At 43.9% G+C, this 144,179-nt stretch overlaps 3 protein-coding genes, 1 non-coding gene and 1 pseudogene across 6 annotated transcripts; 4 read left to right on the forward strand and 1 right to left on the reverse strand.

Moving 5' to 3' along the window:
* The first annotated feature begins 5,228 nt into the window (after positions 1 to 5,228).
* Positions 5,229 to 16,148, forward strand: ASL (argininosuccinate lyase). Of its 3 annotated transcripts, XM_036115278.2 has the most exons (17): positions 5,229 to 5,347; positions 5,572 to 5,626; positions 9,062 to 9,256; positions 9,497 to 9,580; positions 9,843 to 9,899; positions 10,062 to 10,159; positions 11,673 to 11,750; positions 11,851 to 11,928; positions 12,322 to 12,374; positions 12,707 to 12,769; positions 12,966 to 13,080; positions 13,262 to 13,346; positions 13,459 to 13,518; positions 13,781 to 13,864; positions 14,494 to 14,574; positions 14,715 to 14,821; positions 14,929 to 16,148. In XM_036115278.2, exons 2-17 carry the CDS (start codon positions 5,615 to 5,617, stop codon positions 15,071 to 15,073), a joined length of 1,395 nt encoding a protein of 464 aa, XP_035971171.1. In that variant the 5' UTR covers positions 5,229 to 5,347; positions 5,572 to 5,614; the 3' UTR covers positions 15,074 to 16,148. The 3 variants fall into 3 exon arrangements, with proteins under 3 accessions (XP_035971171.1, XP_077930655.1, XP_035971172.1); XM_036115279.2 differs by lacking the exon at positions 5,229 to 5,347 and having other exon boundaries at positions 5,395 to 5,626; XM_078074529.1 differs by lacking the exons at positions 5,229 to 5,347; positions 11,673 to 11,750 and having other exon boundaries at positions 5,394 to 5,626.
* Positions 16,149 to 22,086: 5,938 nt separating this feature from the next.
* On the forward strand, positions 22,087 to 28,766 carry LOC118550356 (large ribosomal subunit protein uL6-like; annotated as a pseudogene).
* On the forward strand, positions 25,457 to 25,563 carry LOC118550358 (U6 spliceosomal RNA). Its single transcript, XR_004924506.1, has one exon. It is a non-coding gene; the product is annotated as a U6 spliceosomal RNA (small nuclear RNA).
* Positions 28,767 to 40,564: 11,798 nt separating the features above from the next.
* On the forward strand, positions 40,565 to 53,729 carry GUSB (glucuronidase beta). Its single transcript, XM_036115284.2, has 12 exons — positions 40,565 to 40,830; positions 42,326 to 42,511; positions 42,828 to 43,009; positions 43,190 to 43,332; positions 43,757 to 43,944; positions 44,324 to 44,476; positions 44,613 to 44,791; positions 45,200 to 45,346; positions 47,344 to 47,428; positions 48,992 to 49,168; positions 51,525 to 51,660; positions 53,295 to 53,729. Exons 1-12 carry the CDS (start codon positions 40,630 to 40,632, stop codon positions 53,462 to 53,464), a joined length of 1,947 nt encoding a protein of 648 aa, XP_035971177.1. The 5' UTR covers positions 40,565 to 40,629; the 3' UTR covers positions 53,465 to 53,729.
* A 1,578-nt stretch (positions 53,730 to 55,307) lies between these two features.
* Positions 55,308 to 117,209, reverse strand: VKORC1L1 (vitamin K epoxide reductase complex subunit 1L1). The gene is made up of 3 exons (XM_036115289.2): positions 116,925 to 117,209; positions 62,857 to 62,966; positions 55,308 to 59,154 (listed from the first exon to the last, which is right to left on the reverse strand). The coding sequence occupies exons 1-3, from the start codon at positions 117,116 to 117,118 to the stop codon at positions 58,928 to 58,930; spliced, it is 531 nt and encodes a 176-aa protein (XP_035971182.1). The 5' UTR covers positions 117,119 to 117,209; the 3' UTR covers positions 55,308 to 58,927.
* Between the last annotated feature and the right edge of the window lie 26,970 nt (positions 117,210 to 144,179).

Genomic DNA, 144,179 nt, shown 5'->3' on the forward strand with positions numbered 1-144,179 from the left:
GTATATGTCAAAACATATCAAATTGTACACTTTAAATATTTGTATATTATTGTGTATCAATATATCTCAATAAAGCTAATATATAAATCATATATATAATGTGTATGTATACACATATGTATGTGTATATCCAGATTCATTAGGGTTTTAATAGTGGGATTGTGAGCATTTTTTAACACTTGGAAATTTTCAAAAATGCCAACTTGAACAACTATTGACGTTTTGCAAATCTTCCATTACCGACCTCACTCCTTTTTGTTGCTGTTGGAGCATTTTAAAATAAGTATCATATCATTTCACCTGAAAATTCTTCAGTATGTATCTCTAAAAGATAAGAACTTCTAAAAAACAAAACCTTATGCCATTATCTATTGTAGGTGTTTTCTAAAGTGAACGTGAGTGGTTTTTGTAATATATTTTTAGTGAAATTTTTCTTGAGATAATTTTATTTTTATTTATTTTTTAAAAGATTTTATTTATTTATTTGAGAGAGAGCAGGAGTGAGGGGAGGGAGAGGCAGAGGGGGAAGCAGACTCCCAGCTGAGCAGGGAGCCCAAGGAGGGGGGTGTGGTCATCGATCCACGGACTCCAGGATCATAACCTGAGCTGAAGGCAGATGCTTAACTGACTGAACCACCAAAGCGACCCTCTTGAGATAATTTTAGATTCACATGCAGTTGTAAGAAATGATTAGAGGGGCGCCTGGGTGGCTCAATTGATTGGGTACCTGGCTCTTGGTTTCAGCTTAGGTCATGATCTCAGGGTCCTGCCATCAAGCCTTGTGTCAGGCTCCCCACTCAGCAGGGATTCTGCTTCAGGGTTCTCTTTCTCCCTCTGCCCCTAATAAATCTTAAAAAAAAAAAAAAAAGAAATGATCAGAGACATCCCTTTACACTCTCCTCGGTTTCCTCCAGTGGTAACATTTTGCAAAATTACAGTATGTCACAACCAGGATTTTGACATTGATACAATCTAATGATCTTATTCAGATTTCCCTATTTTACTTGTATTCTTTTTATGTGTGTGTCTATATTTGTATTAAGTTCTACACAATGTAATCACCTGTGTAGTTTCATGTACCCAGCACAAAGTCAAGATACTGAACAGTTCCAACAACATAGTGATTCCTCATGTTGCCCTTATATAACCATTTCTCCCCACCATCCCTAACCCCTGGCAACCACTACTCTGTCCTCCATTTCTAAATTTTTTTCATTTCAAAAATGTTGTATCAGTAGAATGATACAATGTATAACCTTTTGAGATTGGCTTTCTTTTCCCACTGAGCATAATTTCCTGGAGATTCAGCAAAGTCATGGCATATATCAATAGTTCATTTATTTTTATATGTTGAGTTATATCCCATGGTATATATTTATACTGAAATATGTATTAATATATTATATATTAAGATTTTATTTATTTATTTGACAGAGAGAGAGCCTGAGCCGGGGTGGGGGGGCAGAGGGGTGGAGGGAGAGGAAGAAGCAGACTTCCCCAGACAACACAGGGCTTAAACCCAGGACCCTGGGATCATGACCTGAGCTGAAGGCAGGTGCTTAACCAACTGAGCCACCCAGGTGCCCCTATATTGAAATATATTTTTAAAGGTCATTTTTACATACAAAAATTATTATCATCATTCTGCTGCTTGCAAAGGGCACCAATCATTTGTTTTGCCATTTTTGGGTGGCATGTTCTATAAAGATCAATTAGGTCATGTTGGTTGATAATTTTGTTTAGATCATCCAAATCTTTCCTGATTTTGGGTATACTGGTTCTGTCAATTACAGAGATAGGGATGTTAAAAATCTCCTATTATAATTTTGGAGCTATTTATTTATCCCTTTAGTTCTGTTAATCTTTGCTTCATATAATTTGAAGCTGTGTTATTAGGAGCATACTCATTTGGGATTGTTAGCACTTAATGATTGATTGACCCTTTTATCATTATATAATGCTCCTCTTTATCTCTGGTAATATTTCTTGTCTTAAAGTTTACTTTGTCTGATATGAAAACAGCCATTCCAGATTTCTTATGATTATGCTTACATGGTATATCTTTTCCATCCCTTTACTTTTAACTTGTCTGTGTCTTTATGTTTTAAGTGAATTTTTTGCAGGCAGCATGTAGTTGGATCTTACTTTTTAAATGCCTTCGGACAATCTCTGCCTTTAATTGAAGTGTTTAACCCATTTACGCTTAATGTAATTATTGATACAGTTGTTTAAATCTATTATTTTTTTTCTATCTGTACTTGTGTCCTTTATTCTTGACTTCCTTGGATCAAGAATATTTTAATATTCCATTTTATCTCATCTATTGGGTTTTTAGATGTACCTTTTTTTGGTGGTTGCTCTAAGGATTACAATATGAATCCTTAACTTATCCCAGTTTGCTCTGAATTAATATTAGTATACCTCTTCATGTATAACATAACCACCTTACAACAGTATAATTCCATTCATATCCTCTTCTACTTTGCTATAAAACTAACAACACATTGTTATTATTTTTAGTTTAGTCATTTGTCTTTATTTTTTAAGATTTTATTTTTAAGCAATCTCTACACCCTATGTAGAGCTCAAACCAACAACCTTGAGATCGAGAGTCACATGCTCTACTGACTGAGCCAGCTAGGTGCCCCTAGTCATTTGTCTTTAAGGAAATTAAGAAGAGAGAATAGTCTTCAATGTATAGTTGCCTTTTCCAGGGCTTCTTATTCCTTCTTGTAGACCCAGGCTCTTATCTTATTTCATTTCCCCTCAGAATGAAGAACTTCTTTAGCTTTTCTTATAGTCTGGGTCTCCTGGCTGTGAATTTGTGCACCTGTCATTTAATAAGCCTTGAGAATTTGATCCAATCTCAGCCACCATTTCTTTTGCATTATAGGATTCAGACAACACTAGCAATTCCCTGGGAATGGATTCACCCAGTCCCCAAACCCCAGCAGCCACATCTTGTCATTCTGAAGGGGAACTGGGTCTGACAGTCATCAAAGAGGTCCCTAAGAATGAGGCACTTGTAACTGCTTTCCACAATGGCCCAAGAGCCAGTTTTCCTTCCAGTCATGCTCCCATGCCAAACTAAGGGTCCACCTAAACCTCCTACTTGGGGCAAGAGTGGCTAGGCTATTGAATGGACTGAGTGTTGCCTCTTGAAGGCCTGAGATAGTCACCCTTCAGGCCTCTGGTGGTTTGAGAGGACCTGTCCTTCCTATCCATCTTCCCTGTGCTGGTAACAGACTGGCCACTGGTAGGAACCCTTCTCCAAACCTCTCTCAGCCTCCCTGATGTTTTGCTCAGGGACATCATCAGCTTTTTCAGAGAGAACTTGGTTACTGTGCTTCCATGAGCCTTTAATGCCAAGGACATTTCCTTAAGATCAAGGGCCATGCCCACTTTAGTGTCTACTGCCAGGGCCTTAACTGCAGATTCTTTTGATTTGTCTGTGTTTGTTTTTTTTTTCTTCATAAACCTTCATGCTGCCTCTTCGTCTTCTTCCTTCTCCTGAGTTCCCTTCCCCAACCCTGCAGGAGCCTCCACACAGAACAAGTTTGCTATTTGCTGCAAGCAAATCTGAGGTGACAGTCTCTCTTCTGTCATGTGGTACAGTGTGGTCAGCCAACTGTCTCCTTCTAACTGGTTGCCCATGGGCACGTCCACTAACCTCTAACCCTTTGCAGACTCAATCTCTCCATCTGTAAGCAGGACTGTTGTGAAGATGAAATAAGATCAATCATGTAAAGGCTTTAACACTGTCTAGCACCTGGTGAACCACTGTGTTAGGTGTTGTATTTACAGTCCTACCTGTGTTATGCATCCTGGTTATAGCCCTGCTCTCAAACATCTTCCCTGACTCTCTTTCCAGCCTCAACTCATTCGCCAGAGGGTTGCTGGATATTCAGGGATGTGAACTCATGTTTGCAGAGTACCGCTGGTTCTCACCCTTGGCGACGCGGGAAGGGATGTCAGGCTTCAGACCCTAGCAAGTAGATCCCAGGGACTTGCCACAGCTCTCAGTTTAGAGGACCACATGGCTCACAGCTGGTTTCATGGGCTTCCCCATCTCTGTCTACCTGTGGCCTGATGTAGCCCAGTTCTGGGGCTTCTGGGGGAGAAGACAAGAAAGGGCTGGGAGTCATGGAGATAATGTAGATGAGGCCTGGGTAGGGGAGAGGACCTGAAGCTACAACTACAGTGCTCTCAATTCAGGGAAAGACTACTAGGTGCTCCTATAGGATCCAACGGGAGCCCAGAGCTGGACACCTGGTCAGCTGGGAGTCTCCCCAACATTGATGATGCTTGGCTAGAATACTGATGGACAAATGGGAACAGTGAGACAGACAGTGAAGGAAGGGCATTCCAAGCACAGGAAAGAGCATTTAAGGAGACTTGAAATAGCCCGATACATTCTAGGAACTGCAAGTAATTCCAGTCTGTTGGTCACTATGATCTACAGGACCAAGACCAAACTCTCTCCCTTGACATTCAAAGCCCTTTGTAGTCTTGCCTGAAACTACTTCCCACCACTCCTGCCCACCCCACTCCTGTCCTTTTGTTACAGCCACTCTAACAGGTTCCTGTTCTCCCAGCAGGCCATTAACATTCTGGCCTCCAGGCCTTTGCCCAGGCTACTCCCTTTGCAGGGAAAATTCTAACCCTCTTCTTTGCAGAGCTAACTCCCTCTCATCTTCGGGGACATCTCTTCAGAAGCCCCTTCAGGGCGCAAGTTTGCTGTACCACCGCTGTCTAGAACCCAGCTTCTCATTTTTGTTGAATAGTTAATCACGTCAAGGAAATCTTCCCTGAGTACCCCAAATACGCGCCGGCCTCCATGCTGCCATCAGGGCTCCCCGAAACCTGTCCACGCCTTGCCAGGGCTTCTTGAGGCAGGTTATCATTTCTTATGCTCATTTCTTTTTCTTCAGTGTCCAACTCTACCTGGCACAAAGGAGGTGCCGCCTACCTTTTGTTGAATGAATGAATGAATGAATGAATGATCGGGCATGCCTTTTCACCTTTTGTATCTTGTGAGCCCGCCCGGCCTGGCCGGGTGTTTCCAGTGCCCCGCACAGTTCGTTGCCTTCCGCGCTGTCGCTCAGGCACCACCCTCGCAGCCCCTACCCCCTCCCTGGGGCCGCTCGACCCGAAGCCACTCCCGAAACGGCTCCGCCCACAGCCGGGGTTGGAGGGCGCAAGCAACGCCCACCCCTCCAGGCCGCCTGCGATTGGTGCGGCCGCCGCCAGGAGGCGGGCACAGGGCCGGGCCGCTGCGGACGCTCGCGCGGCCAGAAAAGCCCCGCCAGGTGGCTGGCCAGGGGACTGACGGCGCGGCCAGGAGGTGGTGAGTGCCCGACAGGCGGGACGGGCGGGACGGGCGGGACGCGCGCGGCGGGCGGAGCGGAGGACGCCGACGACCGTGGCGCGCGCTGGGCGCTGCCCACGTCCGCCTCCCTACAGGCTGCGCTGGGCCAAGCGCAGTGCCGAAGCCCGGAGCCCCGAGCCCGCCCCGCCCGAGGGACCCCGTCCGGGGGCCGAGGAGGTTGTCAATCCCGGCTTGTCTTCCAGACCCGGACCACCGAGGCTCCTGGACGACGACGAACCGCCCAACATGGCATCGGAGGTGAGTGGGACCTCGGGGACGCAGGTCCTCCGAGTGTCCAAACGAGGGGGAGGGGCACTCTGGGAGCCAGCCAGGGCCGTGACCTGCACACGGCATCTCCCCGTGCCAGACCTGCCCCCGGCCACCCTCCTGGTAATCGTCTTGGCTGGCTCCAGGCGATGGGTACCTCCTGGTGCACCTGCCAGGGCCTGGGAGAGACCTGTGCCTGTTCCCGGTGGCCGCATCACCCTCTGCTCTCTCCCCCTTCCTGCTCCCTGAGAGCCTGTGTGGCACTTACCAGCCCACAAGGCTAGGGAAGGTGGCCCTGACCTGACCTGATAGTGCTCCCAGCAAGGGGGCAGGAAAGGAGCTGCCCACTCATTCAGCTCCCTCGCCTCTTCATTCCTTCTTCCCCGATGCCCTTCCTGTTAGTCCCCACCCTGCGCCCCTTCTCCTGCTGTAGCCCTTGTCCCTGTGTAGAAGAGGCCACATGACTCTGGCTTGTGGAAAGAACCAGGACGTAGGGGACCATGCCCTGGGGCCCTAGTGGCCCCAGTGTCTGGTGGCTTCCTGTCTCACTGGCCTCTCTTCCTTAGAGCCAGAGGGCTCCTGGGTTCTCTTCCTGACCACTGAGTAGGCACAAGTGTCTTTTCTGGGGCCTCAGTTGAATTATCTGGCAAATGGGGATAATAATAGATCTCTGCCTCCTTCTGTAAGGTACTGGATCATGAGGTCATTGCTTTGAAGCTTTCAGGTAAAAGGGGCTGTTTGCTTGATGCCAGTGAAGGGAACCTGTGGCCTGGGAAGCAGGAGGTTTGGGTTCCAGTCCTTTTCGGTCTTCATTAGCTAGCAAGGCACTTCCTCTCTCTGGACCTGTTTGTTCATCTGAATAAACTGGGTAAGAATGCCTGCCCTGCTAGTTTCTGGATCATGGTGTAGTAGGGGAGGACAGGGCTTGGACTTTGGAGGCAAACAGAGTTGGTTTCTGAAGCGGTCTCTCGACCTCCCAGGGTAACAGTGCCCAACTCACAGGAGGGTGTAACAGCATATGTAGAATGCCTAGCACAGGGCCCAGCTGTCCTACTATGTAGTAAGTGCTCAATAAATGGTGGCTAGGCCTGGGTGGCGCAGTCGTTAGGTGTCTACCTTCCGCTCAGGTCATGATCCCAGGGTCCTGGGATCGAGCCCCACATCGGGCTCCGTGCTCCATCAATCTTTTAAAAAATAAAAATGGTGGCTAACGATACCAATGGTAACAACACGTTATTTCCCTTGTACTTTCTAAATTGGCTGTTGCTCATTCATCCCAGCCCAAACCAGTGCTCCTTGCCCCAAAGGTATCATTCTGGCCCAGATGTGCGCTAGGTTAGAGGGGCGCCCTTTCCGCCACATTGGGCTTCCCCCTCTCTTCAGAGCCCAAATGGTAGCGCCTTATTCTGACATCCTTCTGGGATCTTTTTTAAAAAAAGATTTTATTTATTTATTTATTTGAGAGAGAGATTGAGAGCTTGTGGGGCGGGGGGGGCGGCGGGACAAGGGGCAGGGAGAGGGAGAGAGAATCTCAAGCAGACTCCCCACGGAGCGGGGAGCCCAGCAGAGCAGCTCTATCTCAGGACTTTGAACTGAGTGGAAACCAAGAGCCGGACACTCAATGGACTGAGCCACCCAGGCCCCCTCTTTCTCGGGTCTTTTTTAAGCCTTCCAGTGGGGTGGGAGCTTGGCCCCAATGCAGAGTGGGCTGCCTTCAGGAGACCAGAGCATCAGGTGACTTCTGCTTGCCCCAGGCCGTCCTGTGGGTTGGTGCTAATTGGTTTGGCTGAAGCTCCTGTTAAGTAGTTGTTATTACTAACAACCTGGGCAGGGAGTCCAGGGCCCGCGGAGGAGGCAGTGCCAGGTTCCTGGCTGAGGGGCCGGCTGGCTCCCAATCCTGACTGGCACTGGCCGGCCCTGGGCCTGTGGCCCCAGCAGTCAGGAAAGGGAGCCATGGGGTGCTTTGCGGGAGAGCTAGGCTTGGCGGGTAAGGGGCGGATCTAGCTCAAAAGGTTGAAGGGGTGGAGGCTGCTTCTGCAGGGCAGAGTCCTCAGACAGCCAAGGCTGCTGGGCGATGAGGGGTCAGTTCACAGCCTGGGGCCTGAGCGCAGGGGAGGCCCCCACGGGGCGCACAGGAACCAGGACCGGCGCTAAGGCACCCCCTGCCTCGGGCAGCCCTCGGCCCCTCCCTTACTAAGAGAATTTACTGAGTGCCAGGCACCGTGCTATGTATGCACTTAGAAATTTTACCTAATTGAATGCTCCTAACAACTCTAGCAGATAGGTACTACTATTGTCCTTAAAGAGGGGTAACCCTGCAGTTTAGAGAAGTTATGTACTATGCTCACAATCAGGTGGCTAGGAGAGGTCTGGGACATTGCAGGGTGACAGAGGAGGACATATGTCCCCAGCAGCCATTATAAACTCTCCTCCACAGGAAAGTTGGCAGTGAAGTAAAGTGCCTACCTTCACCCAGGGAACACTGTTCTAATCCTTGGCATTCTGGGAGCTAGGACTGAGCCCCATGTGTTCTGTACCCCTCCCCCATCTGTCACATGCTCTGGCCTCTGTACTCTTTCAAAACAGAGGTATCTCTGTCCCACCCCTCTCTGCCCTTGGCTCCTGGGAGGCAGAGGGTCAGCTAGTGACCTTCTAGAAGGCCAATGATAACAGATGCGCCAGAGGCATTCTCCAAAGGAGTGGTAGAGGTTGGGATCTTAGGCCCTGCCCCAAGCTATGGGAGAGAAATGCAGGCCCCTGGAGCCTGATGGGGCCCCTCAGGTGCTTCCTTGCCTGTCCCTGCTGCAAAAGTTCAGGATACCAGAGCCAGCAGAGAGGCCCTGGCGGAACATGGGGTTTAGAGTGCAGACCCTGCTTCAGATAGCTGGGCTGCAGCCCTGGCTCTACCTCCCAGCAAGGGCTCTGTGCCTTGGTTTTCCCCTCTGGGTAGCGGGATAGAATTGGTACCTGCTTCAGAGAGGGTCCGTTGGTGCGTGCCAAGCAATTACAATTGTGCCTGGCACACAAGAATGCGACATGTGTGAGCCGGGATTATTATCATTATCGTTGGAATATCAGAGCTGGATTGAAACTCTGGATTCCAGAGTGACTTCTCCCGTTGGTCAGTAGCAGGAAAGGTCCCAGAGGGTCTGCTGTAGTCTCAGGGGTGCCATCATTTCCTTAGAGAAGTGTCACAGCGTGGGAAAGAACCCTAACTTCAGCCACATTCCCACACTGACTCCCTGAGTGACTTCAGGCAAGTTCCCGATCCTCTCTGAGCCTCAGTTTCCTTATCTGTCCAGTGAAATAATCCTGCCTGCTGGTTCCCACTGCCATCAGACTGGATAACTCTCCTGTGGGCCCTTTGTGAGAGGCACTGTTCTCAAGGGTGGGGAGGAGATTAATTGCTCCTGCTCTCCTGGCCAGAGTGGGAAGCTGTGGGGTGGCCGGTTTGTGGGCACAGTGGACCCCATCATGGAGAAGTTCAACTCATCCATTGCCTACGACCGGCACCTGTGGGAGGTGGATGTGCAGGGCAGCAAGGCCTACAGCCGGGGCCTGGAGAAGGCGGGGCTCCTCACCAAGGCTGAGATGGACCAGATACTCCATGGACTGGACAAGGTATTCTCTACATCCTAAGGCCCACCTTAGAGCCCCTCCCTGTGGTCCCAGGCTCCTACCAAGTCCCTTGGGGGTGGGGACCGCACCCCCCTGTGGAGCACTCACCCTTCTTGTGGCACACCCGTAGGACTCAGCTCTTACACAGAGACAGTCCGTGTTCAGGGTCGGGGTGGGACCGGGGACCGATTTGGCTGCGGGCGGCTGACCCCTGACCCCCGGGGTTGTCGCCATCTGCTACAGGTGGCTGAGGAGTGGGCTCAGGGCACCTTCAAACTAAACCCCAATGATGAAGATATTCACACAGCCAACGAGCGGCGTCTGAAGGTATGACCCCCCCACCTGTCCACCTGGCCTCCCGTCTCCACCTCACCCTTGGCCACTTGGAGCATAAATGCCATCATTCTGTTCCCTTCCTCGCTGGCAGAGTGCAGGCCGGACCTCAGAGCAGGTGGCCTCCACAGAGAAGGCAGGGACCAGGAGTAGGGAGGGAAGGTGACAGGGCTGGTAGGAACCAGGCCCTGCCTGAGCTGACCCCAATGGGCTACAAGCAGGCAGACCCTGACCCCATGCCTCCCTCCACCCCCAGGAGCTCATCGGTGAGACTGCTGGGAAGCTGCACACGGGCCGAAGTCGGAACGACCAGGTGCCGCCAGCTCCTACGGCCCCCGCCCCACTGCACCCCCGGGCCCTGGGCATTCCCGATCTTGGGGAGCCCAGGTGGCAGATTTAGGGTTCGGCGGTGGTCCTGGCTCCCCAGCAAAGCAACACATCTCTCTCCCTGAGTGCCACTTTCTCCTCCCCACAGGTGGTCACAGACCTCAGGCTGTGGATGCGACAGAACTGCTCTAAACTTTCCGCCCTCCTCCGGGAGCTCATCAGAACTATGGTGGACCGGGCAGAGGCGTGAGTCTCCCATGGACCCCCAGGTGGCAGAGCGGGGCATGAGGGCAGCCAGGATCTGCTGTCCCCTAAGACAGGCAGCGTGAGTGCCAGATCTAGGTGGCAAGGGTGAAGGAGGTCGGGGAGCCAGGCCCTGGGGTTCAGGGGCGTCCTGGAACTCCTGGACCAAGTGAGGCAAAGCAGCCAGGCATGGGGGCACTTCCTGCCGTGTTTCCTACTGCCAGGCCCGCCGAGCTCAGCAGGCAGGGCGAGCTCACCCTCTGAGGCTTCATAAGTACGAGGCTGAGGCACTAGGCAGATGCCCCGAAGCCTGAGGAAAGGGGCCGCCTGTGCTGGGGGCAGCCCGGGTCACCCTTCAGCCTGCCTGTGCCCCCTGCCTGCCATCCCACCCCCCGGTCCCCACCCAGCACGGACACAGGACAGCCAAAGCTGCCTCCCACTGGCCTTATCCCAAGTTTTGGCTCCTGTGACCTCACATCTTTGGGGTTGGCTTTGCTCTTTGCAGACCTGGCCGATTTGCTGCCGAGAAGTCCCGATCTGGTGTCACAGACAGGGTTGACCCTTCCTCTTCCCCAGCTCCCTGTGACCTCTTTTTCACCGACCTTACCACCTGGGGGAAAACGAGGTCATAAGAACTGTCAGTCACCCTGGGGGTGCTGGGGAGAAACAGGGAGTGCTCCTAATGAGTAAAAGGTGTCTTCTCTGGGGGGATGAAAATGTTCTAAAACTGATGAATATACACTAAAGTGTACGGTCTAGGGCGCCTGGGTGGCTCAGTTGGTTAAGTGACTGCCTTCGGCTCAGGTCATGATCCTGGAGTCCCGGGATCGAGTCCCACATTGGGCTCCCTGCTCGGCAGGGAGTCTGCTTCTCCCTCTGACCCTCCCGACCCTCCTCCCTCTCATGCTCTCTGTCTCTCATTCTCTCTCTCGCAAATAAATAAAATCTTAAAAAAAAAAAAATTTTTTTTTTAAAGTGTACAGTCTAAATGGGTGAACGGTAGGTGAATTGTATCTCAGTAAAGCTGTTTATTTAAAAAAAAAAAAAAAACCAAACCCAAACCATCACCTACAGCACCTCTGCCTCTGCCTTGCCTACTTTAAAGAGCCCCCTGCTCTTCCGAAGTCCTTGGGAGCTTCTCAAGTGCTCACAAATGCGACTCCCCCTGCCAGGTAGTAGCCACTCTGTGTGCCCTCCTTTGCTCTCACCTCTGCTCAGAGCTGAGGACTTAATCCCGTTTGGTCCCAGCCCCAGTCCTACTCCGAGAGGCTCCACGGCACTGGCCCAGTCCTTGGGTCACACTGCCCCACTTCTGGTCTCCTCCTTTATGATGTGTTTGTCCCCAGGAGATCACTTGGTTTCTTGTGCAGGCAGATCCTTGGAAGGCTGGCCCTGCTTTTCCCTGTTGGGGCTCAGGCCTGCAGGATACGGGGTGACACAGGCAGCCCTTGCCTGAATCTGCTGAGCCCCTCAGGCCCCTGCCCCTATTCTCCCCCCCCCGCCCCCCACCCCGCAGGGAACGTGACGTCCTCTTCCCAGGGTATACGCACCTGCAGAGGGCTCAGCCCATCCGCTGGAGCCACTGGATCCTGAGGTGAGTGGGGTGGGACATAGGGCAGGGATACTGTGGAGGGGCTGTGACGGAAGGGAGGGCCCCAGGATGCCCTGACCTCCTGCCCCCCGGCTTCCTGCAGCCATGCCGTGGCGCTGACCAGAGACTCTGAGAGGCTGTTGGAGGTCCAGAAGCGGGTCAACGTCCTGCCCCTGGGGAGGTGAGTAAGGCCCCAGTGTTCTGAGGGCCTAGTTGGGGGTGGGGGCTGTGCCACATTGCTGGCATGGTCCTTGGGGATCAGCAGAAGAGGAGGCGCTAGCAAGGACAGAGGAGGACAGCCAGCCAGGTAACTGGCCTCTCCGAAAGGGAGGGAACCCTGCTTGGACCCGTGGCTCTCTCTAAGATGGGGGTAACCAGAGCAGGGCCGGAGCTCTCCAGGGAGGTCCCAGCCCGCCAGCCAGTTGCCCTCAGCCTGCCGTTGCCACTCCATGGGGACAAGTGTTTCGTCAGCCACGCTGCCTGGGCGGCCGCCCTGACAGTCAGCACTTGGCGCTGGTGTGCACGTGTGTCTGTGCCAGGAGCCCCGCTCACCTGGGCCCCCCTCTTCCTGCAGTGGGGCCATCGCAGGCAACCCTCTGGGTGTGGACCGGGAGCTGCTCCGAGCAGGTGAGGTGCCCTGCCCCTCCCCCGTGGAGGTCCCCCTCAGCGCCTGCCAGGCCCCACAGACACACACTCGGAGGGGGCAGGGGTCTGGCTGAAGCCCTCATTTATTACCTATGGACACTGAGGCTAGAGGGGCAAGAGAAGGCTGGTGGCAGGGGTACATGGCTCTGGGGACACTCAGAGCTCCTGCTTCCTTCCTGGGACCTGTACAAGAGACCCGTCCCCACTCCTGCCCCTCCCTACTTTCCTCCCTGGCAACCTGATTTGGGGTAGAGGAAGGCCCTCCTGGCCCTCCGGCCGAGCCCTATTGCCTTCCCTGTCTCCCCCTCCTCCAGAACTGAACTTTGGGGCCATCACCCTCAACAGCATGGATGCCACCAGTGAGCGAGACTTTGTGGGTGAGTCCGAGGAGCCAGCACGCTTGTCCTCTATAGGGCTATTACCCTGCACCCTGCTCTAATTTGCCCTCTAGCCCTGGCTCCTCTCCAGCCCCCTCCCACCCCAAGTCTGGTCCACCTGAGGCTTCTCCAGACTGAGTGGGGAGCAAGAGAGGCCTGGTGACCAGAAGGCCTGCTCTCCCTTTCCTCCCACAAGCTGAGTTCCTATTTTGGGCTTCGCTGTGCATGACCCACCTCAGCAGGATGGCTGAGGATCTCATCCTCTATGGCACCAAGGAATTCAGCTTTGTGCAGCTCTCAGATGCCTACAGGTAAGGCTGGGCCCTGCCCTACCCCAGCTCTGCACCCACCAGCATGGCTTCCTTCCTCCCCATTCCCCCGCCCCGTCCCCGGGCACACCTGGACTGCATGCTGCTAGACCTCACCTGATCCAGCCAGCAGACCAGCCAAGGGGCAGGGGAGCCCTTTCAGCCCCAGCATCTCTGTCCCCAGCACCGGAAGCAGCCTGATGCCCCAGAAGAAAAACCCAGACAGCCTGGAGCTAATCCGGAGCAAGGCGGGCCGAGTGTTTGGGCGGGTGAGCAGGGCAGGGAGTGGGGGCAAGGCTTTTGGGCTGACCTGGAGGGTCCTGAGGGAACTTCCAGGATGGGCTCTGAGGTCCAGCCTCCTCAGTCTCACTCTTTTCTCAGTGTGCTGGGCTCCTGATGACACTCAAGGGACTTCCAAGCACCTACAACAAGGACTTACAGGTGCGAGGCTGGGGCTGTGGGTGAGGGATCCCCTGCACATACACCGCATCCGATGTCTCAGGGCCCTGGCACATCCATGCAGGGGCCCCGCAGAACTGCCACCTCCCATCCTATGCACCCAGCCCTTGACTGCCCTTGAGAACTCTCCTCTCTGTTGGTGTGGCTCGTACGAGGTGCTGAGTGTTCCCAGTGGAGGGCAGTGGGGATGCCTCAGTGGGGGACAAGGCTGCTGGGCTCTCACTTCCTGCCGCGTGCCTCGCAGGAGGACAAGGAAGCCGTATTTGAAGTGTCAGACACCATGAGTGCCGTCCTCCAAGTGGCCACCGGTGTCATCTCTACACTACAGGCAAGCCCCCCGTCTTGTCCCCCAGGCCCCTCTACTCTGGGATGGGCATGCCAGGAGGTGATCTTGAGAGGAGGCAAGGGTGGGTGCATCCAGAAGATCCGGGGCAGGGGGAGGTGGGGAGGTGTTTGCTCCTGCCCCTGGGACCAGCGAAGAGACAAAAGGTGCTAGCTACAGTAGAATGGAAGTGGGTTAGAATCTAGGGGTCCCATCAACTGTCCTGACCAGATTTCTTTTTTGGCCATCTATGATGGGAAATGTCGGTATGCGCAGTTGAGAGAATGCACAATGAACCCCTGTGGACTAACAGCCAGCTTCAACAATAATCATCTCCTGGAGTTTCTTGCTTTGGCTATCTTTACTCACTACCCGCCACCACCCGGTGGTTCTGATGCACACTAAGGCTGGGGACCCTGAGAAAAAGTGCTGGCAACCCCAGGAGCTCCCCTAAATGTCATCAGTGATGATGGCAAATGGCTCAAGCAGAGAGAGCAGAACAGGCTGGGTCAGAGTGGATCTGCCCAAGGCCAGGGACATCCTGGCTAACGGGGGGTACGCCTTGGGCCTGAGGCTGGCAGCTTCACCACCCAGGGTGCCCAGGACTCACCACTCCCCCCACCGGTGTCCCCCAGATTCACCGTGACAACATGGCACGGGCTCTTAGTCCTGACATGCTGGCCACTGACCTCGCCTACTACCTGGTCCGCAAAGGGGTGAGTGTGGGGTGGCTGGGGGGGAGAGGGGAGGAGATGGGGATGTCCCCCAGGCCGAGGGTTGGGGGGGCGTGAGGGCATGGGCCGCACAGGGGTCAGAGGAAGACTGAGTCGGTGCCGCCCGTGCCTGGCTGCCCCAGATGCCGTTCCGCCAGGCCCATGAGGCCTCCGGGAAAGCTGTGTTCATGGCCGAGACCAAGGGGGTCCCCCTCAACCAGCTGTCACTGAAGGAGCTACAGACCATCAGGTGCGGCCCCCTCCCCTCCCTCCGCTGCCTCCCAGGAGGTGAGCCTGGGACCCTGAGGCCCCTGGGGACCCGCTGGGCCCTGGCCCACCTCCTCCTCTCTCCCCCAGCCCCCTGTTCTCGGGTGACGTGAGCCACGTGTGGGACTACGGCCACAGCGTGGAGCAGTACGCCGCCCTGGGTGGCACGGCGAGCTCCAGTGTCGACTGGCAGATCGGCCAGGTGCGGGCCCTGCTGCGGGCCCAGCAGGCCTAGAGCCCTCCCCACCCCGCGCCCAAATAAAGCAGGCCCAAGAGGAGGCCGCTGCTTGTTTCCTGCCCAGCCTGACTCCCTCAGCAGTGGGCTTTCAGGGGCCTGTTGAGCGAGCAGTGGGGGCCATCAAGGAAGCGGAGAAAATGGACAAGGGTGGCAGGAGTCATGGATGGGGAAGGAGAGGGGCTTGCCTTCATTAGAGCCTCCGCCCTGCTCAGGCCCCACACCCTTCACTGTAGGAGGCACAGTAACCGGCCCAGAGCATCCTGGGAGGACTGGCCTCCTTGGAGCCTTGATGGCCCCTGATGGGCTTGGTTAACTCAGTCAGTCCCTGTTCATTATCCTTCCTTCCAGCGTCCTCTAGGCTCACCTGCTCACATTCTCCCCTTGCTTAACCCACCCTTCCCTGAACAATCAGGCACTGTGACAGGGTGTCCTGGGCCCTCGCGCGGGGAATGGCATATTTGGTGGTAAAGTCAGTCATCCAGCTAGCATGGGATGCCAGGCATCTAGGTGAACTTCATACACATGCAAAGATGTCTCCTTCACCCTAGAGAGTAATATACTGCCATGTGGTCCCAGCACGGACCATGAGGTGAGGGCCACAGATAGGAGTGCCTGGGGGGGCCTGCCCACTGTTGCAGTCAAGGACTTACATTTAGTCTGCAAAGGGCCTGGGGCCAGGCCTGGCACACAGTAAATGTTCAATAGCAGTGAGTCTCCAGAACCAGCGGAGGCCTCTTCTACACAGAAGTCACCAAAATCCTGATAAGAAATGTCTGAATTTTATGTTTTATTAACAACAAAGTTAAACTCAAGGAAGAATGAATAACCCCTCCCAAGTGTTTCTTGGGAGCAATGGAAACACTTTATAGGGGCGCCTGGGTGGCTCAGTTGGTTAAGCGACTGCCTTCGGCTCAGGTCATGATCCTGGAGTCCCTGGATCGAGTCCCGCATCGGGCTCCCTGCTCTGCGGGGAGTCTGCTTCTCCCTCTGACCCTCCCTCCTCTCATGTGCTCTCTCTCATTCTCTCTCTCTCAAATAAATAAATAAAATCTTTAAAAAAAAAAAAAAGAAACACTTTATAAACTAAACAGCCCAAACTCCAGCAGTGGGCACACCGCACCACATTCCAAAAAGGGCCAAAGCCATGGCTCACAGAATGTTCTAGAGTATTGGCTCTCAAAGTGTGGTTCCTCCTTCCCCTCATCCTCCTCATCTGGGAATTTGTTTAAAAATGCAAACTTTCAGGCCTGAGACCTACTAAATCAGATTCCAGGTGGGGTCCCAGCTACCTGTTTTTGCAAGGCCTTCAGGTGATTCTGATGCACGTTCAAGTTTGAGGATCACTGGTCTCTAGAATCTTGTTACCTGAAGTTGCTGCAGACCACCGCCTCTCCTGGGCCCCAGCGTGACCTGATCCAGAATCTGCATTTTAACAAACTCCCCAGATGTTGGTTGTACACATTAGAGTCAAAGTGCTGATTGAGAGAAGGTATGGAGTCTGGTCTCAGAAATGAAGGAGGGATTTATGTCCGTCAAACAGCAGACAGGATTAAAATAATGATTGCAATACATACTGTAATACATTCGACACAGGGAGCAGGTCCTGCCCTACACCTCCCTCAGTAGGGTGCACCACAGTCTAAGTGGGAACTCTGTTTTCAGACAATCCTATTAAAAGTTTCTCCTTAATTGGAATCAGCCCCCAGTTCTTCCCACCTGTGAGCCTGGCCATATGCCCTCCAACCTGACCAGAGGAATGAGCCTCTCCCGGCTCAAAGAGAGCAAGAGTTTGTGTAGCTTTTCTCCAGACTGTCCATTCATGATTGTGTTACTCCCCTTGCCTTCCTCTTTCTATTCTGCCACCAACTGACTACTTACACCAAAGTTCAGTATGACCTTGTATTGGTTTTCCATAAAACAACATAAAGATCATCTTAAAATTCTTGAGGTCAGAGTCTGAAATGGGTTTTACTGAGACAAAATCAAGTGTCAACAAGCATCTGGGAGAATCTGTTTCTTTGCCTTGTCCGGTTTCTAGAAGCCATCTGTATTCCTTGGCTTGTGGCCCTTTCCTTCATCTTTGAGGTCAGCAGTACAACGTCTTCAAATCTGTCTCTAACGCTGACCCTCTGCTTCCTTTGTCACATCCTCTGACTGACCTTTCTGCCTCCCTCTTATAAAGACCCGTGTGATTACACTGGATCCACCTGGATAAATCAAGATAATCGCTTCATCTCAAGATCCTTAACTATCACACCTGCAAAGTTCCTTTTACCATGTAAGGTAACATATTCACAAGTTTGGGGGATTATGATATTGGGGAATCATTGTTCAGTCTACTATGTTCTGTTGTCTGGCTCTCAAAGACTAATGTCCATCCCACGTGCCAAACCTTCACTCCATCCCATTTCCCCCCAAAGTTTTAACCCCTTAAACATCAACACAAGTTCTAAATCTCATCAACTCAGAAGTCCCATATCTCATTATCTAAATCATCTAAATTAGGTATGAGTGAGACTCTGGGTATGATCCATCCTGGGGCAAAATTCCTCTCTATCCATGAATCTGAGAATCTCATGTGATTGTGGTGTGGATTAGGGTTCATGCATACAAACTCAAGAAACAAATGATCTAATCCCAGAATACAGGGCTTGTTTAGGCACTGGATAACACTTAGAGGCACTTCAATTAATTTTTAAAAAGATTTTATTTTAGACAGAGCACAAGTGGGGTGGAGGGGGGATGAGGAGCAGAGGGAGAGGGACAGGCAGACTGCACTGAGCACAGAGTCCTATGCAAGGCTCGATCCCAGGATCCCGAGATCATGACCTGAGCCGAAATCAAGAGTTGGACACTTAACCAACTGAGCCACCCAGGTGCCCCAAGGCATTTGTTTTAAAAGGAAGAAAATGGAAGGCAAAAAGGAATCACTGGTTCCAAGCAATTCTGAAATCCAACCCAGAAAATTCCACTAGGTTTCAAGGCCTGGGAACACAGGTTTTCCCTGGTCTCTGAAAATACAGTGTTCCTGTGAAACTCTTCATAAGCCAAAATGGTATAAAGTAAATGAGCAATTACCATTAATTTAATATGGAAAAGTTTTTGAGCATTCCCAGAACCCCTCCTAGGCTTTTCTGATACCTTAGGACATATATTGCTAACAGATGCCCAAAATAAATCAAGATAAAGCACAGATGTTCACAGACACAGTTCCAAGCTATGGTGGCTTGATGCCGAGGCTGAGCGCAGTTCCTCGGGAAGGCGCTAGGTGGCGACGCTCTTGCCGCTTGGGGCGCACCCTGCCTCTAAAAAGGCTCACGGCAAAACACACAGTATGCCAATTTTGCTTTTTTGCCTTTTTAAAAGCAAAAATCTTTGGGTTTCTTTTGGTTAGTGAAAACATACTAATGTAGATCTTTCATAAAAGGGAAGTGGCGTAAGGCAAACTTTTGAAAATTAGGGGATACCCACAATCCTTCCTGCCCTTGAGCTCTGCCCTCTGGACGTGCTCCACGCCCCACGCCCCACACCCCGCGGAGCCATCATTCCTTTTTCCTGAAGGGTAGCACATCTTTACAGTTGAGTAACATGTAAGTGGCCTGTTTCCTGCTTGTAGGATTTTGAGGAAACTCGGGAAGCCTTCTTTAATTTCCTCTTCTCCTTTTCATCCTTGCTGGGGGTGTTTTTGCTGATATAATATCCTTAAGAACTTTGCGGGTCTCCTGTGAATGTCACAGGGGTTCACTTCATGAGACAAGAGATTCCTCTACAGATCTTTCCGAAATAATGCCATTTTTATTCCTGGCTTCTGCTGAGAAAGCTGAGGGAATCCGAGAGTCCTGTGCCAGATCTCTTCAAAGAGCACTCTTAACAACAAAGTACTCTGATCTTTTGATCTCTTCCAGGCACTAGCAAAAGGTTGTCCAACCACAACCTAGGCTCTCTCTCTATAGTTGTTTTTTGTTTTTTTTTAAGATTTTATTTATTTATTTGACGGAGAGACAGAGACAGCAAGAGAGGGAACACAAGCAGGGGGAGTGGGAGAGAGAGAAGCAGGCTTCCAGCTGAGTAGGAAGCCGGATTTGGGGCTCGGTCCCAGAACCCTGGGATCATGACCTGAGCCGAAGGCAGACGCTCAACGACTGAGCCACCCAGGCGCCCTTAGGCTAGCATGCTTTCCTGATAGTGAAATCCCTAATCTTAGCCTCTTTTGAAATCTAGATTTTCCCAAATTACCAAGTCCTGGTTTCTTTTTGCTTAATAGTCTTACCTCAATTTGTCTCTCTTGTTCTATACTCTTAGCTTCAAGGGATGATGAGAAAGCAAGTTTCTGGGAAAAGGAATGAGGTTGTCTTATTGGCTTTTGTACTAAACTTTAATCATCCCTTGGGGTTTGGGGCAGGCCCCACTTCACCGAGCCTGTTGTCTTCTGAAAGAAATCAAGGTCTATAGGAGGAAGCCGGGGGGGGGGGGTTGCGGGGAAGGCTGTGAGTTTAGCAGCAGGTTATGTCCAGAATATATGATTACTGTCCTATTGAATAACCAAAATTGCATTCACATCTACCACAAAGCTAGTAGACTCAACGTCAACAAAACTTCAGAGGTATATTCTTTTTTTTTATTTTTAAGATTTTATTTATTTATTTGAAAGAGAGATAGCGAGAGAGAGGAAGAGAGAGCATGAGCGGGGTGGAGGGGTACAGGGAGAGAGAGAGGCAGGCTCCCTGCTCGATGTGGAGCTCGATCCCAAGACCCTGGGATCATGACCTGAGCCAAAGGCAGACGTTTAACGACTGAGCCACCCAGGCGCCCCCAAGACACACCCTTTTTAAAAGAATATTTATTTATTTTAGAGAGAAAGAAAGAGCACACATGTGCATGCTGGTGGGGAGGGGCAGAGGGAGAGTATTTTCAAGCGGACTCCACACTGAGCATGGAGCCCCATGTGGGGCTCCATCTCATGACCCATGCGATCATGACCTGAGCTGAAACCAAGAATTAGACCTTTAACTGACTGAGCCACCCAGGCGCCCTAAGGGTTCAGTTTAGTGGCTTTTAGTGTGTTCATAGAATTGTGTGACCATCACCACCACCAATTTTAGAACATTTCATCACCCCAAAAAGAAGCCCACAAGAAAATTTTGTGCCTCAAAGAAAGTAAAAGGCACTCATAGGATGGGAGAAAATATTTGTAAATCATATACCTGATATGGGTCTAGTATCCAGAATATAAAATGAACTTTTACAATTCAACAATGAATTGTTTATTGTTTTAAATTTTATTTAATTGAATTGAAAATGGACAAAATAGGGGTGCCTGGGTGGCTCAGTCATTGGGCGTCTGCCTTCGGCTCAAGTCATGATCCCAGGGTCCTGGGATCGAGTCCCACATTGGGCTCCCTGCTTGGCGGGAAGCCTGCTTCTCCCTCTCCCACTCTCCCTGCTTGTGTTCCTGCTCTCACCATCTCTCTCTCTGTGTCAAATGAATAAATCAAATCTTAAAAAAAAAAAAGAAAATGGACAAAGTATCTGGATAGATATCTCTCCAAAGAACATGTAAAAATGGCCAATAGGCACACTAAACGATGTTCAACATTATAAATCATTAGGGAAATGCAAATCAAAATCAAAATGAAATATCACTTCATACCCACTAGGATGTGACTTAATTTTTGTATATAGTGTAAGGAAAAGGTCCAACTTCATTCTTTCCCATATGGAAATCCATTTGTCTCAGTATCATTTGTTGAAAAGACTCTTCATACCCAATTAAATTGTCTTGGCACCCTAGTCAAAAAACAGTTGACCAATAGAGAGGGATGAATTGTCTGATATGTGAATTATACCTCAAAAAAACTGATATGCCTCTAAAATAATCAACTATTATTATATTTCATTTTTAAGTTTTTATTCAGTTTCTAGTTAGTTAACACACAGTGCAATCTTGGTTTCAAGAGTGGAATTCAGTGATTCATCACTTACAACATTGACTACTATTTTAAACAAAAAAGAATTTTCTGCATGGGCCAGATGTCATGCTGAATGCTTTAAGTTTACTTAGATTTTGTGGGATTCATCTTCTTCCCTTTCTTGAGAACTTTCTCGTTCTTTCAGCCTCACCAGTAGGCTAGCTAGCCTGTTCATCACTAGCATCCTGTTCATCATCAGCCGCCACATTACATACAGAAATTCTACAAACTTATCACCTTGTTCTCAGTAACCCCAATCTCTTACCAACTCCTGTGGTCATCTGAATGTGCAAGACTGGGCCTATAACCTTAGCCAAACATTCAGTTTTTTGCTTATTCTTGCTCAGCTTTCCCTTATCTCCCCCATGGCAGCTAAACTGAAGCTTTCATGTCTTCTTCAACCTCTCAACCTGATCTGAACATCTCCCCCAAGACCCTGGAAAACACTAATCTACTTTCTGTCTCTATAGGCTTGTTTACTTGATATTTCATATACATGGAATCATGTAATATGTGGCCTTTTGTGCCTGGCTTCTTTCACTCAGCATAATGTTTTCAAGGTTCATCCACATTGTAGCATGTATCAGAATTTCTTTCCTTTTTATGGCTGAATAATACTCAATTATATGCACATACCATATTTTGTTTAACTATTAATGATAGACATTTGGATTGTTTCCACTTTTTTTTTTTTTTTTTAAGATTTTGTTTATTTTGGGGCGCCTGGGTGGCTCAGTCGTTAAGCGTTTGCCTTCGGCTCAGGTCATGATCCCAGGGTCCTGGGATCGAGCCCCGCATTGGGCTCCCTGCTCAGCGGGAAGCCTGCTTCTCCCTCTCCCACTCCCCTGATTGTGTTCCCTCTCTCGCTGTGTCTCTATCAAATAAATAAATAAAATCTTTAAAAAAAAAAAATTATATAAAAAAAAAGATTTTGTTTATTTATTTGAGAGAGAGAATGAGATAGAGAGAGAGAGCATGAGAAGGGGGAGGGTCAGAGGGAGAAGCAGACTCCCTGCCGAGCAGGGAGCCCGATGCGGGACTCGATCCCAGGACTCCAGGATCATGACCTGAGCCGAAGGCAGTGGCTTAACCAACTGAGCCACCCAGGCGCCCCTGTTTCCACTTTTTGGATTATGAATGGTGTAACTAAGAATGTATGAGTTTAACAAAAACCTCTTAATAACTAAATTCCCTTCAGTCCTACTTGACCTCTCTGACCTTCTAGATAGTGCTGACCATTCCTTCAAGAAATCCTTTTTTAAAAACTAAATACAATATGCCACAGTTTTAAAAGTAATAGTAACATATTTTAAAAAGATTTTATTTATATGAGAGAGAGAACATGAGAGCACAAGCAAAGGAAAGGGCAGAGGGAGAGGGAGAAGCAGACTTTCCACTGAGCATGAAGCCCAACACAGGGCTTGAGTCCTGGACCCTGAGATCATGACCTGAGCCAAAGGCAGACACTTAACTGACTGAGCCACTCAGGTGCCCCAGTAATAGTAACATATTAAAAGGATTATACACCACGACCAAGTGAGATTTCCCCCTAGAGTGCAAGGATTGTTCAACATATAAAAATCAATCAATGTAATATAACACATTAACTGAATGAAGGAAAGAAACCCCATATGATCATTTCAATAGATGCAGAAAAAGCACTTGACAAAATTCAACACCCATTCATGATTAAAACACTCAATAAACTAGAAATAGAAGGAAACTAACTCAACATAATACCTATATAAACATCATACTCAAGGGTGAAAGATGGAAAGCTTTTCCTCTAAGATCAGGAACAAGATAAGGATGCCCTTCAACATAGTCCTGGGAGTCCTAACCAGAGCCATCAGGCAAGAAAAAGAAATAAAGAGCATCCAATTTGAAAAAATTATTTCTGTTCACAGACAATATGACCTTATATGCAGAAAATCCTAAAGATTTCACCAAAAAACTGTTAGAAGTAATAAATGTAGCAAAATAGCAAGATACAAGGCATCACACAAATATCAGTTGCATTTCTACACACTAACACTGAACAATCCAAAAAAGGAGGAACATTTATTTACAATAGCATCAAAAAGAATAAAATACATAGGGTTACTTAACCAAAGAGGTGAAAGATTTGTACAATTAAAAACTAGAAAACACTGCTGAAAAGAAATTGAAGAAAACATTAAAAAAAAAAAAGTAAGACATCCCATGTTCATGGATGCTGAGTAATCTATAGGTTTAATGCAGTTTTTAAAATCAAAATCCAAATGATGTTTTTAGAAAAATAGAAAACCCCATACTAAAATTCACATGGAGTCCCAAGGGACCAAGACAATAGTGGGGGAAAAAAAGAAAGAAAAAAGTTGGGGATCTCAAACTTCCTGATTTCAAAACCTACCACAAAGTTATAGTAATCAAAACAGTGTGGTACTGGCATAAAGACAGACATATGGACTAATAGAATAGAGTTTAGAAACAAATCCTCACATACATGGTCCAACAATTTTCAACAAGGTGCTAAAACCATTCAGTGGGGAAAGGTAGTCTTCAATAAATGGTGTTGAGAAAACTGAATATACATGTACAAAAGAATGAAGTTGGACCCTTACTGAACACCATGTTAAAATGGATCTATGACCTAAATATAAGACCTAGAACTATAAAACCCTTGGAGGAAACCACAGCAAAAAAGCTACAGGACATTGAATTTGGCAATGATTTCTTGGATATGACCCAAAGGCATAGGCAACAAAGGAAAAAAATAGATTGACCTGATGAAAATTTAAGAATTTTGTGTATCAAAAGACACTAGTGATAGAGTAAAAAGGCAACCCACAGAATGGGAGAAAATAGTTGTAAATCATATATCTGTTAAGGAAATAATATCCAGAACCTATAGCTAACTCTAACTCAACCACAAAAAAACAAACAACCTGATTCAAAAATGGGCAAAGGCCTTGAACAGACATTTCTCCAAAGAAGATATGCAAAAGGCCAATAAGCACATAAAAAGATACTTAATATCACTAATCAATAGGGAAATGCAGATCAAAACTACACCCAGTAGGATGGCTACTATCAAAAACCAGAAAATGGCAATTACTGACAATGATGTGGAGAAGTTAGAGCAGTTGTGCACTGTTGGAGGGAATGTAGAAGGACATCAGTCACTGGATTTAGGGCTCATCCTAATCTAATATGACCTCATCTTAACTAATTATATCTGCAAAGGCTCTATGTTCAAATAAACCCACTGTTATGGGTTAAATTGTGTCACCTCCCAAAAAAATTTTTGAAAGGAAAAATCATAGAAACAAAAAGTTTGTTCTTTGTGAAGATTGACAATATTGATAAACTTTTAGCAAGACTATCCTAGTCTGTTTAGGTTGCTATACCAAAATACCACAGACTGGATAGCTTATATACAACAGAAACTGTTTCTTATAGCCCTAGAGATTGGAAGTTCAAGATCAGGGTGCCAGCATGGTTGGATGAGGGCCTTCTTCCGGTTCACAGACTTTTCGTTGTATCCTCGCATGGTGTTAGGGGTGAGGTTGCTCTCTGAAGCCTCTTCTTTTATAAGGGCTCTACTCCCATGAATGAGGACTCTGCCCTCATGACCTAATCACCCCCCAATGCCCCACCTCTTAATACCATCACATTGGGCATTAGAATTTGCCATATGAATTTTGAGGGAACACAAATCTTTAGACCACAGCATAGACTTACACAGAAAAAGAAGATACAAATAATGAAAATCAGAAGTGAAAATGGGAACATTATTACTGAGCTTATAGAGATAAAAGGGATTATAAGAGAATACTATAAGTAGTTGTGCACCAACAAATTAAATAACCTAGAAGACATGGACAAATTCCTTGAAACACACAAATTACATAACTGACTCAAGAAGAAAATCTGAACACACCTCTAACAAGAGATTGAATCAGTCATCAAAAATCTCCCAACAAGTCCTAGACCAGATGGCTTCACAGGTGAATTCTACCAAACATTTAAAGAATTAACATCAATCCTTCTCAAACTCTTCTGGAAACTTGAAGAGGAAGGGGCACTTCCTAACTCATCCTAGGAGGCCAGCATTACCCTGATACCAAAGCCAGATAAAGACATCACAAGAAAAGAAGATTATAGATTAGTATCCCTTTTGAATATAGATGCAAAAATCCTTGACGAGATGTTAGCAAATTGAATCCAACAACATATTAAAAGAATTATTCACCATGACCAAATGGAATTTATCCCAGGAATGCAAGGGTGTGATTCATCATAAGAAAATCAATCAATGTAATACTTTAATAGAATGAAGAAAACAAAAGCATATCTTCATCTTCATTGGAGCAGAAAAGGCATTTGATAAATCCAACACCGTTTTATGATAAAAACTCTCAGAAACATTATATTCACTTTAACAGCACATATACTAAAATTGGAATGATATAGGGAAAATGAGCATGACCCCTGTGCAAGGAGGACATGCACATTTGTGAAGGATTCCATATTTTTGCCAACTATACTTCAATTTTTAAAAAACTCTCGGGGCGCCTGGGTGGATCAGTTGTTAAGCGTCTGCCTTCTACTCAGGTCATGATCCCAGGGTCCTGGGATCGAGTCCCGCATCGGGCTCCCTGCTCCGCGGGAAGCCTGCTTCTCCCTCTCCCATTCCCCCTGCTTGTGTTCCCTCTCTCTCTGTCTCTCTCTGTCAAATAAATAAATAAAATCTTTAAAAAAATAAAAAACTCTCAGAAAGGTAGGAATAAAGGGAAATTTCCTCAACATGATAAAGGGCATTTATTTAATTACACAATTACAATAATCTTTTTTATTCATATTGTAACACATTGCCTTATTAATAATTAAGGCATTCTGAATACACCGTATCTCAATGTGGACAAAAAAATTTAAATATTGATTATTTGCTAGATAAAGGGCATTGATGAGAAATCCACAGTTAACATCATATTCATAGACTGAAAGCCATCCCCCTAAGATAAGGAACAAGACAAGGATGACTGCTTTTACTGCTGTTATTCAATATTGTACAGAAAGTTCTAGCCAGAGCAATTAGACAAGAGAAAGAAATAAAAGACACCCAAATTGGAAAGAGGTAGAACTATGTCTATTCATGGATGGTGGGATTCTATATTTAGAAAATCCCAAAGAATCCACCAGAAAGCTGCTAGAGTGATACTTTGTTACAGCAATCCTAGAAAACTAATACAGTCACATTCTGAAGTCGTGGGTAGACATGAATTGGGGTTCGGAGGAGACACTATTCAACCCACTACCCTGGGCTTTCAGATTCCTTTACCGACATTCATTCTTCCATTTCTGATCTGAAGATCATCCTCCCAGACAGATGAGATGGAAATAGGAAGCTGCAGGCAGCCGGTCACTGTGTTCTTGTTCCAAACACAACTTCAAAGCCTCTTGTTACCACTTCAGCCTGTTTTTGTGTTTTCCCCCCCTCTTGCTCTTTTATTGTAAATCGGGTCTCTCTTTGGCACTGGACCTTTTTTTCTGCTTCCCGTCTACTCCAGCTCAGCCAAAACGACCCCCCTCCCACTCATTTGAGATTCCCCCAGTAGAATTCATACTGAGGTCTCCAGAGCCACCTTCCTCCTTAGACCGTCTAAACTCCCTGAGTTTACATTGCAACAGCAGCTCACTTCTGGGTCATGTCCTAGAATTGTATGATTCCTGCCCAATATTTGAGACACAAGATTGTCATTTTTGCTAAGGAAAGGGTGTATTGTGGGAGCAGGGACCTAGTTGAGCCCGCACCGGGCTTCCTGCTCCGCGGGAAGCCTGCTTCTCCCTCTCCCACTCCCCCTGCTTGTGTTCCCTTTCTCGCTGTCTCTCTCTGTCAAATAAATAAATAAAATCTTAAAAAAAAAAAAGTTCAAGACATCCTAACTCCCTGGGTTGTTATTTTTTCCTTCTTTTTTTAAAGAATGATTTATTTATTTGAGAGAGAGGGAGAGTGAGCGAGCACCGAGCAGCAGGGAGGAGCAGAGGGAGAGGGAGAAGCAGACGCCCTGCTGACACAGGGAGCCGGATGTGGGGCTTGATCCCAAGACCTCGAGATCATGACCTGAACCAAAGGCTAAGGCTTAACCAACTGAGCCACCCAGGCGCCACCTCCCCGCCTCCCCCACCCACGGAATGAACTCTTAAAGAAAAAAAAAAGCTTCTGGGCATTTTTTTCAGGGATGGGAGGAGAAAATTTAATTCTGTATTTGCTGTAATGTTCTGCTAATCTTGAAAAAAATGTATGAAGTCACAGAGCTAAAAACACTGATTTTAAATTTTGAATTTCACAGAGCAGAATTACAGTATAAACACATTTATTTTAAAACATTAAGAGGCAAAAGACCACATATATAATTCCATTTACATAAAACACCTGGAATAGCCAAATTTATGGAGACAAAAAATAGATTAGTGGCTGCTTAGGACTAGATGGGCGGGACAGAAGGATAGAAAGCAAAGAGCACAGAGTTTCCTTTTGAGGTAATGAAAATATTCCAAACTTAATTGCAATGATGGTCATGCACATCTGGTAATATACTAAAAACTATTGTGTTGTACACTGTAAGTAGATGAATTATGTGGTATTTGAATTATATCTCAACAAAACTGTTTAAAAAAATAAACATTCAGGTGCTCTCTTTGCTGAATGCACTGTGAGAATGAAGACCATTTTCAGTAACCAGACTATCTACATTCCAGAAAATGTCATCACCCTGAAGGGACAGTTATTGTAAAAAGCCCAGCGGAATCCTGTGGAGGGATGTCATCAGTGTAGAAATCAGCCTCCTTGGAAAGAAAAGTGAGAGGCTCTGGTCTGACAAAGAGGAACTGGCGGGGGTTCAAACAGTCTGTAGTCAAATATAGCACATGAGCAAGGGTGTTCCACTGGGTTTCCATTAAGATGAGGTCTGTGTGTGCTCACTTCCCCATTTATGTCTTTATTCAGGAGAGCAGGTCTCTTGTTAAAATCTGAAAATTTGGGACGCCTGGGTGGCTCAGTCGGGTGAGCGTCTGCCTTCAGCTTGGGTAGTGGTCCCGGGGTCCTGGGATCGAGTCCCACATCGGGCTCCCTGCTTGGCGAGGAGTCTGCTTCTCCCTCTGCCCCTTACCCTGCTTGTGTTCTCTCTCTCTCTCTCTCTGATAAATAAATAAATAAAATCTTTTTAAAAATCTGAAAATTCTTGGATGAAAAAAATCTATCTGCTGGTTCAAATGAGGCCAGGTATTGCTTGGTCAGTATCTCAAGCCCAGAAAGTTACTGGCATTGAACTTGTACAAATTCACCTTCTTTGATTCAGCAAGCTACAACAGTTAATCACCAGGACATCAGAAAATTTTTAGATGCTATCTGTCTCTCAGAAAGGAACCGATCAGTGGGCTAGTGAAAAAGGTCTGAGGTTGTCCATCTAGAGAAACAAGAAGATGCCAAATGAGTCCCAAGACCTATTTGAGATATTGTTTAAATGCAATAAAATTTATCTATTGGAAAAAAAACAAAAACAAAACAGGAAGTCTCGGGCACCTGGGTGGCTCAGTCAGTTGAGTGTTTGCCTTTGGCTTGGGTCATGATCCCTGAGTCCCGGGATCGGGCCCCGTGTCCCTGCTCAATGGAGAGTCTGCTTCTCCCTCTCCCTCTGCTCCTTCCCCTGCTCATGCTCTCTCACTTGCTCACTCTCTCAAATAAATAAATAAAATCTTTTAAAAAAAAATAGGAAGTCTCAAACTTGTGTTCTGATCAGCTGAGTATCCTGTGACTTGCTAGTTAAGCTCAAGGCTGTGACCATACAATCTTTGCAGGGACATTTGGTGTTGCTGCACCCCACCACAGGGGGAAGCATACTCTATTAGTACTTTCTGTCCTAGACATCAGAAAGTCCTTTGGATGTAGGGTCATTTGGGAAAAGAAGTGAATGTGCCATCAACAATGGTAAATGCAGTCTTGGGTGTATTACCTTGAGTAAGTCATTTTACCTCTCTGAACCTTAATTTCCACATCTGTAACAGAGACAGAGCCATTTTACAGTCTTTCAGAGCTGTAAGTCTCCCTTCACAGAGTGCCTACTCACAGGGATTGCTATATCACTATTGTCATCGAGCAATAGGAATGCAGCGGGCACCCCCACACACCCCAGGTGCCCCAGTGATGCTCTGTATGTTCTCATCTGAGGGGGAGGGCCCATGGGATGGAGCTCATGGAACAAGGAGGGGGATCAGTTGCCAGAAAGCCATAGTCCAGCTAAACCAAGACAGCCAGGACTCCAGTGCAGGCCCCCGAGTACAAACGTAGTCACAGTAGCTGTCCCAGAAGAAGGACAAGGGAGAGGTTCCTTCTGACTGGGAGGAAACAAAAGAGCTGGCATCCGAACCAAGCTTAGAAAGATGACCCGGAGAACAGGACAAAGAACGCTAAGCCTCCAAGACAAGCCTGGGAAAGTACTTCTGGGCCCAAGAGGCAGGTGTACAAGTTGGAGTGCACGGAGGGATGGGAGAGACACCCAGAAAAGTAGCTTAAGACAGACAGACTGACAGTCACATAGCAAAGTGATTCTGTGCTTCAGATGTACAATAACGGTGAATAAAACACAAAAAGAGAAAGACCCCGAAAGATCTCGTCAAGATTAAAGTAAGTGAGACCTGTTTGTGGACCAGACACAAGCGGAAGGGGTGGATGGGGAGCCCCAGGGCCTGCCCCTGGCTCAAGGGCAGAGCTCGCGGCTGAGGGCTTCCATTTTCCCTTCCCTGGGGTAGCAGGAAGTACAAGCGCCCATGGGTACAACCCCCCTGGAGAGCCCTCAGGATGCCCAGTGAAGGGGGAGATGAACAGACCCTCCACCCCGCAGCTCCAGGCCTAGAACACGCCCAGGCACAGTCTCACACGTGAGCACAACGTCAGGAGTCATCTGAGGAACGTATGTTGCGGTGTTGACGGTGAACGTGAAGAATGGAAACAGCCTAAGTGCTGAATAGGGTAAGGGCAAAATCAGCGGTGGTGTATTCGCACGGTAGAATCCTCTCCAGCAATTAAATGTGTGAGCTGGAGCTACATGTACCAGCGTGGACAGATCTGGCCAAAGCGCCTCACGTGGCTACGTGTGGTTTCCTGGGGCTGCCAGAGTAGACTCCTCTCCCAGGGACGGATGTTGCTGTCAGTGAATGGTTATCTGGTCCACCACAGGTATTCAGAGAAAGAAATGAGCGGGGTCACTTCAGACTGCGGCCAGTGTCAGGGATAAATCAGGGAGACGTGGAGAGGGTGCTAATTTATATCAGGTGTATTAGAGAAGAACATTCCATGCCCCTTATTCCTCTCGTTTAAAATCATCTTCTGCTTTTCTCCTTCCCGTATGGTCGGTTTTGAGCTCTTTTCTTTAGGTGGTGGTGGAAAGCTGATATTGGGTCTTGAGAATGCTGCAGGAGAAAAGGGGTTTCAGGAAGAGTATGTCTCCTCTTTCCAGCAACTGCAGATGCGGAGACGCCACTCCATGTCATAAAATTGGTTCAAAGAATCTTACCTAAATGAAGTGTGGGAATTGAGAATATGTATGAAAGTTCCATCCAGAACTGAAACTTGTTCTGTTTTCTGTTACTAAAAGCTGTGCTTGGAAAGGAGACACTGATTTATAAAGTAACATGGGGAATCTCAAAAACATTATGCTGAGTGAAAGAAGCTAGACACAAGAATCATCCTGTATAATTCTATTTGTGTGAAACTCTAGAGAAGCCAAATCTAACCTATAGGGACACAAAGTAGATCAGTGGTTGCTTGGGGCCAGGGGTGAGGGTAGGATTGACTAGGAAGGGTCAGAGGGACCTGCCTGGAGTAGTGGGAAAGTTTTATATTTTGATAGTGGTGGTGGGTACTCAGGTTTGTACATTTGCCAAGTCTTATGAACTGTACACTTAGAATGGGTGTGCATTTTATTACAGTAAACTATACCTCCAGAATTTGTTTTAAATAATTTTTTTAAAGATTTTATTTATTTATTTGACAAAGAGAGACACAGCAAGAGAGGGAACACAAGCAGGGGGAGTGGGAGAGGGAGAAGCAGGCTTCCCACTGAGCAAGGAGCCCGATGCGGGGCTCGATCCCAGGATCCCGAGATCATGACCTGAGCCGAAGGCAGACGCTTAACGACTGAGCCACCCAGGCGCCCCTGTCTTAAATAATAAAACAAAACAAAACAAAACAAAAAACTGTCCTTGGAAGTATTTCTGAAAGGTGGGGGAAGAACTTTTTAAGACAGTCGAACTTTAGAGACTATTTTTAGATCTTGTAGAAATAATCTCTAATCTCTAAAATACCTGTTACTTTAATTGGTTGTCGTATTTCATAACTGCTGCCCTGATGTTGATATTAAAAATAGCAGGGGCTCCTGGCTGGCTCAGTCAGTAGAGCATGAAACTCTTGATCTTGGGGTTGTAAGTTCGAGCCCCACCTTGGGTGTAGAGATTACTTAAAAATAAAATCTTTTGGGAAGCCTAGGTGGCTCAGTCAGCTAAGGAGCAACTCTTGGTTTTGGCTCAGGTCATGATCTCAGGGTCACGAGATTGAGCCCCACGTGGGGCTCTGTGCTCAGTGGGGAATCTGCTTGAGATTCTCTCCCTCTCCCTTCCCCTTTGTCCCCCCCAAATAAATAAATAAATAAAATCTTTCAAAAAATAAAAAATAAAATCTTTTAAAAAATTAAAATAAAACAATTGAAATATCAAGTAACATCTCTGTATTCCTAAAAGATGTAAATACTTGTATTCATATATATATTTGTCAACCCTGAGGATAAAAACTGACAGTTCCCTTTTTCTCTATATATGTATGAATGTATAATAAAACCCATAACTCTGTCAATTCGTGTTCAAACATGAGTTTGAAAGTCTTTGAGAAGTGGTACGACAGAGTGACTACAAGTATAAATCTGGAACCAGATTGGTTAAGTTTAAATTCCACCTCTGCCTGTTATTAGCTCTGTGGTATTAGAAAAGTTTCTTAACTTGGCTGTGCCTCAGTCACTGCGTTAATAACATGGGAATAATAATAGCATCTACTTCATAGGGTCGTTGTGAAAAGTAAATAAGTTAATACATGTAAAGCACCCAGCATGTGGCACATAGTGTATCAGTCAGGTTAGGTTAGTTATGCTGTGGTAACAAACAGCTCCAAAAGCTCAGTTGTTTGAAACAATAAAGGTTTATTTCTCACTCCTGCCACACATCCATCACAGGTTGGAAGGGGAACACTGATCACCCTAAGTTACTCAGCAACGCAGGCTGATGGAAACTTAATTTTGACTCATGTTTCCATGATCTGACCAAGTCAGGAAAAAGGGATGTGGCAAATTAGACACTGGCTCTTAAAATTTCTGCTATTTACATTCCATTTAGTAAAAATAGTTACATTGTCACACCTAACTTCGGAAGGGCAAGACCATGTGTCTAGAAATCGGGAGACCCAAGGGTGCCTGGGTGGCTCAGTTGGTTAAGCGACTGCCTTCGGCTCCGGTCATGATCCTGGAGTCCCAGAATCAAGTCCCGCATCGGGCTCCCTGCTCAGCGGGGAGTCTGCTTCTCCCTCTGACCCTCCCCCCTCTCATGCTCTCTCTCTATCTCATTCTCTCTCAAATAAATAAAATAAAATCTTAAAAAAAAAAAAGAAAGGGGGAGAACCGGAAATATTTGGTGACCAGCACTAATGACTACCATGGTTAGTTATTATCATTGCATTTTGAAGTAGGTAGAGGAGGACTTAATGAGGAGGTGACATTTTTGCTGAGGTCAGAATGAGAAAGGAGAAACTATGGAAGAAATATGTGTAAAGTCTGTAAGGCAGGAATGGGCTTGAAGTATTTGAGAAACAGAAAAATGGTTCAATGTTTGGAGAATGAATGAATGAGAGCTAGCCGGGCTGGGTCACACAAGGCCTTGTAGGTCGTGGTAAGGAGTTTGAGTTTTATTCCAAAGTGTAATGGGAAACCACTGGAAGGTTTTAGCCAGGTGACATGGTATAATCTTAATAAAGACCATTCACTGTGGTTGCTCTTGTGGGATGGGTACGTATGGAAAAAGGGAGATCAGTCCAGGTGAAGATGCTGGTTGTCTGGACAAGGCTGTAGCAATATAGTTGGAGACAAGTAAGCATAGGCAAGATTAATTTTGGAAGTAGAGCTGATAGATTGGATGTGGAAGGTGAGGGAAAAGAAGGAATCAGTAATAACTCCTAGGTTTCTGGCCTCAGAAACTGAGTGGTTGTGTTACCCGAAACTGGGTTCATCTCTTGGTGGGTGTTGAGTCAAAAGACACAACCAAGCCAAAGAATAGGAAAAGGTTGAGTCAAAAGACACAACCAAGCCAAAGAATAGGAACAAGCAGAGTTTTTACCTGCAACAAGTAAAGGAGAACATCAGGGATATTTCCCAAAGCAGTGACTCCTTGAACAAAACTGGGGCATTTTTAGGTCAAGGGCACATACATATTTATGAAGAGGCTTGTGCCATGGGGGATTCAGCATGGAGTTGGGGCAAAAGTCATGTTTAGGTGACAGAGTCCAGGTTGAAGTCACAGGGCCAGCAAGGGTCACCATCATCAATTCTCTGGCTCTAGTTGGTCGGGTATCTGAGTGCTGAAAAGGGTTCAGATCCTGCAAAGATAACTCAAGAATGTTTATCGGGTCAGTCTTCACACCTTTGAATCAGAGCTGGGAGTTTTATCATGGATTTATTGTGCCTGATATGATCACGCTGTCCCCAACAGTGGCTATTCGTTTTTACATTTTTTGTTCCCTTAAAATCTTCTCCTGGGGTCTATTCTTCTGCAATTTCAACATATGCCAGGGAGTTCTGCAAGAAATGTGCTGTGGGCAAGTAGTGCTTGTGAAGCATAGATCTCAAGATGGCTGGGGGCCTAAAAAGACTTTTCTTATGTCAAGAAAACTATGTCTTGTCTTTATTTTTCCAGAGACCTCTAACTCCTTCTGCTCACAGTTACTGAGATGGAGAATTTTCCTGAAGTAGAAACTGAGTGGTAGTGGAGTTCTCCAAATCAAGACTTTTGGTTTTCCCCTGTTAATTTTGAGATGCTTTTGGATATTTAAGGGTTGATATCAGGCAGTACTTTGATATATGAATTTGGAGCAATGTGGAGCGGACAAGGCTGGAGATGTAAGCTTAGAGGCTGTATTAGTTGTCTATTGATGCGTAACAAATTACCCCAAACCTAGTAGCCTAAAGCAACAAACTTTTTATATCTCACAGTTTCTGTTGGTCAGGAATTTGGGAGTGGCTTAGTCGGGTAATTCTGGTTTTGGGGCTCTCATAAAGTTGCAGTCAAGGTGTTAGTTGGCGCCGCAGTCACTCGAAAGCTTGATGGGGCTGGAGGATCCATTTCCAAGATGGCGAACACAGAAGGCTATTGGCAGGAGGCCTGAGTTCCTTGCTGGCTATTGGCAAGAGGCACATGCAACACCATAGGGTACTTCAATGTCCTTCAGGACTTGGCAGCTAGCTTCTCCAGCAAGAGATCCAAGAGGGAGCAAGAGGCCGAAACCACACTATGACCTAGTCTTAGTAGCAACATATCATCATTTCTGTCATCTTTTCTTGATCTCACAGATTAACCCTGATGTGATATGGGAGGAAATTACACAAGGACGTGAATCTCAGGAAATTTTATCATTATATAAATAGTATATAAAGCCATGAGAATAGATGGGATAATTTGGTGGGGGGAGAATATAGATAAAGAACCCTAGGACACTCCAACGTTTAAAGATCAGTCAGAAGAGAAGGAGCCAGTAGAGGAGGCTAAGAAGAACTGGTTAGTGAGGCAGGAGGCAAAGCAAGAACATGGAGCTTCACAGAAACCTAGGGGAGTGTTGACTTGAATAACCAAGTCAAAGGTTACGGAGAGCAAGAAGACTGCAAAGTAGTATGGATCTAACAACACAAAAATAATTGGTGATCATGCCAAGAGCAGTTTCCGTGGAGTGTTAACCCTGACTGGAGTAGGTTGAGAGTAAAGAGAATGGAAAAATCTGGCAACATTGAGCACAGAAAATCCTTCTGATAAGTTTTCCTGTGGAGAGGAACTCGGGATCAAGGGAGAACACTTTTCATGATAAGAGATCTAGAACATGTTTGAGTGCTACACAGAAATGATCCAAAAGCAGGACAAACACTGTCAATGCCTGAGAAGGAGGGGTCACTGAGAGGAAGTCCTTGAGAAGGCATGAAGAGATGGGATTCTGAGCCTACACGGAGGGGCTGGACTGTGATGGGAACAGGTGCAATTCATCCAGGGTAATAGGAATGCAGGCAGAGAATGTGGCGGCAGCTGCAAGGGGGTGGGTAGATTTGGTGGTGGAAGGAAGGTGAGGGCTTCCCATCTTAGAAAGGTTTTATTTTATTTTATTTTATTTTATTTTATTTTATTTTATTTTATTATTTCTTCCTTTTCCTTCCCTTCCTTCTCTCCCTTCCTTCCTTCCTTGACTTAAAACAACAAAAATTTATTACCTCACAGATCGGGAGGCCAGAAGTCTGAAATCAAGGTGTTGGCAGAGTTGGTTCTTTCTGGAGGCTCTGAGGAAACATCCATTCCGTACTTCTCGCTTAGCTTCTGGCAGCCGCCAGCAATCCTTGGCATTCCTTGGCTTCTAGATTCATTACTCCAATCTCTGCTTCTCCCGTTTTCTTAATGAAATATAAGATGAAGGTTTACAATAAACATATGGATCATTAGAGTTTTAATTTACATTGTGATATAATGAGAGTTTTGACATTTTGAAGCTTCTGCCAATCTTTTCCTATTTCTTTTCTTTTTCTTTTTTTTCCCCAGCTTTATTCCCTTCTGTTATGGACTGAATGTCTGTGTCTCCCCAAAGCTCATATGTTGGGGCTGTAATCCCCATTGTGTCTAATCTGGAGTCAGGAAGTAATAAAAGTTAAATGAGGCCATAAGGGTGGGGTCCTGATCTGATAGGATGATGTTCTTAAAGAGGAGACACCAGAAAGCTCTCTGTCTCTCTGTGTGTGCAGACACCGAGGAAAGGCCATGCGAGAACACAGCAGAAAGCTGGCAGTCTGCAATCCAGGAAGAGGGCTCTCACCAGAAACCAAATCAGCCAAAGCCTTGATCTTGGACTTCTCGCTTCCAGAACTGTGAGAAAATAAACTTCCGTGGTTTAAGGCACCAGTCTGGGGGTATTTTATTATGGCGGCCTGAGCAGACTAAGATACCATCATATTTGAAAAGTGATATGGTTAATACCGAGAAAGAATACAAAATCAATCTGAAATTAAGGCATGCGCACAAGAGCAATTCAAATGCATTTAATAATAGTTGCTACATTGGTACTGAGCCACATAATTATGCAATCAAATTACTCTTTTTCCAACACTCGTTGATTTATCGGTATATATGTGTGGGAGTTCCATCACTAGAACATTTGTTTCTTCAGGCCACTTTGTTGCCCTGATGGCAGTTTTGCCCACTGTTTTGTTTGGAGCCACCAAACTTTCCAGTTTGTTCCCTGTGTTTGGGAACAGCAAAGAGGGAGCTGGTCTCATTCCCAGGTCAGGTTTGGGGGCTTCAGAGGGGGAGATTTCCCGAGGGAGAGGAGGTGTGGCAGCAAGTGCTTCTTCTCATCCTTTGGATGATAGTGTCTCCAGGTTATTAATACCCGTTTCACCCTCACTTCTCAAATCTCTTGAAAAAGCAGAATTTAGCAATTTAGAGCTCCAGGTGAGATGCCATCAGCAGGGGGTGAGCCTGAGCTTTCAGGAAATTGGTCATTGGTAACTGAGCTTTCAGGGACTTCAACTGTGGCTGAAATCAGAGGTGGTGGAGGGAATGGGACACCATGTAAAACTCTTAGGGACTTAGAAGGGGCTTTGGCAGGTGAGGGCCCCTGCAACTTAAACTTTTAGCTTCAGGGTTCATCTGCCTCTGCAAGGAACTCATATTTGTCCTGGAGGGAGCCTTTGCGGAGGAAAATTTTACTCAAGGCAGCCTTCCACACATGGTTTGCCCTCCTTCCCGAGTCTCCTGCTGCTTCGGAGTCTCACTCACAGGCACATACTGCCTGCTCCTTTTTCCAGCTCTCCAGAATCCCAGAGGAATTTCCAGAGGGCAATTGGGAAGCGCCAGTCTTGTCATGGGCTTTACTGGGACATTGCTAAGTTTTAAGAAGGACACGTTTAGCCTCCCTGAAATATCCTAGAATGAAGATAAAAAAAGGCTGGATTTAGCATTTGCAGACAGGAAGAAATGCCCTAGGGGGCTTATTCCAGGACAGGGAGGAATGAGCCCCTTCAAAGCCACTTGGGATTTTCAAGCTGTTCACTGGAGATTGAGGGGCTACATCATCTGGTGGCCAATTCAGGCAAGTCCTCTGAAAGACGTTTGGAGGAAAGGCTCAGAAATAAGAGCAGGAGCTAGAAACCAGTGCCCATGAGAGCTGGAACTCAGTAATGTGCCCACCTTTGTTAACTCAGTTTCCCTTCTCCTTCTGTAGAGCTACTGGCAGATGAGTCCTTAGAATAGAAAGAGTTTGTGCACCTGTGTTTGGGAACAGCAAAGAGGGAGCTGGTCTCATTCCCAGGTCAGGTTTGGGGGCTTCAGAGGGGGAGATTTCCCGAGGGAGAGGTGGTGTGGCAGCAAGTGAGGAAGACAAAAGGGGAGGCAGGAGTGGAGATGCCCCAGAAGAAAAGCTATGGGGTGGTGGGTGACCCCAGGGAGAGGCAGGGCACTGGTGGAAGAATGGTTTCCTGAAAAATGAGATGAGGACTGCTAGATTCAGAAAAATGGGGAGAGAAGAGGAAATGGAGCTTCAGGGTAGTAAGGGATCAAGTTTATAATAAATAGGGACGGGGAAAGTAGGAGGAGATTGTCGTCTGGGAGGAATCTCAGAGGTAGCGTGGTTTCAGAAAATAAAGAATCTAGAGTGTGATCCAGTAAATAAGCAACCATGGGAAGAAAAAGGACTAGAGGTCACAGAACTGAGGCCCAGGATGGGGATGCTATTCACAGGGACAAGAAGTGGGATGGAGAAGGGGCCTGAGCCAAGGGCCAAATTCCTCAGTGAATTTGTGTGTGGGAGGAGAGACTTGGAGGCCAAAGGGATGTGAGGATAAAGCTGTTTGTTTTTAAATTTTTTTAATTATTAACGTATATTATTTTTCCAGGGGTATAGGTCTGTGATTCATCAGTCTTACACAACACACAGCACTCACCACAACACATACCTTCCCCAATGTCCATCACCCAGCCACCCCATCTCCTCCCCTCCAACAACCCTCAGTTTGTATCCTAAGATTAAGAGTCCCTTATGGTTTGTCTCCCTCTCTGATTTTGTCTTGTTTCATTTTTTCCTCTCTTCCCCTATAATCCTCTGCCTTATTTCTTAAATTCTGCGTATCAGTGAGATCATATGATAATTGTATTTCTCTGACTGACTTATTTCGCTTGGCATAATACCCCTCTAGTTCCATCCACATCATTGTAAATGGCAAGATTTCATTTTTTGATGGCTGTGTAATATTCCATTGTGCATATATACCACATCTTCATTATCCACTCATCTGTCAGTGGACGTCTGGGCTCTTTCCATAGTTTGGTTATTGTGGACATTGCTTCTATAAACATTGGGGTCCAGGTGCCCCTTCGGATCACTACGTTTGTATCTTTGGGGTAAATACCCAGTAGTGCAATTGCTGGGTCATAGGGTAGCTCTATTTTCAACTTTTTGAGGAACCTCCATACTGTTTTCCAGAGTGGCTGCACCAGCTTGCATTCCCAAGGATAAAGGTGTTTGAATGGAGTATTAAAGAATGAAGGGCTTCTGGGCAGAGGGAAAGACTTGAGCATGGCACAGAGGCATGAAGCAACATAGTGTGTTCAGGACCCAAGGGCCAGGAACAGGGCAGATCGTTGATGAGGGACCAGAAGGCTGAGGACAGGCAGGAGTTGACACCCCACAACACCCCCTCCCATGGGACATATGTGACAGCTCTCCTGGCTGCCCTAAAGGAAAAACAAAACGTTAACTTATAGGGATCACAATCCTGCAAGACATGAGTCTCCCTCAGTTTATAAAAATCTTAGCAATTTATCAGAACAAGGCATTTCTATCAATAACCTGCTTCCAGAAGGAAATGTAGATACAATTAAATGTCCTTATAACCTGCAGACCATTGACAGATACTTGAAGCGGGCAGAGTGTACTGTTCCTCCAGGAAGCTCCCAACTATCTTCATGTTAATGCCTTGCTAGAGGGGAAAAACAACCTTAACTTGACAATGGCAAGGCATCTGGTATCCGGTGAGTCTTCTTTAACACGTGAAAATCCTTTTGAAACCTCCCTTTTCCTTACCTCCCCCAACCCCATAGCATATAATCAGCCACCCCTCACAAGCCCGGTGCAGCAGCTCTTTCTGTCCATGGGTCCTGTCCCTGTGCTTTAATAAACCACCATTGTTCACCAAAGACATCTCAAGAATTCTTTCTCGGTTGTGGGCTCTGGACTCCACCCCACTGAACCTCACCTATATTCCAAAACCCCCTCAGCTTCACGTATCTGTCAATGGGCTACAGATTATAAGGACATTTAATTGTATCTACATTCCCTTCTGGAAGCTAGGCCATTGATAGAAATGCTTTGTTCTTGTAAATTGCTAAAACTTATAAACTGAGGGAGACTCATGTCTTACAGGATTGTAATCTCTAGAAGCTAACTGTTTTTCCTTTAGGGCAGCCAGGAGTGCCTGAGGAATGTCACATATATCCCATGGGGGGGGTTGTTGTTGGTGGCGGTTTGTGGGGTGTCAGCTTCTGCCTGTTCTCAGATAGCTTTCTGCTCTTTCTGCTCAGAAGCCACTTGCTTGTTTCTTTACGACCCTGCAATGCCAAGAGGTAGCGTGGAGCCCCTGGTTAGAGGTTTGGGGCTCAGTGTGATGAGCGTCAAACACCATATCTGCACCAAAACCACTTCAAGATGGCCATGCGGTTCAGGACCTCACCCCACCTATATTCCAAAACCACATCAAGGTGACCATAGGTGGAGGCCTGGGGTCAAGGTTATGGCCGCACTGCGGACACCACTACGCATGGCTCCGCCTGGGCTCACTAGGTGTCCGGCCAATTCCCTGGGTCCCTCGCTGGCCTGTGGCCCCGGACCCGCGACCCCGGGACGGGCTAGCAGTCCCATTGGCCAGGGCAGGGCAGCGGGACAGGCGCAGAGCCGGGGATCTCTGCCTTTGTGGGCTGGGGCTGCGGGGGGGGGGGTCCCTCTCCTACAGGCCCAGCTTCGGGCTCCGGCCGGCCCTCCCCCGTCGTCACCATGGGGCCAGCAGGCAGTGGGTCCCTCCACAGGACCCTCCGGCCTCGGGGTTCCCCGGGACCTGGCATTCGCCTTCAACCAAGATGGCGCGGGAGGCTTCAGGCGGGCACGTGACCTCGCGCGCCCCGCCCCGCCCCGCCCCTCCGGCCTCCAGCGCAGCTCGGGGTCCGGCCGGCGGCAGTGGGCGGTTAGCGAGCCGCCACGAGGGAAGCATGCACGCGGGACTGTGGGCCGCGCTCGGCCCGCTGCTTTGGGCCTGCGGGCTGGCGCTGCAGGGCGGGATGCTGTACCCGCAGGAGAGCCCGTCGCGGGAGCGCAAGGAGCTGGACGGCCTCTGGAGCTTCCGCGCCGACTTCTCCGAGGACCGGCGCCAGGGCTTCGAGCGGCAGTGGTACCGGACCCCGCTGCGCGAGGTGCGGGCCCCGTGGGGAGGGGGCAGGGAGCCTTCCCCTGGGCCCTCGCAGCGGCCGGCCCGGAGGAGCTTACGGAAGGACGGGCTCGGAGGCGTGGGGGTCGGCCGGCAGGGAGAGGGACTGGGAAGGAGGAAATGGGCGGAGGGCCGGCCCCTGCTCGACCCCCGTCCCGTGGGACAGGCACCCGCGGCGCGGGCACCGAGCTGGGGGCGGGAGGAGGGGAGCTGGACGTCTTTGTCGCCAGCTCTGCCCTGGCTCGAAGGACCGGGACATGCCAAGGTGCAGAGAGAGGACGGGGCTTGACAGCCAGCTAGCCAAGGATCCCTCCCCGGGTCTCCCGTCTGGCTTGGCGTCGGCCTGTGTGTCCACTGGCCCTCGCCTCCCCTAGATCCGCTTTTCTCAGCGTTTGCCATCCGTTCAGCAGGGGAGGAAGAATGGGAGGCTGGCTGCCGGGTCTGTGCCTCACAGTTTCCTCAGCAGAGCAGCCCCTGCCCCCACCGCCTTCCTCTCTGGGCCAGTCCGTTGATCATCTTCCCCTTAGCGTCTAGTCTCCTCGGGGCCTCTTGCCTCCGGCAGGGTTGTGGCCCTGGGCTCACCCCTGTCCGCGGACTGCCATGAGAAAGCACTGCACCCCCTCCCCAGCCCTGGACACAAAGCACCCTAGCAGTGGATTTCTTATCAATATGCATCCATTCAGCCAATATTTGAGTCTCTGGAAATCCCACTTGAAGATGTCAGGAAGCTCTTCGCCAGGCTGCTTCCAGGCGCACTGAGCTATCTATCTGTCCTGTGCATGCCTAGCCTTCCACCTGAGGTGACCAAAGGATTCCCTGCCAGGCTCAGGTTCACCCGGTTGGGCCAGCTGGTCCTGAGGCAGTATCCCATGGGCCCCGAAAGGCCTTCCCTGACCCCTACAATAGTTACCTGCCACCCTCCAGACTCTTCATAGAGCTGATCATCTGACAGCAGGGGCCTTGTTCACGGTTTTATTCCTAGCACCTAGAACAGCATTGTGGGGGCTCACTGCACACAGTCCATTAAATGTCTGAGTGACCAGTGTCTACTTCATGGAGTTGTGAGAATTAAATGAGCCCCATGAAAGGCATCAGTCAGTTGCTGGCAAAGAATGACAATGGTGGGGCGGCTGGGTGGCTCAGTCGGTTAAGCGCCTGCCTTCGGCTCAGGTCATGATCCCGGAGTCCAGGGATCGAGTCTCACATGGGGCTCCCTGCTCAGCGGGGAGTCTGCTTCTCCCTCTACCCCTCCCCCCTGCTCGTGATCTCTCTCTCTCACTCTTTCTCTCAAATAAATAAATAAAATCTTTAAAAAAAAAAGTGACAATAGTGGGACGGCCTGGAATCCCAGGGCCTGGGAGAAATCATCTTGTCCACCTTTCTTCCTGCAGGCAGGGTTGCGGAAGGGACCTGGCCCCTGGGGAAGGGGGCTGCCTGGGTCCTAGGTGTCCTGGACCTGATCCCAGCCCTTCTCTCCGCAGTCGGGCCCCACCCTGGACATGCCCGTTCCCTCCAGCTTCAACGATGTGGGCCAGGATTGGCAGCTGCGCAGCTTTGTCGGCTGGGTGTGGTACGAGCGGGAGGTGACCCTGCCCCAGCGATGGACCCAGGACCTGGGCACGAGGGTGGTGCTGAGGATCGGCAGTGCCCACTACCATGCCATTGTGGTCAGTACAAGCACCAAGCAGGGCGAGTGGTCATGTGCAGTTGCTGAGCAGCTTGGGGCTGCCTGGTTCACAGGGGTCCCCTGACAGCCTGTCTGCTGGGGTGGATGGGGGGCACGCTGAGGCCCCGCACTGGGATTAGTGCCCTGGGTCGGGGGAGGTTTGCCTGATCTGTTCTGGAGCTTTATTCCTCCATTCGTGAGCCAGGTGGCAGCCGGCGGGGCCCTCAGCCCCCACCTACCGTACTTCGTGTGAGGGAGTGCCTGAGACGGCCGGCACTGACTTGCTCTTCCCTCCCCATATCTCCCTGTGTCTGCAGTGGGTGAATGGGGTGCATGTGGCGGAGCATGAGGGGGGTCATCTCCCCTTCGAAGCTGACATCAGCAAGCTGGTCCAGAGTGGGCCCCTGTCCTCCTGCCGCATTACCATTGCCATCAACAACACGCTCACCCCCCACACTCTGCCTCCAGGGACCATCCTCCACCAGACGGATATCTCCAAGTGAGCAGCACCCTGCTCCCCCCTCAACCCCACTCCCCACCCTGCCCACTGGTCTTCCCACTAGGGGCTGGGTGGCCTTAGCAGAGGTGAGGCCCTGCCTCTGGGAGGCCAGGGAGACATGTGAGCTGAGGTTGAAGGACCAGAGCAAGGCCCCAGCTGGGCGTTTTCCTCCCATCCTAGGTACCCCAAGGGTTACTTTGTCCAGAACACAAACTTTGACTTCTTCAACTACGCGGGGCTGCATCGGCCCGTGCTCCTCTACACCACACCTACCACCTACATTGATGACATCACCGTCACCACCGGCGTGGACCAGGACACTGGTAAGGGGCTCCTGGCAAGAACTTCCCTCAGCCAGGCCCCAAGTGGCTCTGCTCCCTGTTTAGAAAGATCTGCTAGGAGAAAGGCTCTCCCAGAATCTCTTCATCCTCAGGCTTCTCATCTACCTAAGAACAACTGAAATCCAGCCTGTCTGAACAGGCATGGGCAGCAGAAATCCCCCATCTGGTCTGACCACATTTTGTGAGAAAGTGAAGCCCAAAGAGAAGTGGGGCTTGCCTAAAATCATAGCTCTGGGTGAATAGCTCAGGATTCATGAGAATCCGTGTCTCTTCCCACTGGGCCGCCCTCACTTAATCTCCCCTGACTGCAGACTGAGATCCAGAGTGGTGGCCGCAGGCAGCTCTCCTCTGTGGGACCCAGGTTGTGTCCTTGCCTCTTTTGTCTGATCTTCCTTGTCCCTTGCAGGGCTGGTGGATTACCAGGTCTTTGTCCAGGGCAGTGAATACTTCCAGCTGGAAGTGCGTCTTCTGGACCAGGAAGGCAAAGTCGTGGCCCAGGGGACAGGGGGCCGCGGCCAGCTGCAGGTGCCCAACGCCCACCTCTGGTGGCCCTACCTGATGCATGAGCACCCCGCCTACCTGTACTCATTGGAGGTAATGGTGGTTAGGCCTGGGGCTGCAGCGGGCATTTTGCCCCCACCCGGCAGCCTTGGCTTCCAGTGGGTGGGGGTTGGGAGGGGTACAGGACAGATAGTCAGGCACACGTGGTCCTCTGAGCTTCCTAGTCAATTGGATTGCAGTGTTCCCAGCCTGGTCTTCTCAGTGCTTGGTGGGGAGGCCCAGTTTTGAAGAGCAGGCTCCGGGGGCAGGGTGGGGGAAGGTTCCTCCTCGCTAGTGGCAGAAGCCGGGGATTTCTGCATCTCTCTGCTTGCGGGCCCAGACGTGGGCCGCTGTGGGGTGGGGGTGGGGGGGCTTCCCGCTGAAGAGTGGGCTGTGTGGGGCTCACACCCGGTGCGGTGCTCTGCTCTCACAGGTGAGGCTGACTGCACAGGCAGCCGCTGGGGCTGTGTCCGACTTCTACGCCCTCCCCGTGGGGATCCGCACCGTAGCCGTCACAGAGCACCGCTTCCTCATCAATGGGAAACCCTTCTATTTCCACGGGGTCAACAAACACGAGGATGCGGATGTGAGTTGCGGCCTCCGGGTCCCTGTGGGGGCTATTTCCTAGCCTCACCTTCCCCACGAACCCTGAGGGGCCTGGCTTTAGCACGAAGTGCATCAGGACAGGGGGCAGGGGGTCACTGTACTGTGCTCTGGCCCAGATCCGGGGGAGGGGCTTTGACTGGCCCCTGCTGGTGAAGGACTTCAACCTGCTGCGCTGGCTGGGGGCCAACGCCTTCCGCACCAGCCACTACCCGTACGCCGAGGAGGTGATGCAGCTCTGCGACCGCTACGGGATCGTGGTCATCGATGAGAGTCCGGGCGTGGGCATCGTGCTGCCGTGAGTGCCCCCCCTTGCCCGCACGGCTCAGCCTGCCCGCCCCCCACCCCCCACCCCGGGTGGCAGGCCCTGCTGACCCGCCCCCTTCCCTCCCCCCGCCCGCACGGCTCAGCCTGCCCCCCCACCCCCACCCCGTGGCAGGCCCTGCTGACCCGCCCCCTTCCCTCCCCCCGCCCGCACGGCTCAGCCTGCCCCCCCACCCCCACCCCGTGGCAGGCCCTGCTGACCCGCCCCCTTCCCTCCCCCCGCCCGCACGGCTCAGCCTGCCCCCCCCCCCCCGGGTGGCAGGCCCTGCTGACCCGCCCCCTTCCCTCTCCCCGCCCGCACGGCTCAGCCTGCCCCCCCCCCCCCCCCCCGCCCCGGGTGGCAGGCCCTGCTGACCTGCCCCCTTCCCTCCCCCCGCGGCAGCCAGAGCTACAGCAACGAGTCCCTGCAGCACCATCTGCAGGTGATGGAAGAGCTGGTGCGGAGGGACAAGAATCACCCGGCTGTTGTGATGTGGTCGGTGGCCAATGAGCCCGCTTCCTTCCTGAAGCCTGCCGGTTACTACTTCAAGTGAGTGCTCCCGCCGCCCTGGGCCGGGTCGGGGGTGAGAGGTGAGGCCTGTGGCCCGGGGGACCTAGTGCCACCCGCCACGTTGGGGTGTCAACCCAGGGAGACCCACGGTCCCCTCTTCACACCTGAAATGAAGTCTGGAGTTCACTTATACCCGAGCCTTCGGGTTATGAAGAGAATAGCAGCCTGGCCGATGACACGGGGGAGGGTCCTTTATAAAAGGCTGTGTGAAGCCTGGCCTGGCGCTCCGGAAAGCCCGGGGAAGGGGTCCGGTGCGTGCAGCTGGGCGAGGAATCACCTTGCACGCGGCCTGGGGCGCTGGCGGTGGGGACCCTGGCTGGGCACCTGCTACCCGCTCAGCACCGCCCTCACTGTGCGTTTCTGAAGGGGTGAGGCGCTCGAGGCAAAAGTTCCCAACAACACCTGTTACCATCGTCTCTCCGTCGTTATGTTATCTCCATTCCTGGGAAATTTAGTGTATGTTAAAGCCGCAAAAAAACCACTTCGTGATGCTTTGGGTTCGTTTGTGAAGAGGAGTGAGGCTTTATAAAACTGGATTTTCCGGGCAGATAACCCTACACGGGTCTTTCGATGACATACATGTTGTAACTATTCTAAAGTGACATTGTTGGGCAGGATCAGTCCAGCTCAAGCTCAGCCCCGCTCACCAAATGCCAGTAGCCCCTCCCTCCCCCACCAGCATCGCAGTGCACAGAATCCCCACTTAGGGGCGTCCCGACAATGGGGCCGGCGGGGGTGGGGGGTCCTTGGTGCCGTGTGTTCCTTACGATCACGGTCACGCAGTTGTAACTTAGTCTGCAGAGGGGGGGTCACTTGCTGTGGGGGCAGCTGAGGCTGGCCCAGTGCCGCAGGGCGCTGTGAGCTGAGCTGGGGTAGAAGGTGCGGGGCTCTGGGCAAAGGACAGCTCTGGACACACAGCCCAGAGCCTCGGGCCGTGCTGAGCCAGGGTTGGGGGCCAGAAGTTGGTCGTGGGGCGGAAAGGAGTGCAGGTGCCTGCGGTTCCCACAGGCTGTTCTGGGGGGTGCCGAGAGGGAGGTGCGGGATCAGCGGGGCGGCGGGGAGGCAGGCAGGCCGTGGCTAAAGCCGCCTGGGCCTGAGGAGCTTCCCAGGGACCCCCAGGCTGCTTCAGGGTGTGGCTTTGGGACTCGAGGTGAGGGATACCGTTCTGGCTCGAGGAAACCGCAGCCCTCGAAAGAGAAGGGCAGTGTGGGGAGGGCGTCAAGGAGAAGAAAGCTGGCTGTGGGAGGAGAGAAGCAGGCTCAACCGTGAATGGGGTGACCTGCACTGGGTGGCCTCTGACAGGTCCCCGGGCTGAGCCCCGACCACAGGCTGGGCCCTCCGTTGGGAAGCCTCTTCTCAAGGTCCCTCCCTGATGACACATAAATGCCGTTTCTCCCGAGTCTGGGCTGACTCACCAGTGTCCATTAAGTGCCCTGTTACTGCCTCCCCGAGCTCCGGGCCTCCCCTTCGTGGTCCTCCAGCCACTTGTAACATCTGTGGCATTCCCTCGGCCACACTGCCCCACCAGGCTGCGGACGGGCGAGGCTGTTTCAGGCTCCCGCAAGTGCCCCGTGCACAGCCCGCCTCCTCGCACACACCCCCGACTTACTTGTTAAATTTGGATCTGTGCTGGTCCATACCGCACGCGTTCTTGTTTTCCAGAGCTTTTTCAGAGATTCAGAACGCAGCTTCTAGCCACACCGAGCCCGAGGCCCCCAGCTTCGGGTGCCTGCACACCCCTGCGAGGGTGGCCCTCTCTCTGGGGTGGGGCGGGCGGAGGGAGTTGGGGAGGGAGAAAGAAAGATGCTGGGGAACATGATCTAAGGCTAGAAGAACATGTTTGCTCCCCTAAAGTACTCTTCAGGGTGGGGAGGAGAGCAGGGGATTGGCTGGGAGATGGGATGGAGAGGGAGGGACGGCTGTACCAGGGCCCTTCCCGGACTGACCAGCCCGTGTCTTCTGCCCTCCGTGGACAGGACGCTGATTGCTCACACCAAAGCCTTGGACCCCTCCCGGCCCGTGACCTTTGTGACCAACTCCAACTATGAAGCAGACCTGGGGGTGAGCCTGGGGGTCTCTGCACCACTTCCCTGCCTGTCCTCTCACCTTCCCTGATGCTTGCTAACATGGGCTGCTGGGAAGAGCCTTGAGCAGCTGGTCCAAACGCTTTCCTAGATGGTCTTCAGGTTAAAGAGAACTAGCTGCTTAGTTGCCAGGCAGTGTGACTTCTTAATCCAGGGAGGCTGGGCACAGGGAGGTTTCACTCTCAGTTCAGACTCAGCGTGTGACGCTCCTCAGCTGAAGAGAATTACGGCTGTCACTGGCCAGTGTTTCTCCAACCTGGCCGGTTGTCAGAACCACCAAGGGAAGCTCTTTGTAAGTACAGATGCCTGGATTCTGAGATTTAGTAAGTCCAGGGTGGCAGTCTGAGTTTTTAAAAAGCTCCTCAGCGATTCCAGTCATCACCTGGCTTTGGGAACCACGGGCGGGGATCGAAGGGACAGCCAGGCTCACCCATGGCTGGAGAGCAGCCCCTCGGGAACGACGTGTTGTGTTGTACTGAAGCTAGAAGACATGGGAGCAAGAAAATGCTTCTTCACGAGAGAACTCAAGGCCAGTCCTTAAGAGGAAAGTGCTACGGAAGGAGGAAACATCTTGTGGAAAGAATGGAGGAGAAAATGCAAGAGACAAATACCAGTTGGGAACTCTCATTTTAACATGGACGGGAAAAGGTTTGTATCCCTGGTGTTTCCCTTGCCGTCTCTCGAGAACACCCCCTTCAAGGAAGCACAGAGACTGGCAAAACTCCAGCTTGGCCCAGGCGGGCGTGGACGTTCTCAGAGCCCACGTGGCGTCTCTTCTTGTCCTGGCCTCCTGTGTGGATGGGGCACCCAGTGCCTGAGCCTCAGAGGGTCGCCACACTCCTGGTGGGATGTGCCATCCAGGCACACGTGTCCCCCACAGGCGGCCTCGTCCTGCCTCCTGGTCTGCCACCGCCCTTTGGGAAGGGGCTCGGTCACCTGGGAAAGTCGGACCACATCAGTCCCAGGGCAGGCTCTGGAGGTTGGCATTGGTTCAGGTGCTGGGAGGGACCGGCTAGGGTTTGCGGCTCTGTCCTGAGCACCGCACTGTGTAGACACAAGGCGGCCCTGCGCATCCGCTCTGCGACGCGCCAGGAGGGAATTTTCCAGCCACTCTGCGGCCCGCGGCACCAGCTCACAAACAGCATGGTTAACCAAGGTCTTTGTGAGGAGAAAAACTGCATCTGTCCTTCAGCTGGGAACCTTTCTCCAGGGCCAGGTAAGGGAAGGCCAGTGTGACGGGAGTGCTGCGGAGAACCAAATCCGTGTCTCAGGCCCCGGGCTGCGCCGAGGCCGGCTCGGGGGCGCCTCTGTGCCGCTCAGCCTCCCGGGGTCCGGCTGCGGCCGGGTCAGGAGCATCAGTCCGGAATTAGAGCCTTGCCCGACTCAGGTCACTTCTGCCTACGCTTGCCACACACGGGCGCACCCAAGTCGTTGTCTGCGTCCCCCTCCTACCTCCTCTGCCGGAAGAGCCCCTGAGTTTGGGAGCCCTAAAGCTCTTTTACCTTCTGGTTCGTGAACAAGTTTAACGCTCTCCTCCTAGGCGCCGTATGTGGACGTCATCTGTGTGAATAGTTACTACTCTTGGTATCATGACTACGGGCACCTGGAGGTGATTCAGCTGCACCTGGCCACCGAGTTTGAGAACTGGTACAGGACCTATCAGAAGCCAATCATCCAGAGCGAGTACGGAGCAGGGTCCATTGCAGGGTTTCACCAGGTAAGTCGTGTAGAGTGTTCTGTTTATTTGTTCACTCTCCAGGACAGGGGTGTCACTCATTCCCCCAGAGGCTAGAAAGGTGCTCCTGTCCCATCCCTCACTTGTGCTGACCATCTCCCCGCGATTGTTTGGGCTCACACCAGTCTGTCCTCCAGGGCTCAGGCCTCTGCCTCGCTCGCCTGGTCCTTCTTCTGGCCTTGTCTCCAGAGAGCTTCCCGCTGGCTGCCCGAGTGGTCTCCTGAGCAAATCCAAACCTTGGGAGTCCTGTCACTGGCGTCCCCTGGCCCCCCCCCGTTAAAGCCCCAGTCCCTGGCCAGGGCAGTCGGTGTGCTTTGCTTTCCGCCCTCCCCCAGGTCGTCGTCCTCCTCTGCCTTCACTCCGGGTCACTGGACTGTTCTCATGGTGCTCGTTGGCTCCTGCTCGGATGTGGGCTGTTCCTTCTGCCTGGAACGCCCGTGTCAGCACCACAGTCGCTGACGCCTGGATTCTTACTCAGTGTTCAGGTCTCAGCTCTGAGGTCCCCTCTTTGGTGAGGTTTACCCCGCCTGCCACAAGCAGAGGAAGCTGTTCTCTGTGCTCAGTCTCCGTCTCAGCGTTTCTCACTGGGTACCATCATTATTTCTCTGCCTCTGTCCTTGACCAGACTTGGGCTCCAAGAGAGTGACTGAATCCTATTTATCATTGCTTCCCAAGCCCTCAGCAGTGTCCGGCACTCAGTAGGTGCTAAATAATACTCGTTAAGGAAATGAATGAAATCTTGGAGCAAGGTTTAATCACTAGCATTTTCCCTCTCTCTCCCTTTTTTTAAATTTCCTCATCAAAGATATGATGCGTTCTCTTGTGGGGATTTTTTCATGTGGATTCTTGAACCACGGCCAGCCCCTCGTCCCCGCCGCAGCCATCCCAGACTCACCTGTCACGAGTATCGGATTCCCTGTTGACACACAATATCCTTATCCTTCCTGTGTTGAACAGCGGCCCCTACGGACTATATTTTTCTGTTCATACCCTTAAATCCATCTTGCTTACACAGAATGCCACTTGTACAAACTGGTAGAATAGGGGGAAATAGCTTATGAGAATGGTGTATATACATACCAGCTCTTCATCTTTGAAAAGGTCACGAACTCTGAATGTTTAAGCAGCTCAGTCTGGATCTGGCGCTGATAGAACCGTTTGCTGTGATGGCATTTTTCTGCAGTGTCCAAAAGGGTAGCCACTAGCCACGTGTGGCTACTGAGGACTTGAAATGTGACTAGTATGACCGAAACGATTTAGTTTAATTCAGTCTTAAGTTTAAAGAGGTAAGTGTGGCGAGTGTTAGGCCAGGCAGGGCTGGTAAGAAAATCTGCATATCGCCCTGCCTTCAGCTTCCCTCTGGAACCAGAACAAAGCATGGCGCAGCAGCACCGTGACATCATCAGGGCCTCCCGTGTAGCATTTTAACCCTTCTCGTTGGGACAGAAGTTCAAAGCCTGCAGGGATTTGTTCTCCTGTAAAATGACTGAGATGCTACATCCTTGAACATTTAAGATTGAGTGCCCCCCAAATTCCCATGCGATGAAAACTCGGGCTCTGTGTTCCAGGAACATCTGAACGATCATTAGGCTCATTAGTCCACCACGTGTAGGTGCTCTTCACCAAACACTGAATGAGTCCACAGCAGTGGCCTCTGGCTTTGTTAGAACCCTTCTCACCTGCGCGGTGGGAGCTTGCCTGTCCCTGTGGGGCGCCTCTCAGCCCCCCTGCTAACCATCCCCCGGCTCCGGCTTCGCACTCTCCCGTTCACGCTCGTTACACTTACAGCTCGAGTCTGTCTTGCTGCAGAGTAGAGCCGGCCGGGGCAGGGCCGCTTGCCTTTCCTGCTCGTGGCTTCGTGGCCAAAGCTGCCTCGGAAGCAGATACTATGGTTATTTGTGGGACGGGTGGAATTGCTGGATAGCAGCTGCTTCCCCAGAGCAGGCAAGATGAACGTGAGGGGAGTGCAGTGAGTCACCGTAGTTCTCCAGTTACGCACTGGCAGCTTCTTAAAACTTGAGGTTTCAATTTATTATTCGAAGACTTATTTTTACTTCCCGTGTAGCTCAGCTATTCACTGCACTGGTGAATAGAGACGGAAGAGTAAGATCAAGAAAACATCGAATTCTGTTGCTAAGTGAAGCAGCTACTAATTCAGGTTCTTCACCAAAAATCTCTCTTCTTTACTCCGGGCTGCCTCACAGCCTGGCTGTATCCACCACCCGTGCTGCAGTCACTACAGCTGCTGTGGAGATGGGTATTTTGGTCACCGGCACATGGGTCTTTGTTTTTATCTAACGGTTCTGCCTCTTCAATTCTCCCTGGCTTTGAATTCCAGGACCCACCTCTGATGTTCAGTGAGGAGTACCAGAAAGGTCTGCTGGAGCAGTATCATTTGGTTCTGGATCAAAAACGCAAAGACTATGTGGTTGGAGAGCTCATCTGGAATTTTGCCGATTTTATGACTGACCAGTGTAAGTGGAAGTCTGGGTTACGGATGTATTTTGTTGCTCATTTTTTCAGGTTGGCCTCTTAGTTCAGGACGTTCGGTTGTAAGGACAGTGGAACCGAGGGGGAAAGCTCTAATCAGTGTGGGCGACGAGACTTTTCTAGGAGAAGCAAGTCACGTTTAGGAAGCAGCACGCACTTGCCTACTTCCCACATCATTTTATGGTTAAAAACAAGCAAACAGGAGAACCTATTATCTTGAGGCAAAAATGACCAACTTAACCTTTGTCCATTTCACAACAGGGTGAGGAAAAAGTGGACCTTGTATTGGATTTCCTTGTGGGATATGCTCATTATTCCAGAGTAGGGTACAAAGCCCGGGAAACTTAGGATATGTCAGTGTGTTTTACGTTGTTCACTTGTGAGAGGCAGGTTTACCAAATATGAGTAAGTGTCACAGTGTTTTGGATGTGGGAGGCTCTGTAAGTCTGCATGCTTTCTGAGGTGGGGAGAGATGAGGGTCCCTTCAGTTAAGTTCCAAATGAATATATCCCATTTCTTTCCATTCCTCTAGGTATTACTACTTTCCTGATAGACCATAAATTTAGCATAGCAATCTGGGGAGGTGAGGAAGGATTTGGTAGTAGTGGGAATTATTAGAGGGAAAGACAGGGCCTTTGGAAGGTGAGAATTTAATTAAGAATTAGAATGGAGGGCGCCTGGGTGGCTCAGTTGGTTAAGCGACTGCTTTCGGCTCAGGTCAAGATCCTGGAGTCCCAGGATCGAGTCTAGTACCGGGCTCCCTGCTCGGTGGGGAGTCTGCTTCTTCCTCTGACCCTCCCCCCCTCATGCTCTCTCTCTCTCTCTCTAATAAATAAACTCTTTAAAAAAAAATTAGAATGGAGAGGGAGGTAAAGAGAAAAAGGAATGAGAACACAAGCCTCCCCGTGTTTGGCAAATGAGATCAATGGCTTCTGCAGCCTAGTTTCGTGAGTGGGCACATTGGCTTTGTGCAATAAGAAATCAGCTGTGACTGTGGACAGATCACCCAGCTCTTCCATAAGCCTGCACGTGGGGATAAACCACCTTGCAAGCTGATGTAGGAGTTCATTTGATAAGGGGCTTGGCATGGTGCCTGGCATTGGCTTATCACGGAGAGAGCTTCCCGTTTAACGGAGGCTGCGGTTTCACGAGGGGGTAGGCGGCAGGTGTCCCGGGAGCCCGGGGCCGGCTTTGCCGCCCTCCCAGCTTCAGCCCCGGCAGGGCAGCCGAGCGGCCTGCAGCAGTGAGAGCCCGGCCTCGCCGGCTCCGGCTCCGGCTCCCGCCAGATTGTCTGTTCAGGGCCTCCCCGGCCTTTCCGAGGCTAACTCGCCCTCGGCCCCCCGCGCCAGCTACCGGGCAGCCGGGTACGCATGTTTCGCAGAGAAAAGAATACGTAATTTTGGGCGTTCTTCCCCTAACAGACAAAAGAAACAGCACCCCAGGGCGCTGAGGTGGTTTGGGGGAGCAGCAGTACGGGAAGTGGGCTTCGGACGCCTCTTCCGACCGAGCAGGCCGAAACTGTGAAAGGGCAGTGCTGTTGAGCGCCCAGCGTGGCTCCAGCCTGGTCCCCATTTGGCCCATCAGAAGGCATCTGAAACTCCTTCTGCCTTGTTTTTAGCACCGCGGAGAGTATTGGGGAATAAAAAGGGCATCTTCACTCGGCAGAGACAGCCAAAAGCCGCGGCGTTCCTTTTGCGAGAGAGGTACTGGAAACTTGCCAATGAGACCATGTACCACCTGTCAGCAGCGAAGTCACAGTGTCTGGAAAACAGCCCGTTTAGTTTTTAAACCACAAACCACCTCTCCTGCCGCGGGCGGCTCTCAGCGCCCCTCCCCAGGCAAGGGGCCGCCTCCACGGCGAAGACGTCGAGCACTTTCTGGAGCGTGCGGGGCAGACTGGGAAGTTTCTGGCCCGGAGTTTGTACTAAGTCACCAGAAGGGAATGTGAGAGGTGAAGATAAAGGCTTTTGTTGTATGTGAATCAGGAGCTGTCTTTATGGAAGTGGCCATAAAGACATAAATTAGATTGAATAAATCTATAAATTGAATGATCTATACTGCTGGAAGGCATCTGAAATTCTTTTTATGTGTCAGGCTGTTTTCCCAAACTTCACTGTGTTCGAGTCTCGAGAAAGCCGTGCTTCCACTCACACCCATCAGAGGTGCTGCTTACAGACTCTGCTTCCACGGGACCGGCCCCGCGGCCCTCGGGCCACCCGTGCTTGAGCCGCAGACCAGGCGCGTGAGGAACAGACAGCTGCTCTTCAGCTCCGCAGAGGAGCTCCAGTCCCGGGGAATTCACAGAAAGTGATTATTACTGGAATAATGAGCAAGGTCTGTGTACCAATTTCCACAAAGTTGTAAGCTAACAAGTAAGCGTAAGAAAGGTAAGAGCTGAGGAGTGTCTGAATCAGAAGGGAGCTCAGAGGTTGCCGACTCTTCCAGGACATGATTCCAGCCTCAGCCATAGTCTAGTCTCGACAGAAGTGGACAGATGGGTGTTAAAGGCCCACTGGTCCCATCACATCCGACTCCACTGAACGTGACAGGACCTTTTTAAACAGGCTGGGCCTACAGACAAGTACTCTGGGCCTTTGTACCTCTGGGTGAGGCCACCTGCCCTGCTCCTGGGGGACGGTCTTTGGTCTTTCCCTGTGGAACCATTCCTCCTCCTCTTCCACAGCCTCCATTCAGCCGAGTCAGGTACACTATTCCTAAGATTTCAGTATCCGTCCTGGTTTAAAGCTCACTGCTTTGGAAGAAGACTCCTGTTGGTGTCCAGTCAAATGGAGGACCATGAACCAATGTGGTTCTTAATACAGAACTCGATTCACTTCACTTGTGGTTGCTACCTCACGTCTCAACACGGACCCATTTTGATCCTTCCTTTCCAAGCTCCAGGAAAGGAACAGTAAGATAATTTAACCTCCTTTTAGTGGCCATCTTTAGACCACTTTTAAGAAATTTGAGTGTAGTTGGTGAGGGATTCTAGGGGGTCCATGTTTCTTGGGACCAGTGAACTTCAGTTCCTTGAAGGCTTCAAGTTTTGTGTTACATTTAATGTCTGGGAATGATAGATAATTCTCTACTTGAAACATTAAAAAAAATTAAACGTAACACACACGCTTAAATGTTTTACAAGTTAGCGGTAAGTTCCACTTCCTAAGTCGTAAGGTTCTAGCACAGAATACATGTGTTGTCTTCAGTAAAATCTGGCTGAACTGTATTTTAAAGGGATTCATCCTCCCTGCAGATGTTACCTTTTGAGGAGACTGAGGGGAGTCTTCAGGGGGAGCTAGAGTAAAGCTGTGGGCACGAGCTCAGCGGCAAGGTCAGCGGCCCCGTCCCGTGTGCTTACACCCCCCCCCGAGCAGGAACTCCTCTTTCATTCGTTCCTGACAACCACATGCATCACAAGCGCACGCAAATTCCAGGAACTACAATCTCCTAAGAGTTCTGCATGTGTCTTCTATAAATTACAAATAATGGAAGGGAAAAAGAGGCAGCTCAGTACACCTGTAGGAAGGAAGTTCCAGTGTCAGCCTCCAGAGTAGCTGATGGGAAGACTGGACTGACCCCAGCGCCTTGTTTGGACTGTGAGACTTCAGCGTAAGAAGGATAGCAGCACAGCTTCCACGGTAACGGCTACATTTATTTTATACCAAAAAAGTTATGTGCAACAAATAAACATTCTTACATATTTACATTTGTTTTTACCAGTTAGCAAAACGGTCCTAAGTCTCTGATAAAGAATATTTCTATCTATAGTAAAGGGGGAAGTCTGCCCAGTGAACTCCACTTTAAATGAATGTTTGCTCTGGAGCTTAAAGCACTAGTAATAAATATTTCTGATGGAACATACTTACAGATCATACACCTAATACTTAGGCCATGCTTAATACAGTTTTATAACAAAACATTTCACCTTTTCTGGGCTCATTTGTTTAAAAAAAACAACAAAAAAACCCCCAAGTAGCCTGGATTCCCACCCCTGCCCCTCCTGTTTTATCGAAGGGGAGAGTTCTCACAGATTAGGAATCATAAGTGCTGCCTAAAATGCCTGAATAGAAATGTTCCACCAATGCTTGCGTGTTAGGGGAAAACACACGAGGACAAAGGTTGCACGTTAGGTATTCCTTCCCAAATAGGTTACCAAAAATGATAAGTGGATTTCTTGTTGGCATTTGTCTAACACGAACTTTCAAGACAAGATTTGCCAGCTTTCACTCATGTCAAGCGGTGGTTCCAATCTCAGTTACGAAGTAGTCGCTGAAGATGACTTTGCACTTTTGCTGATAATCTTATAAATGAAATACAAGCAAACTAAAGCCAACAAACAGTTTTAATTTCACTGGAGGCTTGGTCCTATATCCTACCGAGTAGGGTCCAAAGATCTCGTACCAAACGACAGATCTCTGTCTCTGTATGAAAATAGTCAATGCTTTCAACATCTTTAAAAGTAACGGATTTAAAGAGAGGTGACATACATCAGGTAGAAGTAATTCCTGGCACACAGCTAGTTAAACCTGAGTTGTTCACCAGTTTACCTTCGTGGAAAGCACCTAGCTGCAATGAAAAACCGAATGAAATCCACCAAACCACCTAGAATTTGTCATCTAACCACAGCTTATTTCTTCAAATGATATGACTGCCAAGTAAATAAGGGACTCGTTCCCCAAACCAAGAAGCATGGAATTACTGCACGAAACAGACATCCAGCCTCCCCCTCCCCCACTTTGTTCTTCCGTGTTGGTGGCTAGTGATGGTGCAGTGTTTTAAATACTGAGTCTAATGTAGTCATAACAGTCCTCAAATTCTACAGCACGGTGTCTTCTCCTCCTTGGGGCGGAAGACAGGATGGAGAGGGGAGACTGAATTCTTCCCCCGGGGTCCTGTTGCCCACTGAGATACCGGCAGCACGCCTTCATCGCTCAGTGAGAAAAAAGGTACGAATTCTACCGGGGTCACAGGAACGTGGCAAAAAATTTTGTACGACTGAAACAGTGGTGTTCTCCCCAAGGCTTATTAGGAAAGCAAAGGAAAACCTGGAAGGGTCTGGCTGAACATTTTTCACATTTTATCCTATAAGAGTTGAAGACATTTCCAAGGATGCAACATCAAAACAAGCTTTAACTATACTCTGCTGATTGATACAAAATATGATGAAAAACCCTTTTAAATTGGGACACGAGGAACTTATTTAGCACAGCCGGTGTTATATATACCCCAGAAGTCTTCACTGTTAACCATTTCCACTCTAGCTTAGAAGAAAGAACCGGAAGCTGCTTGGCAGGACTGGAAGCGCTGCTACGAGATGACCTCACTGGACAAGTTCTTCCACGTTGGGACTTGTTTCTCCACCAACACCAGACATCCAATCCAATGCTTTCTGTAGTTCATTCACTACAGAAACAAGAACAGTACATACATAATAAAAGAGGCATTGGACTATTCACATTCATGGGAAAACATAAGCCTGGAAATCCGAATTCGACTTTTATGAAACTGGGTAAAACTGGTTGAAAGTTCATTACAGTTCAGATGTTACACCTGCCTTGGGCCAGAAAAATACATTGCATCAGTTAGGACAGTTAGTTGGACGCTGCTGAAAGCTGCTGACTCTACACATTACGGCTTACAGAGCAGAGCCTGTCCCCTCCCTTCAGAAAGAAGGCTTGGGAAGCACTCAGAAGTTCCCGGTCTCTCTTGAACACAACGATGACTCTAACTGGAAGCAAAAACATTGCTACTACTTCTCAGTGTAAGCAATAAAATGATCATACAGAACCCTTCCAGAGAATAATGCAGGTTTTCTACTTCATGGTAAGAGGAAGGAAGGACACTTCTGCCCAAGTTCAACACACAAAATATTTGGTTTGAGGTTTAAGACAGAAGGCACTTTTAACATTCTGATAGAAGGTGTTAACCATGGAAACATACTGTCGCAATTTCATTTGGGTTTATTCACATCACCTTTAAAACCTGGGCATTTGCGTAGTTTCTAGAAAGAGCAGCGACACCGTTAGAGTACTTCACCTTCAGCTATTTCTACCTGCACCACTCCTGATGGAGCAAGCTGAGCAGCGTGTCAGCCCTAAAATTTACAAATCTAATACTGACTCTACAGCAATTAAACTAGACATCCAATTAGTGCAGAATGAAACAGGACATACTACGGAGCTACCCAAGAGCAATCCTACTCTGGAGCAACTGGGCTTATACTGGTTATTTCAAGGTCCTAATACTGTTTGGTCGACTGGCACCCATGTTAAGGAAAAATATCTGCATGAAAATTCAGCTACTGTAAGAGACTTTACCTAAAAATGCCATATTAATGTTTCCAGCTTTTCTCCAAAGAAATCTAAGCCATTTCCCCATCTTTGGTGTCCTGAAGGCCTTGGACGTGAAGGTCTGGTCACATGACACATTTTGTAAGGTTATAATCGATCCAGTTTTATGACTAGATGCAAGCTTGACTTGGATGTCCAAATTTAGTTTCTTCCTTTCCGAGGAAGGAGATGAAAGGGAACCAACTACCCTATTATTTTTGCTGTCAGTATTGAACCCACAGCTGTCAGTTCTTTTCACAAGATGCTCTGTACTTACTACTTTCACTATTTCTTCAGTCAACATTGGGCTGACAATTCTTCATTGCTACACTTCAACTAAACTGTACAGTAAGTTCTGCAGGGATGGATCCAATAGGTCTACCTTTATTTACAAATATCACATAAATGGATTCTAGTTGAATCTATATGTTTAAATCCATCGGCTAAAAACATATTACATATTGTAAACATGGCAATATTTAATACAGTATCTATTCTAAAATATTTTCATGTCATGATCACATTTGTTATACCTGAAATTGAATTTATACACATTAGAGAATTACTAGCAATGGTTGCTCACTTTACAATCAAGGGCAGGGGGCTAGGGCTACATTTTATTATTTCAGAAACATCTTCAAAGTAAAGTTAAAGCTTGTCTTTGATTGGCTCGGCATATCCTTTTTTCTTTCTTTCTTTTTTTTTTTTTTTTGTAGCCATATTTAAAATGAAGATTGACACAGAAAATAGCTAGGGCCCCTTCTAATTTACAGGATTTTAAAAAATCAGTTTAAGATTCTTAGGGAAAGTGTCTGTTGTAAAGAATTAAAAAACAAACAAACAAACAAACAAAAAACTGCTGCAAAATAAACTTAATGGAAAAGGGGACTTTCCGACTGTCAGTTCAGAGTTCGTCCGGCTGTCAGTCCTGCTTAGGCTGCAGCTGCCGTTTCCAGGCCTCATTCAAGTAAACTAGTCGTTTGTAGTTGATGATAAGAAGAATGAAGTTCAGCACATATGTGATGACGCAGATGATGCAAAACTCCTTCAGCACAAAGTACAGAATGTAGGCCAGGTACAGAGACCCGACCACAGACACGATGGAGGATGTCATGAGGATTAAAGCTGCAACTGCGCTTGCTGTCATGCCTGCAAGAGAAAGAGACACCGGCTCAGTCAGGCCTCGACAACGGAGACAGAGTCTCTGCGGGAAACGCTGGCATTCTGTGACTCGGCGCGGTGCTGGACTGCTGACTGCTGACACATGCGATGAAATCTGGGAACAAAAACGACTGGCCTGTTTTGTTAAGATTATGCAGGTTGACTTTGCACACAGAATACCAGCTGCAGTGTTTTTGATTTGTCAGTATCTGTCAGTATTCTAGGTGAAATATTACTTACACCATAAACTAGCCTTACTTAGTTAAGTCACGCAAAGAAAATACGCAGTCGTACAATCCCATCCTGCGTGAAGCTCATCTGGAAAATCGACAGCCTCATCGCTCCCAATGGAGAAAGGAGCGTGAGGCCCAGAGCCTTCTCTCCCAAGCAGGCCGCACTTCCCCTGGCCTTCTCACCGCAGGCTCCCCATCTGTGGGCGGGAAAATCTGCCTTTTGTTTAGTCAGATTTTTCAAAAATGCACAATGCTTAGGTCAAACTTTCCAAAAATCATACAAAGATGATTGTACCAATATGCTGCTGAAGAAGGAAAAAACTTGCAATAAACATTTCAGGAAGGGCTCACCCGGGAAGGTAACGGAAACCACGTTTGGCCAGTTGGGCCACATGTGGGTCAAAGCAGATCAAGAAGAGAGGCCGTTCCGTGCGCTGAACCGGGGCTCAGGGATGCCCACATTGTCACATGTACGGTTATGTAATTTCCTGCAGCCGGCAGTCGGGAGAACGCGTGCTCTTACTCTCAAGGACAGAGGAGACAGCAGAGCCTGTTAAACTACCCTCCCTTCCAACAACTAATGGACAAGGAGAACAGAAACAGGAAAAAATAATCGGTGGCGGGAGGTTTGAAGAGGTTAATTAAGGAGCTGAAATCCCCACTGCCTGTTGACAAGAAGCTGCCTGCGGGCTACAGTCGGGCCCCAAAGGCCGGACTTGCTCCCAGGACCGGTCATTCTAGCGTATGACCTTTCCTAAGGCTCCTCAAGGCTGCCATAGCGCTGGATTCCTTGTGCCGGGGACGGGCAAACCCGACCGGCCACCTGCTCGTGCGCATGAAGACTGAATGCACCAGCCGCGCTCACTCGTAGGTAACGTCCTGAACGGTCTTCTGGCTGGCCCTGTCCTAAATATCTACGCCTTCAAAAATTAATGCTGTCACGTGAATTTGACTAAGAGAGTTGGTTTCAAAATGATATGGACAAGTTATTTACTTTCTCCATGCCACTCTTTTCCTTGAGATTATAATCATTTTCCCTCCTAATACTGATGTGTGAATTAAAAGAGCTACCAGGTGGGGCACCCGGCTGGCTCAGCCAGTACAGCACGTGACTCTGGATCTCAGGGTCGTGAGTTCAAGCCCCACGTCGGGCCTAGAGCTTACTTAATAAATGAATGAATGAATGAATGAGTGAGTGAGCTAATAGGTATAAAGTTCTTCGAATGCTCCATAAATCCTGGCTATTAAATACTCTTGCACCCATCCTGTCCTGATGTAATGGGGCTGGTGGCTGGAGGTACAATTCCCAGTGGGATTTACAAGGTGCTGGGACTAAATAAACGAGGATTCGATCAAGCAGTGGAACATTCTGCAGCTGTGAAGAAGAATGAAGACAGTGGACTGCTATGGAAATATCACCACGATGAGTTAGTCGAGCAGAAAAGAAAAAAGAGTATGTAGGACAGTATGTACAGCATCTGCCTTTTATATTTTAAAAAGGAGGAAGATGAAGATGACAGGCTTGGACTTTCTTGTACTTGCCTAAGGAAAGTCCTGCAACAGACAGCTACCAGCTGGGGACGAACGGCAGCAGGAAGTGGGCAGAGGGGGGCAAAGGTCAGGGCAGGCTTTTTGCTGGATAGCATTTTATATTTTTTTACTCTTGAACTCGTGAAAGTATTACCTATGGAAAAATTAAATTAAAAATGCTGCATCTCAAACAACTTAGAAGGCAGTGAAGACGATGTGCTCTGGCAAACTGTGTGAGATGAGTTCACGTGTGCCGCCTTCCATGTGCCTCCTGACATTGAAAATGCCTCATGTGGACACACAAAATGTGCACAGAAAAAATACACAGGATACACACCATTTAAAATCTATATATAAGGAAATTCACAAATTAAATATTATAAATGGAAATTTGTTCCATCTCTATCTCCAAAAATTAACATAATCAAAAGCGTTTCTTAGGCTATTTTAATTTCGGCTAATACATTATATTCTTCTTTAGAAATCCAAACAGAACAAATAAATGGAATAAAAAATAAAAGTCTGACCCCGGGCCCCCAACCACTGGACCCTCTTCTATGCATTTACACATATATATATATATGTAAATGCATATTTACATACTTATATGTATTTAGATACATATTTAAATACATATTTAAATACTTCTCTTATACCTATTATACTACAATTTGCTTTTTTCACCAAATTATGTCTTGATCTTTCCAAAAGATCTTCTAATATGGATGTAACCTAATTTATTCAACCATTATGTTTTGCTAAGCTACTTCCAATTTTTTGCTATTTTAAACTATACTGCTATGAATATCCTTGTGCGTATTTTTGTATTTCTACAGGATATGGAACTGGGTACACCTGATTAGGAGTATTTAGAAAAATTTAGATTCACAATTTACCTCGTAACAAATCAACCTCAGCTAGGCAGAAGAGCACAGAAGAGCTGGTAGGTAATGGGGTAAAATATTAACAGTGGAAACCAAAGGTCAAAAATGGCTGGATTTAACTCTAATAAAGTATAAAAAACTTCTGTACAATCAAAATTCACCAAACTAACATAAAAAAGGATAAAGAATGGGTAAAATGTAACAAATACGAAAATGGACTATTATCAGGATCCCAATGACAAAAGGGACAATGCAGGAAAATTAAAATAAAATGATGGGGATTTGTAACTATTAAATTAGAAATTTTACAGAAAACACTTTTAAAATATGAAGATGCGTGAAGCTTTAGGGAAGCCGGACAATTGAGGGGAAAGTAGTTTGGTAATACGTATTAAAGTCCATTAAAAAAATTTATGTGTTTTGGCTCATTCACCCAGTGTTTGGAAATTTATTTTGCAGAACTAATCCAAAGAGGGAGGTGTGTGTGAAGGGCACTGTAAACAAAATTGATCACTGCAGTGTTATTTAGAACACAAAAACTTGAAACCTTGATATCAACAATAACAGAACAGCGAAGAGAGGAAACAACATGAAAGAATTCACATAAAGTTAAGTGAAAAGAACAGAAGACAATGGACACAGCAGGTGTGTAAAGGTGATGGAATTACACGCACTGCTTGCTGTTAATATTCTCTCAGGGCATAATACGTTTAAGTAACCCTACAGTATATAAATTAATAAGGAAAAAAATTTTCTGGGGAAGACTGTTTGGAATAGTAAGTTCCCTCAACAGGACTGGTTTTTCTGGACACTATGGGACGCTGCTATCCCTGATTAAACACCAACAGATACCAAATTCAGCATTAGCATCATCAAAATCTCAGTGAACCGAATTTTCACAACAGAAAAACGTGCTACAAACTAGTGGTGCTATCATTAACATGCTTTTATTTACTATAAAGACATTTCAGGGCAAAGACACAAAGTACTAAAGGGAATATAACAAAACAAACTTATTTTTGTATTGCTGTATAAATACTTACCAAGTAATAACTGTAGTATATAAAATATAAGTCCAAAGACACTGTTTGGCTGGTTTAATACACCATCCTTTCCAAAAATGGAACCCAAAAGACCAAATCCTCGACCCCATCTGTAAAATAAGGAAAACCAGTAACCCCATTTTGAGTCTTTCTATTTTTAAAAATGTAAAATTGTCTGAGAATGCCATGCCAATATACCCAGCTAAATCTCCAAGTTGCCTGTTTCTATATATTCTCTTATCCGAAAGATAGGATCAAAGTATTCTTTTTCTGATGGCATTAGTATTTGCAGAGGAAGGGCTCTCTCAATTTAAGTCAGTCCCTTCCCAGGAGCACCACTGACATTTTGGGCTAAAGAATTCTTTGCAGTTGGGGGCTGTTCAGTGCATTACAGGGTGTTAGCAGTATCCCTGGGCTCTACCCACTAGATGCGAGTGGTATTCCCCAACCAGTTGTGACAAGCGAGAATGTCTCCAGCCATTGCCAATTGTCCCCAGGGGGCAAAATCTCCCCCAGCTGAAAGCCACTGACTTAAGCTGCCTTATTTCTTCATTCAGAGTGTGTGGAGTGAGGGGCACCTGGGTGGCTCAGTCAGTGAAGCATATGACTCCTGGTTTCGGCTCAGGTCATGATCTCATGGGTCATGGGATCAAGCCGTGCGTCCTACTCCCCACTCAGCACAGAGTCGCCTCCCCCTGCTCACGCTCTCTCACACACACAAATAAGTAACTAAGTAAGTAAATAAATAAAATCACAAAGTATGTGGACTGAAATGTTGCTTCCTGACAAATTTCACCAGGATATGCAATAGGAAACATATCTTAGGAACATATTTTTAAACACAGAACAGTATCAGAAACTATAGGTCCTTCCTAGAATCATACCTCAAGAGTAAAAAACTGATACACAATTTGCTCCATCAGTTTTTATTTGCAGTTTAAATTCAAATTCTGCACTTAACATTTTCAGAATCTTATTTTCCTGTTTTTAAAAAAGATTATTTCAGATTTAATAAAATTTGACTCAAATATCTAACATTTACTTTGGATGAAAACCTTTGAAAATAACTTTAACTCTGAATGAGAATGCTTTTCAAAAATAAGAAAGAAAACACCAGTCATGGTTTTAAGTCCGTAGTGAAGCACTCAATAAAACCTAAACTTTGGTTTGGAAAACAAACTACTTGAAAACAAGGATAAATAAGTGATTCTTTATTTGTCACACGAGTTTAATAGTAGTGTCCAAGAAAGAGTGAAACCTCTTCATAATGATATTGAGAGGGAAGAGTAACCCCAATTTTACAAGCGAGTGAGAGTCCTGAAGATTTTTATTGTACAGAGTTACACACTTTGAGGAACACAAAATAATCTCCATCAGATTTGTGCATTCTTTTACACATCAAATAATTGTGCACGTTCTAAGTGCAGATAATGGGTCAAGTGCTGGAATACAGGAGTGAACAAATCAGAAAATGTGGTGCCCCTTGTGGAGATTTTATTCAATTTAGGGAGGAGAAGCAGTGAACATGTAAACAAATGACAAAGTTACTTTCAGAAATGGATGAAACTATTAACAGATATGCAGGAAAGGTGAGGGCAGAGTCATTCTAGACCAGAGCTTCTGAAAATTTAAAAATGCACACAATCATCTTGGGGTCTCATTAAAATCCAGGTTTTCCTTTAGCAGGTCTGTGGTAGGACCTAAGACTCTGCATTTCCAAACCAAACCAAACCAAACCAAACCAAATGCTCCCAGCTCATGCTCCTGGTCTGAGGACCACACTTTACTATTGCTCTAGAAGGAGAAGGGGTGGAGGGAGCTAGTCTAGCTAGATGGTCAGAGATGGCCTTTTTCAGTAACGACATTTTGAATTAAATCCTGAATGATGAAAAGCAGTCAATCTCTTGAGGAATTGCAAGTACAAAGGCCCTGAGGCAGGAATGAGCGATGAGTGTGCAAGAAGGCCATCAAGGCTGACACAGTGATTAGGGAAGAATGGCAAACACCCAATCGTTTATAGCATTTATGGCCTTTTGTAGGCCATGATAAAGAGCTTGAATTTTATTCTAATTGCAATGGGAAGATATTCAGTGGCTTTTAAATAGGCGAGTAATATAAGCTTATTTATGATCACTCTTAACTATTGTGTAAAAAACAAACTGCAGGAGGGCAGGAGCACACAGGAAGAAACTATATGCAATCAAACTTCCGAGCCCTGCTCATCTGAAGTAGGAATTCAAATGTAAATCACCACCTTTGGCAATGGAAGTCATTGGGCATACTGCCAAAATCATCATGGGCAAAAAGAATTTTTATATATTCCAAGCACTAGTCTGTGTCTAATTATTCACACAGGATTATGTTGATATTTTCCTTGAAAACAATGCAGAAATCCACAGAAAATACCGTTTTATCTAAGTAATACATGCATAAGGTTTAAAAATCAAATAACACCGACAGTCTTACAAAATAGACATCCCGTGCTTCAGCCCTCTCCACACACAGTTCTGACCCCCCCCCGAGACAACCATTATGCTATCTTTTAACCTTTTTTCCCTATTTAATTCCACATTTTATTTTATTTTTTATTTTTTTAAAGATTTTATTTATTTATTTGACAGAGAGAGACACAGCGAGAGAGGAAACACAAACAGGGGGAGTGGGAGAGGGAGAAGCAGGCTTCCCACGGAGCAGGGAGCCCGATGCGGGGCTCGATCCCAGGACCCTGGGATCATGACCTGAGCTGAAGGCAGACGCTTAACCGACTGAGCCACCCTGGTGCCCATTAATTCCACATTTTTAAATAATATGCTTACATGGCTATTTCTTGATTTCTTAACATATAGTGTATTATTAGTTTCAGGGGTGATTTCTGAATACTAGTATCTTATGACTTTCTAGTATGGTACACTAGAATGTTGCTTTAAAAAAACGTGAGGCAACCCCTTTGGGACCCCTCCGTCCTTGGGAGCTTTGTACTATCGCTTTGCTAGCGGTCAATAAACCTTGTTTTGCTGCCCCAAAAACAAACGAACAAACAAAAAACAATAACAACAAAAAACATTGTGGAGAGCTTTAAATATATATGCACAAAGTTAACAGAACAGTGTAATAACCTCATGTACTATCACCCAGCTTCGAAATCACAACTTTCTTGTTTCATTTCCACCTCTACCCACTCACCACTCAAGGATTATTTTGTTACTTTTTTTTTTAAGATTTTATTTATTTATTTGACACAGAGAGACACAGCGAGAGAGGGAACACAAGCAGGGGGACTGGGAGAGGGAGAAGCAGGCCTCCCAAGGAGCAGGGAGCCCGATGTGGGGCTCGATCCCAGGACCCTGGGATCATGACCTGAGCCGAAGGCAGACACTTAGCGACTGAGCCACCCAGATGCCCCTATTTTGTTATTTTTTAAGGCAAAATTTACATACATTTAATGCACAAATCTTAACTTTCCTGTAATTTTGATGAATGGAACACCTGAGTAATCCTGGATACATCTGAGTAGTCCTGGTACACTAATTCTGGGATACTTACCCAATAGTGTGAAAGGAGAGTTTAAGTAACTTTCATAAACAATCAAACAAACACTCCATATAGAGTGCTTCCATCTCCCCAGTTAAATTGTTAGCTCCTTCTCATCAATCCACACTCTTCTTCACCACAAGCATCAAGTACCTGGCTAGCGAGGTACTATGATCCAGCAATCCCACTACTGGGTATTTACCCAAAGTTTTTGTATTTTTGTATTCTTTGGGTAAATACCCAGTAGTGCGACTGCTGGATCATAGGGTAGTTCTTTTTTTTTTTTTTTTTAATCTTTTTAAAAAGATTTTTAGGGGTGCCTGAGTGGCTCAGTCAGTAAAGCATCTGCCTTTGGTCAGGTCATGATCCTGGGGTCCTGGGATTGAGCCCTGCATCAGGCTCCGTGCTCAGCAGGGAGTCTGCTTCTCTCTCTGCCCCTAACTCTGCTCGTGCTCTCTCTCAAAATAAATTTTAAAATTTGAGAGAGAGACAGAGTGCACACTTGCGTGAGTGGGGGGATAAGCAGAGAACGCAGACTCTGTCCTGAGCGTGGAGCCTGATGCAAGGCTTGATCCCAGGACCCCGGGATCATAACCTGAGCTGAAACCAAGAGTCGGATGCTCAACCTACTGAGCCACCCACGTGCCCCAGGGTAGTTCTATTTTTAACTTTTTGAGGAACCTCCAGACTGTTTTCCAGAGTGGCTGCACCAGTTTGCATTCCCACCAACAGTGCAAGAGGTTCCTTTTTCCCCACACCCTCACCCAAAGTTGTTGTTTCTTGTTTTTTGTTTTAGCCATTCTGACAGGTGTCAGGTGATCTCTCGTTGTAGTTTTGATTTGCATTCCCCTGATGACTGATGATGAGCATCCTCATGTACCTGTTGGCCATCTGTAGGTCTTCTTTGGAGAAATGTCTCTTCATGTCTTCTGCCCAGGTTTTAATTGGATTATTTGTTGCTTGGGTGTTGAATTTTCCAAGTTCTTTATATATTTTGGATACTAACCATTTATTGGATAGATAACTTGCAAATATCTTCTCATTCTGTAGGTTGCCTTTTAGTTTTGTTGACTCCTTTGCGTGCAGAAGCTTTTTATTTTGATGAAGTCCCAATAGTTTATTTTTTGCTTTTATTTCCCTTGCCTCAGAAGACAGATCTAGAAAAATGTTGCCACAGCCAATGTCAGAGAAATTACTGCCTGTGTTCTCTTCTAAGGTTTTGGTTTCAGGTGTCACATTTGGGACTTTAACCCATTTTGAATTGACTTTTGTGTATGGTGTTAGAAAGTGGTCCAGTTTCATTCTTTTGCAGGTAGCTGTCCCGTGTTCCCAACACCATTTCTTGAAGAAACTTTTCCCCATTTTATATGCTTTCTTCCTTTGTGGAAGACTGACCATGTAATTGTGGGCTTATTTCTGGGTTTTCTATTCTGTTCCATTGATCTATGTGTCTAATCTAGTACCATACTGTTTTGGTTATTACAGCTTTGTAATATAACTTGAAGTCTGGAATTGTGATACCTCCAGTTTTCTCTTTTTCAAGATTGCTTTGGCTATTCGGGGTCTTCTGTGGTTCCATACAAATTTTAGGATTTTTTAAAAAAAGATTTATTTATTTAGTTGAGAGAGAGTGCAAACAGGGGAGGTGGGGTGGGGCAGAGGGAGAGGGAGAGAGAGAATCCCAAGCAGATTCCCTGCTGAACTCAGAGCCTAACATGGAGCTGGATTCTCATGACCCTGAGATCATGACCTAAGCTGAAACCAAAAGTTAGGGCACTAAACTGACTGAGCCACCCAGGCGCCCCTAGAATTATCTGTTCTATTTCTGTGAAAAATGCTCTGGGTATTTTAATAGGGATTGCATTAAATGTGTAGACTGCTTTGGGTAGGTTCATCTTTGATCCAAATAATAACTTCCTTGAATATTTTGTATTTGGGGGCATAAACAACCAGCACCACTTCCCTATGGTATGAATGAGAAATCATTCAAAGGTTTCTAAACACTCCTATTTTTGCCAGAAACAACAAATGTGAAAGTCAACAGTTCTCCAACTCTGGTCTCCTAGGTCCCTGAGGATAAATCTAAGACATTATTTGCCTCTTTCACTCATTCCCTCCTAAGTGTATGAGGAAGTTTTCCAAAGGCTACATGAGAGACATGTAATAGTGCCATAGACTGAAATGCAGGAGTTGATATGAGAATCCAACAGTCTTCAATTTGAGCAGACATTAAAGAGATTTGTGGTGAGAGAAACAATGCCATTCATTTCACTCTTGTGTGTGTGTGCATGTGTGTGTGTTTGGGAAAAGTTATTTTTTATAAAAATATTTTGTTAACATGTAATGGGGTTTACTATTATTTTTAAATGAATGAACACATTTAAATAATTTAAGTAATTTCTTAGTTTTTAATTTCTAATATAGTAAATACCAAAGATATAACACACATAAATAAAATCAACTTGGGGTTCTCAATAATTATTAAAGTATAAAGGAGTCTTGAGATCAAGTAGTTCGAAAATCACTGCTTTCAACCAATTTCCCAATAAAATATATCACAGTTCAGACAAAATTTTTAAAAATTGGGGTGGGATAAAGTAGGAGGAACCTTAAAAGAAATAATCAAATAATATGCATTATAGTTATATATTTTTAAAAGATTTCATGGCCATAACATTAAAAAAATGGAAAATAATAAATGTCGGTGAGGATATGGAGATCTTGGAATCCTTGTACATTGCTGGTGGGTAAAATGGTGCAGCCACTGTGGAAAGCAATTTGGCGGTTCCTCAAAAAGTTAAACATAGAATTACCAGATAAGCCAGCAATTCCATTCCTAGGTATACATTCCAGAGATCTGAAGACAGGTATTCAAGCAAGTACAAGTACTTGTTCATAGCATTAGTCACAACAGCCAAAAGGTGGAGACAATTCAATGTCCATCAACTGATGGATAGACAAACATGGTATATTCGTGCAGTAGAATATTATTCAGCCATAAAAAGGAATGAAGCACTGATACATGCTACAATGTGGCTGAACCTCAAAAACATTATGCTAGTAAGTGGAATAAGCCAGACACAGAAGGTCACATGTTGTATCAGTCCACTTTCATGACATGTCCAGAATAGGCAAATCCACAGGGACAGAAAATCGGTTAGTGGTTGCCAGGGATTAGGGAGGGAGCAGTGAGGAGCGACGGCTTAATGCGTACGGTATCTCCTTTGTGGGTAATGAAAATGGTTTGAGGGGCGCCTGGGTGGCTCAGTCAGTTAAGCGTCCAACTCTTGATTTCGGCTCAGGTCATGACCTCAGGGTCCTGGGATGGAGCCCCGCATCTGGCTCCACGCCCAGTAGAGAGTCTGCTTCTCTCCCTCTTCCTTGACCCTTCCCCCCACTCATGCTTTCTCTAAAAAATAAATAAATGAATCTTTAAAAAAAATTTTTTAAAAATGCTTTGGAACTAGATGGAAGTGATGGCCGCACAACACTGTAAGTGTACTCGACAGGCTGAATGTCCACTTTAAAATGGCTAATTTTGGGGCGCCTGGGTGGCTCAGTTGGTTAAGCGACTGCCTTCGGCTCAGGTCATGATCCTGGAGTCCAGGGATCGAGTCCCGCATCGGGCTCCCTGCTCGGCAGGGAGTCTGCTTCTCCCTCTGACCCTCCCCCCTCTCATGTGCTCGCTCGCTCTCTCTCTCTCTCTCTCAAATAAATTAAAAAAATAAAAATAAAAATAAAATGGCTAATTTTGAACAAATTTCACCTCAGTTAAAGATTTGTGGGGACGCCTGGGTGGCTCAGTCGGTTAAGGGTCTGTCTTCAGGTCATGATCCCAGGTCCTGGGATCCAGTCCCACATCGGGCCCCTTGCTCAGCGGGGAGCCTGCTTCTCCCTCTGCCTGTGCTCTCTGCTGCTCCCCCTGCTTGTGCTCTCTCTCTCTCTGACAAATAAATAAAATCTTAAAAAAAAAAAAGAAAAATTATTTTAAGGAAGAATATAAATACCACAAATATCAACTGTTTCTGAATGGTGCGGAAGAGTTTAATAAGGGTACTTTTTTCCCCTTCTACGTTGTTGTATTTTGTAAATTTTCTTTAATGACCAAATATTACTTTTATGACAGCAGCAAAAAAAGATGCTATATCAAGTTCATCAATCACATTTAAATTAATGACAAACCTTAATGTCTTTCCAACTCCACTCTCTCCCCCTCAACCAGATTTAAATTTTACTGCAATTTCTTTGCTCATGGAATATCTACAAGGCCCTAATATAATGACTAAAACATTCAGGAATACAAAATTAATAAAGAAAGGAAGTAAATAACAATATGAGCTTCCCTGATATTTTCCTTACTCTGAGAATTTGTTGAGATGCTGGCTTATACCTACCACTTACAGATATTTCTTTCACTTACAAATATTTAAGATCTGTTAAATATTTAAGATCTGGCTACTTGCTTCTATACAATTCTTTCCTTTCCTTTTTTAAAAAAATTTAAATTCAAGGGGCGCCTGGGTGGCTCAGTCATTAAGCGTCTGCCTTCGGCTCAGGTCATGATCCCAGGGTCCTGGGATCGAGCCCTGTGTTGGGCTCCCTGCTCCGTGGAACCTGCTTCTCCCTCCCCCACCCCCCCTGCTTGTGTTCCCTCTCTCGCTGTGTCTCTCTCTGTCAAATAAATAAATACAATCTTTAAAAAAAAATTTAAACTCAAGTGTAAGTGAAAGGAGTATCTATGACATATATTTTGCCTATAATTTTCTAATTTTATTTTTTTAAAACTTTTAAAGATTTATTTATTTATTTATTTGAAAGAGAGGGGGAGAGAGTGCACATGCTAGCCGGGGGAGGGGCAGAGGGAGTGGGAGACAAGCAGACTCCCCGCTGAGCAGAGTGGCCAACAGGGGGCTCAATCCCAGGACCCTGAGATCATGACCTGAGCCAAAATCAAGAGTGAGACGCTTAACTGACTAAACCACCCAGGAGCCTCAATAATTTTCTCATTTTAGATTGTATGAGCATTTTGTAATGGCCTATTGGGATAAAAAATCTATTCAAACATTTTAAACTGCACTGTTATAAAACTCTGAGAAGTTCATTTTACCGAAAACAAATAAACAAACCAATCTAAATAAGCTGCAACAAACAGAAATAAAAATTCAGTTGGTTTCCAAAGATGGTGGGTGCATTATGAACCAGATATGACAAAATGTTTGGCATGTTCAAGAAAAATACTAAGTATGTAATTTCCACAAAGGAAAGGTCTACCCATTGTGGACCAGCTTCCTGACAGATACCCAGAGCCCCAGTGCTAGGAGTGTGGGCTCTGTAGTCAGACAAACTTGGTTCTGTTATTAATAGGCTGTGTGACTTTGGATAAGTCACTTAACCTTGGACTCTGAATCCCCTCATTTGTAAAATGGAGATGATTAGGTACTCAATTCATAGCACTGCTGTGGGAAATAATTGTGTTAAGAATAACTATGTAGTGGCTTCAGATGTCCATCAACAGATGACTGGATAAAGAAGATGTGATACACACACACACACACACACACACACACACACACACACACACACACACAGTGGGGTATTACTCAGCCATCAAAAAGGATGAAATCTTGCCATTTACATTGATGTGGATGGAACTGGAGGGAATTATGCTGAGCAAAATAAGTCAATCAGAGAAAGATAATTACCAGATGATTTCACTCATATGTGGAATACAAGAAATAGTGCGGAGGATCACAGGGGAAAGGAGGAAAAACTAAATGGGAAGAAAACAGAGTGGGAGACAAACCATGAGAGACTCTTAACTCTAGGAAACAAACTGAGGGTTGTTGGAGGGGAGATGGGTGAGGGATGGGGTAACTGGGTGATGGGCATTAAGGAGGGCACGTGATGTAATGAGAACTGGGTGTTATACGCAACTGATGAATTATCGAACACTACATCTGAAACTAATGATGTACAGTATGTTGGTTAATTGAATTTAAATTTTAAAAAGAAAGAAAAGGGGCGCCTGAGTGGCTCAGTCGTTAAGCGTCTGCCTTCGGCTCAGGTCATGATCCCAGAGTCCTGGGATCGAGCCCCGCATCAGGCTCCCTGCTCCGCGGGAAGCCTGCTTCTCCCTCTCCCACTCCCCCTGCTTGTGTTCCCTCTCTGGCTGTCTTTCTCTCTGTCAAATAAATAAAAAACCTTTAAAAAAAAAAAACTAAAAAGAAAGAAAAGGAAAAAATTATGTAGTGGCTTAACGTCAAAAAAAAAGTAGACATGTATACACAAGACATTCTGCTCTCTAGCATTGTATCTACTAGGCCCAATGGTTTGGATATAGCATGCCTTTATATAAAGCTTTTTTTTTCTTCCACAAACATTGGCATACTTTATTAAAACATTTTACATTTGATCTTAAACATTTTGTTTTCTATTTTACGGACATACTATAATTAATGGCATATATCACTGCTGGTGAACATCAGGCTATTTCTACTTCTCATGATTATACAACATTAAACGAATATATTGTGCAAAGCGTCGGTCCGCAATTACATTATTTCCATAGGATAAACTAAAAAGAGAAAAGTGACTTGAGTAAGTAGCATAAGCATCTTAAAAACTATTGTATTATTGTGCAAAAGGTTGTGCACAATTTTATGCCTATTTATACCTCCAGCATCAGCCCCTGAAATGTCTTCTTTAGTAATAGCTACAACAGAACAAATATGGTAAACATGCTTTTACAAACTTAAATAGAAAAATATGTTCACAAGTTTAAACTTCTGATTACCTTTATTTACTTGCTTATTTATATATTGGAAATCAATTGCTTTTTTCTTTGGTATTTAACATATTTAACATTTAACAGTCCTGAACTATACACTAAAAATGGTTAAGATGGTAAATTTTATATTATGTAGGTTTTTTTTAACCACAATTTTTTTTTTAATTTAGTCTTGTATGCATCTTTGTTCAGGTAGATAAATCCCAAAGAAGGAATCCAGAAGGGTCTGATCCACAGATGCTCAGTTCCTTCTTGTAAACTGATCAATCAGGTAAGTTTGCTACCTGCCTAACGGGATAAGTGTAGGAATGGGTCATTCTAAATTCATGGATTATGATACATCATCAATTTAGTAAGAACTTTTCAGAGAAAAAAATTACCATATAAATATGTACATTGATCCAGATGGTAAAGTTAAATAACAATGGACATAAAAATCATAGAAACAAAGAGGTTAATGTTTGGGTTTATAAAATCTTTGTCAAAGTTCCTTTTGTGGAAATGACCAGCTCGTACCAGGAAAGGGCCTCATTCTCAGGCCACTGTGGACAGTAGATGTTAAAATAAAACTTAAAATTTTTTCATGCTGAAAGGTCTATTTTTTCACGTCAGCTCAAGAACCCAAAAGGGTCATAACCACTTAAAAGGAAAAATGAGGGGGCGCCTGGGTGGCTCAGTCATTAAGCGTCTGCCTTCGGCTCAGGTCATGATCCCAGGGTCCTGGGATCGAGCCCCGCATCCAGCTCCCTGCTTGGCGGAAAGCCTGCTTCTCCCTCTCCCACTCCCCCTACTTGTGTTCCTGCTCTCGCTCTCTCTCTCTCTGTCAAATAAATAAATAAAATCTTAAAAAAAAAAAAAAGGAAAAACGGATCCTGGAAAGTGCACATAAGTGGAATAATACTTGTATTGGGCCTAGCATGGTATCTGGTAATGCTGTATATTAAAAAAATACTTGTGATTACAATTATAAAAATTTCTGAGGAACCTCGTGTTAAGACCTGTATACTCAATTTAATAACATTTTTTTGTTTTCATGATTCTAAATTGTATTAAAGTTATACATTTTTCAAAGCCGGATATTACTACAAGACTTAGGACAAAAACTCGCAGTTCTCTGATCTTGGAGTCATCTTCCTCAGAAGCAAGCACTTTCAACTCATTTTTGTGGTTTCTTTGGTATTTACCCAGAAATTTCTTTTTACACAAATTCTTTACCATTTTCAGTTTGGATCATTGGATGCAGCAGGTCACAGAGAAATACAGTCCAAACCATGGTCTGGGCCAACTGCACAGCTGTCATCCTGATTTCCAATCTCTTCTCTATACCAAACGTTCTGTTTCTTAGATTTAGTATCTTCCTTTTCCCCTTGGTTAATCACTTGGTTTTGGTGAAACAATCTTCTAATAGCTTCCTTGAGAAAATACAGACTGGAGGTAACATTTCTGAGAATATTGAGTCGAAAAATATCTTTCTTCTACCATCACACTGGGTTGGTAGTTTTGGGGGTATGTAATTATAAATTAAAAATAATTTCCCCTCAGAATTTTTAAAGTCATTGTCCTTGAAAAATCTGATGCCACTCTGACCCTTGAATATGACCTGTTTTTGTTCCTTTATGAGGCTTTAAGAAACTTTTTTTAAAAATATTTTTAGATTTGGGGCACCTGGGTGGCTCAGATGGTTAAGCGTCTGCCTTCGGCTCAGGTCATGATCCCAGGGTCTTGGGATCGAGTCCTGCATCAGGCTCCCTGCTCCTTGGGAGCCTGCTTCTCCCTCTGCCTTTCTCTCTCTCTGTCTCTCATGAATAAATAAATAAAATCTTTAAAAAAAAAAAAAATTTTTAGATTTTATTTATATTGAAGTTAGTCAACATATAGTGTGTTATTAGTTTCAGGGGTAGAATTTAGTGATTTATTAGTTGAATATAACACCCAGTGCTCATTACATCAAGTGCCCTCCTTATGCCCCTCACCCAATTACCCCATCCCTCCACCCACCACGCAACCCTCAGTTTTGTTACCTATAGTTAAGCGTCTCTTATGGTTTGCCTCCCTCTCTGTTTTTATCTTATTTTTTTCCCTCCCTTATGTTCATGAGCTTTGTTTCTTAAATTCCACATGAGTGAAATCAGATGGTATTTGTTTTTCTCTGACTTATTTCACTTAGCATAATGCCCTCTAGTTCCATCCACATCACTGCAAATGGCAAGAGTTCATTCTTTTTGATGGCTGAGTAATATTCCAGTGTGTGTGTGTGTGTGTGTGTGTGTGTGTGTGTGTGTGTACACACACCACATCTTCTTTATCCATTCGTCTATCGAAAGACATCTGGGCTCCTTCCATATTTTGGCTATTGTGGACATTGCTGCTATAAGCATTAGGATGCATGTACCCCTTCCAATCACTATTTTTGTATCCACAGGATAAATACCTAGTACTGTAATTTCTGGGTCATAGGGTAGTTCAAATTTTAACTTTCTGAGGAACCTCCATACTGTTTTCCAGAGTGGCTGCACCAGCTTGCATTCCCATCAACTGTGTAAGAGGGTTCCCCTTTCTCTGCATCCTTGCCAACACCCATTGTTTCCTGAGCTATTCATTTTAGCCATTCTTTTTAATCCTAGTGGTCTAAAATTTCACAAAGGATGTGCCTTGGTATAGGTCTTAAGTTATTCGTTGTGAAGGGTCCGTAGTGGGCCCTTTCAATGTAGAAATTCATGTTTTTCAATACCAGAAATTTTTCATGTATTACGACTTAGCCAAATGTTGGACTTCTTAAACTCTTAAACTGAACCTTTCCTTTTTTTTCTTTTTTTTACCCTTTTCTTCTTTCTTCTGTTTTCCATCTCTTTTACCTTTTGTTCCATTTTCTTGGAGATTAGCATGATGTACTCTTCCAAGTCTTCTATTAAATTCATTTATTAAACTTACTGCTACCATATACTGAATTTCTAAGCATTCTCTCCTGTCTTATGATTGTTCCTTTTACATAAACACATCTTACTTTAAGGATAACTACTCTTTTCTTAGATCTAAGGAGATGCAACCATCGATGTTCATTTTAGGTTTACTTCTAGCAGCTTCATTTTGTTTCTTCTGAGTTCCCTGGTGTGTATCTATATCTGTTTGTCTCTCATATTGGAAACTTTTCTCAAATGTCTGAGGATCCTTCACTGTCTATTCATTTGCACGACCAAGGCATTGAAAATATGAATGCCAATTCTAGCTCTAGACGAAATAGAATATGGCCACTCCAGCCCCTCTCTCTCTCTCCCACTGATTACAACTAAAAATTGAACAGAACACAAAAGGCAACCACCAAAGGACCCAAAAAATAAAAATAGCAGCTGGATAGGGGAGAAAGGTCAAAACTTGAATAAAAACCAGTACAATGGAGTTTTCTGAGCCTTTTTCCTCCTTTATCTTCTGCTTTTGAACCAAGAGTTGTGTTGTTAAGTTGTGGAATTACCCAGTAGGAAGAGATAATTTAAAAAGCCCCACTTTCTGGCCAGAAGATGAGTAAAAGGGACCCATGTGAGCTGGAGAATGTAGGAGTTACCATAGTTGTGGTTTTCACATTTAATTTTTCTCTCCTGGCCTTGCCTAAATGTAAGCAAGAGAACTGCACCTCAAGCACGGTGGCCCAGGCACCTCAAACTCTGGGAGAAAACCTCTCTTTACCTGGAAGAAGTAAGAAAAGGGGCCCCTGTGGTCTTAAGCATGTGGGAGGACTCCTATAATTTTTCTCTCTTCTCTCATGGCTTTTCCCTGAGGGTGAATTCAGTCACATGGAACTATATGACAGTAAGGAGGTGCTAAAACTCTGTGAAAAACCTGTCTTCTAATCAAGAGGAACTGGGAAAGGGGCCACTGGGAGCCAGAGATTAGGAAGAAAATCCCAGCAAGGAGCAAGCCAAAGAAGGAACCTCTAACTCTGAGTAGGAACCAACACAAGTCCCAAATTTATTCCTGAGCTGCACATGCATGGAAGAGATTCAAAGAAGCCTAGCAAAGTCTTTGAGAACTAAACTACAGTATAAACCACCACTCCAGTTGCAGACTAACTACCGAGTGTGGCATGTGAAGGCAAACTCAGACAGGATGACACTGAAACAAACCATCACCTATAATGGAAGAGACAGAACCTGTAGTCTTACTCTGAGTTAACTGCCAAAACAAAAATGAACATTCTCCAGAAGATTTTTAACGGGACCCAAACTCTGACAGCATAATATTCAAAATACATTGAAAATACACTCCAAAATTACATTAACATACAAAGAACCAAAGAAAGTGACTCTCAAGGGGAAAAAATAATTAACAGATGTCAATCCTAAAATGACATAGATATTACCAGTATAAGATTTAAAACATTTACATCTATGTTCCATAAGGTGAAGGTAATCAGAAAGGACTGGAAAGATAAAAGTTCTCAGCAGAGAAAGAATAGCTATAAAAAAAGGAACAAAATGGAAATTACAGAACAAGACACTACAATACCTGATGTTAAAAATCCAGATGAAGTCAATAGCAAAACAGAGAGGCAAAGGAAGACTCAATGAAATATGAATTGTATATTATATATACTATATATTATATATTATACATTTTCAACATATGTAGTTAAAACACATGACAATTATAACAGAAATGGGAAGATAAAGGGACCTTTATAGTTGTAAAATTTCCACATTCTCTTTGAAGATCTAAATAGAACATGAAAGGTTAACTAATAAAATATGAAAGAGTTCATTAATAGAAATTATCCAATATGAAGAGTCTTTTATCAGAGAAAAAATTTTTTTTTAATGAACAGAGACTTAGGAACTTGTATTAAAGGGTCTAACACTCATGTCATGGGAGTCTAGAAGAGACTGAGGCACACACACACACACACAAAGTAAAGAAATAATGGTAAAAACTCCACAAATTTAGCCAAATACGAACATTTATATATTTGAAAAACTCAGTGAACATGAAAGAGTTGATAAATTCAAAGGACATCAGACCCAGACACACCATAAACTGCTAAAAACCAAACATGGGCGGAAAAAACTCCTCAAAGCATACAGAGAAAAACAATACATTACCTATAAGGGAACAATAATTCATATGGAACTGATTTTTCATTAGAAGCCATGGAGGCCGGGGATGCCTGGGGGGCTCAGTGTGAAGAGGAACTGAAGAGGAGACAAATAGTCTATTATATTTACCCAGATATATACCATTTCTCTTCTCCCCTTCTTCATTTCTGAAGTACCATGTTAAGTGTCTGCCTTCGGCTCAGGTCATGATTCCAGGGTCCTGGGATCGAACCCCGCATCGGGCTCCTTGCTCAGCAGGACTCTCCCTCTGCCTGCAGCTCCCCCTGCTTGTGCTTTCTCTCTCTCTCTGACAAATAAATAAATAAAAATCTTAAAAAAAAAAAAAAAAAAGGAAGGAAGCAAGCAAGCAAGCAAGCAAGCATAGAGGTCAGAAGACACTGAAGCATCTTTCATCTTTTTATTTTTTTTTAAGATTTCTTGTTTTTCCCCTAAGTAGACTCAATGCCCAGTACAGAGCCCAATGCAGGGCTTGAATTCACACCGAGAGATCAAGACCTGAGCTGAGACCAAGAGTCGGATGCTTAAGCAACTGAGACACTGGGGCGCCTGGGTGGCTCAGTCGTTAAGCATCTGCCTTCGGCTCAGGTCATGATCCCAGGCTCCTGGGATCGAGTCCCGCATCGGGCTCCCCGCTCTGCGGGAAGCCTGCTTCTCTCTCTCCCACTCCCCCTGCTTGTGTTCCCTATCTCGCTGTGTCTCTGTCAAATAAATAAATAAAATCTTAAAAAAAAAAAAAAAAGCAACTGAGATACCAAGTGCCCCTAAAGATTTTATTTTTAAGTAATCTCTACACCCAACATGGGGCTTGAACTCACAACCCCAAGATCAAGAGTCACAAACTCCACCAACTGACCCAGCCAGGCGCCCCTGACAATGAAGCATCTTTAAGGTGCTGAAACAAAAACAACTATCAACCAAAAATTCTATATCCAGCAAGAATATCTTTTAGGGATTAAGGATAACTAAAAGACATTTCAGAAGCAGGAAAACTAGAAGAACTTATTAACCATACACTTGTAGTAAGAGAAATGCTGAACACAGTTCTTTACACTGAAGGACAATGATACCAGAACGAAACATGGTACTTCAGAAATGAAGAAGGGGAGAAGAGAAATGGTATATATCTGGGTAAATATAATAGACTATTTGTCTCCTCTTCAGTTCTTTAAAATACGTAAGACTGTTAAAAGCAAATGTTATAACATTGTTGAGTGGGGATTTTCAACATACGTAGTTAAAACACACATGACAGTTGTAACAGAAATGGGAGGATGAAGTGACCTTTACAGTAGTAAAATTTCCACATTCTCCTTGAAGTTATTAAATACAAAATCCAAATAGAATATGAAAGGTTATATATGTATATCATAATCTTTAGAACCCCTAAAAAAATTCAAATTTAAAAATTCAAAGAGATATAAACAGAGTCTATAGATAAGTTAAAATGAAATACAAAATCATCCAGATATCCAAAAGAAGATACGAAATGGGAAATGGATGAGCAAAATGGAGAGAATACAAACAGAAAACAAAAAAAATGGTAGACCTAAATTTAAACATATCAATAATTCCATTAAAAGTATTAAGTATTTTAAGTATTAAAAGTGTCTGAACACATCAATTAAAAGACAGATCATTATGTTGTACACCCGAAACTAATATATTATGTCAGTTATACCTCAATAAAAAATCATCCCCTCCCAAATTAAAAGACAGACATTGTCAAAGTGAACTTAAGAACAAAAAAGGATGAAGTATATGCTGCCTACATGAAAACCACTTAAATATAACACAGGTTAAAACTAAAGAGATGAAAAAAGATATACCATACAAACACTAATCAAAAGAAAGCTAGAAAATGGTTAAAATGTTAAAGTTTGTGTTATGTATATTTTACCATGAGGGAAAAAAAAACCCCAAAAAACTAGAGCGGCTGTATTAACATAAGAAAAAGTAGTCTTCAAAACAAGGGAATTTATCAGGGTATGAAAAGAGACATTATATAATGTTAAAAGGGTCACTTAACCAAGATGACAAAACAATCCTAAATGTATAAGCATCTAATAAGAGAACTCCAAAATAAATGAAGCAAACAGTGACAGAATTATAATGAGATAAATAAATCCATAATTAGAGACTTCAACAAATCTCTCAGTAATTGATTGAACAAACAGAAAATCAGAAAGGATATAGACGATCTAAATAGAACAATCAAGCAACCTGATCTGACATTCACAGAACACTCCACCCAACAATAACAGAATACATGTTCTTTTCAAATACACATAGAACATTCACCAAGATAACCAAATTATAAACAAAACATAAACAAATATGTTATAAACAAACCTTAACATATTTAAAATAATTGAATCCATACAAAGTATATCCTCTGACCATAACGGGAATTAGAGTAGAAATCAGTATAGAAAGATACCTGAAAAATTCTCCCAATTATTTGGAAATTAACACACTTCTAAAAAAAAAAAAAAAAATCCACAGATTGAAGAAGTCTCAAGGAAATTAGAAAATACTTTGGACCAAATGAAAATATAACATATCAAAAGTAGTGGTATCCAGCTAAAGTAGTGCTTAGAGGGAAATTTATAGGATTAAAAGAAGAAAGGGAAAAAACTAAGATTAGAGCAAAAAAATCAATGAAATTTAAAACAGAAAAACAAGAAAAGTAAATGAAATCAAAAGCTGATTCTCTGATCAAAAAAAAAACTGATAAACCACTAGCTACAGTTGACAAAGGGAAAAAGAGAGAGAGAATACACAAAGTATCAATATCAGATATGGAAGAGAGGACATCATTACAGACAGGTATAGACATTAAAAGGATAAGAGAATACTACAAACAACTCTATGCACATAAATTTGACAACTTACAAATAGTTCAATACTTTGAAATTCACAAATACTAAAACTTTCTTTCCCCAAAACAAAAACTCCAGGTCTAGACGGTTTCGTTGGCAAATTCTACCAAATATAGAAGGAAGGAATAATATCAATCCTACACAATCGCTTCTGGAAAACAGAATAGAATAGAACACTTCTCAACTCTTTTTAAGGCAAGCATTACCCTGACATCAAAACCCTGACAAAAACATTACAAGACAAACAAAAACAAAAAGAAACAAGAAAAACACTACAGACCAGAATCACTCATGAAAACAGACACAAGAATCCTCAACAAAATATTATAAATCAAATCCAGCAATATATATAAGGGATAATGTATCATGACCAAATGGGATTAATTCTGAAAATGCAAGGCTGGTTCAAAAATCTATCAATGTGATTCATCATATTAACAGACAAAAGAAGAAAAACTACATGATGATCTCAACAGATGCAGATAATGCATTTGCTAAAAGAGACCATCCATTGATGATTTTGGAAATGCTCAGCAAACTAGTTAGAGAAGGGATTTTCTTTGATCTGATAAAGGTTATCTACAAAAAAAACCTACAGCTAACATCACATTCAACAAGGAAAGACCTTAAGTTCTTTCTCTCTCAATCAGGAACAAAAGCAAAGATGTCTGCTCTCACCACTCCTACTCAACACTGTACAGAAGTCCTAGCCAGTACAATAAGGGAAGAAAATAAACCAAAGTCATGCAGATTAGAAAAGAAGACGTAAAATTCTATCTGCAGGCCACATGATTTTCTACAGAGAATCCTAAGTGAGAGGACAGATATACAAAGAGACAAGAGCCAGTTGATACACAAAAACAAAGCTGACCTACAACCTCTGTGGCAGCTCAGGAAGCCAAACCACAACTTCTGTAGGGATCGATTGGTTCCAAACAGCCAGGACTTGATCAATAACTGCCAGCTTCCCTAATTTTTGCCCTCAATTCCAATTTAGGACCAACAAGAGAAAGCTAAATAAGCTCCCTTAACCATTCACATAGGATGCCCCACTTCTAGTCAGGCCAGCTTCCAGCTTCCCCATGCCAACAACTTCCAATTAGGACAACCTGAAGCCTTCCCTTTTTTCATTAAAAAGCTTTTATAGTCTCCTTTTAGATTCCCTTTTGAGTCTGTGCCAAATGCAAGTAATGGTGGCTGATGCCCTACTTATTCTCATTTAGGTGGTCTTCATTTATTTCCATACAAGAAATCTACAAAAAAAGCTAGAATTAACAAGTAAGTGAATTTATAAGGTCACACAACACAAGGTCAATACATAAAAATCACCTGTATTTCCATATACTCACAATGAGTTATTGGAAATAAAAATTTTGGAGCATGATTTATAATAATGTATACACACACAAATAGAGAAAATACATAGATATAAATATAACAAAATAATGTAGTATCTGTATGCTGAAAATTATGAAACACTGATAAAATTAGTCAAGACCTACATAGATGGAGAAGGATACTGTGATCATAGACTGGAAGATTCAATATGGATATGATATTAATTCTCCTCAGACTGATCTATAGATTCATTCAATGCAATTCTTTTTTTAAAAAAATATTTTATTTATTTATTTGTCATAGAGAAGGAGAGAGAAAGAGAGAGAGAGAGGAAGAGTGAGCACAAGCAGGGAGAGCGGCAGGCAGAGGGAGAAGCAGGCTCCTTACTGAGCAAGAAGCCCCATGCCAGACTCGATCCCAGGACCCTGGGATCATGACCTGAGCCAAGGGCAGATGCTTAACTGACTGAGCCACCCAAGTGTCCCTCATTCAATGCAATTCTAATCAAAATACCAGTAGGATATTTTCATAGATAGTGACAAAAATTTATACAGAAAAGTAAAGGAACTAGAAAAGCCAAAGCATTTTTGAAAAAGAATATAGCTGCAAAATACACACTAATTACAAGATATTTTATGGGACGCCTGGGTGGTGCAGTCGGTTAAGCGTCTGACTCTTGGTTTCGGCTCACGTCATGATTTCAGGGTCATGAGATGGAGCCCTGCATCAGGCTCCCTGATCAGCGTGGAGTCTGCTTGAGTTTCTCTCTTCTTCTGCCCCTCCTCTCCACTTGCTCTCTCTCTCTCAGATAAATAAATCTTACTAAATCAATAAAATAGGTGGAAAAGAGATATTCTAGAGCTACAGTTCTCACTGCAAAAGGACAGACCACAGATCAACAGAGTAGAATACAGAGCTCAGACACAAGTGATGTTTTGAACAAAAGTACAAAAACAACTTAATGAAGAAAAACGTCTTCAACAAATGGTGTTGGAATAATTAAACATGGATATGCAAAAAAAAAGAAAGAACTTGACCCATACCTCATACCTCAAACACGATTCACAATAGAGAAGTGGACTTCAAAACTTAAAATATTTGCTATGTGAAGAAATTGTTAAGAAAATGAAAAGATAAGCTAGAGATTGGGAGAAAATACTTGAAAATTACATATCAGGTAAAGAACTTTTATCCAGAATACATAAAATCACTAAAAACTCTAGCATAAGAAAACAAAACTCAATTAAAAAAGACAAAGCAAATGATTTAAATGAGCACAACACCAGATATATAGAAATGGTACGTAAGTACCTGGAAAGATGCTCAGTAATTAGAGAAATGCAAATTAAAAATCCAATGACATACAACTACATACCTACCAGAATGGCAAATAAACATAATGTAACAAGACCAAACATACACATCTAAATGCTGCTGAGGATGCTAAGCAACTGGAATTCATACATTGTTGATGCTCATGCAAAATGGTACAGCTATTTTGGAAAACAAATGATCAGTTTCTTATGAGTTAAACATACATGTGTTATATGACCCAGCAATCCCACCTGTTTATCCATGAGAAATGAACACTTACACTCACTCAAAAATCTGTTTGCAAATGTTTATAGTAACTTTATTTGTCATTGACAGAAATTAGAAACAACTCAATTGTCCTTCAACAGGTAAATGGATGAACAAACTGGTACATACAATGGAATATCGCTCAATAGTAAAATGAAAAGACTATTGATATATGCAACAACATGGATGAAACTGCATATACATTATAATAAGTTAACAAAGCCAGACTCAAAGACTGGATACTATAAAATTCATTTAAATGATATTCTGTAAAAGGCAAAAGTACAAAGACAGAATCGATAAATGCCTGCCAGGTTTTAGGGATGGAGGAAGGCTGATCACAAAGGGGAACTCTTCTGATGCTGATAGGATTGGTGGCTACCTGGCTGTACACATCTGTTTAAACTCAACAATCTGTAAACCAAATAGTGAACTTCACTGTATGTAAGTTTAAATTAATTAAATTCAAAAAGCAGAATGGATTTTCGATTACTAGATGTGGTTTTGTCAACATTAAATGTTATCATAGGTAGATAATTAGGCAAAGAGCTAATCATATCATCAAGGGTCCCTGAATGTCAGTATCTATACATATTTTTTCTAGGAAAAAAAAAATCTATAGAAAAAAAAATCCACCAGTCCCCTACTGCTAGAGGTAGGGATAGGGATGAAGATGCTTAGCTGCTAGTGTTCTTACAGCTGTGTCTACTTTCCTGTTCTTTCTGCCCTTGTGGTTTTATAAAATTATTTTATTCCTTTATTTTAATTTCCTTAGGGTTTCCTGAGGATGTAAAGATAAACACATGCATAAAAGCCTAGAAATCTAAAATTCACTTTCTCAAATTTTATCAAATACCTATGTGTCAAGCTGGTGGTGTTTGAAGCAGTAGATAGGAATTGTGAAGTTGGCCATAAGAATACATGAATCAGTGTCTACCCCCAAGAAACTTCCTCTTTAACGAATAGGGAAAATAGAAACACTAAGTAATAGTGTAAAGCACCTATGTATCTAAGTGGAGAGAGCTTACTTCTGCCTGAGGGTTGACAAGTAACTGTGGCATTTGTAAATATCAGAGATTGCTCAAGGAGGTCAGAATTGGAAGAGTAAGACCAGTTAGGAGAATACTCAATAGTAGTTCAGGTGAAATGTGAAGGTCTGAACTAGGACTAAGAGCACAAAAGATGGATTCAAAAGAAATTCAGGAAGAAAAATCAACAGATTTGGTACCTGAATTATGAAGGGACAATGACTAGGTAAATGGGGAGGCCACTCATGAGGCCCCACGAGAGGAAGAACAGTGGATGACCAAGTTGCTTTGACATACTGAGTTTACACATATCTCTGAGCCACACAGATAGTTATGTTTTAATAAGCAGCCCAAAATAAAAATCTAAAAATTTATAAATGGGTCTAAAATGTGGATTTAGCAGAGTGGTTCTAAAAACCACAGCCATGAATAAGATGGCTCAGGGAGAGTTTTAAGAAAAAAAGATTATAGAGAAGGAATCCATGGGGGTGACTGAAAAACTGGCTAGAGTAGTAGGAGAACCAGGAGGGAGTAGAAGAGGAGTGAATGAGAGAGAATTTAAGAAAGAAAACAGTATTCAATATCAAATCCCGAGGAAAAGATTAGTGAAATACAAAGTAAAAAGTACCTTCTAAATTTGGCAATTAAGCTAGTGATGAACCATGACTTAAAAGAATGGGCAGGTCTTTTTGATGTTGGTATTCCCAATTCCAATGTGGGGCAGGGGGCTTCCCATCCCCCACAAAACCAAGCAATTCTTGGACACCAGCAAGCTGAGAATTCAACTCAATACCATCACTATCTACCTGGAGATAGCATCAGATTCCATAGGTTAAGGGCTCAGGCCTACAAGACTACCTCCACCCCCAACTTCAGAGGCCAGTTGCAAGCCCCAACAGCTCTCCAAACCCAGTCCTTCTGGGTTTTTAATGGAGGTTTCAATACACAGACTAGCCAAAAAAAAACCTCCCAAAACCAAAAACCACAATTGTTTGATTAATCCAAGAAGAGAAAGAAAAATGAACACAGAAATAGTGGGAGAAACAGAAGTTGTGAGATGTTTTTTTTTTTTTTTTTTTTTAGATTTTATTTATTTATTTGAGAGAGAGAGAATGAGAGACAGAGAGCATGAGAGGGAGGAGGGTCAGAGGGAGAAGCAGACTCCCTGCTGAGCAGGGAGCCCGATGCGGGACTCGATCCCGGGACTCCAGGATCATGACCTGAGCCGAAGGCAGTCGCTTAACCAACTGAGCCACCCAGGCGCCCTGTTATTTTTAAATCCAAATATATCAGTAATTAAATTAACCATGTGGGGCACCTGGGTGGCTCAGTCATTAAGCGTCTGCCTTCGGCTCAGGTCATGATCCCAGGGTCCTGGGATCGAGCCCCGCATCGGGCTCCCTGCTCAGCAGGAAGCCTGCTTCTCCCCCTCCCACTCCCCCCGCTTGTGTTCCTGCTCTCGCTATCTCTCTCTCTGTGTCAAATAAATAAACAAAATCTTAAAAAAAAAAAAACAGGGGCGCCTGGGTGGCTCAGTTGGTTAAGCGACTGCCTTCAGCTCAGGTCATGATCCTGGAGTCCTGGGATCGAGTCCCACATCGGGCTCCCTGCTGAGCAGGGAGGCTGCTTCTCCCTCTGACCCTCCCCTCTCTCATTCTCTGTCTCTCAAATAAATAAATAAATAAAATCTTTAAAAAAAAAAAAAAAAAAAACAAAACTAACCATGTGAAAGGTCTATTAAGATATCTGTTAAAAATACTGCTATCAACACTTGCGGGATTTAGCTAACACTATGTGTAGAAGGAATTTCTAACCATAAACACATGCATTAGTGATCTACGTATCAATCTCAACAAGTTAGAAAAATAATAGCAAATTAAATTACCTCCCCAAAGTAAAAGAAATAAACACAAACAGTCAATGAAATAGAAACAAGTATAATGGCAGAAATCAAACATCAATAAATGGAATCAATTCCTAGAAAGTCCCATCTTTAATTTAAATAAGAGAAAAAATTTCAATGAAAAATGGCACACCACTTATAGAAGGTACTTAACATTTTTCAGAGCCCAGCTTTTGACCCTTGACCAGGAAGAGCCTCCCCACCGCTCCTGTCAGCTTCCTACGTTTTTTACTCTCAAACAACCAAGCTCCTTTCTTGAGAGCTTTTCTTTGATTCTGTACACACGTTTCTGTGTTATTTCTGTGTCTCCCGTACAAGTCTATGTGCCATGAGGAGAGGGATCCCTCACTGTGTCTACCCACAGGCTAGCGCAGTGTACAGCATGTGGTAGGGTAGGGACTCGATAATCATTTATTCAACAAATACTGAGTGCCCACCATGCGCCGGTTTTAGGTGCTCAGAATACAGTAAGCAAAACAGACAAAATTCTACACCCTCATGGAGTTTACATTCTCATGGAAGGAGAGACAAGCAAACAAAATATATACTATGTCAGATGGGCACAGACGAAGCAGGGAAAGGTGAGTGTAAAACTGAAAAACTGCAACTTAAACTTTACATTTAAAATTTAAAGTCAGGTGGTCAGGGAAGGCTTTACTGAGGTAAGAAAGCAAACCAGGTTTTGGGGCGCCTGGGTGGCTCAGTCATTAGGCGTCTGCCTTCGGCTCAGGTCGTGATCCCAGGGTCCTGGGATCGAGCCCCCATTGGGCTCCCTGCTCAGCGGGAAGCCTGCTTCTCCCTCTCCCACTCCCCCTGCTTGTATTCCTTCTCTCGCTGTGTATCTCTCTGTCAAATAAATAAAATCTTAAAAAAAAAAAGCCAACCAGGTTTGAAGAACAATCAGAAAGCATGGATGGAACAAAGTAAGCATATCCGGGAAGGGGAGAGCAATGGGAGACAAAGTCAAAAAACATCAGGGCAAGGGTCTCAGCAGATCATACTGGGTGTTTAGGCCATTATTAGGACTTTGGCTTTTACTCGGAACGAAATAGGGAGATAATTTGTGGGTGTGGCCACTGTTTATATTTTACAAAGGATCGCTCTGGCTGTAGTGTTGAAAACAGTCTGTGAGAGAGAAAGGTGGAAATCAGGAGTCCAGTTATGAGACTACTGCAGTAATCCCAGAAAAAGATTATGGTGGCTTGACCAGATGACAGAAGTGGAGGTGGTGAGAAATGGTTAGACCCAGCATAAATTTTTTGAAGGTAGAGCCACAAAGGACTTGCTCACAAATTGGATGCTGTGAGAGAGACAGGAAAATAGTCTAAGATGATGCCAAGGTTTCAACCTGAGCAGCTGAAAACAAAAGTTATTTTCTGAGCTGGGAAAGAGAAGGCTTCAGGGAGACCGAGAATTCAGGGAGCATTCAGTTTTGGACACATCATTTAAACCGCCCTTTATGTATCCAAGTGGAGATGTCAGGTAGGCAATTGGATTATGAGTTTTCGGTTTAAGCTAGAGATAAAAATTTGAGAGTTGTCAGCATATGGGTGGTATTTAAAATCATGAGATTGAATGACATCACCAAGTGACCTTTGACAAATGCATCAGTTCATCTATCAATGACTAATAAACACATGACTGCTAGCCATCCAAGCTGTGACAGATGAGAAAGTGTTGTTGAACTCTGGGGACTTGAACTTCAGTTGGAGTGAAACCACAACTATGTTTGTTTTGGTTTTTAAAGAAGAATCTTCTCAAATAGCACCTCCAACGGCAAAAAATGCAGAGCCAACATTAAGGGAAGGCAAGTTTCCTCAGTTTCCTCTTATTTGTTCTCCAAAGTTGGTAGATTTCTTAGTTGGCACCATGTTACCTGCCCTCTATATATACCTTGAAATGGATGCTGTACATATCTTATCAAATCCTGGGCGAGAAAAGTACCCTTTGTTGAGTGTTTGAAGATCATTCCAACCATTCATTTTGATGGGTATTAACTGGACATCAACCTGGACCATCAGAAATCTATGCCTTTGAACAATATTATCTCTTGTATGTAGAATTGCTTGCACTGAGTTTCATGTTGGTATTACATCTTGGTAATTTCTTTTTTTTTTTAAGATTTTTATTTATTCATTTGAGAGAGAGAGCACATGCAAGTGGGGGTAGGGGTGGAGGAAGAGAGAATCTCAAGCAGACTCCACGTTGAGCACGGAGCCTGACTCGGGGCTCGATACCAGGACCCTGAGATCATGGCCTGAGCCAAAATCAAGAGTCAGCCGCTTAACCAACTGAGCCACCCAGGTGCCCCACATCTTGGTAATTTCTAAAGGAAACAGTCCTATGAACTCCTTTACTTTGTTTGCTATAGTAATGTTGCTGAAAACATTGTCTATATATCTGTGTCCTTTATGTGTCACCTTACAAGAGATTTCTTTTATAATTAATGGGAAAAATTTTGCCTTCCCTGAAGAGTTATATGTAATGTTTCCTTTATTAGGCAAGACTGCCTTGAAGTACATAATGTTTGATCCAATTTATATGATACAGTAGAACAAGCAAAACTATAGTAGAAAAAAAAAATCACAGCAATGGATACCTCTGGAAGGTTGGGGGATTGACTGGCAAGAGGCAGCATAAGCTTCCTGAAGTTATAGTAATGTTCTACATCAGGATTTCTCGGAAGCGGCACTACTGACAAAGAATTGTGACCAGACTCTACCCACTAGATGTCAGTACTACCCTACCCTTACCAAACCCAGTTGGGATAGCCAAAAATATCTCCACATGGTCAAATGTCCCCTGTATCTTCACAGAGTTTTGGCTTACAAAGGTGTATGCATTTGTCAAAATCAGAGAACATACTCTTACTATCTGTGTGTTGCAGCGTATGTGTATTTTAGCTCAAAAGAAAACAAACTGTAAACACATAATGAACTCTAGTTAATGATATGCATGCTAAAGTACTCCGGGTTTTTTTTCAGTGACGGCTGGATAGAGAGGTGGATATTTGTATAGTCATGTAATAATGTCTGTAAAGCAAAACGTTAATGGTAGAATCTCGGTGGTGGATATACAGGCACTCTATAAAATTCTTTGAACTTATTCTGTGTGTTTGAAAATTTTCATAATAAAATGTTGGGTTATTCTCATCGATCAAGTACCCAGTGGAGCCAGTTCAGAAACATGGGGATACTTGTGCACTGGAAAGTATCAGCTGGAAGCACTGTGATCTTGGAAAGAGTCACAAGTTATACCACATGGTACGTGGCTTTTGATGGCTTCCTGAAGAAGAAACAATGCTCTACACCTCCACAATCACTAGTAAGTTACATCAGCAAATTCACACCTCACAAACATTTAAGAACACTTTAAATATTCTGAAATTTCAGTTAAAACTAAACGCCTGCACATTGTTTCGTGAATGCATGGTCAAATATTTGAAAAGTAAAATGTAATGATGATTAAATATAAGTTATGGTATTTCTTGTCTCTAACAGGCATTTTTTACCTTAGTATTATCTTATTATGTAATTATAACTCAATAGTGTGTAATGTGCTCTGTCGGGTCATATAATAGGTATCAAATCCTTTTAAAAGATGCAGTGAAACTGGTTATTTCCTACAGACTTAAGTCCCAGTGCATATAAAGCCTACAGCTTTATTGGGGGTGGTACAATCATCTGACATTCAAAGCGTGGACCACAAACCAGTCACAGTCTATGAGCTCTCCTATAGATCCATGTCGAGATCAGTTCAGAAACTGAAGGTAAGCACTTAGAAACTGTCACAGAAGTGTGACACCGCCATGACATCAAAGTGCATCAGTGGATTTGTCTTTTTTGAACAGAACATAGACAGATCCAACTGCTGTCAAACTCATGTGTTGAGTTGCGTATGGCACAGAATCAAGTTACATGTGGTATTTTAAGGTTATCGTGTCAGCTACCTAAAGGTGTATAAAAAGCTGAGGAAACACACCGGCTTACTCATTTTTATACCTAGTTAGTTTTATGAATGTTTTCATCTTAATCAACCCTGCTTACTATTTTATAATTTAACATAATTCGCTAAATTAGAGAAGTGAAATTTATATTATTTTAACCTAATTTACATGTGGACAAACAAGCTTCAGTGGATTTTTCAGCATCTTTTTAGCGGGGAAGACACACCTTTTCTGAATGCACCAGGAGTAAACCAAATGAGGATGAAGGATGTGATTGATTCTGAACAGATGAAGACTAACAGAGGCCTACTTTCACTCAAGAGTATGATCCCTTGAATAATGAGTTCATTTTTATAGCCATAATTGATAGGGAAGTGCTAACATCACAGTATATTAACTGTAGAATATACTGGTTAATGGAGCAACAAAACCATCTAAATTTCAGGAGTATTTATATACAAAATGCAAACAAAAATAAGTTCAAAACCAAAAGAATTATTTGAAAGAACACTGAATTTAAACGGCTAACAAAAAGATATGCAGTATTTCATCCATAAATGTTTGTTTTACAGGCTTCCTATCTTAGCATTTTGTAGTAATGCTACAGTAATGCTACCAGTAAAATGGTAAATACAATTGTTAAGAAACAAGAGAATAACTACATCAAAAATACTTGCTTAGAAATATTGGGTAAACCTGTACTTTCCAAAGCTAGCACAGCTGACCACATTTAGAAACTCATGATCTGGAAGAACCAATTTACAAAACCATACTTGCAAAGTATTTTTCATTGCACCTGGACAAGTGCACAGATATTGCAAATATGTTATTTGAATATGAGAGTGATATAAACAAAGAATTCTTCTCAGTTTTATAGCTAGCAAACACAATCAGCTCTGAACTGGATAAAACTATGAAGAATTACACTGTCAACAAAAGTGGTCTGGGGTTTTGCAGAGAACAATGTTCTGATAGCACAACTGATACAACAAGAAAACGTCTGGAGTAATTTCCCAGATGAAGGAGCATCGGAAAGGAAATCAACACATAGCTTCTTTCGTTGACAAAATCGTGTTTCAAAAAGTCAGTTGAACTCAATAGCATGTTTAGTATCCTAATAAAAATCATGAAAATATAAACGTTAAAGAATTAAAGGTTATTCTCTTTATTATGTAATAATAAAGCCATACCTTATAAATGATTACTAATGGATTAATGTTAAAACAATGTCAATGCTAAAACAATGGCTCCTGAGGGGAAGCTGAAATTACAAACAAACTCTTAGTGTTTCTGTGAGATAAAAAACAGGTTTGGTTCCAACTTTTCAAAGATGTGAATTAGATAACCAAGTTGTGTATTATCTTCAGTACTTTTAATGCTCTTAAGGCATTAAGAATGGAAATGCAACATGTTTTTCAACGGCAGGTAAGATTAGGGGGAAAACAAAAGTTCGCTTGGAAGAACAGTTTCTACAGTTATCACCATGTAATTTATAAATGTAATAGAACTCCTTCAAATTTAATTTTCCACCCAAATGAGATCCACAGATAGGAAATGTAATAGAACTGAATCCAATTCTTTCATTTAAAGATAACTTAACCATTTACAGCTTAAACTGTTGGAACTGGCCACCGTTGAAAGATAAAGGATACATCTGGGACTATGGCACCACTTCTTTCTGGTTAAATTCTAAATGAATATCCTGAGCTTGATGAAACTGCTTTTAAGATCTCTTCTTCTAGGGGCGCTTGGGTGACTGAGTCGTTAGGCATCTGCCTTCGGCTCAGGTCATGATCCCAGGGTCCTGGGATCGAGCCCCACATCGAGCCCCACATCAGGCTCCCTGCTCGGCGGGTAGCCTGCTTCTCCCTCTCCCACTCCTCCTGCTTGTGTTCCTGCTCTCGCTATCTCTCTCTCTGTCAAATAAATAAATAAAATCTTTGGGACGCCTGGGTGGCTCAGTCGTTAAGCGTCTGCCTTCGGCTCAGGTCATGATCTCAGGGTCCTAGGATCAAGCCCCACATCGGGCTCCCTGCTCCATGGGAAGCCTGCTTCTCCCTCTCCACTCCCCCTCCTTGTATTCCCTCTCTTGCTGTGTCTCTGTCAAATAAATAAATAAAATCTTAAAAAAAAAAAGTGCTAAGCACCCCCCAAAAAATAAATAAAATCTTTAAAAAATAAATAAGTAAATAAATAGATTACTATTTAAAAAAAAAAAGATCGGGGCGCCTGGGTGGCTCAGTCGTTAAGCGTCTGCCTTTGGCTCAGGTCATGGTCTCCACGTCCTGGGATCGAGCCCCGCATCAGGCTCCCTGCTCAGCGGGGAGTCTGCTTCTCCCTCTCCCTCTGCCTCTCCCCACTGCTCCTACTCTCTCTCTCTCTCTCTCTCTGTATCTCTGTCTCAAATGAATAAAAAAAAAAAATTCTATTTAAAAAAAAAAAAGATCTCTTCTAGAATCCCACCAATATAACTCAACATTTTCTCTACAGTATTATTAAATCAAAGCATAGCAAGTTTAACTATAATGTCATCATCTGAAAGTAGTGCTATCTTCAATCCAACCTAAATAAATTAATAAGCAAGACGTAAGCTCATTTGTCACATTAAAACTCTAAATATTGATAAGGCAATGTTTTGTCAAGGTATTAAGTTAGGTGTTTAAAATACCCAATTGCTATTTTTTTAAAGTAATCTCTACACCCAATGTGAGGCTTGAACTCACAAACCCGAGATCAAGAGTCACATGCTCCACTGACTGAGGGAGTGAGGCGCCCCACTACTTCTTAGATACGATTACAAAATAACCTAAAGTTAAGAGTGTAATAGAGAGGGCGCCTGGGTGGCTCAGTTGGTTAAGCGACTGCCTTCGGCTCAGGTCATGATCCTGGAGTCCCTGGATCGAGTCCCGCATCGGGCTCCCTGCTCGGCAGGGAGTCTGCTTCTCCCTCTGACCCTCCCCCCTCTCATGTGTTCTCTCTCATTCTCTCTCTCAAATAAATAAATAAAATCTTTAAAAAAAAAAAAAAAAAAGAGTGTAATAGAGAAATTACCATAGTAATTGACTATACATGCATAGTTTTTATAATTCTTCATATTATTTTACTGATTATATTAAAATGTGATTTTTGTCATTTGAATAAACTACTTGAGCTTGTATTTAGCATGTGTTTTCATTTATTTTTTAATAATTCATTTTGTAAACATATCAGTCCATACTGGATTGGAAATAAATATAAATGTCTTTATATCTACCCCCACATTTCCACTTCCAGTACTTTTCAATCCTTTGTAAAGATCCAGATATCCATCTTAAATAATCTTCCTTTTGCCTGAATAACTTCCTTTAACAATTCTTGTTGTATAGGTCTGCTGGCGACTCATGCCCTCAGCATGAGTTTGTTCAAAAAGTCTTTATTTCACTCCCATTTCTGGAAAGTATTTTCCAAGATAAAGAATACTAGGCTGACAGTTTTTTTTTTTTTTTAAGCACTTTAAAGATGTCTCTCCATTGTCTTTTGATTTGCTGTATTTCTGATAAATCTGCTGACATTCTTGTTACTCTACATCATGTGTCTTTTTTCTCTGCCTGCTTTTGAGATTTTGCTCTATCACTGGTGGTCAGCAATTTGATTATGATGTATCTTGATACAGTTTTCTTTATATGTAAATTCTCCTTGGGATTTGTTGTGCTTCTTGAATCTGTGGGTTTGCAATTTTCATCAAATTTGGACATCTGGTCATTATTCTTAAAAATGTCTTTTGTTCTCCTCTCTCCCTCTTTTCTGGGTTCCAATACACATATGTTAGACTGTTCTTGTTCCTGACTACTGTCTCTGTTCTAGACATTGATGATCTACTAATTTTCCTCACCTCTTCTCTCGCATTTTGAAGTTTCTATTGTTACATCTTCAAGTTCACTGAGCCGCTGTGCCTCATCTGCTAATCCCTTGAGTATATTTTTCACTTCATTTCCATCTCTGAAAGTTATATGGAGGTCTTTTTTTTTTTTAAGATTTTATTTATTTATTTATTTGAGAGAGGGCACAAGCAGAGAGGCAGAGGGAGAAGGAGAAGCAGACTCTCCACTGAGCAGGGAACCCGATGTGAGGCTCAAATCCCAGGCCTGAGCAGAAGGCAGACGCTTAACCGACTGAGTCACCCAGGCACCCCGAGGTCTTTTTTATATCTTCCATTTCTCTCTCCATTATGTTAACCATTTCCTCTACCTGCCTGAACATATTAAAAGGGCTGCTTTAATGAACTTATTTGTTAATTCCATCATCTCTGGGTCTATTTCCTTTTTTTTATTTTTCAGATTATTTTCTAATTATAGGTCATATTTTCCTGGTTCTTTGCATGCCTGGTAATTTTTTAACTGGATGCCAGAGACATTGTGAATTTTATGTTTGGGGTGCTGGATTTTGCTCTATTCCCTTAAATAGTGCATGATTTTGTTCTGGCATACAATTAAGTTTCTTGGAATCATCAGGTTTGCTTTTATGCTTTCTTAGGTCAGATCCAGAGCAGCCTTTACATTAGGGCTAACTTAGCTCTATTACCAAGGCAATACCTTTTTGATGTCCTGTCTATACTCTGGCTAGGGAGAACACAGATGATTCCTAACCTTGTGTGAGTTCCAGCCTATTTTCCAGTAGAGTTCTTTCTCTGGCTTCAGGTGGTTTCTTCCTCTCATGCATGTGAAGATCAGTACTCAACCAGACTCAAGGGTACACACCTGCGTATCTCGAGTTCTCTGTGCAACTTCTCTTACATTGTGCCCCACAAATTATAGCTGCCTTTGCCCCCTCAAGCCCCCATCTCTATCTTCTTAATGAAACCACTCGGCTCTATTTGGGTTCCCCGCTTTGCTCTGCAGCCTGAAAACCACCTCCAGACAAGAAACTGGGGTAACCACTGAGCTCTGTAGGTTCATTTTCTTCTTTCATTGATCACAGTCCTGCGTTGCCTATTATCCAATGTCTCTAAATTGTTATTTCATATACTAATTTTCTAGTTGTTTAAGGTAGCAAGGTAAATTCAGTCCCTGTTATTCCATCATTGTTCAACAGAATATATTTTGTAAGTCAACCAGTGATTTCACAATTTCCTATCCAAAGTATTCATCTTGTTCTCTCTTTTTTAATATCTAACAATGCTAACTACTCCTTATTCTCTTGGAATTTGCTCCACTCTTAGTTTGACACTAAACTCTTCATTCTCCTATTTCTCTATCATTTCTTATCCTTGAATCCTCAAATATAGGCAAGTTTTCAAAGTACTGTCCTTGCCACGTTTTCTTCTCCATCTGTGCAGGATCTCACCATGTGTGATTTCAACAAGTCCTACAATTACATTAATGACCTCTTTTGCTACTGACTCTTAACACAACAGAAGCATCATATGTAACCGGCCTTGGACTTTTTCATTCATAAATAGAATACAAAGAAAAAAGAGAACACAAAATATAAAATCTCAACTCCATTTTAAAATGTGAGAGTTTTGGGGAACCTGGATGGTTCAGCCGGTTAAGTGGCCGACTCTTGATTTTGGCTCAGGTCATATCTTGGGGTCATGAGATCAAGCCCCACATCAGGCTCCGTGCTCAGCAGAGTCTGCTTCCCTCCCCAAGAGCCCCTCCCCTCACTTGCACTCTCTCTCTCTCTAAATTATTAAAATCTTTAAATAAGTAAATAAATAATAAAATGTGAGTTTATGTAGGTACTTTCATAACATATAACCAAAACAGACAAACAAACCCAGAAGTTAACTCAATTAAAATGTTAAGAATGGTTATCTGTTTTATGGATTTTTTCCTTCTATATACTTTTCTGTATTTTCTACACATACACAGGCATACACTAATTTATAATGAGAAATTTTTCTAAATCCCCACTTCCAGCTCACAGCTTCAGCTAGTGAATAGGCCAGCATCTCAAACCAATATATTCAGAGACCAGTCACATATTTTCAACCTAGAGCCTGCCTACCCTCTCTGTTCTATTCTATTTAATGGTACAAAGTCCTCTCATAAATTTCAGAGTCAATCAACTTATTCCGCTTTCTAGTCAACAACCCTAATGGGAACAATGAGTTTCAATTCGTGGGAAACAATATTACTGCAGAAAGTTATAGAATAATGATCTCAAGCAGCACTGAATAGCTAGAGAATGAAACCCCCACTCCCAGGTCAGAGATATGGGAGAAATCTGCAAAGAGGAAGCAATGCCCTTGGCATAGAACCAGACTGTGCATGGGGTAAAGAGGCTGACTTTGAGGAGGGCCAAAGTCGGACAGAAAGCCCAGGGGAAAAACGACTGAGCAGACTGAGAGTCAAGAAGCTGGGGACTTAATGACCCTCCATTCTGATTGGCACCTATACATGAAAACAAGGAGAAACATGTAGTAATATAAATCTTCAAATGGCACTTTGGCATAAAGACATTTTGCTGCTAAAACTGGCATTAAATATTGGTTGACGTGAATAATACACACTACCAACTTTTTACTGTATAATTAACCAGCTCTGAATGATAAGGTTATAACCTTTTTATTTTAATGCTCTTTTAAAAATAAGTAATAAATGAACAAGGAACAGAATTCAAAGATCACAAAATACTATGGATGAGCCTTGACATTATGCTAAGTGAAATAAGCCAGTCACAAAAATACATATGATACATACGAATATTGTATGACTCCACCTTTTTTTTTTTAAGCTTTTATTTATTTATTTTAGAGAGAGAGAGAGATCACAGAGGGAGAAGCAGACTCACCGCTGAGCAGAGAGCTCAATTTGGGGCTCGATCCCAGGACCCTGAGATCGTGACCTGAGCTGAAGGCAGATGCATAACTGGCTGAGCCACCCAGGCCCCCCCGTATGACTCCACTTTTATGAGGTATCTGGAGTAGTCAAATTCATAGAAACACAATTTAGAATGGTGACTGCCAGGGTAAAGGGGAAGAAGAAATAAGGAGTTGTTTAATGGGCATGAAAAAGTTTTGGAGATTGGTTTACACAATGATGTGAATAAACTTAACAGTACTGAATTATACACTTAAAGTGCTTAATATGGTGAATTCTGTTATGTCCTTTTTGCCACTATGGAAAGATTTTTAAGAGTGTGTAATAGTATACAGAGAAAGTATGTCTCATTTTTTTTTTTTTAAGATTTTATTTATTTATTTGACAGAGAGAGACACAGCGAGAGAGGGAGCACAAGCAGGGGGAGTGGGAGAGGGAGAAGCAGGCTTCCCGCGGAGCAGGGAGCGCGACGCGGGGCTCGATCCCAGGACCCTGGGACCATGACCTGAGCCGAAGGCAGACGCTTAACGACTGAGCCACCCAGGCGCCCCAAAGTATCTCTCATTTTGTCCCTCAGCCACCAACTTCTCCTCAGAGAGAGCCAGCATTAATATATTTTTCCTTTTTTTTTTTTTTTTTTGAGAGAGAGAGTGAGAGAGAGAGAGCACAAGAGGGGGGAGCGGGAGAGGGAGAAGCAGACTCCCTGCTGAGCAGGGAGCCCGATGCGGGACTCGATCCCGGGACTCCAGGATCATGACCTGAGCCGAAGGCAGTCGCTTAACCAACTGAGCCACCCAGGCACCCTTTTTCCTTTTTTTTTAAAGATTTTATTTATTTATGAGAGCAAGACAGAGAACACAAAGGGGGGAAGGGGCAGAGGAAGAGGGAGAAGCCGACCCCCGCTAAGCAGGGAGCCCGATGTTGGGACCCACCTGAGCCAAAGGAAGACGCTTAATGGACTGAGCCATCTGGGCGCCCCTTCATATATTTTTCTATCATTCCAAAAATACTCTATTTATATATTTTTTATTTAAATGACTTAAAAAATATACCCATACAGAAATACAGTTGATTCTTGAACAACACAGCTTTGAACTTTGTGGGTCTAGTTATACGCAAATTTTTTTTTTGACAAATACAGTACAGTACTGTAAATGCATTTTCTCTTCCTTTTGTACATCTTCTCTCTAGCTTACTTTATTCTAAGAATACAGTATAGAACACATATAATATACAAAATATATGTTAAATGACTTTGTTATCAGTAAGGCTTCCAGTCAATGTAGGCTATTAGCAGCTAAGTTTTGGGGGAGTAAAGAGTTACACACGGGGAGATGCAAATCAAAACCACAACGATCCGATACTAGTCAGAATGGCTAGTATCAAAAGGACAAGGAATAACAAGTGCTGCCAAGGATCTGGAGAAAAGGGAACCCTCATGCACCGATGGTGGGAAAGTAAATTGGTGCAGCCACTATAGAAAACAGTATGGAGTTCCTCAAAAAACTATAAATACTGTATGATCTAATAATTCCATTCCACTGCTAGGTATTTGCCCAAATGAAAACACTGATTTGAAAAGATATATGCACCCCATTTACTGCAGTATTATTTACAATCCCCAAGAAATGGAAGCAACTTAAATGTCCATGGATGGATGGATGGATAAAGAAGATGTGGTAAACATACACATTGGAGTATGACTTGGCCATAAAAAAGAATGAAATCTTGCCATTAGCGACAACATGGATGGAGCCAGAGGGTATCATGCCAAGTGAAATCAGTCAGAAAAAGACAAACACCACATGATTTCATTTATATGTAGACTCTAAAAAACAAAACAAATGAACAAACAAAAACAGAACAATTCTCACAAATGGAGAACAAACTTGTGGTTGCGGGGGGGGGGTGAGGGGATGGGTGAAATAGGTGAAGGGAATTAAGAGGTTACAAACTTTCAGTTATAAAGTAAGTCACAGGGATGAAAAGTATAGCATAAGGAATATAGTCAATAATATTGCAGTAACGTATGGTGACAGATTGTGGATTCATAATGTTGTACAACTGAAATATAACACTGCATGTCAACTATACTTCAATTTTAAAAAATGCAGATTGGACTACACAGGTAGTCAGTGCCCCTAGTCCCCATGTTGTTCAAGGGTCAACTGTATGAGCATACTACATATATCATTCATGCACCCTGCTTGCCCTTTTTATTTAAGATATCTTAAGAGATGTTTCTAAATTAGTTCACAAAGAACTCCCTTTTTCCTTTTAAGAGCTGCTAATAATTCACTATATAACAATACCATTAGTTATCTTACCAGTTTCCCACTGACAGGTAATTAGGTTTTGTCCAAACTTTTGTTATTACAAGCACAGAAATGAATGTCTTCACACTGTTTAACCCCTACATATAAGAGTGTATGTATATGTCTGTGTGTTTATAAGCATAGGAAAGAATTGCTAAACAAAGGGTATGTGCATTCCTTATGACTACGTGTATACACGCTATTTTTATTTATTTAAAAATTTTTATTGAATTATAGCATATATTCAGAAAAGTACACAAATCCTCAGTTTATAGCTTAATGAATTTTCCCAACATAAATACAACTATGTAACCAGGACCCACATTAAGATATAGAACACCACAAGCCCCCAAAAGCTCATCTTGTGCTCCTTTTCAGTGAGGTAACACTATCCTGACCTCTAACACAATAGATTAATAGATTAATTTTGTGTTTTCAAACTTTGTATCTTTGTGCCGGCTCTTTCACTCACCATTATGGTTGTAAGAATCCATTTATTTTTGTGTGTAAATTCTTTTTTTTTAAGATTTAATTAATTGATTAATTAATTTATTTATTATGTGGGGGCTGCAGAGAGAGAGAGAGGTAGAATCTCAAGCAAGCTCTATGCTCAGCACGGAGCCCAACACAGGACTCAGTCTCATGAGACCTGAGCTGAAACCAAGAGTTGGACGCTTAACCAACTGAGCCACCCAGGCACCCTCCCCCCTTTTTAAAGATTTCATTTATTTTGTGTGTAAATTCTCATTCATTCATTCTTTTTCTCTGTAATATTCTATTGTATAAACACATCACAATTTATCCTTACCACTTGAGGTACATACATTCTTAATTTTAATGGATATTATCAAACTGCTCTCCAGAGTTTAGAATCCTACCATTATTCTATGGAAGTCATTATTTCTCTACATCTTAGCCAAGTTAATAAAAACTTTTGATCTTTGCCAATCTAATATATTAAAAACGCTTTCAATATAGCTCCAATTTGCTCTTATTATGACTGAAAGGTCCTATTTAAGAACTATTTGTGTTTATTTTCAACTGTCATTGAATGTCCTGTGCCTACTTATCTATTGAGCTGTTGGTCTTTCCTGTATTTATTTAAAAGGATTACTGGTTTTTCGTTTGTTTAAGGAAATTAGCTCCTTGAACATGATGCATGGCAAAAATAAACTCCAGTTTATCTTTGGAGTTCCAACTTTGTTTATGCTAGTTTTTGCAATGCATAGGTTTTTTCTGTCTTTATGCAAATTCATCAAATTTCTTTATGGTTTCTGGGATTTTGTAAAACTTAGAGCAATCGGAACTCTATGTTGCTGGTTACGAGTGTAACCCAGTACACTTACTCTGGAAAACTGTCTGGCAATATACACTAAAATTAAACGCATATATCCTAGGACCCAGTAGTTCCACTCAATCCCAATAACAAATGAGTACTTAACACCCATCAAACACATACAAGAATGTTCTAAGCAGTTTTATTCATTTTAGCCAAAAAAAAAAAAAAAATGTAAACAACCAAAATTTCTAGCAGTTGAATAAAGCATGGCATATTAATACAATACTACATAACAATAAAAAAAAGAACTGCTACATGCAACATAAATAAATCTCATAGACATAATGTTGAGCAAATGAAGACTTATTATATGATTTGATTTATTTGGAGATCAAAAACAGGCAAAACTAATCTATGGGTAGAAGTCAGAAAAGGGACTACCAGTGAGGAGGTTGGTACTGACTGAGAGGCATATAAAGGAAATTTGGGGGGTGCCAGAGATAATCTATTATCTTGATCTAGGTACTTATATAAAAATGCATTATTGGGGGCGCCTGGGTGGCTCAGTCGTTAAGCGTCTGCCTTCGGCTCGGGTCATGATCCCAGGGTCCTGGGATCGAGCCCCGCATCGGGCTCCCTGCTCTGTGGGAAGCCTGCTTCTCCCTCTCCCACTCCCCCTGCTTGTGTTCCTGCTCTCGCTATTCTCTCTCTCTGTCAAATAAATAAATAAAATCTTTAAAAAAAAAAAAAAAAATGCATTATTGGTCCCTTAAAATATGTGTATTTTCCTATCTCTGAATTGTATCTCAGTAAAAGTTTTTCTTTTTTGTGTGTGTGAGATGACAAGCTACCTTTCTTTTTTTCTCAAATGGCTAACTCAGTTGACCCAATACTACTTATTGAAGAATTCACTGTTTTCATCTTTATTACCTATGACATTTCTACAAATCAGGTTATGTCACTCTGTTCCAGGGATAACCTGTCTGTTCTGCTGCTCTTAGTTACTTTAGCTTTAACACTGACTTTAACTGCAGTAATCCTCCCTTCATGAATACTGATTTTCATATTTTTTATGAAAAATTCCACTTTTGTTCTTTCATATAAACTTTAAAATCACATTTTGAAAAGCCTGTGGAAATATTAACTGGGACTGCACTGAATTTACAAATTGTGTTTTATCAACTCCAAAATACCTTCAATGTAAGCTGTACAATTTTATGTAGCACTAAAACAAGGGACACTGCAGCCCTGACAGAATGCTGCCTTGAGATTGAGGATTTTTCTTTTAGGTCTATTAAAATAGCTCTTTTAGGCTTACAGACTGTTTTGTCTTTATATCACATACGAGTTGTGCTTATAATGAAAGGAAAATAAGTAAAATAAATACAATAAATTTGTTAAGATGTTCATAAATAAAACTTCTTCACCACTACTACATGGCCAGAAGTGACTGGAAGGTATCTTCAATTTTTTGTTGTTGTTGTTTTAAATATTTATTTATTTGAGAGAGAGAGACAGAGAGAGAGCGCGTGCATGCAAGCCAGACTAGGGGCCGAGGGAGAGGAGAGAGAATCCCAAGCAGACTCGGGATTCTATCCCAAGACCATGAGATCATAACCTGAGCCAAAATCAAGAGTCAGATGTTTAACCGACTAAGCCACCCAGGCACCCCTGGAAGGTATCCTCAATTTTAAGGCATATCTCAATTTTACAAATGACAAAATGCAAAAATTTATCTAGCAATATGCAAAACAAAAATTTAGAGGGGATACTGACATCTTTCCAATGTGAGAGTTATCCTATCCAAGAACAAGTTATGTTTCAGCATTTATTCAATTATTTTATGTCCCATGTTAAAGTTTCACATTTTTCAGAGATATCCTTTGTTTTCCTGTTAAATGTTTTTTTTTAATGTACTTCTATGTAGACTTTTTTTTTTCTTTAAAAATTCTGTTAGGAAATTGTGCAAAACCTCTCCCTAAACTTATTCAATGCCAATTCCAATCAAAATCCTAACAAGTATTCCTGTGGAACCTTACAAGCTGATTCTAAAATGTATATGGCAAGTGCAAGGGGCCAAAAATAACCAAGACTTATTATCTACTGGTTATCAGGATTTGTAAAACTACGCAGTAATTCTCAAACTTGACACTCCAAAGAGCTGTAGCTTTTGTGATTTTTATCTATTATATTTATCACATTTGAAGTTAAAATATAATTGTGAAATATTTGTTCACTTAAAAATAACAACACTGTATGTTAACTAGAGTTTAAATAAAAATTTGAAAAAAATAACAAGAAACTGATTATATATTAACAGAAATTCCTTATGAAAAATAACTGTTCTCCAAAACATAAAAATTTAGTGAAAAGAAAGGCAGTGTTTTACATTTCTGTAAATCTTAATATCTGGCTTAACAGGAGATGGTTGGATTCTCATTCCTGCATTTGTATTCAATCTGTCTCAATACCACATGTCATGTAACCTCTAGAAAACCTACCGTACGACTGTGAGGGAATGAGAATAAATAAGGCAAATAACATCTTATTATTACTATGAAAATAGTTTTGACCTCAATGACCCTCTAAAAAGGTCTGGACCCACCTGGTCCCAGGAGAACTGAAAGGGACCCACCTGGTCCCAGGAGAACTGCTGAAATAGAGTAGTTAAGATAGTGGTGCCCTGGCACAAAGACAAACAAATAAAAGAATGGAATAGAAGAGCCCAGACAGATCCTCTTGTACACAATCAGCTGATTTATGGAAAAATAACTCTACATGCAGAGCAAGGGAGAATTATCTTAAATTGGTGCCACAATAATAACTGGATAGTCCTATAGGAAAAAAATTAAATTGACCCCAACTCAGACCATTAAAAAAAATTCCACTTAGATTGTTGATCTAAATGTGAAAGACAGAAAATATTTTCATGCAGAAGATCTTCAACACCAGAATACAAAAAGCTCTGATTATAAAGGTTGACCATGTTAAAATTAATAATTTCTGTTAATCGAAACACACCCTTAAGAAAATGAAAAGGCAAGGCAAGCCACAGAGTGGAAGAGGATATCTGCAATACAGATTATCTGAAAACATATACATGTATATACATATCTTATACATATATATATACATATACATGTACATATATACACATATACAAATGTATCTCAAAACATCTTAAAATGAGTAAGACAAAAGATGAACACCAGGCAGAAAAATGGGCAAAAGATTTCAATGAGACTTTAATGAGCCTTTCAAAGAGAAGATAATCCAAATGGTCAATAAACATATAAAAGGCTGCTCAATCCCATTAGTAATCAGGGAAATGCAGATTAAAACCAAATAGGAGTGTTAAATAGAACCACCACTTTGGGAAACTGTTCTATGGTTTCTAATAAAATTAAACACCTACCCTATGACCCAAAAATCCACTCTTCAATATATACCCCAGAGAAATGAGCATGTGTATGTGTGTGTGTGTGTGCGTGCGTGTAAAATCATACAATGGCACTAAGCGATAAAAAAAGAATAACTGATAAAACCAACAACTTGGATGAACTGCAAAAAACATTATTACGCTGGGCAAAAGAAGCCAGACACAAGAGAGTGCATACTGTTATGAGTCCATTTACATCAAGTTCGAGAATAGGCAAAGCAAATTTATAGTGACAGAAGTCAAAACAGGATTGTCAGAATAACAGCTTCTGACTGAAAATGAGCACAAGAGAACTTCCTGGGGTGATGGGAATGTTCATCTGAGTAGTGGCACACGCATATATGTGAAAATATTTTCAAGCTGTACATTTAAAATTTTTGCATTTTATTATATATGAAATACACCTCAACTACCCACAAAAATCCATTACATATATACCAGAATGGTTAATAAAATTTAACAGACTGACAATCCCAAGGCTTGGCAAACAGGTGGAATAATAGGAAATCTCATACATTGTTGGCAGGGATCGAAATTATTGCAATCACTTTGGATAACAGTCTGGCATTACCAACTAATATTGAAAATACAGAAGGGCACCTGGGTGGCTCAGTCGGTTAAGTGTCCGCCTTCAGCTCAGGTCATGATCCCAGGGTCCTGGGATCGAGCCCCATGTCCCAGGCTCCCGGCTCACTGGGGAGCCTGCTTCTCCCTTTCCCCCCTGCTCATGCCCTCTCTCTCACTCTCTCAAATAAACAGAATCTTTAAAAATATATATATATATACTAAAATTGAAATACACAAAAATGTTCATAGCAGCATTATTCATAATTGCTGCAAAGTGAAAACAATTTAAATGTCCATTCAAAAAAAGCGTGAATAATGAGTAAGTTAATTGTGACATACTTGTATAATAGAATACTCAGCAATGAAGCAAACTATAGCTCCATAAAACATGGATGAATCTCGCAAGATAATGTTGAATGAAAGCAGCTGGAATAAAGAATACAAACTAAATGGTCCTATTTATAAAGTTCAAAAAGCAGGGAAAACTAAACTACCAAGTTTAGATACAACCTTAGGTAGAAAAGTAAGAAAGTGATTATCATAAAAGTCAGGACAGAAGTTAGTTAATTTTGAGAAGGAGGAAGAGTATATTTTATAAGGAGGGAGTTAAAGGAAGGCTTTCTGAAGTGCTGGCAATCGTCTAATGACCTGAATGTTGGTTACAAGGCTTATGCTTTGTGATTATTACATCAAAAAAGATGCACAGCTCAATGACTCTTCCATATCTATGTTACAAATCAGAACAGAAAGGTTAAAAAAAGCAATTGGACCTGGTGGCTGATTGGATTTGGTGGGGGAGGGGGAGGGTAGAGAAACAACCAAAGACAACTCCCAGGTTTCTGACTTGCACAACTGCTTGGGTGGTGATGCCTTTCACTGGGATCAGAAAGAGAGCATTTTCAGGGGAAGAACATTAATTAAATCGTGGACATGTTAGATTTATAGTACTTTGGAGACATCCAAGTAGAGATGTCCAGCAGGCAATTAGATAGGCAGATTTAGAGTTCAAAGGAGAGAGAGAAATTTTGAGGCTGGTGACATAAATTTCCTGGCTAGAGATACAAACTGTAGGTTCATCCGTGAGTGAAGCCATGGACATGGACGTGACTGTTTAGGGAAAGAAGACTGACGAGAGGGTGTAGGGCTGATGCCTGGTATGTCCACATTTAATGGGCAGGTACAGGGGAAACCAGTAAAGAAAGCTGAGAAGGAACTAAGTGGTAGGAGGAAAATCAAGAACATGTCATGAACCATTAAGCAGGGGAAGAGAACATCTCCTGAGTAATGTCACCCACTGCAGGTTGATGCATAGTTAAGAAAGGATATGGGTTATGTGCAATACTTAGCAAGCCAGTTTTTACTCCACCTCTTTCTGGTTGATTTGAGACAAGCAACAACCCAAAAGAAAAACCAATGCTTCTGAGAATGGCTGAAAGTTTTTGTGTTACTTTTGGAAGTGAGGAATTAAGGCCCCTCTCACTGTTCTTTCTCCCTGACTCTCAGGAAGAGGACAGATTTGAAAGCCCTGATTGGGTCTGTGAGTTATTGGATAGAATCACCATTAAAAGGTCAGCACAAGAGTACGGGTTCACTTTTCTGCTTCTTCCATGTGACTGAAGTGGTATGAGAAGCCCTCAAGAGGGCTTTCTCTTCTCTAAGTGAGAGCCAGGGTCAAACCTACTACTTGGGCAGAGAAGGCCTAAGGCATGTGGCCAAGGCCAGATCAGCAGTCAACCAAAGCAAATGTGCTCTCTGGTTACATGGCCCTGAGCACTGATAGGAATGAGTTAGATAGAGCAGGCTTTGCTCACATCACATGGGAAAAATCTAGCTATGTTTGAGAACTGAGGAGATGAAAGGGGTCCAACTCACAGCCTGTTTTAGTTTGAAACAATTTAAGCTCAACTGGATTGGAAAAAAAAAGCATTTCCACATGAACCCAGCTGGACTTATTCCAGTCTTTTGTCTTGGAAGTTTGGTGCCCAAGTCCTAGTTAAGAATAAAATGCAAAGTATCTTAGTTTTTCATTTGCAAGTACAAATATCTAATACAAATTTTTTTTTTTCCTCAGGGGCCCTATAGACTTGAAAATAGTGGCTGTAGACTGGAGAGAATTCTGTTACTGGGATCCCCGTCCAGAATACCATCATAACATTTCTCAATTTCTAGCACCACATTAATCACATATAAAACAAAACTACAATGGGCATCTAGGTTAAAATCATAACAGATTAGCAACTCCAGAATAAATAGATATGTTTGTTCCTTGATGGGAAGATTTGAGTAAAGGTTGACTCTTTCCCAAGTTCATCTATAAATTCAGTACAATTCTAATCAAAGTCTCATTGGGATTGTTTTTTAGAGCTCATCAAAATAAATTCTAAAATTCACCTGAAACTAAGTAAATGCATGAGAATAGCCAAGAAATGTTTTAAAATGAGCACATTTGCCCTATCAGGTATCAAACTTACTATTTAAAGCCATAGGGGAGAGAGGGACTGTAGTAATGGAAATGAGTGGAAGCACAGACAACACATCACTGGACCCGAAGTGAGAATCCAGAAAGAGGCCCTATGTATATAAGGAAATTCTTGTGGCATTTCAAATATGGTCAAGTTAATACATGGAGTTAGGCAAAAGCCTACCAATTTAGAAAAAAGTTTGATCCCTACCTCACACCACACAAAGTAAATTCCACTCAAACTAAAGGAGCTAAATAGGAAAAAAATTCAAACAAAATACATGAAAGTTAAAAAAAAAAAAAATCTTGGGATGCTAGCGATTTTGCTAAACAAGATTAAAGAAAGAAAAACAAAAACAAAAAAACAAAACCCAAAAGCTACCAAGAAATCAAACACGGGACCACATAAAAAAGTTTAAACTTCTATTGAGTAAAGATACCATTAATGAAATTAAAAGACAAATGAGAAACAAGGAGAAAATATATGTAATACATGTAACAAAAAATTACTATGATACCTGAAGAACTTCCACTAACCAATAAGAAAAAAAAGACATCCTAGAAGAGAAATAAATGGGCAAAGGCATAAACAGGCAATTACCAGAAGAAATTTAAGTGAACATTTAACATATGTCTATACAAAAATTAGGTTACAGATTCATCTAACCTATAAGCTACACTCTACATGATTAAGGAATTTTTTTTCAAAACTAAAAGAAATCATAAATACCCATTCATCTGATATCAGAATGAGACATGCCCTTCTAAACTCAAAACCTATGGGAAAAAATTACAAAGAAAAATAATTTTTCATACACTTTCAAAAAACCTATGTACTATAAAAATTAATGAAAGTGAACTAAAATGGCAAAAATATTAATAACAAATGATAAAATATCCATAGCCTTTAAATATGTAAGGCATCTGTCTAATCAACATAAAACATTCTAAGATGTATACAGGCAAGACTCAAGAGAAGAAATGCAAACAATTAATAAAAGTGTGAAAAACCACTAAAACTTGTTTATGTTTGGGGAAAATGCAAATCAAAACAATGAGATGACAGTTTCATAAAACAAATTCATAAAGGTCTAAATAATGCTAATAATAAATGCTATCTAAGGATTTTATTATACCTGTCCAAAAGTCTAAGTAGAAGAACATTTCTAAGTTAAATCTCTAATAATAAATCTTAAAATATATAATAATCATGACATCAGTACATTATGCACAAGGCAGTCACGTTATAGCATAATACAATGAGAGTTCTATAGTAGTGAATTTGCTGATATAATTTTACATGAGCAAACAAGCACTGGCCTGAATTTTTAAAATACCAATATAAAGCTATAATCCTAATCAACAGAATTAAAAATTCAAGTATAAACACAAAGAAAGCAAGAAACTCTATTATAAGGATTTTTATCCTGAGTGTTGGCATTATGGGTAATTTTAACTTTTTCCTTTTGCTTATTTTCCCTCAAATATTCTAAATACGTTGATTTTTTTCCTTTTCTTTTTTATCTTAAAATAACTATAAATCACAGGAATTTGCAAAAAATGCACAGGATGGTCCCTAGCACACTTCGCCAAACCTCCTCAAAGGTAATATCTCGCATAACTATAGTATAATACCACAACCAGGAAACTAACCTTGGTACAATCTAGAGTTTACCAGATTTCACCAGTTTTACATGTATGTTTCTATGCAATTTTAGCACATTTGTAGCTTCCTGTAACCACAACTGAAATACAGAACTGTTCCTTCCCCACAAGGCTCCTTCATGCTACCTTCCTTAACCAAACCACCCTTTCCCCCATTGTGAACTCCCTGGCAACTACTAATCTGTTCTCCATCGCTATAATTTTGTTATTCAAAAATGCTATATAAATGCAATCATATAGTACATAAACTTTTAAGACTGGCACTTTTTTTCACCTGGCATAACTCCTTTGAGATAACCTGGCAGTATAAATCAGTGGTCTCTACTGTGTTAAAATTTAGCATGTTACGCATTTGAGTATATATAAATGTTTATGAATGTTTTAAAGTTTAACATGTTAAAATGTGAATCAAATGCTTATGAAATCCCTGCTGCACTGCCACACAACCAGGGGTTGGGGGAACAAATTTTGAAAACTGATAATCTAATACCAGTCTAGTGCATCTGAGTACAAATACTATATAGAAGAGAAACCCAAGGCTCAGTGCTTTTAAGTCTTGTCCATGTTTACAAGAACATGTGGTTTACAAGAATGCCTGGTTTTGCATTTTTCTGGAAAAGCTCTAGATTCCAGTCCTTTCCCAATGCAGGTGGGTCTGTGTTGCATTCAAATATGACCACTTGCTATTATCCCCAAATAGCCACCGTCTTCTGCCTTCCCTCATGCTGTTCCGGAGTCTTCCAAATCATCACGGAAATGAATCCCTCTTAAATTCCTACTTCTTTTTTTTTTTTTTTTAAGATTTTATTTATTTATTTGACAGAGAGAGACACAGTGAGAGAGGGAACACAAGTAGGGGGAGTGGGAGAGGGAGAAGCAGGCTTCCCGCCGAGCAGGGAGCCCGATGCGGGGCTCGATTCCAGGACCCTGGGATCATGACCTGAGCCGAAGGCAGACGCCCAACGACTGAGCCACCCAGGCGCCCCTTAAATTCCTACTTCTGTGTGGTGATTTAGCCAGCACCACACCCCAGGCCCAATTCTCCTGATTCTTTGTACAGTAGATCCATGACTCAACACCTCTGTCAGAAAGAGCTTCCCCACCCTAGCACAAATTCAAACTAACTTTTTCCCCTCCCCACCCCAGGTGCCTAGATGCCCTTTATCTTCCTTCCCTTGGCAATTCTGTTAAGTCTTCCTGATAGCTCACCCCACCTGTTCACTAACTAGGTGTGACAAATGCCTTATCGTCACAAGTTTAGGCTTACAAGGCAAACACTCCAGAAACTTATTTCTTGAATACTGCGCCTTCATAGTAGTGTCCTTGCTTTCCCCCCAAAATTGCTATAAACAAGTAAAAGCTATAATGCAAACTCTAGGCATTTTTTGGCATACAGATGTAAAAAAAAAAAAAAATGGCATACAGATGTAAAAAAAAAATGGCACCAATGTTTGCATAGTTTTAAAAAACTTGGCTGATTTGGGTATCATTTGATCAATATTAGATCTAAATGGAATTCAAAGTAGTAGTAAAGAACTCGGACTCTTGAGACAGATTGCTTGGGTTAGAATCAGGCCTCTGCCACTGTATTATCTAAATCAAGTTTCATTTATATTCTGTGTGCCTCAGTTTTCTCATCTGTAAGATGGTGATAAAAGCACCTCAGAGGACTGTTAAGAGAATTAAATAAGCATTTAGAACACTGCTTTGCACACAGTGAGCATTATCTTAAGTATTAACAGTGATCTCTAACACTACAGCACTCCAGTTACTCTTTGTGATATCTTCTTTCCTCTTATACTCTAAGTTCATACTGCATCTGAAATTTCCATACCAATAAACAATAGCAACATAAGAACCAATATTTTATTTGTTAGTCAAAACTAACTACTGGAACACATTTTCTTTTACATACTAGCAGTTATTAACATTGCACCAAATACGAATGTAAGCGCTTAAAAATATGTGGTGATGAAAGACTGCTAGCAAAAAGTAGGGTATAGGGGCACCTGTGGCTCAGTTGGTTAAGCGTCTGCCTTCGGCTTGGGTCATGATCCCAGGGTCCTGGGATCGAGCCCCGCATCGGGCTCCCTGCTCCGTGGGGAGCCTGCTTCTCCCTCTCCCTCTGCCTGCTGCTCCCCCTGCTTGTGCTCGCTCTCTCTGTCAGAATACGTAATATAATTTTATGTTTAAAAATGGGAAGAATAATATGGTCATATTTATGCTTGCATACTCATAAAATGGCTCTGGAAAGTTTCACAGCTGCTTATGGAGAGGGAGAACTGCATGTCTGGGTGAAGGGGTATGAAAAAGATTATTCGCCATGTATGCTTTAGTATCTTCAAATGTGAAACAGCAAATGCATTATCTATATAAGAATTCAACTGAAAAAAATGTAGGGGGCCAGTCCTTAAACAAGTACTCTAAAAGCCAGGTTTCTAGTCCCAGCCTGCCACTAACTGTGTTACCTTGGGCAAGTTGTTTAACCTCTGAGTCTAGATGGACAAAGCAAGGAGCAGCAAAGATTTCTAAGTTCTATTCTAAAAACGTAAGATCTCAGGGTGCCTGGATGGCTCACTCAGGTAGAGCATGTGAAGCATATGACTCTTGATCTCAGGTTCAAGCCCCATGCTGAGCAGTAGAGCTTACTTAAAAAAAAAAAAAAAAAGTAATATCTCAACGAAAGGGGTAGTAAGTAGATGGCACTACTACTTTTTTTAAGATGTGAGAGAGGTACTAGTTCAACATTTTGCAAAAGAAGGCAATTTTTTGAGGAATTGATGGTTTTCAAATACTATTTTACAGTTTTAAAACTGTAGAATTGTCAAGCCTATTAATCCTTAAAGATTACTTGTACTATTCTTAACATGAAAACCCTTTTTAGAAGGGGGTCTAATGTAACTTGCAGAAAATACCTATAAAGAATATTCTGCACATTATACTGCTTTCTCGCCACCTTTTTTTTTAAGTACCATAATTTATTTATTTATTTATAAGATTTTATTTATTTATTTAACAGAGAGAGAGAGACACAGCGAGAGAGGGAACACAAGCAGGGGGAGTGGGAGAGGGAGAAGCAGGCTTCCCGTGGAGCAGGGAGCCCGATGCGGGGCTCGATCCCAGGACCCTGGGATCATGACCTGAGCCGAAGGCAGATGCCTAACAACTAAGCCACCCAGGCGCCCCTCTCGCCACCCTTCTGAAAATTTTTTTTAAAGATTTTATTTATTCATTTATTTGTCAAGAGAGAGAGGGAGAGAGAGAGCCCATGCAGGGGGAGCGGCAGGCAGAGCAGTTAGAACAGGCAGAGGGAGAAGCAGGCTCCCCACCGAGCAGGGAGCCCTATGTGGGGCTCCATCCCAGGACCTTGGGATCCTGACCTGAGCTGCAGGTAGTCGCTTAACCAACTGAGCCACCCAGGCGTCCCTGAAATTGTTTTAAATGGACTTGAAGTCTTCATACTATGGCTTGGAGGAGCAATAAAGCATGCTAAAACAATTTACATCTAAAATACATATAAATGACTATACCTAAAACAACTTATACGACTTAAAGGCATTTATTATCAGATACTGCAAAAAAAGGTAACACCTCCAATCAATGATAATAGCTATAATTGACCAGATATTTATTCCTTATATCATCATTAATCCCACCATTCATCTGGCAAAGTAGGCTTTAATAGCCCCATTTAACACAAGAAGCAACTGAGGCTCCATGAAGATAAGTGACTAGCTTGAGGCCAGAGTCTAACAAGTAGCAGAGCCAGGAGCCCCCCCCCCCCCAATCTTTGGATCTGAGCTCTGCACCAGGCAGGGTTACTTAATCTTTCGCCTTTTACTATTGGCTGGGAGGCTGGTGCAGGTTTGCAACAGGCTATTTACTGATTTATATAAAAATGAGGAAAAATAAGGAGAAGAAAGCAAACCTTTTAATAAAGCTAAAAGATTCCATTTAAAGTCTTTTACTCTGAAATTGTCCTTTCAAATTATTTGAGTTAAAATATCCTTTTTATAAATGAACTGATGGTGAAGGTAGCTAGTGATGTGGGTTACTGTTGCTGTTTTTATTGGCTACACCTGGCAAAACAGAACAAAACAAAACTGGCAACTGAACTGCCCCCCCCCAATTTGGGAATCATTTTTGAAATCCAAAGTCTGGGGGCACCTGGCTGGCTCAGTCAGTGGAGCATGCAACTCTTCATTTCAGGGTTGTGAGTTCAAGACCTGTGCACATTGGGTGTAGAGATTACGTAAAAATAAAATCTTTAAAAAGAAAAGAAAAGAAAAGAAATCCAACGTCTGGGAACTACTCCCTTAGACAATGATGCCTCCCAAAATACTAGAGGACTTTACACACACACACACACACACACACACACACACACACACCCCCTCGAGATTCTCTCATTAATCTCTATTCTATTTGGATCAAGACACTAAGGATTGAGAAATGAGAATAAAGTGAGTTTTAGCAATCCAAAGTCACGTGAGTTAACTGTGGGTTCTGGGGGGACTTTCCTCAGGATTCTTTTCATTGGGTAACTTTTCTCATCCTTTATCTGCAATTCTACTCACTCTAACCTGGGCTCAGACTTTCTTTTCCTAAGATAGTCACATTTTTTAATACTTCTGCTAAGTAGCAATCAATACTTAGGTCAAATAAAAAGAATTAGTTGAGGTCTCCAATAATCTGATTTTATTTAAAGCCACTCTGACAAAATAAAAACTTTTAATGATGTTTATTCTACATACTTAAAAAACAATTGGTTTATTAATCAGACTGAAGCCACTTTAACTTCCAAATTTATGTACTTCCGTTAAATACATTCATATATATATACACACACATAGACATATGTATGGTATATACACACGTAGCTTTGCAAGTAGTTTATAAACAGGCTGATCAAACTGAATAAATTTCTTGAGAAGAATTTTATTGTTTATGGCAAATAAGCTATTTACTCCTTTTGTTAGCCATGTCCTATTTCTTACCTATCCTCCTTTAGCGAGCGTCGATTTTAAAATATTTTATGTACACAGCTACACAATTAAACATTAGTTCCTGTCACGACATATTAAATTCACATTTAAAACTATAAAGAGATCCAGTTATTTTTAGTCTTACAAACTTATATATACTTAGTACACTTATATATAGTTTTAATATTCTACTTGATATCATTTATATTATTTTATGGTACTTTATTAAAAATTTTAAGAAGAGCACAAAAACCTGGATCTTATAGGATATGTAACTGAAAATATTTATAGTCTATACTTATTGCATGGTTCAAAAACACTCCTTTTTAAAGGCAAGTCAATTTTAAAAACATAACCATACAATTTGGATAACATAAAGCATTCTTTCCACGCCCACAAGTTAAAAGGTCCAGTTAAGGGCGCCTGGGTGGCTCAGTTGCTTAAGCGACTGCCTTCGGCTCAGGTCATGATCCTGGAGTCCCGGGATCAGGTCCCGCATCGGGCTACCTGCTCAGCAGGGAGTCTGCTCCTCCCTCTCCCGCTCCCTCCTCTTGTGCTCTTTCTCTCTCTCACTCTCTCTCTCAAATAAATAAAATATTTAAAAAAAAAAAAAGAAATCTCCTTTAAAAAAAAAAAAGGTCCAGTTAAATGTATTATAGACTACAATGTTTGCAAATCTAAAATTGTAATAATTCTGCCTAAATTCCATACTAATCTAGTATCAAAAGTTATTTTTATTTCCTTTTTTATTTTTTTAATTGTTTTTAGTTTTTTATTTCCTTTTTTAAAAAATTACTTGTAATATACCGCTGGATAGTCTTTTCACTATGTATTTATTAAACTAACTTCGGGTACAAGATACTTTTAAGCATAAAAGTCCTTTCCAATGGAAGTGAAATAAACATAAAAATGTTTGCATAAAATACACTCTGTGGTTCTCAAAGGGATGCTGAATCTATTAAAGTCTATTGACTTGGTTCAAAATATGCTCAACCAAAAATGTGAGCTTTTTGTCACATTGATATATTTTAACTGTTAACTAATACCTACATTTTAAACATATTGTGTTTAATGTAGCAATAATGATGACTATTTTCCCACTTAAGCAACAGGATTTTGGTTTAAGGGCAAATGAGATAGAGCTGTCTAAGTGGAAAAGACTGGCAGCCTGAAGTTTGTAAATAGTAACAAGACAAACTCCAATACTTGCTTGTTCATGTAATCACCAATATGTAGGTCAAAATAAACTAGTGAGCTTTACCTAGCAATTTACAGATCAACAGGAGGGGAAGAAACTGCTCAAATATAACTACTGTTAAGAAATGTGAAATATTAAGCATAGTATGTCTCTATAAAAATTGTAACCTATCAATTTTGAAGTCATTTCTTTCACTTTTGCTACTTTTAATGAACTCCCCTCAATAATTTTTTTTTAAAAAGGCAGTCACTTTAAGATGTAAATTCCTCCTTTTTTTCCAAAGTAACTTGCCTAGGAAAACCTAGTGCAGCAAATAGAATGTAACAGATAAATCACTACAACATTTTTAAAAACCTAAAGTTATCAGTAAAACAAACCAATCCCTCCACTTAGGCGTGTATTTTTAATCTTCTCTGAGTATCCCATTATACTAATCAACAAGGTTTAAAAGTCAGTATAATGCCCCAAACATTATCACTACACTTGACATACTCCTATTTTAGGCAAATGAAGCTTAAACTAGACCCAAAGTCCGGCCAATTCCCCCTCTCCGGCACACTGAAATATACAAGGGGGAAATCCAAGAAATCAGATACATTAAGTGCCGGTACCTTCTTCCAGAGTAGGGTCAAATTCGTGTTTGCCTGCAAATGTCACCATCTCAAGAAGTCTGCAAATTCTCATTAGCGCTACAGAGTACAAAGAGGCCTGACCACAGAAACACCTGTCCTAGCACCGGGAAGACAGTGGGAAATGCAAACCCCCGAGTGCACGCCGGCAGCACAGCCTCCGGCTGCAGCGAGCCCGGACGAGGGATGGGCAGTGACCTCACCGCTCCCTGGGGCAGGGTCCCACACTCCCGACCCGCCTCCCCCGGCGAGAACCAGGAAATCTGTCAAGTCGGCCGGGACCCACCACCGGCGAACCCCTCTCGCTCCTTCACAGCCCGGCCCCAGCCTGCCCAACTGCTGCGGGTCCGCTCCGGCCTCCCGGCTGCACTCTGCCACCTCATCCCTCCTCGCCGGTCTCGCGGCCCCGCCACCTCCACCCCGGCGGCCTGCACTCGGGCCGCCCCTCGGGCCGGAGCCCCCCCGGCCGCCGCCCCCAGCCCCGGCCAGGCTCGCAGCGCCGTCGGTCCCTCCGCGGCCCGGTCCCCGCCGCCCCCCCAGGCCCGAGCTCCCGCCGCGCGCTCCCCACCCCCAGCCTCCGCCCTCACCCAGCTCGGCCGCTCCCGGCCCGCTCCCCCCAGCCGGGCTACCTGGAGGCAAGGGCGGCGGAGCACTTCACCCAGGGCCCCAGGTCGCAGAGGGCCCGGTGCTCGGGGTCCCGCTCCTTCTCCCGCTCCACGTGGTAGGCGTAGATGGAGAGCAGGATCCCGGCGGCGCACACTGCATACCGGGCCACCCGCTCCCACCGCGGCACCGACACTCTCAGCAGGACGGGCGCCGCCATCTTCCCCCCTCCGCCGCCGCCACCGCCTCCTTCGCCGCCGCCGCCTCCCTCCGCCTCCACCTCAGCCGCCGCCGCCCGTCGGGGCCCGACCCAGCCGCCGCCGCTACCGCCACCGCCTCCGCCGCCGCCGCCACCGCCGCCGCCGCCGCCGCGCCCCATTGGTTCTACCGCCTCCTCTGGGCCCCGCCCCCACAGGCGCGCGGCCCAACCGCCCCGAAAGGAGAGAGCCCGGCGGGGCGGGGAAGGCGCGCGCGGGCGCGGAGGGAGGGGGCGGAGCGCGCAACCGTCGGGAGGCCGGGCCGGCAGGCGGAGACAGAGGCGGCGCGGCGCGCGCAGCGGGCGGGACCGAGGGGAGGGGCGTGGTCATAGGAAAAGAGGGGCGGGGCTCTGGGTGGGGCGGGGCGGGGCTCTGGGGCGGGGCGGGGCGGTGCCTGAGGGCCTTAGGGGATAGGGTGCAATGAATAATAAATTTGAAAGATACCACCCAGTGTGACCGAGTAAGCCCTTGGCCCCTCCCCCTGAGAGGTGGTGATCCATTGCCATCGTACTTTCCTTTTTTGTCATTAACATTTGATATTTTTTGACCCAATCCAAATTAACCCTGGCCAATGCCCAGAGCTCCAGAGCCATGTTTCCATTACCTGATATTCCCCAGCACAACCTCCAAGCACCTCCGAGCTCAACAAGTGCGAACTTAAATATATTTTTTAAATTATTTATGAAAAAAAACAAAAAATATTTATGAATGCCTTGCTTCTCTGTAAGGTGAACTTGAGATGGCTTAACATAATTAATGTAATATAGAAAAATGTAAAAATGAACTGAAAAACCAGGACAAAGAAAAAGACCAGTCAGAATAAAAGGAAACAACAGGAGTAAGAACACAGATAAGCAGGTCATAGGGTCTTGCATAATTATTAAAATTGAACCATAAATTTGGCTCTGAGTTTCCTGGTGTGTGATTGTCACCATCTCTGAGAAGAAAGAAACACACCATTCCTGGAGATGGCCAGCTTTTCCCCGGTTGCAGCTCTCAAAGAGATTTCAGGAGCTTTATATAGTGATTTTGAGTAATAAGCAATCTCCTTGTATTATCTATTGTTGGGTAACAGATACCCCAACTTTAGCAGCTTAAAACAAAAATCCCTTATTTTCTCACAATTTCTGTGTGTCAGGGATGTGGGTGCCATTTTGCTGGGTCCTCTGGCTCAGGGTCTCTCACAAAGCTGCATTCAACTCAGCCAGGGCTGCAAGCATCTCAAGGCAGGAGAATCCTTTCAAGCTCACTCAAACGCCATTGGCAGGCCTCAGGTCCTTCATTAGGTCCAGCCACTTGTACCTCTCCATAAGAAGCTGCTATCTTCCCCTAGGGCAAGGAATAAGAAAGGGAAATAGAAGTCACAGTTTTTGTTGTAATCTAATCTCAGAATAGACAGCCAATCACTTTTACTTATTCTATTACTTAGAAGCTAGTCCACAACCTAAGTGTCCATCAAGGATGAATGGATAAAGGGGCACCTGGGTGACTCAGTCGGTTGAGCGTCCAGCTCTTGGTTTCAGCTCAGGTCATGATCTCATGGGCTGTGGGACCAAGCCATGTGACAGGGTCCCACTCAATGGGGATCGTATGGCCATGATGGAGCCCCTCCACGGTAGAGCCCCGGGACCATCGAGCCCCCCAGCAGGCTCTGTGCTCAGCGGGGAGTCTGCTTGAAGTTTCTCTCCCTCTGCCCCTCCCCCTGCTCTCTCTCTCTCTCAAATAAATAAATCTTTAAAAAAAAAAAAAGGATGAATGGATAAAGAAAATGTGGTATTGTACATACGCTGGAATATTATTCAGCCATAAAACTGAAGGAAATCCTATCATTTGAGACAACATTGATGAATCTTGAGGACACTACTGTCAGTGAAATAAGTCAGACCAAGAAAGACAAATACTCTACAATCTCACTTGTATGTGGAGTCTAAAAAAGCCAAACTCAGAAACAGATAGTAGATTGGTGACTGGCAGAGGCTGGAGGGTGGGGGAAATGGGAAGATGTTGGTCAAAGGGTACAAACGTCCAATTATAAGATGAATAAGTTCTGGGGGTCGAAGTTACAGCATGGTGAATGTAGCTAATAATACTGTATTATATGCTTGAAAGTTGCTAGGAGAATAAATCTTAAACATTCTCACCACATACACATACAAAAGGTAATTACATGAGGTGATGAATGTGTTAACGGACCTTATTGTGGTAGTCATCTAACAATACATATGTATATCAAATCACATGTTGTATACTTTAAACTTATACAGTGTTATATGCTAATTATTTCTTAATAAAGCTGGAGGGGGAAAAAAGATGCTAGTCTCTAGGTCCAATCCGCACTGCACAAAAGCACGGAAACCAGGAGAGGGGATTACTGGGAGTTATCTTAAAGGCTGCCTACCACAGTCCTCAAAAAGATCACCACTCTTAACTCTCTAGTGGTTTCCATAAATCTGAGTGAAGTCATTCTCCTGCAACCCCCCTCCTTCTATATTCCTTTCCTGACTTGGTGAGATCCATTGATCATCTGGCTTCTTTCACTCATCATTATGTCTGTGAGGTCTATCCATGCTATTGTACATAGCTATTGTTATTTTTCATTGCTGTGTTATAGTTCATTATATGAATAACCCCTATTTTACTTTATATCTTATTTTTTTGTTTCAAATTTTTATTTAAATTCTAGTTAGTTAACATATAGTGTAATACTGGTTTCAAGAATAGAATGTAGTGATTCATCACTTATATATAACACCCAGTGTTCATCATAACAAGTACCCTCCTTAATATCCGTCATCCAATTAGCCCATCCCCGCACCACCTCCCTCCATCAACCCTCAGTTTGTTCTCTGTACTTACAAGTCTCTTATGGTTTGCCTCCCTCTCTCCTTTCTTTTTTTTTTTTACCTCTTCCCATATGTTCATCTGTTTTGTTTCTTAAATTCCACATAGTGTGAAATCATATGGTGTCTCTTACTGACTTATTTCGCTTAGTATAATACACTCTAATTCCATCCACGTCATTGCAAATGGCAATATTTCATTCTTCTTAATTGCTGAATAATACTCCATTGTGTGTGTGCGTGTGTGTGTGTGTGTGTATGTGTGTACACACCACATCTTCTTCATCCATTCATCAGTTGATGAACATTTGGGCTCTTCCCATAATTTGGCTATTGTGATAATGCTGCTATAAACATCAGGGTACATGGGTCCCTTTGAATCAGTACTTTTGTATCCTTTGGGTAAATACCTAGTAATGCAGTTGCTGTATCATACTGTAGTTCTATCTTTAACTTTTTGAGGAACCTCCATACTGTTTTCCAGAGTGGCTGTACCAGTTTGCATTCCCACCAACAGTGTAAGAGGGTTCCCCTTTTTCCACATCCTCGCCAACATCTGTTGTTTCCTGAGTTGTTAATTTTAGTCATTCCGACTGGTGTGAGGTGATATCTCATTGTGGTTTTGATTTGTAGTTCCCTGATGATGAGTGATATTGAGCATCTTTTCACGTGTCTATTGGCCATCTGTATGTCTTCTTTGAAAAAAATATCTGTTCATGTCTTCTGCCCATTTCTTGATGGGATTATTTGTTTTTTGGGTGTTGAGTTTGGTTAAGTTCTTTCTAGATTTTGGATATTAGCCCTTTATCAGAGACGTCATTTGCAAATATCTTCTCCCATCCTGGAGGCTGCCTTTTAGTTTTGTTTGTTTCCTTCACTGTGCAGAAGTTTTTTATCTTGAAGAAGTCCCCACAGTTCATTTTTGCTTTTGTTTCCTTTGCCTCTACAGACATGTCTAGTAAAAGGTTGCTACGGCCAACATCAAAGAAGTTGCTGCCTGTGTTCTCCTCTAGGATTTTATGGTTTCAGGCCTCACATTTAGGTATTTAATCCATTTTGAATTTATTTTTGTGTATGGTGTAAGAAAGTGGTCCAGTTTCATTCTTCTGCATGTTGCTGTCCAGTTTTCCCAGCACCATTTGTTGAAAAGACTGTCTTTCTTCCATTGGGTATTCCTTCCTGCTTTGTCAAAGATTAATTCACCATATAGCCATGGATCCATTTCGGGGTTTTCTATTTTGTTCCATCGTTCTGTGTGTCGGTTTTTATGCCAGTACCATACTCTCTTGATGACTACAGCTTTGTAGTATAGCTTGAACTCTGGAATTGTGATGCTTCCAGCTTGCTTTTCTTTTTCAGGATTGCTTTGACTATTTGGGGGTCTTTTCTGGTTCCATACAAATTTTAGGATTGTTTGTTGTAGCTCTGTGAAAAATGCTGGTGGTATTTTGATAGGAATTGCATTAAATGTGTAGATTCCTTTGGATAGTATAGACATTTTAACGATGTTTGTTCTTCCAATCCGTGAGCATGAACGTTTTTCCATTTCTTTGTGTCTTCCTCAATTTCTTTCATAAATGTTCAGAGTACAGTTCTTTTACCATCTTTGATTAGGTTTATTCCTAGGTATGTTATTATTTTAGGTGCAATTGTAAATGGGATTAATCCTGATTCCTTGATTCCTTTTTCTGCTGCTTCATTATTGGTGTACAGGAATGCAACAGATTTCTGTTATGTTGATTTTATATCCTGCGACTTTGCTGAACTCATGTATTAGTTCTAGCAATTTTTTGGTGGAGTCCCTCGGGTTTTCTAAATAGAGTATCATGTTGTCTGCAAATAGTGAAAGTTTGACTTCTCCCTTGCAGATTTAGATGCCTTTTATTTCTTTTTGTTGTCTGATTGCTTAGGCTAAGACTTCCAGTACTATGTTAAATAACAATGGTGGGCAACCGTGTCTTGTTCCTCTCCATAACCACAATTTTATCTATCCATTTTCTCCACTGTTGATAGACATTGACCCTGTTTTAGCTGTTATGAATTAAGTTGCTATGAACACCCTGCAAACATCTTTTGGTGGACATAAGCACTCATTTCTCCTGGGAATACATCCAGGAGTGGGATTAGAGTCAGACACTGTTAGTACATACTGCCTCTGTCAGTTCAGGTCTTCCACAAAGCAGATGCCAAGGTAGGATTAGATGTGCAAGGGATTTACGGGGGGCAATGTCTGCCAAGGATAAAGGAGAGAGGGAGCAAGAGTGGCCACGGGGGACCTCCAGACCACAATGCAGGTCTGACCACTGGGAAAGCCCTGCAGTCTCAGCCAGCATACAGACCATCCATCACAGGAGCTGTCTGCAAGGCAGGATGGCCTGGAACTAGTACCTCTGCCACTCACAGTCACTGCTTTGGAGCAGCCTGGAAAAGGCATGGCGTCAGCATGAACACTGCGGTGGATCCAAAGGCATGGCAGCTGGGGGCTATTGGCTGACTGGCTCCCTTGCAGGTGGCTGTCTTGAAGGAAGATCTAAGCACGGTACCACCAAGGCCACCATACTACCCCACAGCTTTCCAAAGTGGTTATACCAATTTAAACTCCCGTTAGCAGTGTATGAGATTTCCTTATACTCTACATCCTCACCAACCCTTGGCAGTATAGACTGTCTTATTGGATTATAGAAGTTCTTTATATATTCTGGATACAAATCCTTTGTCAATATGTGTATTGCAGATATCTTCTCCCACACTGTGCCTTGCCTTTTCCCTCTCTTAGTGGTGTTTTTTTGCCGAACAATAGAAGAGACTTTGAATTCCTCACATACATTCCACTACCTCTCACCTTGGAGATTTCAAACTTCTACCTATTCACAGCTTACATATCTCTTTCTTCTGGAAGGCTTTCCCACCTCTGTTGTAATAGTGAGGACTCTGGGGCGCCTGGGTGGCTCAGTCAGTTAAGCGTCTGCCTTTGGCTCAGGTCATGATCCCCGGGGCCTGGAGTCAAGCCCTGCATGGGGCTCTGCTCAGCAGGGAGCCTACTTCTCCCTCTCCCTTTGCCATCCCCCCCTCCTTGTGCTCTCTGGTTCTATCTCTCTATCAAATAAATAAATAAAATCTGTAATAGTGAGGACTCTGGTAACACACACCCAGTTCACCAGGCCAGGGACTCAAACCCCATCAGGACTTTCTCTGCCCATCTCCCACCTCTATGTGTTGATTTTGTCCTCTCAGGACAGCTTTGTGCATTCAGAAGCAAAAGTAACCACTGTACTTCCTCCATCTTGCATCTTTGTTTTCTCCTACCAGAAAGGAACTGCCTATCATCCCTTCAACCAATTTTTAAAATCCTGATGAAGAATTCCAGGTTGACCAGCCTTAGGTCACCCATGGGCCCTGTAGCTAGAAAGAGTGCTGAAGATGGCAGCCCCACACACCCATAGAAGATTCTACGAAGGAGCAGTCCTCCCAAAGAACAAAAAAGTGCTATTCCCAGAAGCAGGAAGAGGTGACTGCACAGACAAAAGAGGAGGCTAATCCATTCATTTATTCCACAAATATTTATTGAGCACCTACTATGTGTAGGAACAACTGCAAGAGTTGGAGCCATAGTGGAGAAGACAAGCAACGGCCCTTGCCTCACAGAGCTTACGTTGTGGGAGAAGCTAGGTGAGGCTGTCCCTGTCGGGGGCTCATAGAGGAGAGCCCCTGTTGTTGTAGAGAAGAAGCCCCTCTGCTCCCAGACGGGCAAAGCTGTTCATCAGCCTTTCTGCAGTACCAACAGGGAACCAAGGTCTTCCGCTAGTGGGCACAACTCTGGGAGATTGATTTCCAATTCAAGAATGTAAACGTCAAAATTTATGCACAGATGGAAACTTCATACATTGCTGGTGGGGAATGTAAAATGGTGCAGTCACTTGGAAAACAATTTGGCAATTCCTCAAAATGTTAAGCACAGAATTACCATATGACCCAGCATTTCCACTTCTAGGTATATATCTGAAAGAACTGAAAACATGTGTCCACACACAAACTTATACAGGACTATTCACGGGAGCATTATTCCTATGGCCAAGGAATGTCCAGTAACTGACAAATACATAAACAGAATGTAGTATATGCCTACCATGGAATATTACTATTCGGCCACAGAAATACTAAATACTGACACATGCTACAACATGGATGGACTTTGAAAACATACTTAGTGAAGAAGACATAAAAAGCTATAATATATTGTATGATTCCTTTTAAATGAAATGTCCAGAATAGGCAAACCCCTAGAGAGAGAAAGCAGGTTTGTGGTAACCAGGGGCTGGGGTGAAGGAAAATGTGGAGGGACTGCTAATGGGCATTCAGTTTCTTTTGCGGGGTATTTTAATGTTCTGGAATTCGATAGCAGTGGTGGAAGCATACCTATATGAATATACTAAAACCACTTTACAAGGGTGTTTTTTTATGGTATGTGAATTATATCTCAATAAAGCTGTTTAAAAAGTGTGCACAAAGAGCTTCTGCATTGTAAATTGCTCACTTAACGTCTGTCTCCACTAACTGCAAATTCCATGAGGCCAGTGGCTGGGTCTTCTCTATTCCCAGTACCTGGCGCAGTACTTGGTGAACGGGTGAATGAATGAATGAGACCTGCTTGAATGCTACCTCATTCAGGAAACCTCCCAGTCTGTGCTCCCAAAGACTCTCTCCCCATTCCCTTTCATTCAGTCTGGCAGGGATCTCTGCCGTAGCTCATCACCTTGGCTTCTGGGGCCAACATCCACGGCCACATCCCCCCGGACCACTGCCACTCCAATCCCCTGCCTCTCCACTCCCTGTGCTAGTTTTAAGGTCTATCTTTCATCAACACCTAGAGATGTGCCTTTCTTCTGCCAAGCTTGGCTATGTGATGAAGTTTTTTTCTGAGAACTTTTTTTTTTAATTAAGATTTTTTTAATTTATTTGACAGAGAGAGAGAGAGAGAGTGAGCACAAGCAGGGGGAGCAGCAGAAGGAGAGGGAGAAGCAGGCTCTCCTCCGAGTGGGGAGCCCGCCGCAGGGCTCGATCCCAGGACCCCGGGATCATGACCTGAGCTAAAGGCAGACGCCCAATGGCTGAGCCACCCAGGTGCCCCTTCTGAGAACGTTTTATCCAATATTTCTGTATTAGCATTTTTGTATTTTCTGTGTTGGCTTAATCTACCATCCAAAAATGTTTCCATAAGCTCGTTCATGACCCCAAACCTCCTTTGCTGAGTTAGAATGCTCTACTCTACATTTTTTGTTCGGGGAAGTTCACAGCAAGGATATAGTAGGTCAGTATTGGAAGCAGCTGGTCAGATACCTTTCTACAGCAGAATCTGTGAAAGCCCAGGTCTCCCAGGGCGCTTCAGGAAAATACCACTCAAAGTAAATGTCCTATTGAGAGGATGGATGTGTCAGTTTCTCATTCAAGGGATAGTGGATTCTTTTTTTTTTTCCTTTTTAATTGTTATGTTAATCACCATACATTACATCATTAGTTTTTGATGTAGGGTTCCACGATCCATTGTTTTCATATAACACCCAGTGCTCCATGCAGAACGTGCCCTCTTTAATACCCATCACCAGGCTAATCCATCCTCCCACCCACCTCCCTTCTAGAACCCTCAGTTTGTTTTTCAGAGTCCATCGTCTCTCATGGTTCATCTCCCCCTCCAATTTCCCCCTTCATTCTTCCCCTCCTGCTATCTTCTTCTTCTTCTTTTTTTTTTTTAACATATATTGCATTATTTGTTTCAGAGGTACAGATCTGTGATTCAACAGTCTTGCACACTTCACAGCGCTCACCATAGCACATACCCTCCCCAATGTCTATCACCCAGCCACCCCATCCCTCCCACCCCCCACCACTCCAGCAACCCTCAGTTTGTTTCCTGAGATTAAGAATTCCTCATATCAGTGAGGTCATATGATACATGTCTTTCTCTGATTGACTTATTTCGCTCAGCATAACACCCTCCAGTTCCTCAAGGGATAGTGGATTCTGATATCATTTCATAACTATCAGTACAGAGGAAATGCTCATTTTTAAATACTGATGAGGAGTGGACCAGTACACATCCTATGTATACAGATGACCTGCTGACCCACCAGGTGAAGAGGCTGAGCACACATCTAAGTGCTGGACACTGTGTCAGCCTCTTGATATGATATAATTAAACTTCCTAAGATCTGTATAGGGTAAGTATCATTATCCCCAGTTTTCAGGAGAAAAGTAAGTCTCAGAGGATTAAGTAAGTTGCCCAATTACTTAAGAGGTAGAGCTTCACACCGGGTGTTGTATGGAAGTGTTGAATCACTATACTGTACACCTGAAACTCACACTATACTCTATGCTATCTAACTGGAGTTGAAGAAAAAAAAGAAAAGACGTAGAACTTCAATTAGGACCCAGGCCTGTCTGATTCAAGTGCCCTTCCTCTTTCCACCTATGTGGCTTCCCTCTGGGAAACTACCTCTCAATTTAACCTGGATGCTCTGCTTATTCCTAGTGGATTGTTCACTGCCTCTCCCCTTCTATTCTACTCTATCAGTTAACTAAGTTCCAAGGTCTTGTTCCTGCGTCTGCGTCAAGGTGAAAAGAGTTATTTCCCTGTGGTCTGCAGTAGGCTGAACCCAGGGTTAAATCCTGAAGTCTGCTGAGATTTCATCTGCACTCGGCCATCTCACATACCACGCTGGGGCAGCCTGAGGACCCTTTGATAGGTCTTCATGCAGGTCCTTTCCTCCCAAGATCCAGGGACCCCAGCACAGGTATCCTGACTGATAGCCTAAGCTTGGTCCCAGAGCTCCAATAGGAACTCTGAAGCCTGTGACCTCCCCCACCAGGCCTCATGTCCCTGTCCTCCTGTTGTAAGTTCTTTACCTGTATTAACTCATTTAATCCTGACAACAACTGTTGATGTAGGAACTATTGTCTTCTATGGTTTACAGATTAGGAAACCGAGGCTCAGAGAGGCCAAACATCACACAGCTAATAAGTTGTAGAACTGGGATTCAAGTGCCAGCAGTCTGGCTCCCATGTTCTTAGCTCCTGTGCTATGATCTAATAAGAGAAGTCCTCCCCACAGGGATTACTGTTTTTTACCACCCCCAGAACCAAAGGCAAAACTCAGAAGCTTTTACAATAGTGTTTGCCCTCTCTGCCTTCACCATACCTCTCTCAAGTCCTCAGCTTTCCTGAGGATGTCAGTGGCCATGTGATGGCCATGCAATTCCCCTGACTCATCATCCCATATCTTCCTCATGTCTGATGACCTTTACTTTGATTCCATGGAAACTGCCCATAGGAGCGGCCCTTGTGATCCTTTTGAATGGTTAGATTTCTGAATTCTTAAGATCCAATACTCTGCATTTTGTACTTACGCTTTATGGCAGACTGCATTTTCTAAGATGGCTGCAACGAGATCCCCCATGCCACATGTTCTTCTTCATGGTGATGTTGACCCTGCTCTGGTCAGGGTGGGGTCTATGTTCCTTTGAGTCCAAGAGGGTCTGTGACTGTGGCAGAAGTGACCCTCTGTACCTTCTGAGGCTAGATCATAAAAGGTGATACTCCTTCCTCAGGGTCTTCTTGGGATGTTTGCTCTCTGAACCCAGCCGCCATGCTGTGAGGAAGCCCAGGCCGCACAGAGAGGCTGCATTTAGATCTCCCAGCCAACAGCCCCAGGTCTCCTCTGACAGCCAACATTAGTCACCAGACATGGGACTGAAGAAGACTTTGCGGTAACTCCAGCCCCAATCACAGCAACAGCATGAGGAACCCAAGCGAAAACCGCCTAGCTGAATCGTCAACTCCCAGAACCATGAAAGAAGAAGAAGAAAAAAAAAAAAAAGATTGTTTTTTAAGCCTCTGAAGCTAAGGGGTTATACATTATGCAGCAAGAGTAACTGAAACACACTCTTTTCCTTCTAGTTCTCCAGTTCTCTTACTCACCATACCTAGTCTCTCGCTGGAGACCTGCTGTGACCTAATCAATGTTTTCCCCATAGTCCCAGCGGGAGGTTGGCTGGGGCATCTTTCTGTCTTCATGGCCATTTCCAGACCATTTTTCATCCTGCTGGGCTACCTAAATGTCTCTGCATTCTCCTACATTCTATCACCAAGAATATTCAATCTGTGTGAGGCAGCAAGCCCTGGTTTCATAGGGTTCTCTCCCTAAGGATTTCTGAGATTCTCTGAGGAGGCTCATGTGCCCTAAAGAGGTGAGTTAATTTGCCCACAGTCCATATCCCAGCCAGCAGCAAAGACATATGACGGCTGTACCCAGCTGTCCCTGCACCCCACACTTTCTTTTCCTGCATACACTTTCCTCACTCTATGAGGACAAGGACACTTTCAAGCTAATCAATGTGTACGCTTTCTGTTTAAAGCAAAACACATAATAAATAAACCCCTGCCAAGAAGCTGAATTCCTAGTGGCATCATGTGTTAAAAGCAGTTGTCTTCAAATGCAACTCCTATGAAATTTTATCATTTTGTTTATTTTAAAACTTCCTAATTAGACACTTTCCAAGATACCCTATGACCTCCTCAACAATTCACAGGTAGCCCAAGAATAAATAATTCAAAAATCATTAACAAAAGGCTTTATTGTCTTTAATAATTTTGTTGGTGATCTTCCCTTATTTTTTAGAAGGAACGAGGCCTCTTCCGACAACCTTTTGGCCATGAGTCGCACACAGCACAAGATAAACCTCTTTTATATTAGAAATACATCTCACAGTAGCACGTTGAATAAAGGCACACGTTGATCATCAGAGGAATTGTACTAGAATAAGGGCAGAGAGGCTGTGTTGTGTAGGTTAAGAGCATAGGTTGCAGCTCTACCTCTCTACTAGCTGCATACACCTGGAAAGGTACTTAACCTCCCTCCGCTGTAAAATGGGGATGGCAGTAGCACCTGTCTCAGAGGGTTTGAGGAGGATTAAATACATGGGGCCTGGCACATCGTAGGTGCTCAATAAATGTCGACTATTGTTATCTTGGTCTCTATGGAGAAAAGAAAAATGCAGCGTTCTGTGAACTTAAGTTTTTCCAAAAGCAATGGCTTAAAATAAACTGCTATTTGAAGATGAAGATTATCATATTGGGTAAATGCTATCCCAAATTGAACTGATATGTATTCCGATAACTACATGAAACACGTCGAATTGTGTAGTTACTTAAAGAACATTTAACAACCTAATGTAAAATGCAGATTCCTGGGCGTCGCTTCTTACCGGATTCACAGCAGAGCAGCAGCCTGGGAATGCGTATTTTTGCCAAGCCTCCAGGTGATCCTTCTGATCAGGCAAATTCAGGCAGTAACATCGATTGAAGGGTTGGTGAGTGCCTGATTTTCCTGGGGAGGGTGATTAGTAAGCCCCACCTTGAATATTCTCTAGGTTAAATGATATTGGTCATAGAGCAGTTGTTTTCAAATTCTAATGTTGCTTAAGAATCCCTGGAGAGGGCGCCTGGGTGACTCAGTCGTTAAGCATCTGCCTTCAGCTCAGGTCGCGATCTCAGGGTCCTGGGATCGAGTCCCGCATCGGGCTCCCTGCTCCGCGGGAAGCCTGCTTCTCCCTCTCCCGCTCCCCCGCTTGTGTTCCCTCTCTCGCTGTGTCTCTCTCTGTCAAATAAATAAAATCTTAAAAAAAAAAAAACAACCAATCCCTGGAGAGTTGCTAAAAATTCAGATTCCGGGTACTACCTTTAAGAGATTCAGATTCAGAGATTCAGGTGGCACTTGGGAATCTGCATTTTTTCACCAGCCCCTCCCCTCTAGGGTGAGTCTTTGAGAAGCATTGTTTTTTTTTTTAAGATTTATTTATTTATTTGAGAGAGAGAGCACGCACAGGCGCCAGCGAGTACGCGGAGGAGGGGGCGAGGGGAGGGGCAGAGGGAGAGGAAAAGAGAGAAAATCCCCAGACTCCTCTGCTGAGCATGGATCCCACGACCCTGAGATCATGACCTTAGAGTCCGCATCCAACCGACTGAGCCACTCAGGCGCCCCAGAGAAGCAGTTTTGACTCTTGTCATTCACATGCTAGAGAGAAGCCAAACGTATTTTGTTAAAAAAGGTCTGACTTTCCTCATCAGCTTGTAGGTACAAATAAGGTCACAAAAAATTATAACTGGATCTTGTGAATTTTGAACACCGGATGGTTACGCAAGAATCAGTTTCCCTCCCCAGGTATATCTGGAGATCTAAAAACAAGTGCTTTCGTGTATGTATGTGTTGTCTTTTTGTTCGCCAGACTGACAGCTCAAATTTCAGCCTCACCACTTACAAGCCACAGGCAAGTTGTTACTTATCTGTTCTGCATTACAAATTATCCCAAAACTTAATGGTTTAAAGCAGCAATAATCATTTTATTATTTCTCATGGTTTCTGTGGTTTCAGAAGGGCTTTGTTGGCTCAGTGTCTTTCATGTGGTTGCAATCAGACAGTGGTTGGAACTGGAACAGCAGGGAATGGAGCAGCTGGGGCTCGCTGGGTGTCTCTCCCTCCCTCCTCATGTAGTTTCGGGACCTCTCTATGTGGTCACTGCATGTGGGTTACTTTGAGCTTCCTCACAGCATGGTGGCCCCATGGCAGCTCAAGGCTGCAGGATAAGTATCTCTGTAAACAAGGTGGAAAGTGCATCTCCTTTCTGACCCTTGGAAGTCACACTGCCTCATTTCTGCTGCATTCTATAGGTTACAAGAGATTCAGAAGTCTGCTCAGATTCAGGTGGAGGGGAACAGACCCGATGTTTCAGTGGTAGGAGGACCCAAGTCACATTGCAGAATAACATGTGGGTTAGGAGATATTGCTGTGGCCGCCATCTTTGGACAATGCAATCTGCCACATGCCCTGTCCAAGGCTGAGTTGTAGAAGGAAGATGATAATAATATCTACTTAATAGGGTTGTGAGGGGGGCGCCTGGGTGGCTCAGTCAGTTAAGCCACCGACTCTTGATTTTGGCTCAGGTCAGGATCCCAGGGTCCTGGGACTGAGCCCCATGCCAGGCTCCCTGCTCGGTGGGGCGTCTGCTTCTCCCTCTCCCTGAGGGGCAAATGCCTGCTGATTCCCCCAGCCACGAATGTCCATGAAAAGCAAATAACAGAATCAAATAAACAAACAACTCCCTCCCTCAGTACTAAGCTCACTTGGGGAGGCTGGGACACTATTATTTGGGCCCCAAACTGATGGAGAGTAGTAAAACTGTTTTCTTAACTGACAGACATGGTCGCTCTCCCTGGAACAAAAACACTCCTCGGATGGTTTCTGACATCAGACCCAAGGCTGTTTCCTAGGTCCACCTGCTCTTTCCTCTTTAGCCTGGCCCCACTTAAACATCTGGCTATCACACCAAGTGCCATTAGGAATTTGATAATTTCCGTAAGTCTGCTTCCACTGGTCCGAACAAATCCTTCCTACAAATTCATAGAGCTCTAAATTGTGAACAAGGTTGAAGTTGATTTTTCCCCAGGGCCCCCCCTATGTAAGTCAGTAGATGCAGATGGATACTTGGGAGGAAGGGAGCCATTTAGGCCCAGACATGGGACACGTTTAAGTACCACCACTGCCTCCCAGGATACTCTGTCAGACCAACTGGGACCCCCTCAACCACTTGCTTGTGCAGAAAATAGCGGAAATGCTCCATGTATCTAGGAAAGAGTTTCCATGATTTCCTTGATGTCCAGTACGGTCGGCAAACTGTTACCCTGGCTGGGTGAGAAGGCTGCTCCAGGAACAGATTTCAGCAGGCGTTTTGGAGGAGGTGAGGAGGGGCCGCAGCTCAGGCTGAAGGAGCAGTTCTCACAAGTGATCCTATGGGTGCTGGGGTCCACACCATGCACCTTGGTGCACAAATGCCTTGTGGCTCAGAGAAGGCTGGAGTGTCAGGTGGGGCAGGGGGAGATCCCAGGTACCCAGGATCTAAACTGCTCCTACCCTGGGCAATGTCCCACCTAAGGAGGCAGAGCTCACCTCCCACTGAAAGAGCTGAAAACACTAGACACTTGCTTTTCCCAGCTTTGCTGGAGGTGGGGTATGGGGTGACCCACCGGCCTGTGTCAGGGAAAGTAGACACATCTCCATCTAGTGTCTTCTGGAGAGGACAGTGACAGGGTCCTAGTGTCAGTGGGAACAGGCCAGGTGTCCTGCCAGGGCATCATGGAGAGGGGTTTCTTCACCATAAGAGCCCCCAGGTAGGACCTGGACCTTTGTTGCTATCTATAGAGCTCCCATCATGTTTTCCCTGGCCATTCAGGAATTTTGAAAACTATCCAATATCCAATATTGTTGTAATAAGAAGTTCCTTTTCTTTTTAAATTAGCCCAAGTTGGGGTGCCTGGGTGGCGCAGTCGGTTAAGTGGCTGACTCTTGATTTCAGTTCAGGTCATGATCTCAGGGTCCTGGGATCCAGCCTCAAGCCCCAAGTCGGGTTCCACGCTTAGCTGGGAGTCTGCCTGAGGATTCTCTCTCCCTCTGCTCCCCCCTTCTCTCTCTCAAATAAATAAAAATAAATCTTAAAAAAACTAATTAGCCTGAGTTGATTGTGTTGCTTGCCCATAAGGCTTTGACCAATACTAGCACTTTTAAACATTTTTTAACTCCAGAAGCTTCAGAGCACTGTGCTCTCAGCAGGGACGCAAGTGTCTACAAGGATATGCCGCTAGCCCAGCAGGGGTCAGGCCTACCAAGGGGCTGTGGACATCAACCAAGGAGGGTGGGGGGGTGGGGGTGGGACTGGGGGATGCCCTGGGGTAGCAAACCTGCCAATTCTCAGGAGTACCAGTAAGACACCCTAGGAGACTCCCCTTAATGGTGCAAGGATGATCCTATGACAGTAGGTGAGGGTAAGACCCAGAGACAGCTGGGATATTCATGACTATCAACGTGACCCTCCATCTATCCGCAGGCTGATGCAGCCCCAGGAAATCTGTTACTCCACAACAACCTCCACAATACACTAGAGAACCCATCAACCAGGCTCTGGCCACAGACTGTAACCTCCAAATCAAGCCTCCTTAGAATGCCTGGGGCTGAGAAAGAAAGAATTCTGGAATGTGTGGTTTGTTCACATTTTTAATTGAGATATATCAATCTGGTTTTTGTAAAAGCAAAAAAGAAAAAAGAAAAAACCTCTTTTAATGCCTTTGCCTATAGCAGGTGATATAGGAAGGTATGAAGAGAGGGAGAAAGGGACAGAAAAGAAGGAAAATAGAAGAAAAGGAAAGAGGGAAGAGTTTAAAGCCAACAGTATCACTTTGGAACTCCCCTGGAGAATTTATTTTTTTTTAAGATTTTATTTCTTTATTTGACAGAGAGAGACAGCGAGAGAGGGAACACAAGCAGGGGGAGTGGGAGAGGGAGAAGCAGGCTTCCTGCGGAGCAGGGAGCCCGATGCGGGGCTCCATCCCAGGACCCTGGGATCATGACCTGAGCCGAAGGCAGATGCTTAACGACTGAGCCACCAGGCGCCCCTCCCCAGGAGAATTTAGGCAGAAGCATGAAATGTCCAAGTCGGGCCATCCAGGGAGTGCTGGTAGCAATGCCATCTTCCTAAGCTTAGGAGGCCTAAAGTTCATTCCCCATTGAAGCTACTTCAGGGTTAAGGATGCCCTACCATTCATGTGAAGGAAGGAAATCCAGGGTTTGGCCGCCACTTAACCTGTGTCTGTCTCAGTGCCCTCAAAACAAAAAAGAACAGAAGGGAGGATTCAGGCACATTTTAACTCTAAGTTCAAATGTTCTTTCAAAAGAAACAAGAAAGGCATCACAGATATGTCTCTAGTAATGCTACAAGACAGGAACCACAATAACAACAAATGGTAAGTGTTTGAGTGGGAGCCCGCCCAGGTGGGAGGCTGGCCGTGAGGACCCTGAGCTTCCCCAGAGGGGGAGGGGAGAGGAGCTTGCAGGGGTCAAGCAGCACGCCCTGCTCCCGAAGCAGCTCACACCAGCAGCCCTCTGCCCAGCCAGTTAGTTCTTATGCCCGCAACTGTGGCCAATCGCCCTTCTTTCATGAGGATGAAAAAGTGAATGATTCTTTTTGGGGGGGAGCAAAGAATTTGACTCTGAAATTTACAGCTGAGGGGAACTTATGAAATGACTGAGTCCAGCCCCTTTAATAGCAAATTTCCGTAAAATTAAATCTGTAAATGAAACACTCGACACACAAGAAGGAGTTGTGGAAGAGGAAACAATGTTAAGAGAGTGAGGATTCTTGACCATCTTGGATGATGTGTTGGCTATTTACTGCTGCACAACAAATTACCCCCAACCTTAGAATCTTCATGCGTTAAAGTGACAATACTTATCACCTCCCAGTTTCTCTCAGCTGGGAGTCCAGGCTTCCAGAAATCCACATCCTAGCTGTGTCCCTTTTTTTTTTTTTTTTTTAAGATTTTATTTATTTATTTGAGAGAGAGAGAATGAGAGAGAACACATGAGAGGGGATAGGGCCAGAGGGCAAAGCAGACTCCCTGCCGAACAGGGATCCCGATGTGGGACTCGATCCAGGGACTCCAGGATCATGACCTGAGCCGAAGGCAGCCGCTCAACCAACTGAGCCACCCAGGCGCCCTAGCTGTGTCCCTTCCTCAGGGTTTTTACGAGGCTGCATCTAGTCGTCAGCCGAGGCTGCAGTCTTATCTGAAGGCTTGACTGCAGAAGGATCTGCCTCAAAGCTCCCGTACGCGGTTTTGGCAGGTTCACTTCCTCACTGGTTGTTGGACTAAGGGCCTCTATTCAGGAGGCTACCCTCAGTTCCTTGCCATCCACATGGCAGCTTGCTTTATCAGAATGAGCAAGCAGAAAAATCAAGAGAGGGTGTCAGCGTGCTGGTGAGATGGAAGTCCCAATCTTTTGTAACCTAGTCATGGGAGTGATAGCCCATCACCTTTGTGCATTCCATTCCTTAGAAGCAAGTCACCAGGTCCAACCCACACTTAAGAGGAAGGCATTATGTGAAGGAGTGAAAACCAAGAGGCAAGATTACTGGGAACCTTGTCAGAAGCTGCCTGCAATAGATGTATATTGAAGGTAAGGAGAGGGTCAGAATCACGGAAATGTAAAATTTTCTGATTGAAATGAAAAGGCCCTGTAAATCTAGCCATCCACATGCTGCCTGAATTCCTGATATAGCTCCCTGCCACGTGGCTTATCATTCTACATCTGCACAATGATATGGTTAGAAATGGTGTCCTTGTTATACTTGGGCTAGAAACCACCTGCTTGTAACATTCATCCATGCCCATGCAGGCACCCTATAACGTGAGAGAATGGTGGAAATGTCAGAAGATTCTATTCTCTTTAAATGATGGTCAACTGCTTTGATGAACGCTGTAAAGTAAATTGTAACTAAAGATTTGGTCTAGGGGTTCATGGGTGGCTCACAGTGAAGTGTCCAATTCTCGCTCTCAGCTCAGGTCTTGATCTCAGGGTTGTGAGTTCAAACCCTGCATTGGGCTCCACACTGTGTGTGGATCCTACTTAAAAAAATTTTTTTTGGGGGGGGTCTAATTTTTAAAGTAACCTGAAACATGTAGAATGTTTCTGCAACTATTAGTTTACATATTTTGACACATAAAACACAAAAGATCTCTCTAAGCAGCTGGACGAATCAGCAAGTTTTAAAGAAAAAACGTAGCGGGAGTATCTAGTATTACCAAAACGAAAGTCAGCAGTTAAAAATTCCAGATCCGGGGCGCCTGGGTGGCTCAGTCGTTAAGCGTCTGTCTTCAGCTCGGGTCATGGTCCCCGGAGTCCTGGGATTGAGCCCCACATCGGGCTCCCTGCTCTGTGGGAAGCCTGCTTCTCCCTCTCCCACTCCCCCTGGTTGTGTTCCCTCTCTTACTGTGTCTCTCTCTGTCAAATAAATAAATAAAATCTTTAAAAATAAATAAACAAATAAAATAAAAATAAAAATTCCAGATCCAAGAAAATAAACAGATCAAACAAAAGAGAAGGCCCTAGTGCTTTACTCTTTTGACATTAGGGATATTTTTCATATGGAATTCTGAATTTGGCAAGAAATGTGAACTGTGGCCTCATGACTGGCAGGCAGCACTTCAGAGTTCACGGCATGCTCTCTGGGAAACTGCTGTAGCCAAGGTTGTGACCTCATGCTTGACCACTCACTTATTCACAAGACCTAGCTCAAATGGCTATTTGTAAAAGTCAACTCTAGTCTCAAAAGACAATTCAGGTTATCAGAAAGCAATAAAGCTAGGATGGAAAGAAGGTGGGAGGGAGGGAAGGAAGGAGGGAGGGAGGGAAGTCAGGGGGGAAGGAGGGAAGGAGGGAGGGAGGGAGGGAAGGAAGAGGGGGGAAGGAAGGAGGGAGGGGGGAAGGAAGTCGTTGGGGGGAAGGAAAGAAGGGGGAAGGAAGGAGGGAAGGAAAGAAGGAAGGAAGGAAGGAAGGAAGGAAGGAAGGAAGGAAGGAAGGAAGGAAGGAAGGAAGATTCTTTCCCTCAAATACTACCCCCCCCCCCTTATTTTGGGTGATTACAAGATTATAGGAACACACATAAGGCCTACCTTGAGGACCACAGAACTATTTTGGGTGGGTGCTTATTGCAAAACAAATCTCACTAATTAACTCATAAAACAGCCGAGATGAAAAGATTTTAGGGAACATGTGGTCTCACCCCTAATTTTGAAGTTGAGGAAATTGGGTTCCAAAGAGGCTAAGTAATTCACCAAGTAGTTGGAGAAGAATGACACTTAGATCAGCTATTCCCACTAGGGGTCCAATATGGAACAGCTAAAGCCAACTTGGTAATGTCTCCATCTCAGCGGAACAGTTCGTCCTTTGCCTTTTGCACCCACTCCAGCCAGAGGTATTTCTCAACATTGTGTTTATGCAAACTCTTGAGCAGCACAAACTCCTGAACTAAGAGACTCTCCACTCTGTGGTGCAATTGAGGGCAAAGGCTAGGATGGCTTGGCCCTGCTCCAAACTCCTTCCCCAGAGGCCTGAGGTGACAGAAAGAACACATGTATTTTTCCTAGTTAGGTGAATAAAGACCAGGCTCATCAAGTAGGGGTGAAAGTTACTTTAGTCTTGAAGTAAACAAAAAGCATTCAAACTGGAGGAGAGCATTGCCTGTTCCCACTCGGTATGAGCCTTTACAACTGGCCATCTGTCAGGGAACAGGTGAGATAGGAGAGAAACCTGAAGAGATATTTGATATCTATGCTAGCAGAGACGGAAGTAATTCATCTGCTTTTCTTTTCCTTTCTTTTCTTTTCTTTTCTTTCTTTCTTTCAAGCTTCAGAGGTAGTTAAGTGATTCATCAGTTGCAATGTCTGCTTTTCTATATACTTTCTCTCAGCCCAAATTAAACTTAGCTTTTATTTTTTATTATTATTTTTTAAATTTCAGAGTAAGCACCCTGCTTTTTCCCAAATGCTCCACTCTTTGTTGTTATTGTTGTTTTAAGATTTATCTGTATATTTTAGAGAGAGAGAGCACAGGGGGAAGGGGCAGAGGGAAAGGGAGAGAGAAAATCTTAAGCAGACTCTGCACTGAGCGTGGAGACTGACTCGGCGCTCGATCCCAGGACCCTCAAGATCATGACCTGAGCCGAAACCAAGAGTTGGATGCTCATCCAGCTGAGTCACTCAGGTGCCCCTGAAACTTAGCTTTTAATTCCCAACACAAAATAAACAACATGGAAATACAAGACAGCACATTGAAAAGACCCAAAAGTCAAAGGAGGAAAGGAGTATCCAGAGATGTTTCATGGAATTGGAAGCTAAGAGATAAGGAAAGGAAAAAATGGAGTGTGAAGAAAGCAACATTTTGAAAGTTGAGCAGGGATTTTTATCAGAAATAGTGTTTATTGGACTCCCCTCCTTTAAAATATTGCCCATGGAAGTAAGATTAACATCTTTTCCTGTTGGTTCCCGGAATACGAAAAGAGGAGGGGAAAGGAAGACAGGGGAGGAAGGAGAGAGAAAAGGACTTGGGTGAGAATGGGGGAAATCCCCAAGAAAGCTGGGGGCAGGTCCATGTTTTTGCTTCTCTGCTCTCCCTTCCAATTCTATAATTAGCACAAGAAAGGATTCCAAGCCCTACTTTGGCTTATCTCTTATATTCCTAAATCCATGCCTGTTCCTCAAGTATTTAGTTAGGAAGGAAAGCTGTGAGCTAGTAAAATCTGCTCCCCCAGCACCTCTGGAATTTTCCCCACAGAAATAGGACACAATAAAGGCAGACAATGCAAGCATTCACTCTAGGACAGCCAGGGATGCCTTTGTTCTGGTGAACCAGAATGAAGCTTAACTAAATATGTTGGGGAGCAACTTCAGCAAAGTGGAAGGAGAAAATGATTTTCCACTTCTAGATATGGTAAAATGCATTAGCAATAGCTTTGGGGTCTAAGGAAATCCAATGAGTTACAAATGATCGGTTTCATCGTGGCCTAATGAGATCACAGTTGAAGTACGTTAATGACGATTAAAGTTAATGAAAAAGGTGCCTACACAGTTTGTTTTCTTTAAAGTTGTGTCTTTTTTTTAGCCCCACTTTATTGAGGTGTGATTGACATATAAAAAGCTGTGCATATTTAATGCATACCACTCAATGAGTTCAGGAGTCAAATCGTGTCCTTTTGGGATCATATGGTAATTAGAATTGCTTAAACATTTTAAACATACAGAAATGCTACATGGATCATTAAAAGGCAGTGCATGATAATACTAAGTGTCTAAATTTAGCTGTTTTGTAAAGAGCTCACTTTGGTTAGAAGGAGTTTAAAAGACACTAAGTAGGAGTACTCTAGCCAGAAATGATAGCGAGATTGATACAGTGGCCGTGGGCTGAAGGAGAGGGGAGGCAGGCAGGAGAGATGGTCTGGAGGTACAACCAGATGGGACTTGGAGAACAAGCAGATCTAGTGGGGAGCATGAAAGGAGAGCCAAAGAAGGCTCCCAGGTCCCCAGGTTAGATGGCCAGTATGACATGTGGCATCAGTCACTGAGCTGGCAGGTGAAAGAGAAGGATTGCATGTCACCATGCAGCCGGTCCACACGCTCTAACCAAGTGCCTGCAGAGGGCCTTGTGTTCTCCAGATTGCTGCCAGATTGCTGCCAGACTGCTGCCAGGTTATGGACAACTCACTCATCCTGGCTGCCTATCTTCACAGTTACAAAATGAAACTGGGTTTTGGGGTTTTTTTTAATGTTATGTTAATCACCATACAGTACATCATTAGTTTTTGATTCATTGTTCCATGATTCATTGTTTGCGTATAACACCCAGTGCGCCATTCAATACGAAGCTTGTTTTAATACTCTTAATACCATCATTGTGTTTAACAGTTGGTGTAGATATTCAGAAGCCCTCAGATAATGTGCACATTTAATGAATTTTATGAGTAGACAAATTAAATAAAATGAACTCTGTGAAGCCAAGAATTATGCCTTTTGGATATCCCATTTGGTAATCCCTCACTTTGCATACTATGCCACTTAACAAGCACGCTGGGAGAGCAGTCCTTGGTGGTATGAGAGGGGGGAGGGATGACATGGAGGACAGGAGACTAAGGAGGTGGCAAGGAACAGAGGGACACAGCCATAGTGACACCCTCCTCTGCCTTGTCTCCAGTCTTGTACCCTTCCTTTCTATAATCCAACAATTTAAAAATGGTTTCCCAAATGTATAATTTTTGCTTCATTCAATGACAGAATAGACCCTCAATGTTCGAATTTACTGAGAAGGAAAACAATTAAAATACCATTGGAAACTTTTTAAAAAAAACATACATAACAAAGAAACTGAGAAAAAACTCAGTCAAAGGTTATTAGAGAAAGTAAAAAATAATTTTAAGGAATTTAGTGTTTATGCCAATCAGTCTGGTTGGTTTCTTGTCCTTCTCTCTTTCCCATTTCTTTCTCCCTCTCAAAGTGTGGATTTCATTGACAAACTTGGGAAAAGAGGTATAGGGGGAACATTCATTATTTAGAAACCCACTGCTGCCCAAGGGCTGCTTTGAGTCATAACTAATATACTTCAGCTGGTAGCCTGTAACAATGATTTCTCTTTCTGTAAACTCTTGAGAAACACACACTCTTGAGCTAAAAGACACTCCACTCAGTTTGCAATTGGATGCAGCAGATGTGTGATGAGAGACAGGCCATTGTCTCCAACATCAAAGGAATGAATGAAGATATTGGTTTGAGAAGCCAATGATTTCCCAAGAAGCCTCCACAGCCTGACCTCACTGGGCCTTCACAGGCACTGAATGTGAAGATGAAGGGATCTGGGCTGGGTCATATTTTGTCAGAGGCCCTGCTCAAAACTTGGCCTGGAATGATCAAAGGAAATTGATGTGGTAGCTCTTCACCATCGTCCTGCTCCCTCTCTTGTCCCGCCATGTCCAATTTCTCAACAAGCAGCTAGAATGTTCTTAAAACAAAGACTAGTTACTCAACCCTCCAACAATTCCAATATTCTTAGAATAAAAACCAAAGACCTTACTTGGGGCTCAGAAACTCTTCCTGACGGGCCCCCATGATCCTTCAGACGTCATTTCCTGCCTCTCTCTCCTGCTCTGGCCACACTGGTCTCTCTGCTATTCCTCAAACACACCAGGCATGCTCTTTTCTCAGGGACTCTGCACTTACTGATCTTCATGCTGGAAGACTCTCACATCTTTACGTGATTCTGTTTCTCACTTCATTCAAGTCTTTGCTCAATTCACCTCCTCAGAGAGGCCTTTCCTAATCCTTCCATCTAACCAGTGCCCCCTCACTCTCTATCCCCTTGCCCTGCTTTATTTTTCTTCATAGACTTATCATATCCTAACCTTACATTATATCTTTAGTGCTTATTGTTTGTTTACCCCCACCTTCTGGGAGAAGGAATTTTGTACTTGATGAATGAATGAATGAATGAGTGAATGAATGAATAAAAGTGATTGATGACAGCCAGCAAAAGGTTATTCCCTTTTAATTAGTTTAGATTCAAAAATAGGAAATACCATCAGATGAAATGTGTCAATGGTAGGTAGGATTTCCATATAAAGGTGGCAAATCCCAAAATCTCCTTCCCTTGATACTCATTCATTCTAAAGACATTTACTGTATGCTTACTATGCGCCAACCGCTATGCTAGGTTCTGAGAAGGAACAAGATGAAACTCCTGCCATACAGTGTTTATGTTCTAACTTGGGGAGGAGGACATGCAATTTAAAAAACAAATAACAAGCTAATTTTTTTAAATGTGATTAGATAGTTCCCTCTGCTCTGAGGGAACTGAGAAGGGTGATGTGATGGGAAGGAGGATTAGACAAGGTGAGAGAGAAATCCTCTGTAGAGCTGGTGCTTGAGCTGAGGCCTGAAAGAGGAGAAAGATCTAGCCATGGCATGGGAAGTCCATTTCATGCAGGGAAGAGCATGTGCAAAGGTTCTGTGGAGAGAAAACACTTGGTATTTATAGGAGCAGAAAAGAAACCCCTGTGGCCGGAGCACAATGAGCAAGAGGAAAGGGTTAGGAGATGGCAGGCAGAACCAGATCTGGGATTTGCTCTATTTTATTTTATCTTATCTTATCTTATTTTATTTTAAACTCAATTCTAAACCATTAAATGTTGTCAAGTGGAGGAATAAATAATATCATTTATATTTGAAAATCACTCTGTGTATCAGTTATTTATTGCTGTCTAACAAACAACTCCAAGCTTAGTGGTATAAAATAACAGCAACACTCATTATTATCATTATTATTCTCACAATTCTGGAGGCTGATTGGACTCAATGAGGTGGTTCTTGCTCAAGGTCTCTTATGTAGTTGCTTATAAATATTGACTGTGGCTGGAGTCATCTTAGGGTTTCTTGGCTCAAGTATCTGGTGGGCTGTTAGCTGGGACCTTAGCTAGGGCTGTCTGATGGAACACCTATATGCAACCTGTCCATGTGGCCTGGGCTCTCTTGAGGAATGGCAAATGAATTGAAAGAGAAACCATCCCCGGAGAGCCACGTGGAAGCTATATCATCTTTTATGACCTGGGCTTGGTAGTCATGGGCATGTGACTAAGTCCATGTTCAAGGGAAAAGGAACTAGGTTCCACCTCTTGATGATAGAGTGTCAAAGAATCTGCAGACATGTTTTAAACCACCACAACCTGGTTCCTGAGTGGAAAATCAATTGTATGGGGGCAATGGTGGAGGAAGGGAGGCCAGCTAAGCATCAGTGCAGTGTCCAGGAAAAAAATGACAATGGAGTGGAGATGAAAGACATGCAGAATGCTAGGCCACATTTGGAAGGTAGAAATATCAAGACTTGGTAGTGGATTGGATGTGGGACACGAGAAGGATGACTCTGAGGCCCTTGGTTTGAGCCACAGGGTGAGTATTGGTGCCATTTACTCTGATGAGAACATTGAGGGAGGAACAAGTGAATGGGAGGCAAGAGATGAAAACCAAGAGTTCTCTATAAGACATTTGGCTTTTAAGATGCATATGAAATATACAAGTGGAAATAGCAAGGAATCCATTGAAATTTAATTTGAGTTCAAGAGATAGGTGTACTCTTAAGGTATAAATATGCCAGTTGTTAACATATACATAGCATCCAAAGTCAAAGGTTAGAAGAAATCACCTAGCCAAAGGATGTAGACAGACAAGAGGACTAATCTTAGAGATGCTACAACATTTAGGACCCTGTTTGGAAAGAAAACATAGCCCAAAATTAGAAGAAAATATCCCTACAAGTGCTTTGCACTACAGATGAATCAGAAAATAAGAGCACAAGGACAAGAAAACAACACCACAAAATGAGATGAAAGGAAGATTATAGAACCAAGGAAGCAAAGAGAGGACCAAAATACCACCATTAAAAATCTAGTCAATTAGAGGGGCGCCTGGGTGGCTCAGTCGTTAAGCGTCTGCCTTCGGCTCAGGTTGTGATCCCAGGGTCCTGGGATTGAGCCCCACATCGGGCTCCCTGCTCAGCGGGAAGCCTGCTTCTCCCTCGCCCACTCCCCCTGCTTGTGTTTCCCTCTCTCGCTGTGTCTCTCTCTGTCAAATAAATAAATAAAATCTTAAAAAAAAAATCTAGTCAATTAGAAACAAGGAAGAGAATCAATATGATCAAAAATAAAAATTAATCTTGAGATAATCATAGTGAATTCAGAGGATAAAAGAAATAGATTAAAGCACCCCCAAAAAATTAGTGATTATAGAAATTAGAAAGAGACAATCCAGGGTGCCTGGGTGGCTCAGTTGGTTAAGCATCTGCCTTTGGCTCAGGTCATGATCCCAGGGTCCTCTGATCGAGCCCTGCATCAAGCTCCCTGCTCAGTGGGGAGCCTGGTTCTCCTTCTCCCTCTGCCTGTTGCTCCCCCTGCTTGTGCTCAATCTCTCTCTGTGTCAAATAAATAAATAAATAAATAAATAAATAAATAAATAAATAATAAAATCTTAAAAAAAAAGAAAAAGAAAGAGGCAATCCAGGTTGTTAACTGGTGGCCCTGAGGTAGAGAATGTGAAAAATGAAACAGGAAAAGTTTGCAGAGATATAAAAGAATGTAATCAGCAGTCAAAGGGCACACCACATACCTGGAAAAATTAATATAGAATGACTGACTCAGAGTCAATCCCAGCTAAGCTATTGAACTTCAAGGATAAAGAAAGCATTCCACAGGCTTTTGGGCAGGAAAGCATGACCTTCACATGAGAAAAATCTTCAGCTACCCAGCCAGTGTGAGGTGATACTAAAGTCATAGCTCGAAGGAAGACTAGAGTCATAGTGCAAAGGAAGGGAATCTAGAATATTCCACTCATAAAGATGTCATCCATGTATAAAATCATTAAGCAGAAACTCTCAAACATGCACCAACTCGGGAAAAAAGCACATATGAGCTAAAATGAAAACTGCACATTAAAAAGAATCATCATAAAAATTTCATTATCTTTTATATAACCTTAATGACCCTTGAAGAAACAAATATCACTTGTGCATAAGCATTTATCTGAAGTTCAGAAAATCCCCATCATTAGTTTCATTTGCTTCTGTTATATCAAGCAAAATTAAAGCTAACATATGTATTTAAAATATATGTAAAATATGTAGTTATTTTTAAAAGATTTTATTTATTTATTTATTTATTTATTTATTTGAGAGAGAGAGAGAGAGCAGGGAGGAGGATCAGAGGGATCAGCTCGG

The sequence above is a fragment of the Halichoerus grypus genome, chromosome 6 (genome assembly GCF_964656455.1).
Source record: "Halichoerus grypus chromosome 6, mHalGry1.hap1.1, whole genome shotgun sequence".
NCBI lineage: Eukaryota > Metazoa > Chordata > Mammalia > Carnivora > Phocidae > Halichoerus > Halichoerus grypus.

Coding starts and splice junctions, on each gene's coding strand:
- ASL (XM_036115278.2), top strand. Junction 9,581..9,842: donor CCAACGAGCGGCGTCTGAAG/GTATGACCCCCC, acceptor CTCCACCCCCAG/GAGCTCATCGGTGAGACTGC. Junction 11,751..11,850: donor TGGAGCCACTGGATCCTGAG/GTGAGTGGGGTG, acceptor GGCTTCCTGCAG/CCATGCCGTGGCGCTGACCA.
- GUSB (XM_036115284.2), top strand. CDS start 40,630: ATGCACGCGGGACTGTGGGCCGCGCTCGGCCCGCTGCTTTGGGCCTGC. Junction 43,010..43,189: donor CACCAGACGGATATCTCCAA/GTGAGCAGCACC, acceptor CTCCCATCCTAG/GTACCCCAAGGGTTACTTTG. Junction 45,347..47,343: donor CCTGCCGGTTACTACTTCAA/GTGAGTGCTCCC, acceptor CTCCGTGGACAG/GACGCTGATTGCTCACACCA.
- VKORC1L1 (XM_036115289.2), bottom strand. CDS start 117,118: ATGGCGGCGCCCGTCCTGCTGAGAGTGTCGGTGCCGCGGTGGGAGCGG. Junction 62,967..116,924: donor TCCGCCGCCCTTGCCTCCAG/GTAGCCCGGCTG, acceptor CTTATTTTACAG/ATGGGGTCGAGGATTTGGTC. Junction 59,155..62,856: donor TATACTACAGTTATTACTTG/GTAAGTATTTAT, acceptor TTTCTCTTGCAG/GCATGACAGCAAGCGCAGTT.